A 138,521-nucleotide genomic window follows, 5' to 3' on the forward strand; every position below is an offset into this window, starting at 1 on the left:
ACCTCACCAATCCGACTCTCATCTCAGAGGCAAGTCTTCCTTACCCCTTTCCATCACTGACTTCCCATCAGAAACAGGCAGCATAATCTTGCAGTCAGCGCATCGCCCTATTCGAGACCCGCAACTGAAACCTTTCGTATGCCCTTAATCTCTCTGTTTTCCGCAATGTGAGTCTTCCCTTCTCCGACTGACAGAGCACAGTACTTCAAATGCATGTTTCCTCCATGAGGTGAGTCTCCCCCTTCTTCAAAGCTGAAGCAAGTTCTAGGAATCAGATCTCTAGTGTCGTCATTACCAATTAACCAGGTAAGCCTTTCCTCATCCCCTCTGAGCAGCTAACCCATCTACCAGAGAACCTTCAAAACCGCCCTCATCCCTGCTTTAACGAGTCCTCATATTCCCGTGAGTCTTCCTTCATCTGCCTTCTTTGAGCAACTGACCCTAGGCGTTCCCTCAATCCTTGAAATCCTTCTCTATGGCAACGAGTCTTCTTAGTCTTCATTAGTAAGTCCCATCCACCTTTGTGCTAACTGCAGGTCCATCGATGATCAAAAGCTTCCTCTTCTTCGTTCCATTTAAGTCTGTAAGTGCATCCCCTGCTCGTAGATTGCTAACTCTGCAAGACCTCTCGACTTGTGCCCCAGACAGATGCGACTGCATTGCCGGACTAGGTATGTTCCCCTGCCTCATATCTGTTGCTAAATATCATCACCAGTGAACGGATAGACTCGATATCCTTCAACGCCATCAACGATCGTGAACCCGTGATCGACATGCAGGTATGTGCTCACCCCAGAACCGACCTGCTGACGCTTAGGTAAAAGCGTCGAGTATTTACAGAGCCACCCGCGACGATCTCATCTATAAACAATCGGCGAACCGACCCCGGCCATGCCCCCACGCTGAGTACCGGTGCGTGATCCTCCCCGACCCAGTAAGCTAACGCAATAGATTATTTACGACACTACCTTTCTGCGTTGTCTAGTCACCGATTTTTCGCGAGAGCCCCGCATGCCGATGCCGCGATGAAGGAGACATAAGCCGAATCGCCCCAACTTCCAACCACGAATCTCGGCCGGCCGATGTTTATACCGAGCGAATAAGGTGATACTGGGAGTCATGAGGTGTTGGGATGACGAGAGTGGGGAAAGGAGAATTGTCTTACTGGTATTTTTGGGGTCATTTACGAGGAAACGCAGCAATCAATGATGGATAAGGTCTGGATCTTGATACAAGGCTTCGTATATTCCCAGTGAATTGAAGTGATATCAGATACATAACGCCCTAATAACAAGCGCCGATTATCAACCCGAGGCCGTCTCTTCCATTAGTCGTCTCATCGTTTAGAAAAACTTGCTCTTGAGCCCTCCCAGCACAACATTCCGCTTCTGCTTGTTGATGTACTTGCCAACGTCGTCTGCCCATCCTGCACTCTGGTTCTGCAGGTTGTCCATGTTATCGCTCATGATGTTGAGCTTCTCAGTCCGCTCATTGAGTTGTCTAGTGAGGTAATCACCCCAGCTCTCCTGCGCACCTCCAGCGCTTGGCCCTGCTGCTGTTTGGCCTGAGCGTGCAGCCCTAGCCTCTGCCGCCGCCGCCTGGATCATGCGTCTACTGGGCGGGCGATCAGGGGCGATGAGAAGATCAAGGTCCGTCGGCGAGATGTACTGCGTGCCCGACAACCACTGCATGTTAGAAATGGTAGGGCGAGGCGGCGTGATGAGCTCGGGGTTGATGAGAACGTCCGCGCTGACGGGAAGATCCTTCGCAGTACCCCACACGCTTAGGACTGCAATTTCAGATGGGCCAGTCCATCCAAAGACATCGCCGGTCTGTGTCACCACGGCGGCGGTGCTGCGACTGCTGTCCAGCATGGGAAGCTGAGCCCTTCCAATTTCCTTCAGTCCCGGGATGGAGAACGCGCGGGTTGTCCTGTCGCCAAAGACGCCAACAATGGCGAAGCCGTGGAGCTCGAACTCGGTGACGTTTGCTGCGTCACAGAGGATGTCATCAAAGGATTTAGAGGCTCCCTTGGCTCCTGCGGGTTTGAAGACGCGAATCTCGGTTTGCGTCACTGTTCTTTGTTAGTAATTGTATCTCAAAGGATCAAATAGACTTACCAGCGATCAAGACACCGTTCACCTGCTGTCCGTTCCTGAGGCCTGCAACGATGGGACCAGTCGCAAATGCAGGCTTGCCAGAGTCCGCAACAATAGGGCAGAGAGCCACAACCTTGCCGTCAAACTGCTGAGCTCCGGCGAGAGTTACCGAGTAGCTGTTGCCGGAGGGCAGAATCTTGAACGTGGCCACCCTTCCTGTGTTGGTGCCAACGAAGCAGCAGATGCTGGAGTAGTTGTCGCCCTCTAGTGTCATGACACTGAACTCAATGGCAACCGGCCACTCATTTCCGCTGGGCTGGCTATGACCCTTCAAGAACGAGGCTCTCTTCTCACGCTTGGCGAATTCCGACATGGACATTTGGTAGATGACTGACGGTCCTCTCAAGTCGATAATGCTGAAGAAGCCGCCTTCAGAGCCAACAGCCACAAAGCCGACATCTGACACGCTGACGGCCGAAATTGGTCCTTGCATCATCTCGTACAACTGCCACGGCTGCAAGCCCTCTTTAAGAGACGGCTCCGCTCTGGAGCTGATATCAGTCAGGCCACCGGGGTTGGGAGCAATGTCCTCGTGGTGATCCTTTCCATAGAACCTGTTGCCAGCCCATCTGTAAATTACCAGCTCGCCGTTGCGCGTGCCCACAGCGAATTCGCCAGTGTTGGGAGCCATGTGCATGGCGGTAATATCAACATCCTCGTAGCGATCGAGCGAGCGAGCAACGTCGACTTGAAGCATGGTAGGGTTCTCAATCTCATCGTCGTGACCGGCATCCCAGAGACGGACCGTGCTGTCGCCGTGGGCGATCTGGAAAATGGTACGTCCTTCGTATCGGCGCTTCGGCTTGGCGGCTGCGGCGCCGCCCTTGAGCAGTGGTTCGCCCTGGTTTCTGGTCTCGACCATGCCGAGCCAGCGGCCCCGGTCAACGGTCTGCACGGCGAATCTGTTGACATACGGGTGGACGAAAGAGACAGAGGGGTGAAGCTGGTTTGTCGGACTGATTGGGTATCCCGAGGGGAAACTCATGGTGAGTAGCTCGCCAGAAGTGAGCAGGGTCAATACCGCAATGGGATCCTGCGCGCCAGCAAAGTACGGCGAAAGACGGGGAATGAGCAGGAAGTTAGCGACCTGAGCCCCTGGTGGTGTCGGCAAGGAAATATTTCTCTTTCCTCGCAAATGGTCTTCGAGAACCTGCCATGTCGAAGTTGCGTAGACGGGCGTTTGTCCAAGCTCGATGAATGTCAGGCTCTTTTGCGGATTCTCTGGGCTGTGGCCACCTGCGATAAGAATTCCGGTGTCGTCCGGGTTGTCCTTGCAGCACCATGCGATCTTTGCATATGGCTCCCTGAAGCCAACATGTCCCGCGTTAGGTGAAGGTTGATCGATCTTGAACTCGTCCAACGTCCTGGCCATCACAATACGGCCATCCTTCGGGTCCCAAAACACCATGCTTCCATCATCGTGGGCCGTCATAATGAAGGTACCAGTGGGGTGCCACAAAGCGTGAGAAAGCCTTGGCCGGCGGACCGTATCAGGTGGCTCTCCACCGCCGCCAGGCGCGCCTGGTTGAAGAACATACTCCAAGAACTGAGTGGGTTTGTTCTGCTTAAACGAGTACACAACCACTCCCGTGGTGTAGGCGATGAGCAGCTTGCCAATGTCCCTAGGGTGAAGTGCAATGCTCACCAACCCAACGACACGGGCTTTCGGGTCCTTTTCCTTCCAGAAGTTCGGCAGTCTGAAGGACTTTGTGATGTTCTCCCTGTCAAGGTCGTATGCCAAGATCTCTCCCGTAGCCAGTCCGAGGAAGGCCCAGTCGAGCAATGGGTCGGTAATGAGGCAGGCGACGTGGCCAGGGCAGACAATACCGGCGACTCGCTTGGCGGTATCGAGATCCCATATTCCCAGCTCGTTCTTGGCATCGAGGGAAACCAGTCGGTTGGCGGTGAAGTGGAGGGAGCGGAAGGATGTGCGCCTTGGCGGCTCGATGGTCTTTTGGACTCGGTTTTGGCCGAAGACGAAGATTTTACCAGGGCCAAACTTGGATTCGTTCGTTCCGATGGCGAGAAGCGATTGGATTGGATCATAAGCTAGGCAGCTGCGTGTCTGTTAGCATTGCAGAGTCCGTTGCGCATCTCGAAATGCCATGGAATGACGCGCGTCAACGTGGGGTAGCTACTGACCTGACCTGCGAGTTGATGCCGTAGGCAGACTGGTAGTCGGGGGCAAAGAGCTCGGGGAGGATGGACGCAGACAGGTCATTCTGCATGCCTGTCTGCTTTCCTCGGAGAAAGGCGGCCATGGTGTGAGAGAGCGGTGCAAGTTGGATCTGGAGATGTTGGAGGGAAGCCCGAGGAGCTTTGGGGTGGTCCCGTACTTTTTAGTTGGGTAAGGCGGCCGAACTTCCGCTTGGCGGGGTGCTCAGTGGTCCAAGTCCCTGCATTGCAGGAGCAACCGGGACTAACGTCATAAGGTTACGATTTAGTCAGTGCAGAGATCCAAGCTCCACTTATGCACGTGATAGTTATGAAAGTTGTGCATGCATCTCACTCTCATCTCACCCCTCAGTTTGAGACGTCTTTAACGGCTCCCACGTCCGGTGCTACCAAACAGCCCAGAAGGCCATGAATTTCGGGACGACAGAAGGCGGCGATGGTTGCAAACATGGATCTGGTCGCAGGTTTTACCTCATGGCCGAGTGATTGTCGACACTGAAAGGCATGGGAGACTCTCAAGATCCCTCTCAGTTTATGAGCTCAATCGCCAGAGCCAAGCATAGTCAACGCAATGGCCTGAAAACTCAAACTCACATTCCCTCATTTCTGGCTCTATGCCTCTATTACTTTCCAGTCCTCAGGGGTTGAAGTTGCTTGCGCTCAAATCGATTCTTCACTGATCTTCTCATCGAATCACACAGGAAGCGCGACATGATGAAATCATAGAGACAGACGACTTTTCTAAGAGGTTTTATACGGCAATTGCCAGTAGACGTTTATTAAGTCTAAGATTTACAGATGAAAGTCTACTCTGGAGTTAAATTAAGGGTATCGGTTGCCGATGCTCGGCGCTTGGAAAGCAACGGCTATGCAATTTTTGTCTCTTTCCAGACAGTCGATTTTAAACAGATCCGGCAACGGTGCCCTCCTCGGCACGCTTCTCCTCGTTGTGTCCGTGGACGGGGATGGCGCTGGTGGCACTGTGAAAGTCAGTAAGGATTCATGAGAAAACAATGAACAGCAGACTTACAGGTCATCCTCTCCGGAAAGCTCCTCAAGAGTCTTGCGAGCAGTCTCGGGAATCAACCAAGAGGTGCAGAAACCGAGAAGCATGAACAGAGCAAAGATCTGCATGATGTGGTTCAACCACGGGGTGCTCCATCTCGGGTCAGTCTTGGCGAGCGTCGAGTTGGCGCCGATGGTGCGGAGGGGACCGAAGACGACCTGCGCAATGATGGCACCGATCTTTCCGGAAGCAGCAGAGATACCGTGGGAGGTAGAGCGGTAACGAGTGGGGAAGCACTCTCCGGGAACGATGAAGGTCGTGGAGTTGGGGCCGGCGTTGAAGAAGAACTGAGCCAGGGTGTACAGGGCCATCAGAGCACCACCGGAAAGGTTCCAGAAGTCAAATCCGATAACGCAGAAGAGGAGCGTCTGTTTCTCCTGTTAGAAAAGCGGGGTGATCCAAGAGTTTCAGACTTGACTTACAAGAGCAAAGAAACCAAACAGCTGGATAGGCTTGCGGCCGATCGTGTCGATCAAGGCAGCGGAAACCCAGTATCCAGGAACAGCTCCGGCCAGAACCAAGATGAGGTTGCCAACAGCGGTACGGTAGAACGAGTGGTACATGTCCGCGCCGCCGGCTGAAGCCATCGTCAGTTCAAAATCACCTAAACCCCAAGACCATTTGAGACTTACACCATCCGATAGCGTTGAGAATGATGGCGTTGTTCAAGCCAAGACCGTAGAATGCGACGTCAAGCATGAACTACAACGAGTTAGTTTCGTGCTGTGGTGATGAGAAGATGATGCTTTGAGATGTGGTGATGGTGGCGGTTGAGTTGGGAACCAACAACCCAACACCAACGCCACTTCTTTCACACCACCAAAACATCTGAAATGAGAGCTGAACATACCCAGGAACCAGCAGTACCGAGAAGGACCTTTCCGTTCTTCCAGTGGCTGTAGTGGCGGAAGAAGTCAGACCACGAGGCCTTGGGGACCTCAAGCTCCTGCTTGGCCTGCGCACGAGCAGCGACGCGGGCAGCCTCATCAACTTCGGCCTCACCCCACTTTCCTTGCTTGTAGTAGTCGACGTCACCCTCGGCCTTCTGAACATCGTTATCGACATCGAAAGTGTAACGGGGGGTCTCGGGGATGGTGAGGCGGAAGTAGAGAGCCAGGCAGCCGGGAACAGCGCCAAAGCCAATCTGAAACATGTTAGCTGCTAATTCTTTACATCTCCATGGTTGATTCAGTTTATTTTGGAGTTTCTAGGCAAAGCACCCGCAACAAAATGAATCAAAAGTTGATCGGATTCAAGACACTTACCATGGTACGCCACATCTTGTCAACGGCGATCAAGCAAGGCTCAGTAGTAGCGCAAGTAGCAGCCTTGGTAGCAGTGGACAGAGAGCCCTTGAAACCAGCGGTGACGATGAGCATCATCAAGCCACCGGCAAGCTGGCCGAAACCCTGGTTGGCGAAGACGGCGTTCATCATGAATCCTCTCCACTTGGTAGTGGCGAACTCAGAAGTAATGATAGCGGAAAGGGGGTAGTCACCACCGATACCGACACCCATGATGATACGCCAGAAAACCATGAGACCGGTGATGGAGACTGAGGGAGAGCCGCTGGAAAGAGCTTGGGCGATGGTCGCAAAGATGATGATGATGAGCTCAACACCGTACATCTTCTTACGGCCGACAATATCAGCGAGAATACCGAATCCCAGTTGTCCGACGACAGTTCCGGCACTGGTTGCAACCTTGATGGCAGTGTCGTTCTCCGCGGGGAGGGTGCCGCCGTAGTACACGATGCCCAACATGCTCGTGACGAGACCAATGGTGAAGATATCGTACTAGGCCTAAGTCAGTATTGGTTTTCTCTCATAAACAATGCAAATACATACCGAATCAGTGAAGAAACCAATACCGGCGACAATGATAGCGCGGACATGGTACCAGCCGAAGGGGGCCTTGTCGATCTCGGCGAGCGCAAGACGGCGACGCTCGTTGGCGTCGGCAACGTGAGCGAAGTCGTTGTTGAAGTTGTGGAAAGCAGCATTGCCTCCGGAGGTCTTGTTGTTCTTGACCTCAGCCGAAGTCAGCTCGCTGGTGGTGACGGCGCCGTCCGCCGCGGCGTTGTTGGGTTGGATAACGCCGGCCATGATGTCGATCTCCTCTGAGCCCCGGATGAAACGATCGGCAAGGTTCGGAGAGAGAGGGTTCGGAGACTCTGGGTTACCTGCTGGGAAGGATGAGGAGCGCGAGGACAGAGAAACTCAAATGCGCAGCGGCCGGGGAGGACTTTGGCTTATATGGCTGGGCCGGGCGCGGACAAGGACTACATGCCATCTGAGCTGAAGGGTCTCGCAGCGTCGCATGCATGGAAAACGAACACCTTCAGCGGAGATGCGACGGACCAGGGAGACGAATAGACATGGTTCGAGATCAGCCTCCACCTCGGAGACTACGTCCTAGCGTGGAAGACTAGGGAGGAATTGTACCGCGTAAGGCGAGTGACAAGGGACGAAGCTGCACACGAGTATCCAACTCGTGTCCTCGACGGGCCATGTCAGACAAGAGAAAGCGAGCCCCCCGTTGGCGTGGGTTGGGACACAAGACGGGGGCCACGCGGGATGCTGCTTGGTAGTAGCTGGCACCAACAGACTGGAGACGCCGGTCGACGACTAACACGGTCCAGAGTCAAACAGGGATCTTTGCTGCCCACGACATGTGTGTGGAGCCGTGCTCGGCGGTCGATTGGGGATAGCGTGTGTTTTTCACTTTTTTCCCAGACTTCGTCCCTCGTCTCTTCTTGGGCTGAATCTCAGACAACGCCTCCCGACTGGCTGCCGCCCTTTTCACTTTCGCCTCTGACACCGGCAACGCTGCGCTCAAACAGCAGAAACGGCCTGTTCGGGAATCATGGGAATAACTATTTCCCAGCGACGGAAGAGAGCGAAATCAACACAACTTACGCTCAGAGTTGGAGCGGCCCGCTCATGTCAAGTTGAGTTGAAGCCAATGGGGACGCTCGCAGAGACAACATGGGCTAAACATGGGATGCCGGGGTGCAGTTCGCGCGCGTCGGCGACCCGCGCAGTACCGCCCTAACAATTTCCGATGTTGTATGCTGAGCCCAGGTTGTCCTGGCACAGCATCATCCTACAGGATCGAGAGCAACACAGCCAGCACTCGGTCAAGCTTTTTGGCAAACTCGCGAATGTTCTTGGCGACGGCAGATCGGTCTTGGCTTCGATTCATCGCCCAACTGGCACCTTGGCGCTCAACCAGTTCATCCTAGATACAGAAACACCACATCGGCTCGACTTGGCTCGTAAGTACGAGACGCGGGCTCGGCGTATTGGCTTGAATGGGTCAATATCTACAATTCAAGGGAGCCTATCAGAAGAATGCAATTGCGCATACACTTTGTCGCAGGCAAATCATTGTCGCAAGTCGGGCAACGACCAGGCTGGGTCCGGCCGTCCTTAACCTCTTTCATCTACCGAGCGACCAGGACAGGCGACCAAAAAGAGAGGTACAGCGGCCTGATTGACAGACATGTCCCTTCGCGCCGCAGGTACAATTCAGATGCTGTCAGGCTGGATTCTGCCGACTCTTCCGTGGGGACAGCCGGGGGAAGCTCAAGACGCTCCCGGACTGGGCGGGCCAATCACGGCGCCGAATTGGAGCACGTTGCGACGGCGCTGCTAGATCAGCAACAACGGCCGGTCTCATAGCCTCGATAACAAACAGCAACTCTTCCTTTGATCAAAATCGACCAAATTCAAGCGCAACTCGAGGCTTCACGACGTTGAAATGTTGTTGAACGTCATTCCAGTGCGGCTCTCAAACCCTGCTGGAACTCCCGCTGGCTCCCGCTACTTGGCACTTGGCATCGCGGGCTTTTTACCACTGAAGACGCAATGATGCGATCGCCAAGAGGGAGGCCAAGCCCTGGGGTGCGCAGCCGGTGACACCCGTCTTGGAAAGTCGATATTGAAGATAACGCAGCTGTCGCGTGCCTTTTGACTCTATGCGGACTGCTCGCTCCGCTCGGTTGCACTGTAACACCCACGTGCCTTGTCGGCGCTCCCTGTTGGCAGGCTGAAATTCTTCTGGTTTAATGAATAGTTCATGTATGACGCGCCCACGCTAGTTACATGCGCGTGGTCTCATTCCGGCGCTCTGGAAAGGTATCCTTGCGTATAAGAGTCTTTGCGAGCTAAGGTGCCATTGACGATGATTTTTTCGATCATCCGATCGGGATCAACCTGATCACCTTTCAAAGAGACTTTGGCCGTCATATCGGCGTCATTCACGTCACGGAAACTCACATGAAGAGACTTTCCGCCGTCGGCAACGGCGACATTTTGCAGCCATCGCCACACACATCTCATGATGTCTGAGGGCTCCCACCAACTCATGTCAGATTGTTAAAGCGTTACCAACACTGAATCCACCAAAAGACCCCTCTCGACATCCCGTAGTCGTCACCCAACGAAAGCCCCCGGCCGCAGTAGTTCCAAAATAAGTCTGCGTCCAGAACCTCGGGCTAAACAGGGGTCCAGTTCCAAAGGACCTCCATCTGGGGTGGGATCCAGAACGGGGCTCCATTTGCCCCAGCTGGGCCAATCGAACCCCAGATTCCGCACACGTGGGTGGAACCATTGGTTCCTCAACTCTTGAACGTGTATATCAACCTCCCGTTGCGCTCTTGGCATTCGATTCTTTCGGCGCTATTCTTACGACGACAAGAGTCAGACTCCGTCTCCTAGGAAAGGAAAGTCGCGGCGGCGTGCACCGGACAACACGGCCGCGTTGTTGACTTGCCGATTCGGGGGGGTGCTCCGGCCGATAAGACGGTACTTTGGTTTGGCCGTCAGCTTGCTTGTTGTAGAGGTCTCTGACTATCACTCACACAGCTGTCGAGCCCACGTGTTGGCAACTCTTACACAGCCATTTCTTACACAGACATTGAGTATCAACCTTGAATTCCATTATCACAGATCCATACTTTCCTTCAAACATCTCGAACATCATCAGTCCAATAGCTTCTTCAACTAGCACTCGAACTGTGAGACTTCCAGACAGACGAAAATGAAAACCCCGCCAAGAATATGCCGTGCGACGTGTGTGATCACTAGGCAGCAGTGTGCATCAGTCGGCCAATCAAGACAACAACATCACAACACCTCAGAACCCCGCTTCAAGGCTCAGCATACGTCCTTCTTCATCGTGGTGAATACTGTTGAAACCGGCGAATCTTCCAAGCACTCTCGATGTGGCTCCTTGACACCCAAACACTCAAATTGCAGGAAATCGTCGATCCATCAACCGCCAACTATGCGATTCTCTCGCACACGTGGGAGCACGATGAAGTGTCATTCCAGGACATTTCCGATCTCGACTCGGCTCGCAAGAAGGCCGGCTTCTCCAAAATCTCAAACACCTGCGAATTAGCCCGTCAAAGGAGCATACCATATGCTTGGGTTGATACTTGCTGCATCGACAAGTCAAGTAGTGCTGAACTGAGCGAAGCCATCAACTCCATGTTCCAATGGTACAAGCTTTCTGTCGTATGCTTTGTTTACTTGTCGGATTTCACATTTGACATTCCGTTTTCCTCCTTCACTGCGTACACTGCGGAAGAGAAGGCGCTCAGCAGCTCCAGATGGTTCACTCGTGGTTGGACTTTGCAGGGGTTGATCGCCCCCAGTTCTATTATATTTTACAACGCACAGTGGAAAGCGCTAGCAACTAAGACCGAGCTTGCTGAAAAGCTGGAGCGTATCACAAGCATCCCCCAAGCTGTATTAGAGTCCAGACAGTTACTGCGTACGGTTCCAGTCGCAGCCAAAATGTCATGGGCAGCTCATCGGAAGACGAAGAGAATCGAAGATCGATCCTACTCTTTACTCGGAATCTTCGACATAAATATGCCCATGTTGTATGGGGAGGGCGCCAGAGCATTTCGTCGGCTTCAGGAGGAAATTGCAAGGGAGACCGACGATCTCTCTTTATTTGCGTGGCAAGCAAAAGAGAGAAGCCCTGATGGCTCACTTATGCCTTCTTTGAAGCAAGAGTTTCGAGGGATTCTGTCCCGTTCACCGGAAGAGTTCGTTGGTGGACCGAAACTGCGTCGCAATGCGAATGATGAGGAGGACGTATGCGACTTTTCGCTTGCGAATAAGGGTGTTCGAATCGACACGACGTTTCGGAAAGGAAAGAACGGCATCTATGTCATGAACTTGGGACTCTCAGACTCAGAAACCGGTGCAGACGTTTGTATTTCACTCGTACGCACGGCTGATGGGTTTGTTCGTTCCCATCCATGGTCCCTATTCTGCAATATCGATGATGCATTCCCCAAGAAACAGGCTTTTACGGCTTACGTCAGGAAAGACGTAGACGTTGATGAAGAATCATGGATCAAGAGGCGATTGCACAGATCCTTCCACATCAACATCACTCTTCCACCATCTTTGGAGGTTGATTTCATCAATCCACACCCGAGGCAATATTGGGATGACTTCTTCAGCACCTTTTTAAGACCAAACCCATCCGAAAGCTTCGGGGCTTCCATTGATATCGGTATAAAAAGGGTCGATGGCGGCCCAGATGTTGGGTATCCCATGCGCATCACCTTGGCATGGTCGAAATCCTCCAACAGAGTTCACGCGGTCATCCACAGTACGGAGCATCCCATAGAAGATGAATCGCAGGGGAAGAAAATCAAAATCCCCGGTCGTCGTATGGTTTTAGGTAGGCTCCGTGACGAAATTCCTTCGTTTAAGGAAGACGACAGCTTCGGCAAGCCCACCACCAGCAAAGAGAACCGAGTAAAGGCGATGTCTGAGAATACTAGATCTCAGTCCAAGAAGTTGTACTTTGTCGAAGAAAGCAACAAGCAGCTCCAGGGCTCTGAGGCCAAATTCGCCAGAGTAACAACATTGGAACTCAGCCTCGAGACATTCAGTGACTTTCTCTTCACTGAGTACTACATTTTAGTAACTGGACAAGTTCGTGTGGTGGATCTCGCAACAGTTTTCAGAACTGACCAGGTTCGAAACCTCTTGGCTCTTGGTGTTAAGGATTGGGACCTCTACCTCTTGGATCTTCACTACCACTGTGACTTCTTTGGGGAATCGGGGTTTGAAGTGTCGGCGGTACGCTCTCCGTCATCGCCGGCGGCTGAGGGGCTTTCCGCTGAATGCCCGCTCACGACTCCATAGACCTAGTAGCCAATGGAGTCAACTCTTCTCATATCTGTCTATATTCCAAGAATCTGTGATTAATGAAATCTCAATGTGGGAGATATCGAGAAAAGGGGCGTGGACTTAACTTTGCTCTAGAATAGCTCTGCTCTTGAACCGAAGACTCGTCACCCACATTGTCCCGCAGCATATAATAGCCCAAGACTACCTACGTATGATAGACCCCCGTGCAGATCTTTCCTGGCTCATTCCACGAAGGTTGACTTACCTTCTCCTTTTCAAAGACCGCCCTAACTAACATCGCAAATAAATGCGTCCTGGCCATCTTGTAAGTCTCCCAGGCAGGCTCGAGATATAACAGTGCTCATGCCTGTAACTCAATGAAATGGTTCAGAGAATATCCAAGTTCCAAGTCTGGAATTCATTCCTCCCTATCAAGTTGTGCTGACTACCTCCATTGGTCAAGTTGTGCTCTCTGTCGTTGAAGCAACTCTAGACGGAGAACGATGTCCTAGTTAACGCGCATCCACGTTGTCTAGTGGGTGAGCTGCAGCAAATAAAAGAAAGGCGATGAGCGTATCATTGACACACAGGCTGAGATGTTCTGCTCATCCAGTAACAACACGGCAATATTAACATCACCTCGACACACTGCGGGCGTGTCAGGATATTACCAGGCTTTGCTTGGTATCAATAGCAGAGCATATTGCGATACCGCCATAACCAGCAATTTCAAAGATTGAACAACTTGACATGAAATTTCGTTCAAGGTCGCCACAATTACGGGCCTAATGTGCGTTATCCCCAAAATCATCAGTACGCTGGACGCCTTTGATTGAAGACTGCGTATTGCTGTTATCTGGATGGATGGTTCTGGTTAAGCTAGCGAAGACTTCAAGTACTTATTCTTCCTGCCATCGTGCGTGTTGTCCTTGTCATCACCTATAAATCTTGATCAAGGTCATCGTTAATATTTGCCAGGATAGCAAAGCTCCGTCTAAATCAAGGATCGAGGAGGTTCAAATCAACTTCCAGGCTCTTGGACTGTACCAGAACGCTGGAAGCACGTTTATAGACAAATATCAACAGACCGCCACGCCCAGGGAGTCAAATCCCCCAACAGAGACCTCACATCACTTGCGTCGGTCCATGGTCACCAAACTAGATATGAGAAAACTCCGTGACGCGATTGACAGTCAGAAGCAACTTCCAAGTCGCACATCGGGTCTGTACAACATTCCAGAGGGAACCTGGTGCATACAAATCAACGGGCGACAGTTTCTAGGACGGCCCAGGGCTCGGAATGCTGCGAGACAATAGCAAGGTAAATAGTAGAGGAAACCTCTGATCGCTTCCGCTCTCATCTTCAACTTGCGTCTCATCTCTCACCTCCAACTTCGCCTACGAGAATCATCATGTCTCGACCTGAATCCAAACCCCGAAAACATGCCGTTTCGAAAGCCGATGCTTTCCGCATCTGTCTCTCCTTCACACTCAAATTCAACTACACAAGAAGAAGAAACAACAGCACGCAGTTTCATCCGCAATCAAGCCTCCAGTGGGGAACCAGCCACAGTCTCTGATGTCCGAGACGCAAAAGATTACTGGCAAGCCTTCCACTTAACTCACCTCGACATCGAACTGTCACTGTTCCAAAAGACAAGAGTCTGTCTCGGCCTGTCCGGCTTGTAGAACAGCCTCATCTCCTCCGTACGTCCACGAAACCGAAGCCTTCACTGGGCTGGATTACTACGGGGCCGATGTCGACGAAGGTCAGATCATGCTCAACGGCGCCTTCATCCCTGCGTCGAAGCCGCGGAAGACATTCTACAAAAAGAAAAAAAGGAAAAGCAAAGAACTGTCAAAATAAAATAAGAAAAAAATAACACTAAATCAACGCCTCGGCGGCCGCCGCCGCACAAGCAGCAGAAACCTGTCATCCCACCAGCAAACCCCATGTCGCCGATCGCAGTCCGGGGGTACGTCTGCATCTGCCACATAAAACAAGCACCCATCGACCATCGTCATTTCGCAAAACGCTTCGCTATCTGCGACGGTCTCTGCTCTCTCCCCCTCTCTTCCCCACCAACGTCCATTTTGAGTCTCGGAGGCTAAAGGGGGCCTTGCCGTGCAGAATACGACCCCCCGGCGGGCCGCAACGACACGAAAATGGCGACGTGCCGATGAGGCGCCCGGCGGTGAAGAAGGGGAAGAGGGATCTACAGTCTACAGCGCCCGCTCCCCGCCTCCCATTTTACGAGCAATCCCACTTAGGGGATTACGGAGAAAAAAAAGGCATTTAGGCGGGGGCCTTTCTTGGGGGCCATATCGCGGATGGAGAGGTAGGCTTCTGGAGGTGAATCTAGACGAAGTGACAAATCGCCAATGCGAGACATGTTGTTCTCTGTCCCCTCTCACGAACCGTACTCATTGGCGAGCCGGTGTATTGGGAACCAAATGCGGAGATTAAAACACCTCCTGCAGGGTCTCTCTCCAGGGGAACACGGGAAGTGACAGCTGTCGACGAAGTTTTTGACGTCGGATGACTGCAGACGTGTGCGACTTGTGGCTGCTGTTTCTGTGCAGCGAAAGGGGCGGATATGCCGTGTCAGCCGGCCAGGCAATGTCTGAAACATAGCGATGGCCCTGTCCAACGCGGGAAACAGAACAGTTCGTTTCGTCGTCTGTGGTTGGGGAAGGATTGGGCCAACACAAGCGATGCGCCTCTGGGCTGTTGGTGCAGCCGACGGGACGAGGATGAGGCGCCTCACACATCATAGACTTGCAGGTAGGCACTGCGATGCTAGGATGCCATTCTCAGATACAAACGAGGCAGTTCGGGCGCGACTTTACCGAGTGTTGCGAGACAAACGAGGACGGGTCGCGAACACCATACGAGCGACAACATCGCAGCCTTACTAGTGATGTCCAGCGCCAGAGTGACATGGTGTTGAACGAACCCCGGCGATGTCCGGAGCAACCGCCGCGGTCTGGCGGACACACGGGCCCTCACCTGAGCAGTCCTGATGGCGAATTGCTGCGTTTCATTCCGACGATTCCGTGGGTCATTCGCCCGATGGGGGAGAATCGAAATCTTCAGGCGGCGTCCATTTCGTCCAGCATCACGCGGATGAAATCTCGATCTTGCGTTTGATTGTGCCCTGCAGTGCTTTGATGCTGTCATCGCCGCTCTCAGCCATCGCACAGACAGCATCGCGGGTGCAAGATCTGGACGAGCACGGCCAGGGCTGTTAAATTGGCCATTTGACGTCGAGGAAACGCGTTTCTCAAGGCGTCTAATGGCAACAGACGCGTCGGGGATTTGGTTCCTCCTCGGGCCCGTACGAGAAACAGGAAGCTGGTGCGGCTGTATTTAGCTACAACCAGACCGTTGACGATGGCGGTGTTGAGATCAAAAGTTAACAAACTCGGGCTACTGCCAATAGTCGGAATCTTGTCGCCCGCTTACCGTGTGCGAGGACCCAAACCCCTGAAATAGCTTCCTGCAGGTACGCAGATGGTTCCGGCATAGGCCCACCGGGCTATCTCACATACAGAATCGTCGCATGCATTTCCTGCACGCCGCGCACTTTACTTGTTGCACTCTACACCACACGCGGAGAGTGACTGAGGTGGACAGAAGAATGGCGTTGAAAGAACGGTGGAGCGCTGTTTCGATCCGTCGCCCGGCGTGTCTTACCCTCGACGCTGCTGGGACGAGCCAAGGGCTTTTTTGGACAAGGTCAGGAACAAGCCGAGCTGAGGCTAGGGACTGCTGCACCTGCTAGGGGGGGGCGATCCTCATGAAATCGTATCCTGCCTTCCCACGTGTCGTAGGCATGGGGAAATGAAAGAGCATGGACCAGGTTGAGGCGGTGCAGGCCTCAGTCCGCCACGCGCATCGCCGGCTTCGTCTAGCTTGCTCTGTCGAAGCAGTGTTTGGGACAATGTTTGGTCTTGACAAGCTTCAAATAAAGCCACATTGTAATGGCGCTGGTGTCCGTCCCCAGAGTCATTGTCAGAAAGACAGTTGAGTGGTGGCCGAGACCCCTTTTTCTGCTGACGGCGGGCCCGCGACTCACCCCGCCGCCAGTCCGGATAATGGGGCTTGCTTTTCCAGCAGGTCAACTTGTCACCAAGACGCCACCATGATCTGGGTGACACGATGCGTATGGAGTTATCGGGCAGGGTAGTCGTCGATGCTGACGTGCAAGCAATGCACTAAGTACGGCTGCCAGACCAGATCACACACCGTATCGGTCACTCGCATTTCCGGTGGGCGTTGACGGGTTTGCGATGCCAAAGCGTAGAAGCCTCGGCAGTGGGCGAGCCAGGTGATGACGGGTTCCAGAAGTCTGGCTGCTAGCACCGGCTTCCAGATTGTCCTGCAGGCATGATGCTTCAATGGCGGAAGTCCCTTGAAGCGTACGGGCCGCAAGGAGGGACGGTAGGAGGCTCAGCTAAGGGGAGATACGAGAAGCCGATTTGTTTGCAACACCGGACGTTGTCAAAGAGAAAGCAACCGCGGACATGATATCGACCGCCTTGGGTCGTGTTCGCAGTCAAAACGCGGGCTCATCAAGTGTGATCGGATGTGATGGACGGCATGAGAGCTCGCGATGATGACGAGTTGTCGTGTGGCTTGGAGGATCTTGCCCTGGTCTCACAGGGTCCGTCCCACCTCCATTGTCTGCACTCAATGCCGAGAACAGGCGATGATCTCGAAGCAGGCACAGGGATGCAAACTTGAAGATACGGTGGTTCTTGGATGTAAGGGGTTCGCGACTGAGAAGGAACTGTTTTTTTCTTCTTTTGGAGCCGTTGGCGTCTCCTTTTCCACTTCCCGCACCCTGACCAAGTGGAGTTGCCCGATCTAGATAAGCGCCGATACTTCACCTCGGTCCCTGTCTCTGGGGTGCGAGCGTTGAAATGTCACGAAGACGGTGAAGAGCGCACACCGAGGAAAGGGGTGTGTGAAATGTCCTTACGCAAGTCATTTGTTGCTGACCAAGGGACCAAATTTCCTCAGCACGGGCCGCTGATGGGCGATGCTCGGTTGGAGAGCCGGATGTCGTGATGAAGGTCCTGCTTGGATAGGCACGCGACATCGCCTCGCCGCGTAACATGGACGCCGTTCAAGATGTAACCCAGTACTAGGTAGCGAACAGCTGGCAAAATATCACTTGCTGCCAACTTGGTAATCGTGGCTTTCCTCTTCTCCCGCGACCACGAAAAGACGCCGGACGTGGGCGAGGAGCGGAAGAGAAACGGTTTCAAGCAGGTCTGCGCCTCCTAGACGCATGAACGATGGGCGTCATGCCGGTTTCTCCTACTGTGTGGGCGGCACATTTGGAGCAGCAGGAGAGCGGCGACAACGGCAGAGGGATAGTTTAGATTGACGTCCTGGAACTGGACCATACCGGCCCCGGCCTTGCTGTTCTGGCGGTTCATCATCCGTTCTTTGAAAAGAAAAGGAACCCAGGTGTCCGGTGTTCTGTGCGGTGGCATGGCCGGATCCTGTTAGGTCTGTGGGCAGTGGTTCCATGAGGCTTCCAGAGTTCCTTGCGAGACACTATTTTAAAAACCGGTTCCCTCATGCTTCTCAAATTCAGTTTGTGGCAGGTCTCGTCGTGAAGGAAGATGCCTGGAAGGGCGAGAAGCGAGAGGCCGAAAACGAAGGGGACTGCTGCTGGTCCAGGCATTTTGGGGGACCGGCCAGGAAGAAGCATCGGCGATACGTGTTGCAGTTGCCGCCACCGACAATGCGATGGTTCGGCCGTGACACTATCAAGAGCGGCGAGTTTACTTGCCGATGATTTGTTAGTGCGACGCAAGGTGACGCTGGTTGATGGATTTGCCTTCTGCCAGGTCTTGGGTTGGGGTTCTTCAACGTGCCCGGCGGTTAAGTAATTCGGCTGTGACGGATTCGATGCAGTCGCAAGTGTTTGGCAGGCTGTGCTGGGATGTTGTCTGGTTGTGCACCCGTACCTCATGTAGATACGTTACGATTCCTGCTCGCGTCCATATCCCTGGCCGAGTTGCTGCGCATCTGCAGTGTCCGTCTGGCCAGTGGTCGCATTGTAGGCAGTTTGCACCGTATGCGCGACGCGTGATGGGCACGTAATGAGCGCCGGTCGAGTCGGGGTGGGAGCGGGCTGGCAATGAGGCGCTTTCGGAGTGCCCGCCCGTTGGAAATAACGAGGCCGCGGTAGCCAATTTAGCTGACGAATGGCGGCTGTCTTTGATTGACTGGCGAGCACAAGTCGCAGCTAGAGGAGAGGGTAGGGCAAGCCGAGACGGATAGGCCGAATCCAAACGGATGGATTGACTTGGTCGACGGTGGAATTTGGCTGGTCCCTGGGCTTTGGGATAGCTGTTGGCGCGGATGCTGGGCCGGGGACTTGGGAAGGCGGTAAAGAGGCGAAAAAGAATGCTGGCGCCCAAAGGAGACAAGCGGGTCGATGATGCGGCCCCATTTTCCTCTTTTATTCGTTCGTCATTTAGTGTTTAGCGGCATGAGGGGGGAGATGTGTTTGTCGTAGATTTGAAGCGCGACAGGTGAAGAAATGCAGTATTCCTGCAATATCGCCGTGATGGCTTCAGCCGCCGCTCCTTCTCTCCTCAGCAACAGCAACGGCACCTTCGGTTTGTTGGCTCGTTCCTACCCAGCAGGTACGGCAGGTACGAAGAGCAGGAGCCGATACCTAGCAACGTGAACAGGAAACAGCAACGCGGAGGTCCCTTCTTTCCGTGGTTCTACCCCCCCTGCCGCAGTGGTCAACAGCCAACCCAAGACGGAAGGGTGTGGGGCAGACGACCCTCTCAGACGTGGTGACGACCCTCCCTCGCCGTGCAGCTTGCGCATTAGCAGCAGGAGCGATGGAACCCCTGCAGAATTCTCAAACAGATTTCTGGCGTTGCAGCAAAGCGGGACCACTCATCGTCGTCCCATCCTTCCTCTCTTTGTGTGAAGGTGAATTTTGATTCTATGGTCCGTCCAGCGTTACGAGCCCGCTGCCTGACGAAGGGAGGGCAGGGCAGGGCAGATGCGAGGTGTGGTGTTGCAGACGCCAGAGAACGGACGGCCGACCGGGACAGCGAACTGTTGTTGTCGATTGATGATTGCGACAAAAGTATTTCTAATGCTGATGTTGTGTTGTGCATACGCAGTACGGATACCGCAGTAGAGATGGATGGCATGATGGACAGATGGCGGGCTCTGAGGTGCGGTTACACAGGCTGCATGCCTCTGTCAGTCAGTGTCCGCTAAGACTGACAACTCGAACCACTTCGCATGCCTTTCTCAAGATTGCTTGTAAACTTACAGAATCCCACCAGCCTAGCAGTAAGCCACTGCTGCTGCCCAACAGCTGTGTACTGTGCAGCACGAGCCCGGAGTCTCTCGTCCTGTCGACGTTGACAACCTAAGGCAGTCGGCGTAATTACTGCATAGGAGTCAACACTGCCTCGGCGCCGGCCTTGGTCCCCTCCTGACATCATAGTATCGATATCAATACAACCTGGGTCACATCAGTTGCCTGCTTCCCGCCATCACAACCCGTCAACCGTTGGGCACCGCCTGGGGCAGACTGGGCTGGCTGGGTACCTTGCCAAAGCAAGAAGATGTACTGCGTAGTAGAGTAAGGTAAGGCACGGCGACAGGGCAGGCACTATCATCAGTTGCAACGGTTGACGCGCCCGCAAAGCCAACCTGGACGACAAGACTCGGCGATGCTCCATCAGGCTGCTCATCCGCGTCTTTGACTGGCTCGCCCTGATATCTTTCCCTTCGCGGCTGGTCGGGCGGTACGTACCGCTCGCTCGTCTATTTATCTGCACTTGTCTGGCACCAAGGCAGGTAGTTCCCTGAAGAGTGGGTCTCCATCGCCTGAAGCCAGGAACCGCTCGCCGCTCCGCATCGCGCGCACGAGGCAAGGGGCCCGTTCCCCACCCTCTTCGTCTCCTCTCGGTCTCCTCCCCTCCTCTTTCTGGCTGCGTGCTTCCTCCCATCGCCATTGCCTTTTTTCGCACCCAGAGGCAGACACAGCAGAGAGAGAGAGAGAGAGGGACACACACACACACACACCACAGAAAAGTGCGTCTTCTTCAAGCATCGGTACGTATCTGATTTGCTCGTTCTCTTCCCTCGAGCGTGACCTTCTTACAGGGACTCCCAGTCCTCACAAACGCACCATCTGGGGGCACTGCCAGGGTCGAGCAGCAGTTCAGGCCCCCATCCACCCATAATACAGCGGACCAGGCTTCACCCTCCAATAATGCCAATCCCACCATTTTGTGCAACCTTTTCCTGTCCAAGGCACAGGCACAGGCACAGGGCAGGCACCTTCTTTTGCTTTGAGGAGGTTCCTGGCGCGGTGCCTTGTGCCTGTTGTATCCGTACCGTACTGTGCCTGTCCATCATCGTCCATCCGGTCCTGACCTGACTATCCTTCCATGTGCCGAGCATGCTTGCGGCCCTCTCCTTACCTACCTTACGCAGTATCGGTCCCTCATCCCCTTTCTCCCACGTTCTCCCGTGCCTCGTACCTACCAACGTACTAAGTGCCTACCGCAGGAATCACTCACAGAGGTGTACATACATACCTACGGATTCTCTGCCTGTACGGCTACCGCCAGAAGCGATCCCATCCATCCCGTCCAGTCTATCCATGCCTTAATATCCAGTCTGCACTGCTGCACCACTCATCGTCCCAGTGCCGCCTGTACGGACTGCGTGCTGCTGCTGCTGCTGCTGCTGCTGCTCGTCACTCTCGTCTTCCCACACGCTGTCTTGTCATTTACACACACCTCCCACACCCCCCAGTCGCACACATCCGACCTCTCTTCCTGTCCCTCCTTTTGCACGTTCTGAACCGCCGCCCTACGCAGTCCTACTGTGACCTCGCTGTGGCACTACGAGTACAGGGTGACCTCCCCTCCTTTCCTTTTGAGCGACGGTCCATCTGTACTTACCCCAGAGACCCCCCCTCTTCATTCCACTCACACACACGCACACACACAACCACCACCACCACTACCACCACCACCACCCACCACGCTCCCTCTCTCTCGCTCTTCTCGCTCTCAAACAACTACGGCTCTCCTCCGCTCTGCTTTTTAATCCCATTCCCTCCCTTGCTTTGCGAGTCTCGCGCAAACACGCCAGACAGTCCTGCCAGCCAGCCAACCGTCGGCATCGCGCCTCCAACACTCCCATACCGAGAACTCCCCAAACAGCACCAACACACAACGAGCACCCAGCAGCAGCAGCCCGATTGCCTGTCTGGATCTGGACCTTCGCCCCTCCTAGCCTCGTTTTTAATTTGATCACCGCCGCCCACACATTTGCGGCCGCGCCTGCGAAAGCTAAAACCGCGCTCCTATTTGTCGCGCCGCCCTATCAGCACTGCCAAAAGCAATATCCATTCGGCGTCCCCCCCGAAACGAAGCTTCCGTTCGAAACACCACCGAAAAACCAACCTCACATTCGAGAAGTCTGCCATCTTGGGCTCGCTGCCACTCAACCTTTTCTGTCTATCGTGGCGTTCGCTGGACGACATCCCAATTTTGAAGCAACAAACTCGCCTTCAATCGAGCGACCGAACTTTTCGACACCCAATCCCGTCGCGCGACCCGACTCGACTCACCTTTCGCTGTCGCCCACACCCCCCTCCATCATCTGCGCCGTGCCGTCTCCCGCTTCGCAGCCACATCGTGCGAACCACTCTCCTTCCTCCCACTCGCCGACTGCGTCACGACAGTCGCGCCTCAGGCCTTCAGCCTCGCTCATTCATCACTTCACGCTGGATTTCCAAAGTCTCCTGGCAACCCGTCACGACGACCCCTGCACGACACGCAAACCGACTCACCAGTGTCGGCAAGCATAACTTCATCGCAGGCTCCGAGGCTCATCGCTTCTAGGGGCTCGCTTGGGCGACCAGCCTGCTTCGCAAACCCGTCACCCTTGAGCACGAGCAAATATGTCCGTCATGCTTCAAACACCTTCCCGAGCTTCGACCGCCTCCTCCTCTTCCTTCCAACCCCTCTCCCGCCAAAACACAATGTCTTCCTACGATGGATCGCGGTCCGCCCGCCAATCTAAGCGGTACTCCATGTCCGCGCTGTACATGTCCATGTCAGCAAATGAGACTGATCTCGAGATTGAGGATGACCTGGCCAAGGGTAGGAACACACAAGCGCATCGTTCTTTGAGTATCCCTCGCTAATCTCTCCTCCGCAGCCCAGAAGATCCTACGCGAACTCAAGTCCAAGATCTCGTCCCAGTCAAAGAAGAACTTCGTCCTCGAAAAAGATGTGCGATACCTCGACTCGCGAATCGCTCTTCTTATCCAGAACCGAATGGCGTTGGAAGAACAGAACGAAGTTGCGAGCCATTTGGAAGACGCCACTGAGATGCAGGAGGGCGACTTCCCCAACGACGATAAGACGCAAAAGTATGGCAACTTGATGTTCCTGCTGCAATCCGAGCCGAGACACATCGCCCACCTTTGTCGTTTGGTGTCCATGTCCGAGATCGATTCTCTGCTACAGACCGTCATGTTCACCATTTACGGTAACCAGTACGAGAGTCGTGAGGAGCACTTGCTCTTGACCATGTTCCAGGTTTGTCACGCGTTTCGATCGCAGTTCCGTTTGCTAACCGGACCAGTCCGTCCTTACCTACCAATTCGACAACACCCCCGAATACTCGTCGCTTCTCCGCGCCAACACCCCAGTATCGCGAATGATGACCACCTACACAAGGAGAGGACCTGGACAGAGTTTCCTCAAATCAGTGCTGGCCGATAGGATCAACAGCTTGATTGAGCTGAAGGACCTCGACTTGGAGATTAACCCGCTCAAGGTCTACGAGCGCATGTGTGAACAGATTGAGGAGGACACTGGCAGCCTTCCCGCTTCGCTGCCCAAGGGCATCACAGCTGAACAAGCTGCAGAGAACCCTCAAGTCCAGGCCATCATCGAACCGCGCCTGACGATGCTCACCGAGATTGCTAATGGCTTCTTGTCGACCATCATTGACGGGCTCGAGGAGGCACCGTACGGTATTCGGTGGATTTGCAAGCAGATCCGCAGTCTGACGAAGCGCAAGTACCCTGACGCCAACGATCAGGTCATTTGCACGCTCATCGGTGGCTTTTTCTTCCTCCGCTTCATCAACCCCGCCATTGTGACGCCCAAGTCGTACATGCTCATTGATGGCCAGCCTGCGGAGCGCCCGAGAAGAACACTAACCCTGATTGCAAAGATGCTGCAGAACCTGGCCAACAAGCCTTCGTACGCTAAGGAACCTTACATGGCCAAGTTGCAGCCCTTCATTCAAGGAAACAAGGACCGCGTCAACAAGTTCATGCTTGACCTATGCGAGGTGCAAGACTTTTACGAGAGCTTGGAGATGGACAGATACGTGGCCCTGTCGAAGAAGGACCTGGAGCTGTCCATTACATTGAACGAAATCTACGGCATGCACGCCCTCATCGAGAAGCACCACGGCGAACTCTGCAAGGATGACAACTCGCATCTTGGTATCATCATGTCAGAGCTGGCGGCAGCACCTCCTCAGGTTCCGCGTAAGGAGAATCGCGTCATCAACCTTCCCCTCTTCAGCAGGTGGGAGACGGCGATCGACGACTTGACCGCGGCGCTCGACATCACGCAAGAGGAGGTGTACTTTATGGAAGCCAAATCCGTCTTTGTGCAGATCATGCGATCGATCCCTGCCAACAGCAGCGTTGCCCGACGACCTTTGCGACTTGAGAGAATTGCGGATGCGGCGGCTACGAGCCGCAATGACGCAGTCATGGTTCGCAAAGGCATCAGGGCAATGGAATTGCTTTCTCAACTGCAGGAACTGAGAGTTATCGACAAGAGCGACCAATTCAGTTTGTTGCGTGATGAGGTTGAGCAGGAACTCCAGCACCTTGGCTCTCTCAAGGATGGTGTTATCCAGGAGACTGTCAAGCTTGAGGAGGTTTACAAGACGATTCGCGACCACAACACTTATCTCGTCGGCCAGCTGGAGACGTACAAGAGCTACCTGCACAACGTTCGCTCTCAAAGTGAGGGCACAAGGAGAAAGCAGCAGAAGCAACAGGTCCTTGGCCCTTATAAATTCACCCACCAGCAGTTGGAGAAGGAGGGCGTCATCCAGAAGAGCAATGTTCCGGACAACCGCAGAGCAAACATTTACTTCAACTTCACCAGCCCCCTGCCGGGAACTTTTGTCATTTCTCTGCATTACAAGGGTATGTTACAATTTGCATCTTCCCAGTACTGTTGACTAACTTTACCAGGACGCAACCGTGGTCTCCTCGAGTTGGATCTTAAGTTGGATGACTTGCTCGAGATGCAAAAGGATGGACAGGATGACTTGGATCTCGAATACGTGCAATTCAACGTCACCAAGGTTCTCGCTCTGCTGAACAAGCGATTTGCGAGAAAGAAGGGGTGGTAAACGCCAGCACACGGGTCTCCCAACTCACAACTGTACAACTTTTTCTCGGAGATACCCACGACTGGCTTTTGATGGAATTAGGCGTTTCGGCATCTCTTTGGAACCTGATACCACGACGTTCTCGTCTTCGTCCCACCGCCCTCAACTTCCCAGCATTCGTATCCATCAATGCCTCTTTTACCCGCTTTCCTCATTCTACGAACGTCTCCTTGCCACGGCCGCCTTTAATTCGCTTCTCGACCATCTCGTTCAGTATCCAAACGCATCCAGGCGTACTTTCAACTCTTCACCAGAACCTATCTCACGCAGTATAAAGGTGGCATTCTCTGGACTCGGTCTGCCGTACAAGATTACCGCTTGTGCATATGGGAACATGATTTCGTCTTTCTCGGCCTCTTTCGTCTCACATCACATTGGCGAATTGGTGGCCCGGTCAGGTGGTTTTTTTCTGCGCGATATACCTGCTACGTTATTTTAATTGCCCCTGCGGCCGGAGCCAGGACATTTACATTGTGCGTATCGTGTGCTTTGGTCTCCATTTCTAAGTCCCTTTTTCTTTTTGGTCCATGTCTTTATGCGCGATGACGGCGCGGGGTTGTTTCGGCTGGTCCGGCGGCTTTAGTGTATGTCCCGTCTACTTAGTTCATGTCATGAAATGATTGGGGTGTAGAAAGAGAAGGGGGAGGGATAAGCTTGAACGAGAAGGAACGAAATGACATGGATGATTTCTGATGTCGAAACCGAACTGTTCGCTCTCGTGATGTCTGATGCGTGCCACCGAGTTGCTCGAGCCCTGGTTTGGGTTTGATCCTGTTCGAGCGGTTTTTTTTTTCACCTTGCTGCCAAAGGGACTGGCACCGCAGAGCCAAAGACGAACGGATGCGCTGGTATGCCATGGTGCTTCGTATCTCATTCCCACGGTGAGAGTTTGCGTAATGGCGTGGTTTGCGCATGTAGCCCGGAACTCTCTGCCTAGGGCACACTTTCGTCTGATGTCTTGTTCGGACAGCAGCAGTCGGAGTTGGGGGCGGATGACGTGAGAGTTTTCTTGTTCTGGCCCCCGCTGCTGCCACGTTGTTCGGGTGTGATGTGTGATGTTTCAGCTGCCCTTGTGGGCTGGATCTGCGTGTGATTGGGTGGGGATGGAAGGGCCTGGCCATGTGGGATGGATGGTGATGAGGTATGGAGCACGAGGTATGTATGGTGGTGGTAGGGTTGAAGGGGCGGGGAGGGATGGATGAGTGCGGAGGTTTGTGAAAGTTGCCGGCCGGTTGAATCGGAGGTTGGTGTATTCCTGGCTGGGAGGATGACGAGGAGGAGGGGGTTTGCGATGATTATGTGGAAGGTTTGGTTGGCGTGTCACAGGTTTTAGAGGGTTGATTCTTTTTGGTGTTATCGGATTCTGAGAAGTGTGTGTTGCGTGTGATTGGGGATGCCATGTGGGTGTGAAGGTGTTTGTTTTGGGGAATGGAGGACGCGGTACAAGGTTGAGGGTGACGTCTTGTTTGTGGATGTTTTGATCCTGTTCGGATTATAGGGATCTGTCTGGTGTTGGTTGCTAGAGTTGAAGATGGTTTCTGGAACTTCACATGTCAACGGTCCAGCAGGGGTTCCTGGTGTGGCATCTTTGCCAGAAACCCAAAGCTGCTACTTCGTAGATAGCCTTCATTATTGTTGCCTTATGCCGATGCCCTCCTACAAGAGCTGAAGACTATGGGAGTCTAAGGGCTTAGATCATCACGTCTATTGCGATGTCTTGTTTCCGCTAGGGATGGATATGTAACGAAAGCAGGGACCGGCGGCCGGCCTCCAGCAGGGGTCAATATCACTTGTTTTGACGACAACGACAACGATAGCGAGGACGAAGACGACCAGGACGATGAGAACAGCAACAAGCCGACTCAAACCGACAGCATGATCACCACATTACCGATGAGCTTCAATATTCTATTGTCTCGAAAGCAACGCTCAAGTTGGTATCATAAAATGATGGTAAAGACAGGGGTATCTTCAAACACAATCAATCAAACACTCCCAAACACCTTCTCATCAGTCAATTTGCTCGTAGTCATTAACCCAAAGTTCATACGGCGAGAAAACTTGCCGATCCACGAGGCCTGTGTTTCTGTGCCATCAGGGGGAGGTGCTGGTGGCCGGCGACTGGTCAGCCGCCTCTTTCTGCGAGGTCTCGTCTCTGTAGGCGGCATCGTCACGCTGGGAGGCATCTTGTCATCGGTATCGGTGTTCATGAAATACCGAAACGGCCATATGAAGGCTGCAAAAGTGTGCTTTGCCAGCGAATACCCAGCTCTCGTCTGCAACATTATGAGAGCTATGAGGAACGGGACGCAGACACACACCATCGTCACCGGAAAACGCCAGTCCTGCGGCGAGATGGTGAACTCTGTGATGCCAAACACAGACTAGAAGAATATGTTAGCGATCGTGACCCTTATATCATCACACGGGAGTGAACTTACAGTGACGAATGTCAGGGGCAGAAACACCATGGACCCCAAAGTGAGGACCTTGATGTTATCCCCCTGCTCGATAGCCCGCCGGGACTCCTTGATCGAACTCCCGCTAAAGAGCTGGTCGCGCAGGTTCTCAATCTCCTTCCTCGTCGCCGCGTTCTTCGCATGCACCGCCTCCAGATCGCGACAAGCCCGCTCGAGATCGAGACGCAGCGGGGCCATCTTGTCGCGGTACGCCCTGCCTTCGGGAGACTCCGGCGCCGGGTGAGGCCACAACGTCGGGTGTCGTCCGTCCCAGAAGTCATCAGGGAAGTTGTCCCGATAAGCCGACAGCATGGCGCGCAGGCCCTCATTCACGACGCCGAGCGTGTTGTAGGCCCAGAAGTAGCGCCGGATATAGGTGAAGTGCTTGTCCTCGAAGAGCAGCTTGTCCCGCAGCCGGGCGTCGAACATGAAGTCCGTCGGGGGCGTGATGAGCTTGGCGATGCGGGCGTGGAGGGCCAGGTTGCGCTTTGTGGCATCGCGGTATTCCGTGACGAGGGCGTCCATGAAGGCGTAGGGGCCCGAGACAAAGGTCTTACGGGCCTCGGCGTCGCCGCCGCGGAGGGTGTGCTCGTCGTCTGGGAAGGACTGGATGGATAAGAGGTGCCAGGGGGCGAAGGTGTCGAAGAGGAAGCCTTCCTGGGGACCCTCGCGACGGCGGGTTTGCTTGACGGACTGGCGGGGTTGGCCGGAGAGGGAGAGGGCGAGGACGGAGCTGCATTCTGCAATGTCGATGTGGTCTCTGGAGCGTTTGTCTGCGGGACGCTTGTCGTACTTTTGCCACGGGGCGGGCTCGAGGCCGTCACCGACGACGGTGTAGTACTTGAAGGCGAAGAAGAAGCTGCGCTGCCGAAGGTGAGGCGGGGAAGAGTCGCGGGCGAAGGCGCGGTGGACGTAGGCGGTCGTCTTGCCGTTGTTCTCGTGGTCGGTGATGAGGTGGTTGAGGAGCTCCGACATGTCAAAGTAGGGTGCCATGGTCATGTGGAGGGCACCGAGCATGAGGGCCGATGGTTCCTGGAGTATGGTGACGAGGCCGACGGCTTTGCCGTCTGAGTGGATGCCTTTGAGGGCGTTCCATACCGTTGGGGCGTCGACGATCTGGCTGGATGAGGGGATCGCCTCATTTCCCCGGCGTCGGTCTGGCTGTTTCCCGACGGGGCGGGGGCTGCCCTCCTTGTCGACGTCGTAGAGCTCAAAGGTTGAGCTGACGTAGCCCTGGCTTTCGTAGGCTGCAAAGTCGTCGAATTTGGTGCTTTCGTCGATTTCAGCCTGTCTTTTGATGACGTCTGTAAGGGCGATGGCAGCGCCGCCGTTGAAGTCGAATCGTTTCAGATGGCCTAGAAGCTGCGCATCCTCCCAGGAGACTCTCTCGATGAGCTTCGGTGCGGGCGAAGTGAAGGAGCCGTCAGAAGCAACGCGTGGGATGGAGACGTCTAGCAGGGGAAGGTACTCGACGTCGAGCTCAGAGTGGATGGATGAAGGAACATGCTTCTCGCGGGTGTGAGATGGTGGCTGTTTCTCAACAGAGTCGGAGAAAGTTGGGCGGCGCGGACGACGAGGTGTTGGCTGGAAGGCTGCCTCTGAAGAGAGCGTTGGACTTTGAACCGGGCTTTGGACTGGACTATGAGATGGGCGAAGGTGTGGTGAGCGTGGTAGCGTCGTGGAGGCTCTCGAGTCTGATCTCTCTCTGACAGCACCAGCGAGATACTCGTGGAGGCTTCGAAGACTTTGGAGGTATCGTTCATGGCTTGCCTCCACAGCCTTGAGAAGCTCCTCGGGGCTCTGCGAGGACATAATGAGCTACTTGCAAACCGTGATGCGATAAGAATGTTCAAGAATTGCTGCTGAATTATTTTCTATTGTCTCAATCACAAGAGATGAAAAGACATGAATGACGCTGGAGACTGCCGTGGCCTTTTCTACTCACCAGCCCTCCAGCCAGCTCGGTGAGGCACACCGGCGAGCTCCAGAGGCCCTATGTGCATTAGTCTAGGCATCTCTGAGACGATCACACCAAGTGCGGCTGAGCCGCGGATCATTTGCGTGGTGGTGCGTGGGGTGCAACATTCATCTTGTGGCCGTCCAAGAAATGACTCTTTCCCCAAGACTCAGGATGCGAGTATCGGCCGATGCCGAGGCAGCAACATGGCATTGGTAAGCTGGAAGCGGTCGCGGCCAACGACACCGAAACCAAGCTTTCGGCCACTGCGCCGGAGGGGAAGCACGGATGTGTTCCCCGTATGCAGGTTTGTGCGCCCCGACTGTGAGGTGACGCAGATGACGAACTGCCGGGGTTCGAGATACGCGAGACGCACCGGGGAGGGGGAAACATCAAAGTCGATTAAGACGGAATCCAACGTGCGAGAGCGTTGCATGGGTCGGAGACGGAGAGCGATCGCAAAAAGCAGGGCTGTCGAAGGAGGGCCGGTCGCGGGGCGGCTTGCGGCGGCATAGCCCGTGATAGTGCAAATATTGCCTTGGCAGGCGTGGATGGCGCTGCGGACAGACGGATCAATGCTCGACTCCTCTCTTGAGGTGGCCTTTTTTTCTTGTACATGTCTGAGAGTCAGGTAGGGAGGATAACAGAGGGGGAGGGGTAGTCGACGGGGCCCGCCGACCGTTTGAAAATGTCTCAATGACATGATGCAAACGAACACGCTAGATCATGTGGGATTGCTTCGCCGCATGGCACTTGGCATGCATCCGGGGTAGCTGTAACATCGAACTGGCGCTCTTTCACCGAGCGACATTTCGGGCAAGATCACAGGCCATGACTCTTCTGGAGGCGTCGTCACGGGGCAGGCGTCAATCAGCAAATCGCCAAGCACCAAAGCACCATGTGTACAGAAAATCTGTTCATTGCCAGTTCGTATCTAATTACTGGGTATCCCCCAAGCAGCCACATATACTGTAATGGCTCTGTCATCATCCAGGTCGTTGTCTTCGTCTAAACCGCCGTATTGTGCATCATCTAATGAATACCCTCCAAGGCCGGCGTAATAATCGGGGTATGAGCAAAAATTCAAGACACCAAGCACACCAAAAGATCATCTAGTGGGTCGCGACGGCGGGCTTGGCAGGAGCAGGCTCGTCGGCCATGTCGACGTCCATGGCGCCATTATCGGCGGCGGCCTGGCCCTCGCCCTCCTCCTCCTCCAGCTCGTCCTCGCTCTCGCCCTCAATGTCGACGCTGCCGTCATCGGACATCTCATCCTCCTCGCCCTCGGCCTGGGCGGGCTCGCCGTTCTCGACACCGGCCATGGCAGCGTCGTCGCCGTCGGCCTTCTCGCCGTTGGCACCCGTCTCGAGGGCGACCTCAGCCTCTTCCTCCTCGCGCTCCTCGGCGCCGTACTCCTCATCATCGGCAGCAAGGTCGGCTTCAGGCTGCTCGGGAGGGAACTCGGCAGGGGCAGAAGCCTCGTTGTCCCTGGACACATGTCAGCTCCATCACACATTGTTTTTCCCCCCACCCATAGAACATACCACTTGATGGCGAAGCGAGTCACACGGGGCTTCTCGGCGAGGATGTTGCGGCGGACGCGCTCGATGATGGGCTTGGAGGGAGGTTCCGCGTTGAGCTCCTCGGAGTCATACTCGTTGTTGACATAGTAGCCAACACGGACGAACTCACGACCGTCGTAGGCACAGGTCAGGAGGACGACGGTGACGCCGATAACGTCGGCGTCGGGGATCTTGGAAGTGTTGGGGGCATCGGCCTCGAAGACGAACTTGTTGGTGCCGACGGGAATGGGGCCAACCAAAAGGCTGTCAAGCTCCTGATCGTACTGGTCGCTGTGGCCTTTGGGTCAGAGAATGGCGGTGTATGTGAAAAATCCACTTTGACTAACCTGGTAGCCGAGCCAACGTAGGTGAGCTTCCACTCGAGGTCTGGTGAAAAATTGTCAGCGGGGGTGTATTGGGAGACGGAAAGATGCATCACATACCCTTCTCAAGCGACTCGAGGCACTCGAAGGTGATCTCGAACTCGTACTTGTCGGTGAACTTGGCGGGATTGTTCAGAATCTGAACGCCCAGAAGCGAGACGATAGACATCGTGGAATATGGGTGACCTGTCGGTATGCGAGGGTAGGATGGAAAAGTAGATGCAAGAAGGTCTGCGCGACCTGAGCGAAGCAGAATGTGAAGGGGAGAAAAGGATAAAGTGCTGAACTGCAACGGGGGAGGCGGTGGAGGAGAGGTGTTTTGGGAAGGATGGATTGTTGACGGCGGGCTGCAGAGATGGAAAGAGAAGGTATCGTTCGTCCCGGTCAATTGCGACGGGACAACGAACGAACGTGGGACGCGCCTGCGTTGACCGCGAATTTCGCGTAGAGTGGTATCCACTCCGGAAGCTAGCCGCTCTCGTCTAGCGCGAGCTGTCAGCCACCCTGAGGCGTCGAGACACGGGGCATCGCGCAGGCAACGAAGCTCCTTTGTGTGGCACGCACCCAGCTGCCTTATCTTATCGCAGCTGCCGTCGCATCCGATGTTTATCCAGGTGACCGCCTAACTGCGCTAGCCTGATTTCGGCGCTTGCTCATCCATCAATCTTTCTCGTCGCCAACTCTCAGCCTTCCAAATTTGCGGTCCTCGTGCTTGTTGTCATTGCCATCTGCTCCGCCGTCGACCGCGGCCATCAGTGACTTTCCGAATCGCGCATCATCAGAGTCTTTACAGCTGCTTATTTCACTTTGATTGTCTTTGACCGACCCACGAATCAATCTTTCTGCTCTGGAAGCTGCAGCGCATCTGCGCCTGCGATCCATCAGCTCACAGCCATCACGTCAACCTCTTCGTCCCAGTGCTTGCCTGCGAGAACTTTTGCGAACCGTCTCCATCGATCGACAGCATCATTCAGATATCTGCCATATACCTTTGCGACGAACGCTGAGCTCCGCCGCCGCAATGGATTCCGAACTCCCAGAGAACGGCCAACACGTTGAGGGTGCGTCTTGGGGAGAAGAGGGATATGGAGGAGAAGAGATTCAGCATAGCGACCAACAAAGTCAAGATCCTGCCTTCTCACTTGATGCTGCGAATGGTGACCAAGAAGATGCTGGCGAATACGACCCCGAGTCGGTCAGCTACGACCCAGCCTCCGTTTCGATAACTCCAGTCCCACAGATCACAGAGTCCCAGAGCCCGACCGTTCCCACTCCGCCTGCGTCCGCGAAACCAAAATCGGGCAAGCCCAAGACCAAGGGAGGATTCCTAGTGGGAGACTCCGATGATGAGGAGGAAGACGCGTCGACCCCGGCTTCGAGCACTGTTGCTGCGCCGGCTGCCGTCGCGCACAATCCTTCCCCCCTTCATGCGTCCATACCAGCTCAGAATGCCCCTGCAGAACAGCTGCACGAGGCTGTCCCTGTGAGAGCCCCCAGTGCTGCGTCTGCTTCTGCTGTGGCTCCCGCCCCTGCCCCCGCTCCCGTCCCTACTCCTGTGCCGGCTGCTCAAGCTGGCCAGTCTGTCCAGACCAGAGACCCTAATGACACGATTGGTATCTTGGAGGACCGTGTGAAGGAGGATCCTCGTGGCGATATGGATGCGTGGCTATCTCTGATCGCAGAGCACCGCCGCAATGACCAGTTGGATGAGCTCCGCAGTGTGTACGATCGGTTTGTGCAGGTGTTCCCTCAAGCAGTAAGTCGAACCTCCATGAAAGAGACTCTGGTACTAAAAGGTTGCAGGCCGAAATTTGGGCACAATGGGCTCAGCTTGAGCTGGACTCAAACCGATTTCAGACCGCAGAAGAGCTCTTCAACCGCTCCCTCGTCAATGCCCCCAATGTTCAACTGTGGACTGTCTACCTGAATTACATTCGCAGGCGGTACGACCTCAACAACGACCCGAATGGCGAAGCGCGCCGAATTCTCAGCATGTCGTACGAGTTCGTCGTCAGCTCTGTTGGTATCGACCGTGACGCCGGTCAGCTTTGGAAGGACTACATCCAGTTTATCAAGAGCGGGCCCGGCCAGGTTGGAGGCAGCGGTTGGCAAGACCAGCAGAAGATGGACCAGTTGCGGAAAGCCTACCACCGTGCCATCACGGTGCCCACTTCAGCTCTCACAGACCTATGGAAGGATTATGACCAGTTTGAAATGAGTCTCAACAAGACCACCGGCCGACAGTTCATTCAGAAGCGCTCCCCTGCGTACATGACTGCCAAGGCGTCTAACTCGCAGCTTGACCGCCTTATTCCTAGGCTTCAACGGAGTACCCTTCCTCGCCTCCCTCCCGCCCCTGGCTTTGACGGCGATCAGGAGTTTATGGAGCAGGTCGACCTCTGGAAGAAATGGATACAATGGGAGAAGGAAGACCCCTTGGTTCTACAGGAAGAGGAGCCCGAAGCTTACACAGCCCGCGTGCTCTACTGCTACAGGCAAGCGTTGATGGCGCTTCGCTTCTGGCCGGAGATGTGGGTCGACGCAGCTGAGTGGTGTTTTGCCAATAACGTTGTCAAAGACGGCAAAGAGCTTGGGTTGTCTTTCCTGACCGACGGTATCACGGCGAACCCTGAGAGTGTCTTGCTGGCACTCAGACACGGTGACCGCGTCGAGATGACATATCCTGCGGGTGACGACGATGCGAGCAAGGCCGCTCGCGCAAAGGCTATTCGGGAGCCCTACAGCCAGGTTCTCGACAATCTCTATGCCATGTCGAAGAAGCTCAAGGAACGGGAAGAGCAGGCCATTCGCAGGATTGAGGAAGCTGCGGCTTTCGATCCCAACATCAAGGACTCTATCGAGCGCAACGATGATGATGTTGATGGTGAGGCCCCATCGGCTGAACTTGCCAAGGAAGAGCGCGTCAAGGCTGTGAAGCAGGGTTTCTCGGTGCAAACCGATATGCTGAAGCGTACCATCTCGTTTGTGTGGATTGCGCTTTGTCGGGCTGCGCGCCGAACGCAGGGCAAGGGAAGCGCCAGCCAAGGTCTCCGTCAAGTGTTCATCGAGGCAAGGAGCCGTGGCCAGTTGACCAGCGACGTCTACATTGCTGTTGCCAAGATGGAGGCACTCATCTACAACGACCCAGCTGGCGGCAAAATCTTCGATCGTGGTGCAAAGCTCTTCCCGGAGGATGCTAGCTTCATGCTTGAATATATCAAGTTCTTGCACTCCAAGGGGGATACGACAAGTAAGAACTCAATCAGGCGTGTATAGATTCGTACTAACCCATGACAGATGCCCGCGTTGTCTTCGAGACCTGTGTCAACCGCCTGACGCAGAAGGAAGAGAAGAGGGACCAGGCGAAGGCGCTCTACTCTTACTTCCACAAGTATGAGTCGCAATTCGGCGAACTGTCCTCAATCGCCGAACTTGAAAAGCGCATGTCCGAACTCTGGCCTGCCGACTCCAAGCTTGCCCACTTTGCCAGCCGCTTCTCCGTTGAGACCTTCGACCCTATCGCCTACCGCCTCATCATCTCACCTGCTGTTCAATTGCGACCTAGGATGCTCATCCCCGTCGTTGAGCAGCCCACATCTGTGCGCCAGACTCCCATGCCTGTGCCAATTCGACAGACTGCCAGCCCCGCTCCACAGTACATGGGAGTCACCAACTCACCCAAGCGCGCCTTCCCTGGCGATGACTATGAAGAGCTCAACAGACCACGGAAGCTTGCTAGAGGAGAGTCGCCTCTTAAAGGTGCTGCCGGTCGTCGTCTCGACCAACAGCGACGAAACCAAGGGGCACCGCTCTCCAGAGACATTACCTTTTTCCTTGGTATCCTCCCTCCTGCCCACGCCTACGCTCACTCGCCCGATGCCTACCGCCTGAATGTTCACAACCTCGTCGGCCTTATTCAGAACACCCCGGTGCCCGACTACAGCACTTGGAAATCTAACCCGGACCCTCGTTCCAGGCAAAACAACGGTATGCAACCCCCCTCTCATGGCCGCCAGGCCTCTGGTGACTATGCCGGATATGGTGTTGGCGGACGAAGCTCTCCTCAACGGACTCTCAGTCCGTTTGAAGGTTCCGGCCGTCGTCTGGCATCTGGTTACAGAAGTTCTCCCCTTCGACCTGGTTCCAGTGGCGGATCTTCCGAGCCCGCTATACCGTTGGCAACTGTGCCTTACGACCCAAACCTGGCCTGGACCCAAACTCCCTCTGGCTATCAAGCACCTCCACAACCATACGGAAGATATCAGTATTGAACCATGGACTGACGATGAACGTAGGCAACGGTTTCCGCAGAGGTTGGGCTTAGTCGCTGGCGTTGGCATTTTGTTGTTGCACGACCCTCTTTCTGATGGCAAGAGCCTTTCGAATGGTCGCTACAGCCGTGATCTCAACGATCAACTGGTCTTCTGCTCGCGGCATAATGACTTGTCGCCGTCACGTACGTGGGCCCACGACGTCAACCATTTTCTTTTTTTCGATATCAGCTATGCGGGCCTTTCTCGCGATTCACGGAGGAACAACACCGCAAGTCGACAGAGTTGTTCTGTATAATACAAAAGTTAGGGGACTGCATCGACGGGGCGTTCGGGGTGGTAGATATTCATTTGATATGCTCCCACGGGGGCACATTCTTAAACAGAAATTCGTCATTCGAGCGACATTACTCAACTCGATGGCTCATGACGACCCAAACTGGGATGACAGGTGGATAGGTAGCAGGAAAGCATCAGCTGGTTTCATGGTGAGCCAGCACCCCAATACAAATCAATCTCCTCATGTTGTCTTCCACCTTAGTTCCTTTGACTCTACTCTCCCTTCCCTTTTCTTTCATGCAGTGTTTCTGGAGCGCAGGCACCTTTGTACAGCTTGAAGAACGTCACGATAATGCAGTCACAGTGGATCTTCTCTTCTGCTGTCTCGCCCCTTTAACGCACACTCCGAAGAGCTCGACCAGCCCCCAGGCGGTGAGGAGCAAAGTCTCTGCAGCAAGGTGAAGTTCAGCAAAGACCACTCGGCTTAATGCCTCTCGACCTCTGGTGATCCCTATGAGTTGTCTTAGGGCATGGATGAAGGATCAGCCCACAAACCCTGTTGAGTTGAGCAATATCTGCTCGGGTGTCCCCTCAAGTCTGCGTCAAGCTCACCTTCGCCCAGGAAGATTTTGATTTCGATTTTGATGCCCAGGCCAAGACCCAGAGCTGAGGAAAAGCTCGGTTGGTAGTTTTATCAAACTGAAGACAATCTCAGTAGCCATCAGTCTGTTATATCGCTGCCCTTGCCGTCCCTGGCGTTGTTTCTGTTGCCGCTGCCTTCGGTGTTTCTGTCGGCGCCGCCGTTCCTGTCATCCACTATCGTCCGCTGTCGTCGATTCTCGTCCACGTCCGTCGACATCTTCCCCCTTCAACCTTCCCATCCCCTTTCGGCTCACAACACCACAACTTCGACTTCGCGACAGCACCTCACAAAAGCAGCAAAGATTGCTCTTGCCGTCTCCTGCTACGGTGATACCTTCCTCATCCAAAGGTTCGTTACTGCCATCTCCGCCATACCTCCTTCCTCACCCTGCCCTCCTTCCCATCCATCATGAACTGCTAGCGCGGTTTTGACCCCTCGAGATGTCTATATAATGGCACCTTTTTTCCCCAGAGCCTCCAACTTTTCTTCTCCTCCACACACACATCAACAGCTCACACTTTCACATCCAGCCCAGCAGACCTTAGTCACAACAGTCAATCACAACAAGGTAAGCCAAGACATACCTCACCCACCTTCAGCGCCATACCATCACTCTACCTCTGTCACATCCATCTCCGTACACACCTGCGGTTTGCTAACTTTATCACCAGCTTCGAAAATCAGCTTCTCTGAACTCTTCTAAGGTAAGCACAAACAGCTTGCTACCCTGCCAACTGCCGTCTCCAGATCGCCACTCCTTCCCTCCTTCATCTTGTGCTTCCTGCCTCTCGTGAGCAGCGGCCGTCCCAAAATCCCCTCCTCAAGCACTACAAAAGAGCGTCTTCTCCTCCACTTCAACTCAAACTTCTTCCTCCACACACAACAACTACAACTCAACAACTCACATTTCACTTTCACATCCAGCTTCAACCCAAGCAACATCCATCCGTTCACATCCAAGGTATGCCAACCACATGGTCTATGACAAACATTGGTCCTGCATCTACATTGCTGCCGTTGCCCCCGCCTTCCCTGCTGGCATCGTCACTGCTCTTGCTGCTTCTACCACTGCTATTACCACTGTTCCTGCCCCTGCCCGTGCTGCTTCTTGCCTCTTCTGAACGGAAGTCGCAAACATCACCTTCAAGCACTACAAAAAGGCCTCTTCTCTCCCACTTCAACACAAACTTCCTCCTCTCTCCACACACAAACAACCGCAACTGCAAACAACATCAACTGACATCTGCTTTCGCAGCCTACAAACAACTTTCTCCAGACCACCGCAACAGCAACCCGCAGTCAACCACCAACCACCAACCACCAACTACCGACAGCCAAGGTAAGCACCTCCAAACTCGCTACTTCCTGACAACGTCATCACACTTGCCTGGTCCTTCCGGATTACTACTTCCTTCCTTCTGTGGTCTCTTCAGACTTCAGCTCCGTCTATTTAAATCCTCCTCTTCTCCCATCCATCCTCCCCTCAACTCAACCCACTTCACAACACAACAAGCCACTCAACGCACAACAAATCACTTCACATACCAGCAACAATTCACGTACTAACTTCACTATCAAGATGTCTTCCGGCAGCCCCGCTCGTTCTCGCTCCGGCTCCCAGGCCGCCCAGCGTCCCAACCCCTTCGGCCCTTCGATGGGCTTCGACCCGGCCAAGCCTGAGGGCGGTCCTGAGAAGGACCACAAGAACACTCGAATCGACTTGCCTGCAGAGGCGTACACCGTCGGCGCGGATAGAAAAAACGCCGGCGAGACGCCTTTCGCCAAGCGCCCTGGATTCAACACGGCCGGCAAGCCTTGCAACCTTGAGGTCAACCAGTTCCGAGTCAAGTCCTGGAACGACAAGGCCACCATTTACCAGTACGACGTCATGATCTCGCCCACCCCGATGAAGTACAACGTCGTCTTCCAGAAGGTCTGGAAGCATGCCACGGTCCAAGCGATGCTCAAGAAGTACAAGTGCCTGTGGCTCTGCGACGGTCGCAAGCTCGCCTGGGCTCCCGTTGCCATCAACCGTGGTGAGGAGCGTCTCACCATCGACCTTGATGAGGGCCTTCCCCCTCCCAAGAGCGGCAAGCCCCGCCGTAAGGATGACAACAAGTTCTTCTTCGTCATTCGTCAGACAAAGCAAATTCATCTGTCTGCCCTGGAGGCCTACCTCAACAACCGAATGGACTGGGACAACTCCGTCCTTGAGGCGATGAACTTCCTGGATCACCTGGTCCGGCAGTACCCCACGGAAAACCTCCTCTCCATCAAGCGCAACTTCTACAACGAGCATCGCAAGAAGGCCTTCGACCTTGGCAACTGCATCGAGCTTGTCAAGGGTGTGTACGCGTCCGTTCGCATGAACCAGTCCTTCAGCGGTAGCATTGGTCGAGGACTTGGACTGAATGTGGACGTCGCCAACACTGCCTTCTGGAAGGGCAACATGCAGTTGCACATGTTCGTCCGTTCCTTCCTCGAGACCTGCGACAAGAGATGGAAGAACCAGAGCCCCGATGACATTGCCAGGCTTCTTGCGCCCGTCCGCCAAAACAGCAAGAACGGCGCCGTCTTCGTCATGTCTGACGCCTTCAAGCACCTGCGCAAGCTGGCCAAGCTGCGTTTCACCCCTCGCCATCGGGGCAAGGAGGACTGGGCGAAGGTCTACGTAATCAAGGCCATCGCATTCGGGCAGGATTACGGCGAGAGAGGCGCCACCGCCAACAACATCAAGTTCACCAACAACGGCGAGGAAATGACGGTCGCAGAGTACTTCCAGAAGACCTACGGCTTCAAGCTTCAGTTCCCCAACTGGCCCCTCATCGAGACTCAGAAGGCCGGCTTCTTCCCCATGGAAGTCTGCATTATTAAGCCAATGCAGCGCTACCCCTACAAGTTGGGTCCTGACGAGACGGCTATGATGATCAAGGGCGCCGTCACGCGTCCCAACGTGCGCAAGGCGGACATCATGGAGGCGAAGGCCCAGTTGGCGTGGAAGGATGACCCCTACCTCAAGCAGTACGGTGTCGTCTTCGACGAGGCTATGGCGAAGACCCAAGGCTGCTTGCTTGAGCCCCCCAAGATCCAGTATGCGAACAACGTCGTCAGCCCCATGTTCGCCGGCCGCTGGGACCTTCGCGGCAAGAAGTTCTGGGTCGGCAACCGTCAGCCCCTGCAGTCCTGGGGTATTCTCATCCTTGAGGACTCGACCAGAAAGCCTGCTGCCGACCAGTTCGTCAAGATGTTCAAGCAGACCTACACTGGTCATGGAGGCAAGATTCTGAAGGACGCTGTTGTCATTGACAGCGAGTCTAGACAGGGTGACATGGCCTTGGCCTTGGCCAACGGCTACAAGGCGATCAAGAAGGCTACGGGCATGACGCCCCAGCTGATCTTCTGCGTCCTGCGCTTCAACAACGCTGGCTCCTACGAGCGCATCAAGAAGTCTGCGGACTGTCGCTTCGGCGTCCTCACCCAGTGCGTTCTTGCCCGCCACGTCGAGAAGAACCAAGGCCAGTACCACTCGAATGTCGCCATGAAGGTCAATGCCAAGCTGGGCGGTATTACCTGCCGCATCCCGAACCAGAAGCTTGGCCCGAACAGCAAGGCCCCTGCCTTCTTCGAAAGGGTGACGATGATGATTGGCGTCGATGTCTCCCACGCGACCCCCGGCATCGATGCCCCTTCCATGGCCACGATGACTATGTCCATGGACCAGGACGCCACCTTCTACGCCGCTGCAGTCGACACCAATGGCTACCGGGTCGAGATGCTCTCTCCCGTCAACACTCGCAACTTCCTGGCCCGCCTGATGCCTACCTGGCACAAGCGCATGGGTCACCCGGCTCCTCCTCCCCACATCATCTACTTCCGCGATGGTGTCTCTGAGGGCCAGTACGCCCAGGTTCTCGAATACGAGATCGGCACGCTGAAGGCCATCTTCAAGGAGAAATACCCCGGCGCGACCCTTCCCAGGTTCACCGTCATCGTGGCTACCAAGCGTCACCACGTCCGCTTCTTCCCCCAGCAGGGTGACAAGAACGGAAACCCTCTGCCCGGCACCCTTCTCGAGAAGGAGGTCTGCCACCCCTTCTGGTGGGACTTCTATCTCTGCTCGCATGTCGCCATTCAGGGCACGGCCCGCCCTGTCCACTACACTGTGCTTGTCGACGAGGCCAACATGAAGCCCAACGATCTGCAGAAGATGATCTACGGCCAATGCTACCAGTACGCTCGTAGCACCACCCCTGTCTCTCTGCACCCGGCCATCTACTACGCCGACCTGGCTGCCGGCCGCGCTCGTGCCCATGAGAACATTGCAACTTCCCAGGGCTTCCGCAGCGGACCCAAGGCGGCCGAGATGGTCGAGGAGTACGGCGCTCGTGGCCAGAGCATGTTCGACGGCGACAGACCTACCGAAGCTCTTCAGCTTCTGCCCCTCGGCGGCGCCAGTGGTGATGCCGACCCCGCCTCGACCGAGATGTTCAGGAACACCATGTGGTACATCTAAAGGCGACACAGGACGATGCGGAAAGATGATGGAAGGGAAGGCAGAGGAAGGAAAGACGATGGCACGAGATGATGGCACGAGATGATGGCACGAGATGATGGCACGAGAGAAGATGACAATGGCACGGTAGACGAGAAGATTCAAGACAGCAGAGATGATATCAGAGAGGAAACCGGACATTGAGGATATTCACAGCAGAAAATGGTTAGCTAGTTCAGGTATTGAGCTGCTTGGGTGAGCAGGCACTAGATAGCGAACTTGTGGTCATTTCTGAAATCAGCTGCATCTACGTGACTACGTGACGTGACAATCGCTTGCATGGAAGCTCACTAACAAAGTCAGACTTCTCGAGTTTGAAGTTATCTTAGGGCGACTTTTGATCAAGTCAGCGAGGGAGGTAGCTGGGTTTGAGAGGAAAATGAGAAAGACAACATAGATGGATGCAAAAGGTTTTATCGGAAGAGTCTGAAAACCGGAGTCAAAGAGGTACCTCGATCAGACGCACAACAGACACTAATGGGAAGCAAATTTCAAGGTTCCTCAGCTCCGTGTCATAACTCGAGAAAGATGCCTGCTCGGATTTAATTGAAAAGCCATTCGTCTCTGTCTCCGCCCTTGGGAGCGTCAAAGTCAGTTGCGTTTACTCTGGGGTATCGACAGACATGTAGACCCATAGCCCCTGGAGAGTATCGAGATATTTAGGGAAAGATATTGAGACTTCATGGGAAAGTCTCGTCGTTGCCTTTACAAAGGTGTCAATTATCATCGGAGAAAGGATGCTTCATAGTACAAAGGCCCCGCCCGCCCCCTTGTGTCTAACTCACGATCTTCCCATCGCAACATCCATAAAACCTTGCATCTACTCTGCATCAATCAACTACACTTAAACAATCATTCAAGATGGCTGGTTCCAAGACATGCGAATCCAAAGTCTCTGGAATTAGTGACGAGAGTCCCGAATTCAAGACATCTGGTACTTTCAGAGACCATGATGAGAGCACGCATGAACATCACCAGTGCTTGGCAAGGCAGGAACGCTTGCTCGCCAAATTTCTCAGCGGTTGTATCATCTTCGCAGTGGTTTTAATCTTTTACATGGTGTTGTTTGTGGTGATTGCACCTGCAAATGAAGTTGGCAACATGTCGAAGAAGACGACTGGACACAGGGCAGCCACGGAGACCGTCACAGCAACCCAAACCTCCACGACAACCATCACGACTGGCATCACGGCAATCCTTCCCACGAAAACGAGAACGAGCACTGTTACTGTCACTGCCACTGCAACGCCCACTCCGTCGGCTCAGCCAGATGACACCCACTACCCTTTGACGTCCCATGGAACGCAGTCCGACATCGACTGGCTCTCAAATACCATTTTCGCCCCGATCCCCGCGGAGATCTTGACGCCGCCCAAGAGAGTCATAGACGGCTACTTCGATCACAACTACTGCGGAAACTCACTGCGTCCTTTCGACTTCACCAAGAGCAAGCCCATGAATCCTACGGAGCTGCAGCACCAGATCGGAGCCAAGATGCTGCCGATCAGGGAGGGACGTTACGTCGGCGACAGACACTTCGATATCAATATCGACCTCAGAGTTGGAGCGGAGAAGGCCAAGGAGCACAAGCAGAAGGTCTGCGGCATGCTTCGCAAGTCTGGGGGTGGATTCATCCTGCGCAAGATTGGAGGAAGGGAAGGCTACTCGTACGAAGCCATTCTTGACGACAACGCAATCGTGGAGATTGCAAAGATGGAGGAGGTTTCTGCGGTCTTTCACCACCAAGTCCCGCGGGATCGTTTCCGTAGCAAGGAGTAGACTTGGTGATTTGAGGGAGATGGGCATTATGGGGATCTAGATATCTCCTCGAAAACTAGATTGGTACATATAATGAGAATGAGAGTTATGTCTATACTATCGTAATCAACGAAGCCTGTGATGAAACCGTGTCGGTATGCAACCTTGTCGGAGAAACGGTGCGAAAGTTTCAAGCAAACCCAGCTGTCGGCGATGAAGAATGCAAAAGTTTCAACTGTCCTAAGACTGACTTCTTATATTTTAGAGTTTGTTGTTTTCATGGCAAAAGCTATCAAAGGTGGGAGGTGTACGGGAGACACGTACACCGAAGCCGACCACAACCATCCAGGCGTTTATATCTTAAAGACCAGGTATCTCAAGGTACTCTAAGTCCCAAACTTTTATAAAGTAGCTCTCTGCACAGTCATTTCTTATCAGTTGAATTTTCCCTCCAACACCACCGCATCATCATCAATCTCCTCCGATCTTGATACCTCCACATACATCAAGAATATCAATACTTACAATGACTCGCCAAGCTGTACAATACCGATTCACAGATCGAAAGATTGGTGAGTTGGCGCTTCTGTTCATTTGCGTCGGAATGTATTTGTATCACCTCAGTTACCTTGCGCTTCAAGCTTTCTCACGCCCAGGGTCAACTACTTATGGAACTCACGTCACTCACAACTGCACCCACCACATCGTTGTCAACACGATTAACGACAATGACTCCTACGCGCCCTTCAATCCAACATCAGAGATAACTGAGCCCCCGATCTCCTATGCCACGGAGACGCTGGCAGACGACATTGGAAGTATGCCGTTTTGGATGTGGTTCGGTGGACCAGAACCACCTGGTTGGTGCGGATCTCAACTGTCGCCATACACGATAGCACATCAGCCATACGATTTCCGTAAACTTGAAGAACGACTCGGCGACAAGCTGGAGACATTTCAGGAACCGGGAGTTGTCATGAGAGGGCTCTTCCGCATTTTGCTCGACCCCGGCGTTTTCCCTTCTCCGCCATCTTCGATGACGGTCAGCGGAAGGCTTTCAGCAGAGGATTATGCAAAGACGGAATCGTCCTACACGAACATGGTGAGGACCTACGCCATGACGAAACGCAACATTATGGCTACACACATCAACGCAGTCTGTCGCATCCTGAAGACAGACAGCGCCCAAGGCGTCGTGAAGAACTTCGAGGCAGACACGCTCAGGACCATGACTTATGTTGGTGCTTTTGATGAAGATACACTGGTGGCAATTTCAAGTTTGCCTGGGGTGGCCAAGATTGCCTATGTGCGTGCGGATGGGAAGCGACGATAGGTAGTGTTCTTAGCTCGGGTCGGTCAGTAAGAGTGTCATATTCAATCATGTTAAACTGAAAAAGATATCGTCGATGCCCTGGGTTCTTCTGGCCGCCACTAGGGATCTAGACTTTGTCGGCCACTATCTACCGACACCAACACCGGAGTTGAAGAAAAACAACCCTAAAAGCTTTCCAATAAAGATACGTTGCAATTCAGTGACTTTTCTTTGTGCTGTCGAATTCCAATAGCACTAAATCTCATCGTTGTGTTGCCGAAGGAGGTGTTTTTCTTTGTTCGGGGAGACCCGGGCTAGGTGCCTGAGATAATGCTCTCCCAGCCACGTTTCCAGCTGGGCTTCCGCTGGTGCCGCTGACTAGCGGCGTCAGAATTCTAAGAAAGGGTTCTTCTGATGGGATAGGAAGATGTCTATCTCCTTTTAAAGGGGCGACGGGCAGACCCTGCCCCCTAACTCCTACTGCCCGTCGACAACATCAAGATGACACGCAAGACACCACAACCGTATCAGGGGACGACCCCAGGAAAGGAGACACACACCTGGAGCCCTCAGATGACTCAAGATACAAGACTCACAGGCCTAAACTATTTCCGAACCCTCATCGTTCTATGCGCGCTGGTATGCTGCTTGATCGGCAGCCAGCTGCTCAGCATTTCAAGATGCGCCGGGAACTGCATCCTGGAACACGCAAGCCCCATTGTACCGTACATGCCGGTCGAGACAGCAGCACCGTTTGAGAAAGCCGACGACCCCTTGAAGTGGTACATTGCCATCGGTTTCGGCCAAAACCGCTGCGTGGGCTCCATATCTCCTTTCGCCTCGCCTCAGACGAATCGGTCAGATCCCGCCGAGCTTCTTGAGCGCATCGGGGACAAATTCAAGCCTCGCGGTGATGGGACAGCCACGTTTGACAAGCACTACACCATCTCGCTCAAGTTGTCGGAGCCGGAGGTGCAGAACCATCTCGATACGGTGTGTACCTTGCTCAAGGTGCCTGGGGCCCGTGGATTCATCAGCTACTGGCCAGGAGAGGGTGGGAGTCTCAAGTACTCGAACTACGTCGGCGCTTTTGACGACGACACGCTGGTGATGATCTCCAAGCTGGCTGGGGTTCTCGAGATTCTTCCGACTTTGGCTTCAGGCGACAGGGAGAGCTGGGTGAAGGAGATTGGGGCTGATGCGGAGGAGGGCAATGATCTCAGTCAGGCCATCAGAGAGAAGGTTGGGCATGCTGCAGCGTGGTTGCGGTCTTGAGAGACTTTGATGCTCATTAAACTTTATCAGTTTTTTGTATTCATTTCGCAGATTCAGTGTGTAAAGCCCCCGTCTGTAGACACGAAGTCTATCTTGCTGGATTATGTTTCCACCCGCCTTGTGCCGCTACCTTGTTTGCTTGCCTATTTTATTTAATGGGCCGCGGAACCTCCTCGTGACACTTTGGACGACCTATCTTCCTGCTAAATATTCGCTCAGCATGAGTAAGCACTCGATACAACGACTTGGCAATGCCAGAGGCTCCTTCGATCGCCTCGCGCAAGCCGTCCAATTCATCGCCCACATCAGCATCATCCTCTGCGCCTTGGGCCTCAGCTCAAAGCTGGATTGGCTGTCGTCCATCGGAACGGCAGCCAACAATCAGGTGGGCGACATCACTTCACATATGTGTCCCGCGACCAAACCGACAGACCGACGCCCTGCTACGATCCCGCTTGCGACGGTAGAACTGGAGTACCCTTTTGTTCAAGACCTAAGCAAAAGCCTCTGCCATGATCCAAAATTCCCTGGAGAGCACCCTACACGACACAGGACGAACGAGACACCACAAGACGCCATGAACCTCCAAGATGTTTATAAAAGGTTGGGAAGTAACATCACTCGGGCCAACGACGGCGACAGAATCGAAAACCATGGCTATAAGATTCATGTTACACACGGGATGGACACTCTGGCTACGCATCTCGCCCAGGTCTGTCGTCTTCTCAGCAAAACCGGAGTTGCGGGGGTGGTGATGTCGTGGCCCCATCACATGTGTTGGAGGAAGGCTTGTCAGATGACTTATTCGGGGTATTTTAGCGAGGATGCAATCGTTGAAATCTCGAAGCTGGATGGGTTCAGACAGGTTGAACATCTGAAAGTAAGACGAAATGAAACTGCACCTTGAGTAATGGCGCAACCCCTCCGGCGGAACATGTATATACATTTCACCCTCCTGCGCGTCACCGCAATGAGCCAAACCAACCTTATCAGTTCGCATTTGTCAAGGTGCACAGGAGCTACTTAAGGGAGTTACTCCCAGAGTTCCACGAGACGAGATTCAGACGGTGAACGTCTAACTCACAGCTTTCTGCCGCGATCCTAGAATGACGAGACTGATCAGATCAAACTTCTCACGATGCGCGGCCTTGTCAGTCTTTCGCATCTCATCCTCACCATCATCCTCTCGACTTGGGTCTGGAAACTGAGATCAGAGGTCGGCGAGCTTTCCTCCAAGCTTTCCTACAACACAGCACCCGTCAACATCACCGTGCCATCAGCAACAGAGTCGACGGCCGTTACGACCGAGGACAACTCCATTTACATCGTACCCCACCCATTTCTCCCTTCCAACGGCGATGGCGAGGGCATATGGAGATGGCCGGCGTCGTCTAAGACATGCATCGATAACGAGTGCAAAGAAACCGGCGGGTTGCCCGCTAGGATGAACCTCGACAATATATACAAAAGGGGATCAGGCGTCGTTGAGAGGGCTCAGGGCGATTGGGAGGTCTACAACCACTATTTCAAAATCTACCTGCGGCAGGAGGAGCTTTGGGACAGGTTAAAGCACTTGGCGGAGCTTTCAAACGTCATTCGGAGTGGTCGTGCTTCGGGAGTCGTGACGGACCAAGTAGGACTGATGCTCTTCGACAAAGACTACTACAAGGGCTTCTTCGACGACGACACCATTGTGGCTATCTCGAAGATGGAGGGCGTGAAGAAGATTGAGCACATGAGAAAGGTTGCGGGAAATGAAAGGAGATATGACGATTACTTGTCTGAACACAGAGCTCGTCTCGGGTAATACTACATGTGCGTAACTCTCTACACTTGCCTCAATACAGTCGCACTGCATTGTCAGTGTTTTCGCGACATGAACTGCGGTCATTGACAGCCGCGACTACGCCGTCACCTGTTGTTATCGTGAACATGACGCCAAAAGTCTACTGCACATACTGAAATACGCTTCACTGGGCTGTAATTGTGGGATGTAAGCCGTACCAAATGACCCTTCTGAAGGAGAAGACAGTTGTTTTCGTGGTGGCGTTGTTGAAGAACGAGCAGTCTCGTCACTCCACCGCTCAACGTTAGCATCTACCTCACCGAGTTTTCCAACTCCTCAACTAACTCAGTTCAAACCAACCATTCATGATTATCCTTTGCGAGAACCTCTTTGATCGCAACGGCAAAGCCACATCCCCTTTTTCAACCACTTCTCCCGGTCTCTGCATCTCTGCCCAACCCGCCAGCAGTCCCACCCCAGCAAGCACACACCGACACAATGCTCAACGTCAGATCCCCCTCTACTCGGCGAAAGGTGAGTCACCGGAGTCGTCGCCGGGCATCTGCTGGCCGACAAACACGCCTCCCACCTCGAAGAATGCATCGACCCGGACGAGTGGGCTGCCGGAGTTGCCGCTGGGCTCAAGCTGGCTGGGCTTGAGGTGGCCTACTAGAAATTAGCCCATCAAGAAGAGGAAGACAGGCAGAAGGATGAGGATCTCGAAGCCGTTATCATTGGAGGTATCTCGGCGAATGTCACTTCCCTCCACAAGTTGAATTCTATGGGAGACACGCGCAAGTCGCCGCTGGCAGACACTACGACTTCGGCGTCCGCGGTGTAGACCGAAACCATACGACTTGTTGAAATACAAAAGTATAAATCAAGCTGATGGCAGTCATTTCGAAACCAGGCTTTCGACAACCAGCTCAAACTCGGGTCGTCCTTGGCAAAGTTGACATTGGCTCGAGCTTCATGCTGTGAGACATACAGCTACGACGCATATCTGACGCCACCAACCGTTGGATGTGAAGAAACCTCGGGCCACAAACGCCTGCAAAGACTAACCAACCAGTAATTTGGCCCACAACGACAATCACCGTTCACTCGACTCGAGCTCTCCAACTGGAATGCTTGGATCCGTAACACATGACTCTTGGTGTAACTTGGTATAGTAGTACATGATCCTCATCAACTCGGGAACAATAGACATGAAGAGAAGAAACAGAATCGCTCCTTTTTTCCAATACAAAAAATAGCAAATCGCGGCAGACAAGACACCACTTGTGATTTTAGTTCCCCACAAAAAGACCCCCATGAATCGACCCCACAAGAGCTCTCCGCCCATGACATCAATGCAACCCACACAAGCAACCCACATCTCGGTGTATTATAACCCGTGGCCAGCACAACCTCTCTTTCCGTCCCTGGCTCCGCTTGCTCTGTCCCTCCTCCTCCTCCTCCCCTGGCGTTACATCCCGTCAGCGACAGTCACCTATTTTGAGCTGACGACCACGTTGGGGATATCGAGGCTCTCGCCCTTGGTGTTAGTGTTGGCGACGGGCATCTCGCGTCCGCTCTCATCCGCAAAGTTGGAACTCGCGCGGCGGCTGAGCGTCAAACCCGCAATGGAGCGCGCGTTGGGGCCGTAGTTGATGTTGCTCGCCTTGTCGAGCGTCTCCTTGCACATGCGCAGGAAGACGGCGCCGAGCTCGGGGCGGTGCAGGGGGATGAGGCTGAAGAAGAGCGAAGCAGTGATGCGGAAGAGAGTCTTGCGGTGGAGGCGGACAGAGTACGTCTCCTCAAGGAAGGTGAAGAAGACCTCCTGCAGCTCGTTGAGGAGGTCCTGGTCGGCCTCATCGAGTAGGGGCGCATCAGTCTCCAGGGCACCACGGAGGTCATGGTTGTTTGCGCTCATGAAGAGGATGTGGTCGTAGCCGCAGAGAGACTGGAGGACCTTGCCGAGGTCGTAGTGAATGTCGCCCTCGGGCGTCAGGGTGTTCTCGAGCTGGCAGCGCACGTCGATGAAGCTGACGAGCTTCTCGTCCTTGGAAAGGATGGCGTTGCTGAAAACGGGGTCGCCGTGGATAACCTGGGCGTGCACTCCCTTCTCCTCAGCCTCGTATGTGTCGAGGAACTCGTTGATGCGAGCAAAGAGGGAGCCGGCCAAGGGACCAAGGGCGTCGTACTTGTCCTGGTCCTTGTAGTAGCGGCTGCGCAGCTTGGAGCCGTAGTTTGCGTAAATGTTAACACGGTGGTTCGCGCGCGCCAGGGAGTGCTCCTCAAACTTCTTCTCCAGCGCCGAGGGGATCTTGAGAGTGGCCTTATCGGTGCTGGCGGTGGTGTGGATCGTGTGGAGGGACTTTAGGAGGGAGATTAGGCGGCCCTTAGTAATGGAGCGGCCGACCAGCAGGTGAGAAAAGGTCAGACCGCGGCGGTTCTCCATTGTGATGTTGTAGATGGAGGTGTCAGCAATGTAGTCGACATTGTAGACGGTGGGGAAAATGTGGGAGATCTCGGAGGGCATGTGTGAGTAGAAGAACAGCTCGCCGAGAATGTTCTCCGATTTGCTTGACTTGATGACCTTGTCGCCGATGATCTGGATCGTGTTGAAGTCACGCGCCGCAATCATGCCGGCCTTCTTCGCCTCCTCGCCTGCGCTGGCCTCCTCGCCGATTAGTGCGGCAGGGTCCTGCTCGTCCAGCAGCCAGCCGATTTCCCGCATGGTATCCAGGTTGGCATTGACCGCCAAGTCGTCGACGTAGACATCGGCGTAGGGCTTGCCGAAGTGGATGTCGTGGTACGGGATCTCGTACTTGGCCAATTGGGCAAAAGTGACAGGGCCGACGTCTGCGAGCACGGAACCAATGTTGCCCTTGTGTGTTCGCATGCGACGAGCGGTTTGCTGCCGTCCGGTTAGCGGTCGCTCATCCCTGCCAAGCGCCAAGATCGACTTACAATGATAATGTAGTGGCCCGCGTTGTACAGCTGCTGCACGAGACGAATGTTCTTCTCGATGGGCGGGCACGTTGAGTAGTCGCCAGGGATGGCGGGCACACCGACAAGAGTCATGTCGAGGTCGAAGCAGAAGCGGCGCTTCTTCAGCTTGATCGGCAGGTTCGAGGTGTCGGACTTGAGAAGCTTCAGGAGGTCCTGAAGCTGCTCGGGAGTGCCAACGACGCTGAAATCCTTCGTCTTGACGGGCATGCCCAGGTAGGGAACACCGTTCTGGATCATGAGGGCAATCATCTGCGAGGTGTAGTACTCGCCCACCTCTGAGCCGTCGGGCCTCTTCATGTCGAGGTTCTCCGAGGCCCATGACTTGAGCTGACCTGCCGTAGGGAAAACGTATGCGCCCGTGTTGGCCTTGTTGGAAATGGCCTTCTTTTCTTGAATGTCTACAATGCGCTCCAAACCGTCCCTGTTGCTGTTAGCACCGCCATTTTCCACATTCACACGCGACTCACTTTGTGGCCTCCGTCTTGATGTATGAGAAAATGGGCTTGTCGCCGACGTCGGGGAAGTAGAAGCAGCCGCCATGGCCCTTGGGCATGTTGCGAATGTCCTGGAGGACGTCGGCCCAGTAGATGGTGTCGCAGTCGAGGGAGACAGTCTTGCGCTCGAGGTGCTTCTTGGTCATGCTCTGGGTGACGATGTACAGCTGGAAGGCGAGAGATTAGCGACGTGGGCCTCGCACTTGGCTCTGCGCACTCTGCCCCTCCATTGGCGAGCGGGCGCAAAAGAGGAAATAGTAGCTTACCGTCTCGCTGGCACCCTTGGTCTGGTGTCGCAGGCGCAGCAGCCTGAAGTCGATCTTGGAGAAGGTCTTGCTGACAAGCTGGCCGATTCTGAACTCGTCGTCAATCTCCTCGTTGACGGCCATCCACAAGGTGTCGCCGGGCTTGAGGCTGAGGTTGTCGATCAGCCATAGCAGCATGGGACGGCCGACGATGTTGATGAGAGGCTTAGGGTAGCGGTAGCCCTGCTTGGCGAAGCGAGAGCCAATGCCGCCGATTGGGATAATTACGTTGATGGGCTCATAGTCGAGGTTGTCGCCGTTGGGCGCGGCTGCCGCCGCTGCTGTCTGAGGAGCCATTGTGTTGGTTTGACGAAGGGATCAACGGCTACGTTGCAGCAGTGTGTCCTCTCGCCGGATGCGAAAAGGAGTGGTGGAATGGTCAAAAAGCCACTTGAGCGCGTGTGCGGGCAGAATGCGTTCTGGACTTTCCCTCTGTCGCGCAACGATGGGAAATGTCTCTGAATTCTGGTGGGACCGTGGCGGCGGTGAGGTGAGACTTTCAGAAACCACAGCCGAGAAACAAGATGTCGTCGCACAGCGTTTCCAGCGAGGGAGGAGATAGATGCAGATCTCGACAAGGTTCCAACCTAGCCCACGGAAGAAAAAGAAACAGGTAAAATGTGAAGCTTGAGGTCGCGATGGGGAGCTTAGGAAGAAGCACGTAAAAGAAAAAGGTCCGGCAATGGGGCTAGGTGTAAGGTGTCCCTCTCGTGTTACTCCGACTACATTTCCCTACTCTGGATGGATGGACAGCATGCCGTACAGACTAATAAGGTACGTATCCCGGCCGGCAAGAAGCACAGTGACAGAAGTGACCACGGTTGATTTGGGGACACGATCGCTGTGAAAGCCGACAGGGGAGCAACTTGCTGCGCGGGGGTCGAAAAAAAAAAGTTCGGCCCTCATTCTGCGAAAATGGGCTAAGCTATTTTAATTTTCTCCAACTCGAACAGATCCAATGCGGGCGGCAGCAGCAGCAGCAGCAGCAGCAACACCAGCGGCAGCCGGCCCCCGAGGGCCAAATCATCATGTAAAGTCCATCCATTTGGGGGTCCCTCCGCCTTGAGCTCCCTGTCGTGCCCCTCTATCGCTGTTGCCCTGGGCTTACTTTTTTCTTACACTGCCCGCAGGCTGCAGGCAGCATCTTGGAGGACAAGGATAGGGGAAGCGCCCCTCAGGGGTCCTTTCGCGCGCTGAGGGCTTGGCCAGGCGGGCTGGACCATCAGAAGACAGCCCACTTAATCTTGAGCTGTGCTGCTGCCTTTCCTCGCGCCGCATATCTACCTCCCTTACCTGTTCAAGGTCCAACATTAGACAGATACTATGCAGTAGACAGGCGCAAGAAAATAGGGGCTCTGCGTTGCCATGCCGCATCCTATTCTTTTCTCCTAAGGCGTGCTGCGTAGCCAACAACTAGACTAGCGATACCGACGGATTGCTGCCATGTTACTGCCATTTGCACGCCGGCCGGGAGCGAGTGTCAATGGATGCGGGAGTGGACCCGGTTCGACCACACCCCCGGCTGGAGACAGTTAGCGTCGAGGACCGCCACACTGTGTCGTGATACCCCTGTTGCCCAAGAGAACCCTCGACGCCCGGACCAGCCCAGCCCGATGGACCCCAGACGAGGGAAGCGACTTCTCTTCCAGGCTTCCAGGTCCAGAAAGGAAGTGCCCGTATTCCCGCCAGCGCATCACCTCGCGACTTTTCTAATCAGTCCTCACTTTGCCCGGTGCGCTGGATGGGGCCTCGGAAACTCTGCCCCCATCTCACGAACCTCGGCCGCCAGGGGCTCTTATTCATGACCGCCCAAGGCTGTGCAACGTTTGAACTCTTGTCTGGTAAGGTAGCCACGAGGGGCAGAAACGGGCACCGCGCGTTGGATCATGGCGATCAGATTTGCGAGGACAGAGATACAACACGCGCAAAGCGAGGGGCCAGGTTGACGTGAGAAGACAAGCCCCTGAACGAGGCGGACGGAAGCAAGCGCCGCTTTGACTTTGCTTTCTGCTGGTTGACCTCATCCATTCGTCAGTTGTCGGTCTCGAGTGCTCCCTTTGTGTAGGCTTGGCCGTCCCAATTTTCAGCATCTGCTGTGCAGTAAACTATTCTTGCTCTTGGCTCTGGTTGGAGGGCAAGCGGGAAACGACGACGCGAGGAGATGGGACGAAAGTAGTAAAGATGACCATGTGCTGTAGCAGCGTCGTGTGTGGTCGGCGTCTGCAGGTCTGCTGCCGAGCGAGAGAAGAACATTGAACGAGCGCCATTTCAGACTGCTGCAGTCAGCCACCCACACAGAATCCCAGCCCGGCCCAGGGTGGTCGCAGAATTGCTTTGCTCATGCTGTCAGCCCTGCGTGGGATTGGCGGAGACGCAGGGGGAAGAAGCCGTCGAACGTGGGTACAAAGAGCCTCGGAGATGGCATTGGTGCGGTGATGGAGGAGGCTTAGGAAAGACAGTCTCAGTCGACGGCCACAAACCTGCATTGGAGGCTTCGGATTGATAGGACTGGTTGGAGAAAGCCAACTCGCGCCTGCGGTTGGCCGTGCAATTCGTCGTCTCTTCTTTTCAGGGGCTTCATTTCACTCGGAGATGCATTGAGTGACGTTTGTCGCAATTGACTCACTGCCGGTCTGGACTTCGGAACTGAGAAAGGGGGCGCACTTTCGGGCTGTACCAGTTACACGCAGGCCGAACGCGATGATGAATTGACGCAGGGCGCGTTGATCCACCGCCCTGAACCAGATAGTGTAAAGAGGGCAAAGTCAGATTAACAGAAGACGAGTGTTGAGTGCAACAACGACACCCACTCACACAAAGTTTGATAGATAGCCGCGTAAGATGGCAACGGTGGTGCTGCAGTACCGCAGTAGAATGAGAGGGTAACACCCCAGTTGGGACGGAGCGGTGGCAGAGGAAAGGCGTCGTCGCGGCCGGCGGTCCATGTTCTGAAACAGGCTCTTGACTCGTCGATAGCTTCCCAAGAAGAAGTGACAGGCGGAGAATAAAAGGGTGCCGTCGGTAGCCTGTAGGGTGGAAATGGCACCATTTTTTGTTCCCGAAGGTACCGAGCGATGGGTAACATGCCGCTGGCCTCAAGGGAAGATGCTGGGAGAATCCGGGGAATACAGCGAGTCCTTGTTCAGATAAAGTTATCTGGTGTGTTTCATTGTCCAGGGAGCTGCCTCACTTTTTTTAATATTGGCACAGCGAAAGAGTGGCCCAGTGGGCGATGCCCTGGGCAGGGATTGTCCTGTTGCCGCCAAGACGCGCATTTGCGTTTGAAAGTCGTTGATGATGGAGGGAATTGCTGCTGTTGCGTTGCTCTGCAAGGTACGGACGGGATGCGAGACGACGGCGAGGCGGGGAGGGAAAAGAGAGGACGAACCAGCAGTCCGAGTCTATCCGTACATTTTTGGGTTTCTCCCGCATTGATGGTCATGATGGTGTCGACCGTGTCGTAATTGCTGCGTCGTCGTGCGTCGTCCTGTCTGTGCCCCCGATGTCGCATGCCTGCGTGTTCGGCGTCCTTCTCGAAGCATATCGACGCAGGAGAGGGAGAAGAGCAGCACCCATCGGCGTAAGGTTTACGGAGTTGTCCGTGGCGGTGGGACGCCGTAAATGCGGTCATGCCACGCATCCCAAGGGCGTTGCTGGTTTGACAGCTGGGGTTGGCGTTCGGTTTTCGTCGGACTCTGTTCCGTGGTTGGTCTTCACATGCAGTGCGGATTTTCTTTCCCTTATTGCGCGGTGTTGGTAGTTCTAAGGGTTGTGTCAGTCAAATGAACGTCGCAATATCAAAAAGAGACGAAATATTTGGCGATGGGTACGTTGGAAAAGCTTCGATGGCGGGACCGGACAAGTACCACTTTCCTTTCCTTTTTTTTTTTTCATTTGTCCCTTCGCACGTTCTTTCCCACTAACACAGGCAGGCCTTGGCTCCTTTGCCGCTGCCCCATTGCCCGGACACGAACAGGCAGCTGCGGCCGACAGCACAAGAGCCAAGACGACACCTCAAGAAAAATTTATTGGTGATTAAACCTTGTGAGCCTGATCTACAGCATCAAAATGAATTGGTAGATAAGAAGTCGGATTTGCGCGCATCTTCCCACCCTTCTTTCGAGAAATTTCTTTTTATCATGAACACAGTTGGTAGTTGTCGGGTTCCCTGCCGGGAGGCGCATCAAGCATTTTCTTCAGTTGATGTGATTTGATGGCTCGATTGCAGCTGGGTCGATGGGATCTGACTTGGCCCACGGGCGAAGACGGCAAAGACGGCAGCGGTTTACCAGCAGTCTGGACACGGACAAGACGAACAAGCATTCTCTTGCAGGTGGTTTTCCCTTTTCCCCAGCCCTATCGACGACATCCGACCACCGTACACCTCGCAGATGGCGATTTCAGGCGCGCTTTGAACCACTGAGACGCGGCCGACGCGCCCAGGGAAGATTCAATTGGCGGCGACGAGCTGCGGGCGGCGGACACGGAGGGGATTGAGCACTCTGTCCTACCTAACTCAAGGTGCCTTACCTAGTACAAAGTATTGACATGGAGGCAATAGTGAGCATTGTGTGCGGTGCAGCGGTGCTGACGGGTGCGGGCACTACGAAATGATGAGCATGTAAGGGTGGAGAGGTCCAATTAACGCTAATTGATTGATGAGCACCGAAGTGAGATCCCTCGAGGCGGGCCGTACTGTGCGGCTACTTTTACAAATCGGACACTGTACGCAAGGTACAAAGACCCTTGGGAGGGAGGGGACTCGATCAATCCATCGATGGAGACGGGAAAAGGCCACCAGAGGGCACGTTTCTCAGTGTCAAGTCTCGAGAGGAACTCTGCCGCCACTCTTTGAAAATCGAGAACGATGGCAACAAGTCAGCAACACATCAGGGGAAGCAGCTTAGTCCAATAGGTTCGTCTAGTGATTTTTGCGGTCGCGGCCAAAAAGAACACAGACACAGAAGCCGTCCGTCGAGGCTGTCAGACCAGGCCAGGAACGGGTTGGCCAGCCACGCTGTCTCGGGGCGACACGCAGCTGCAGCCTTTCAGCCAGGAGAAAGGGAAAAAAAAAAAAAAAAAAAAAAAAAAAAAAAAAAAGGAATCTGACACATTTCCACGGGCGTTGATGGCTGCTGGCGATAAGATTGAGTTTCCCCCTTTTTCTTGGGAGTGTGTCTGTACCTGTCGTGGCGTTCGACCATCAGCTTGGCGGCGTGTGCGTGAGTGCAACGGCACCTCATCAATGGAACGCAACGCAGCTCTGCTGGTTCAGTTCATCAGGTCAACAGCGACGACAGCAGCAGAACATCAGACCCAGACTCGGGTTGGGGGCGCTGCTTGGCCACTGAACATCGCATTTCGATCGAGGTTTCAACCCTCGGCACCGGTTGCAGGTCGGGGGGCCGGTCATCCTGTCTCGCTGTGTTGATGGATGACCGTAGCAGCAGCAGCAGCAGCAGTACACAGCACACAGCACACAGCAACAGAGAATAAGCCATCGCAGTACAGAGTAGAAGAGAGTAACACCCGTGTCCTGGCTTGCCTGACGTGGTGCTAAAGGCCCGTTGTCAGAGATCGGCTACTTTAATCCTGACACAGTGCGGCCCCTCCGACCCTGGGTCGGTGACATCGGTAGGAGTGCAGCCAGACGGCCGACTGCTGCACCGTGTCATCACCCCAGCCAATTACAGTCTGTTCTATTTTCCCCCAACGATCCCACTTTTCCCTCACAGCACTGTCTCGCACTGCTAAAGTTCCCATTGGGATTGCTTGGCTCCCCCGATTGCCCCATTTCCCCCAGCAGCCTCAGCAGGGTACCTTGCCTTAGTATCCAGATAGGTACCTGGGGCATGTACCTCGCAAAGTACCCTCGCACCCCCTTGTCGCAGACACTGTACCTACGGGAAAGTATGTCAGCTTCGAGTGGGCACCTCCAGGATTCGGCTTCCAGCGACCGCGCCCGGTGCAGTGTTCCCTTCCCCCCTCCCCTGTGGTGCCTTCCGTTTCCCGTTCTCGACCTGCCCATGGGCTCCCACGTCCAGTCTTCGCTTTGCCGCTCCGGTGCAACAATCATTCCTGCACCTGCTTTGCTCTTCCGCCTGCTCCTTCTGTAATCCTGCAATTCCGACCACCCATTCCTTTTCCCTCCCTCACAACTGTCCAGCGACCTTTTCCTCTGCGATCCTGGGCCCATCGCAATCGAAAACGAGCGACGACGCCGACGACAACGACATCGACGACCGCACGAGAGCCTCTCGAGACGACACCCAGACGACTTTACGAAGGATAGACGCCAGCGCATGTCGGACACGACGGCACAGCAAGCGTCATCTCCCCACCCCCAGGAAACCTAAAGACGACCCAAGACTTCCCTTTCTGCACTGCGCCAGCAGCACCGCCCGAGTCTAACACCAACCAATCCTCCAACCTGTGCACTGCAGCCGGGCTACACATTCTGTGCCCAGTCCATTTCGCAGCCTGCTGCCACATCTCCCATCACGCTCGTTTTCGCCCGGTCCTCCAACATATACACCCCGCGACGAATTTCGATCCCACGACCCTCACCACACGAACAGAACCGCCCGTTAGCGGCTGGTGAACCGCAACCATGTTACGACACGGAAGCGTATTGGGGCTCTTCTTGAAGCCCCTCAGCTGGATTCCCAGCGGGCCTCAGCATGCTGCCTACGCTGCTGCCCTCGGCCTCGTCGCCATTCAGGTCGGCATTGGAATTATCATGAAGGTCGCTCAGACTGGCGGCTCATATTCCTTTTCGCCATCTGCCTCCGTCACCATTTCCGAGTTCTTCAAAATGCTTCTGTCCACAATGTTCTTTTACAACGAGTGCAAAAGACGAGCTGCCGATGGCATCCGTCCCTCGACTCGTGGTGGCGGCAGCGGCTACTCCTCCCTCGCCACCTCGGAGCTGCCTACGAACGAGAGGAGTAGTTTGGATGAGAAGCGTGAGGAGGAGGGACTGAACGGAAGTGCCAGCTCTTCGAGCAATGGCTCCGTCGTCGACAAGCACATGCCATTGCCAAAACTGGACCTGAGGACATTTTGGAGCTATGTACGGGGCGAGGTCACGAGAGACGTGCGCTACGGTTTCTGCAACTTGGCGCTGTTCTACGTCCTCATCAACAACTCGGTATGTGAGAAAACCCGCTTGCTGTTGCTCTCTGCTAATTGTGTAGATCTTCGTCAGCTACAAAATGGCCGATCCCGGTACAATTCAACTGACCAAGAGCGGTGTCACCTTCATCACCGCCCTCGTCATGATCGCGACCCTCAACACCAAAATTTCCAAGATTCAGTGGATTGCCATTGTCATGCAGGTATGATCCCTTGTCTATTCACGGTATTGACTGGACTAACATGGACCAGATTTGCGGTTTGATGGTTACCCAGTACAACCCCACGACGGGCACCACGTATCCCTTCAGCACGTATTTCATTCTGCTTTTCCAGGTCTTCCTAAGCGCGTCTTCGGGAGTTTACAACCAGGCTTTGCTCAAGACTGATGACTCGAGCTTGCACGCCGACAACATGATTCTGTACGCTGCTGGTGCTGCCTGCAACCTGCTGTGCCATCTGGTTATCAAGACTCTCAAGGCCGATGAGCCGGGTTTCTTCGAGGGCTACAACAGCTTCGGCGCCATCATGGTCATCGTCAGCAATGTGTTCATCGGCCTTGCCATTACCGCTGTGTACAAGTGTAAGTAACCTCTGGGTATCCCTTTTGAACTACCCCGCTGACTTGTCCAGACGCCGATGCCGTCATCAAGTGCTTTGCGACTGCCGTGGCTACCGGTATCCTTCTGTACGTCTCGCCGATCCTCTTCGGTACCAACCTCAGCTTCCTTGTCCTCCCCGGTACCGTCGTGGTCTTCATTGCCTCTTGGCTGTACATGGACAACCCGCCCCCGAAGGATCCCAACGCCGCTCAGTCCAATGAGCCCCAGAAGCTGTCATTCTTCGGCAAGCTCGCGGCTGTTGCGCGCAAGTACAACAAGATATTCCTGATCGTTGCGAGCTTCATCACCATTGTCATTGTGGCATTCCTCACCATGTCTGAGGCTAAAATGCCCGACTTCGCCAAGGACGGCGGATCCAAGGCGGCCCCTGCGACCGGCCCGAAGCCTGTCACTGGCAATGAGGAGAAGATCGTTTCGCCGTTCAAGAACACTATGGCGATGATCAGGTGGAACTCTGCGCGTCCCGAGCGCATTCCCATGCTGCAGAAGTACGAGCCGTTCTTCCACACGGTTCATATCTCCATGCCGAACATGTTCAAGGAGGAGGACCCCGAGTTCCATAACTTGACCCACGACCAATTCCCCGGCACATTTACCGTCTACAAGCAGGTCGCTCGCACCATGAAGTTGATTCTCGACACCCAGCCCGAGATTGACGGCCTAATGTACTACCACTTCGACGCGTGGATTGACCCTCTTGGCTGGACCGGCATGAACCCCTACAACATCCACTTCCCCGCCATCATTGATACCGCACCGCCGTCTCACGGAGGCCCTGAATACATGTGCTTGACGGAGACCAAGAACTACAACTGGTGGGGCTGGGGCCAGGACTTCCACCGCACTGCCATGGCTGCCGCTGCTGTTGTCGACAACTTCGACCTCGAGTACAAGGTCCGCCGCGATGAGTGGTGTGTTGGCTGGAGCGATATCTACTACATCCCCCGCCGCTTCTTCGCCGACTACATTTTCCTGTCCGAGGTTTTCGCCGGCTTCGGCGTCTTCCACGAGGTCGCCATTCCCACAATCATCCACATCATCGACCAGAGCCGCCGACGCAACCCCTTCCGATCTGTCATCGACCACATCAGCGACTGCTGGGGCCACTGCTGCAGCTCCAACCCCAAGGTCCGCGACGTCTTGGGCGCCCGCTGTGGTCATCGTCTCAACTACTTGGAGGACGTTCCTACAAATGCGTTCTACGAAAAGCTCGACGCTCAGGCCAGCATCCTGGGCCAGCCCCTGAATGCGACCAAGTACGCCATGACAAGTGCTGAGAGCGCGCACATGTTTGACAGCGCCGCTCTGGCGAGTATCAATAATGGCGAGGCGAAGAAGGTCGCGCCAGCCAAGGATGACGCCCTCGAGGATGACCAGCGGGCAGACCAGTTGGCCAAGGACAAGGCCGCTCAAGAGAAGGAGAAGCTCAAGAGTGAAAAGGCACCAGTCGACAACACTGGCAAGCCTGGCGACCCCAAGGCCGACCCCAGCAAGGTTAAGCCAGCAGACAAGGAGCCCCCTAAAGAGGAGCACAAGGAAAACAAGGAGCCTCCCAAAGAGGCACTAAAAGAGGCCCCCAAGGAGGCGCCAAAGGAGGCAGAGAAGAAGGACCCCAACGACGTCCTCAGGGAAGCAGACAGGGACCCAGACGTAAAGCGCAGGTTACGACGTGAAGTCATCGCTGCGGTCGCTGGGTTTGGCTACTAAGCCCTTTATTCTTGTTTCTCTGTCTGCGTCCTTTTGTTTTTCGTTTTTTTGCATGCTTTGAGATATCCCACATCGGAGAGGGACCCGGACGGTCGAACACGAGCAACGACACAGAGTGGTGTGTGGTCTAGTAGATATTGGCTCTGTCGCATGGAGAGAGAGAGAGAGAGAAAGAGAAAAGGAAACGTGTGTGAAGTTAACAAACTGAACGTATGTGTGTGGTGAGAGTGTGTGCTTTGTGTGTGTTGTCGCAGGATATGGTACGATATAGACCTTTTTCTTTTTCTCTGTTCACTTTCTTAAGCACAAAGGTAGGCGTGGGCGGTCAACGGCGTCAGAGATGGTATCACAAATAGCCCCCTCCACTTTAGTAGTATGGGCGAAGCAAGCAAGTAAAGCAAGCAGCAGTTTTTGTCAACACAGTTCCTTGAGGCGAGCTGGACTGGCAGAAAAGTTATAAAAGAGTGTAATAAAATTCGATTTCATTTCTTCAAATGTCTTGCTGTCTTGCAGGAGGTGACAGTGCCTTGGGGTAACTCTTTGGCTTCACTGGAAATTGAATGTTGGTTTGATGTTATGCAATGCTCAGTTCCAGATCGCCAGTCCTCTTACACTGGAGCTTTGAACTTGTTGCGCTATCTTGGATGTGTATGCTTGTCTTGCCCTGTCTTGCCCCTCGCCCTCCCACCTTGATGCGTCCTTTCTCGCAGCTACCGTTTTGTTTTTGTTTACTTCGGATGGAAAATGTTACAATCACATGTATGTGTGTGGTGGGGGGGCAGTTGGGGTTGAAACATTCCCTGGGATGATGGAGTTTGGGGATGGTTTGCAGACGTCATTGGTCTCCAACAACAACCACATCTGGTTCCGTTTACTGTGTGTATCTAGTTTTGGTTGTGGTATTGTCACTGTTTGTGTGGTTTGTACACACGGTGGGTGGCTTTTGGTGGATGATGGGTTATGTTTCGAGATGTTGTTGAGCTTGTCTTGATTTGTATGTTGCGTCGATGGCATGGGGTTCATCGGAGTTGTGATGGCTTATACGCCTCTGACGAAAAAGTTATTGGCATAGCACAGAAGACCCAGATTACCAATTTACACGAGACAGAAGTGACGATACGCAAAGTCATGATATTCAAAAGATGCAGCTACCCATAATTACAACTCCTCAGTCACCCACTTGTCCTGCGCGGAAGCCTTCTCCTCGTACGAGCCCCACGAGCTCTTGAGCGCCGTCGCCTTGAAGTCGAACGTGATGCCATTTGAGTTGGAGCCGCCCCGCGTGATGATGATGCTGTCGAGCGGGTTCTCGGTGAAGTAGAGCATGGTGCCGGCCTCGACGCCGCCGTTGACGTAGACCTCAAGGATGGAGCGGTCGATGACGCCGTGCAGGTGGAACTCGACGTTGGAGCTGGACCCCTCCTCGGAGGCGGCCTCCAGCGCCTGGACGTCCGAGATGCCGAAGGAGCCCGACCGATCCCAGGCGTTGCTGGCGCGGGCGATGTTGAGGCTCGCCACGGGGGCGGCGCTGTTGGCGCTGCCGGTGAACTGGAAGCCGAGCGAGACCTTCTCGGAGCCGTTGGACTGGGAGCCCTGGAAGGAGAGCTCCGCGGAGGCGGTAGAGCCCTCTTGGAGGAGGGACTTGGCCATGCGCACGGTCAGCGTCCACTCGACGGCCGGGTTGAACTCGCGGATGACGGAGCTGGTGCCCTCGATGCCGGCGACGTCCTTCTCGTCGATGATGGGGTTCCAGCCGGCGGTGGTGCTGGCGAGCTTGGACAGGTCACCCGCGGGGACGGAGACGAGCTTGTTGGTGGCGGCGTCGAGCCAGTGGCGGCGGACACCGCCCATGCAGTGGCGCCAGCCTTCTCCGTCTGTCGGGGTGCAGCAGCCGTATGAAGTAGCATCTACGGCCCACGTGACGGAGTACGCATCACGGCCTGCGTCGTTGTCGTCCTGGAGGTGGAAGAAGGCGGTGGCGTAGTTGTCCGGGCCGAAGTCGAAGTCGTGGATCGCGAAGCTGTCTTGTCTTGCCTGAACGCCTCTCCGTGAGACGGGCCCGTCGGGCGTATAGGTGGTGCCGTCCCAGGAGCCGGTGAGGTACGACACCTCGGCGCCACCGGTCGGCGAGCCGCCGCCCAAACTCAGAGTCAAAACCCACTTGGAGCCGACAATCTTACCGCTTTTATCCTTGGTGGGAATCTGAAGAATCTGAGGGCACTCGATGAGACCAATGTTGCGCCCGGGGTTCCAGATGGACACCTGCGTCCAGTGGACGAGGTCCGACGAGGTGTAGAAAGCCACCTGGTTCTCCATCGACAGGACCATGACCCAGGTGTTTGACTCATGGTGAAAGGACGGCTTCGGGTCGCGGAAGCCGTGGCGGTTCAGTGAGATGATGGGGTTGCCCTCATACTGAATAAAGGTCTCGCCGCCGTCGTACGACCAGGCAAGATGCTGGGACTCTTGGTCGGGCTCCCACGACGTATAGTAGGCGACAATGTTGTCCTTGCCGCTGGTCTGATTGGAAGGGAACAGGCCGGAGATGTTCTCCTTATCAACGACGACACTGCCCGACCAGATTGAACCATCGCGCGCCGTGGCGGGGATGGCAACGGGGTGGTCGACCCAGTTGTAAAATTCGGTGGCCGTTGTATGACCCCAATTCTTGACGCCGGACCCCGGCACATTGTCGGCATCTGCGAACGGTTAGCAGCTGATTCTTCACGACGTCTGAAAAAAACTAGAGCCTCATCCACCAACGGTGTTGAAGACAAGAAAACGGGGGGCGGGTGCGGAGGAGGAATGCACTGTCTCATTGCGCCCGAAATGCGGGGTGACGCTGCAACGCTCATCATCGCGCATGTGATGTTTCCGTCTTTGGCATGAAGCGCAACCCTCACGGCAAACGGGACACTAGCACGTGTGCAGAATGCAGATCCAATGAGGCGGGCGGAAACACGCCGTCGACATTGGTTGGGCAGACGCAGCTTCGTGTCTGCGACGTTTGTTCCACAACTCAAAACAGACGAAGAAACAGCAGCAGTTAAACGGGTTTATTGAGGTGTGATGTGAAGAGGACCAGGATGAAACCGAGTGAGAGGGGCGGGCGAGGGGGCAGGCTTACATTGGTAGTACATGTGCCAGACGCCGTCTGAATCAACAAAGAGGCCGTTTGGGTCGTTGAGCCAGTTGGCGGGTGGTGAGAAGTGAATCTGGGGTCGCCATTTGGCGGATCGGTCGGCGGCGGCCATTCTCGCGGGGTGGGCGGAGGAGGCTGCGGCGGAGCGTCTGAGTTCCTGGGAGACGGGGGGATGTCTTGACGATGCTGGCGGGGCGTCAGGGAAGAGACCCGGAAGAGCGAGAGCGTGTGTCGTGGGCGGTGATGAGAGCAATGTCGCCAGGAGCGATGAAAAGAAGAGGTTCTGCCGCATGGCTTTGGTAGGCGAGTCCGGCTCCCCGTTCCTTAATAGAGAACCAGTGTCAAACTCTCTGGGCGAAACGGTGCGGGTAGGGGGGTTGGATGTCCCTGATCGACAGACTTCGGATGGATTGAGTAGCGGAACGTGTCAGCGAAAAGGCAGAGTGACTTTAGGACGAAGCTTGTAAGAGTGAGGCGCAGCCGTATGTATTTCAGCTGGGGCGCCGGGCAGTTGTGAGTTGTGAGAAGCTGAAAGGATGCTTTGTATTGTTGTGGACGTCTAACAAGTAGAGGCAGAGAGATAGATGTATGTAGAGGCAGATGGACAGAGTGATGTTGAGAGTGATGGGATGGATCGTGGGCGTCGTCAAGAGAAGACGGGAGCTATTTATCAAAAGCGCCAGACTCAAGGCCGTCCACCTCGGGAGGGACCCTTTTTTTTCTTTTCTTTTTTTTCTTCTTGTCCTTTCTTTCAATCAAAACATGCAGCTGCCAGTGCCTTAGCAAGCAGAAACAGCAACGGCGGCCAAGTGTTGTAGCCGTAGCCGTACCTACCTAGTGGCATTGCCTTAGCTTGGCCGTCCCCGTCCGCCGCTGCCTCAAGTGCAGCAGTAGTCGCACTGGAGAAGCTCTTGCCTGGCACCGCGGCACGCCAAGAGCAGAATGGAGGAAAGGGTGGGCATCACACACCAAAGACAGGTCTCATGACTCTGCGGGCATCTGGCAGGTGGCTGGCTCTCGTGGCCCCTTCCAGTGTCTCTCTGAGGTGCTGCTTACCACCCCGCTAACCTTCTCCAACTCCTCCATGTCTCTACCCCAATTGCCCAAAAGCGATACTTACCAGAAGAAAACCGCCAACAACGGGCAAAGAGAAGAACGCCATCCTTACAGACGGTGAACACACCCCGCAATGGCAAGGCCCGTTCTCGGTGCTGCCCCCCCTCCCCCCTCCCCCCTCACCCGTCCCCCGGATCTTCATTGGTCGCATGGCCAGGATTTCCGTCGCCAGCGCTGCTTAGTGCCTGGGCGCTGCCGGGGGACTCAGCGGCCTCTGCTGCAGCGGGACACCATGATGGAACCATGTTTCTGGGGAAGACATGCGGGGTTGGAGGGCAGCACTCGGACTGGATGGAACATGACAAGAGATAAACAATGGCCATGTGAGCGACCGACTTTGTTGTTGATGAAGCCTTTGATGATATGTTGGCCTCGAGAGGGCTCCGAAGGTCCTAAGGAATGGGAGTGAGACACAGACAATGACGAACAAAGAAGCCGAGGTGTTCGTCTTCTTCACTAACAGGGAGAGAGGAAAAGCGGGGTCAAGTTCTAATCCCCTAGCGGTGCCCCTCACTAATTAGCAGGAAACAAAGACCCTTCAACAATGCTGCGTAACACTTGAGATGCCCTCTTCCCCCGCCTGCTCGACTGGACAGTCGTTCTCGCGGAAGCCAAGACGGACCGGGAGGGAACATACTGGGAGAGAAATGGCGGTGTCGTCTCGGCTTCTACGCTCTCCGAGCAGAGTTGGATTGCGGTGTTTGCTTCCTCTGCAACTCTGCCAATGCCATCGAGCGGTCAGATGGTGATGCCGTCATTGACGTGCTTCGGATACGTATCATCCAACATCCAATGCAAGTGATCCAATGCATGCTTCGATCAAATTTTCTAGATCACCTGGAAGGGTCAAAAATTAAAAACTGTAACGGCGCGCGAGATCTGAGCGAGACACGGATCGGCGCCGAGTCAAGACATGGCGGCCACGCGACTCCCGGGCCCTACCGCCCTCGTCCCTTTGAACATCACCCGAGTCATGATGCCAAGGTCACCCGTCGGCCGGCACTTGCCTGACGTTACTTCATATATGCATCGCGAGTCTTTTCTCGGGGCTCACGAGATGGCGATGATCTTTTGTCCGTCTCCTTTTTCATGTTCGTTGGTGATGATGACGGCGAAGATGCACCGCGAACCCTGGTGAGATGCGGACTTCTGTAAGGGCCACGAGACGATGACACCTTTGAGGTCGGAGGACGATGCAACGTCCACTAGACTAGCACCGGTCGATGGCCTCATATCGGACCAACGTCGGCATCCAACGCTGTTGCTAGAGGCACCGATGAGATTTCCGGGACTAAAAGACGCGGTTTCCCTCGGTCTGGCCTCTGTACTGGCCGTCGCCGTGGACGTCGTGCATGCCAAGGTCTCTCTCTCCACGGGCGTCGTTGCCATGATGCAATCAACATCTTGCCCAACCTGACGTGCCGCTCACGTCGTTGGCTGCTTCTGGAGATTGCAAGTGTCCAACGAGATTTTGGGTCTCTGTGGACGTTCAGACGACTTCCTCCCCCGTCAGACACACCGCTGCCCCAAGAGTTTATGCAGTCAATGATCAGACAACACCAACATGCAGATGCAAGATGCACCCGTCGGCCGTCCGCTGCCAGGGCAACTCAGTCATACCGCGCGTCGTGTTATGCGCGAAGACCGTATTCATGCCTGCATCCCATTCGGACGACGTCCGCGTCTCTGTTCCTGCTTCTTGTAGACAGAGAGACCCGCTCGCGGCCCGGTCTGGTGCGTGTCTTGATGCCTATCCTATCCCGCCCACTTGCGGAGGGATGCCTGGCCGGGCCGGGAATATTTAGCCTCGCGACGGATCGGTTAAGATGCGCGCTATTGATGGGACTGCCGTCGAGGCGCCGCGTTGCGTGACGGAGATCTCGGGGGGTCCACTTCGGGCTGCGGCTGGGATGGACTGGACTGGACTCTTCCATGTCAGATTTTTTGCCTGCCACATTTCCCATTCCCGCGCGCTCGGCGCGATGTTGTTATGTAAGTAAAGTATTTGCTGGCGCGGGATACGATAGTGTCGTCGCGAATGGGTGTGAAGATGAGTCTGCCTCGAATTACCTCACCCGGAAGTTGTCCAGAAGCGTCCTTTATTTCCTGAATGTCCCGACGGAAACGAGGCGGAGCACCGCGCCAAGTGCGTTTACTGGGGAAGGCGATTGCCCCGAGATATCAGATGAGCTTGATTCTGCCAGGGGACGCGGCGAGCAGCCAATGGCGTCCATCATGAACGAGGCGAAGTATCGAGTGAGGATGTCGCTGAGCGGGGAGATGGCTGATGAGTGTCATGTCATCGGAACTCTTGTTTGTGGTAGATTGCGGCACCGACCAGACGGATTGCGACCGAGACTGCATCCCGTATCTCATGTCAAAGTCGATTATGGGTCTGATGTTGGTTTACGCTTCTTTGATTCCTCATTCTCTCGCCCCAGGAAGCCCCTCAGGCCGTGTTCCAGACCTTTGCGGCTCGCTGGGCCGTCCCCGTGTTGCGTTGCGGCCCCATTCCGCCGGCGGTTTGGTGGGTGATCACTGATGACATCCATGGTGATGGAGGGCTTCCGCGGCGGGCGAATGAAGAAGGCTCCCCCTGCCTCACTCGATGCCTCTGGCGGAGCGGAGCCCAACCTACCTACCTTACCTACCACCCTACCTTACCTAGGGTAAGTGACGAGTGAGAGGCGCTGGGCAGTCATGCAGGCTGCCCCAGTTTCCAGTCTTTGGCGATGCTTAATTGGCCCGTCTGCTGAAGTAGTCACCCACACCTGCAGCCATCGAGCCAATGGGCCAACCTTACCTTCTGTTAGTGCGGTAAGGTAGGTGGTGGTTTTGCTAGTCGCTCTGCCCTTTCCACGTTGTTTGGAGTGGTTTTGAGGCCCCCCCTCGTCTTCAAATGTTGCACCGCCCCGCCAGATCCAACGCATCGAATCTGCTGCCGCGCTCTTACTTAAGTACGCCACGGCCCGGCTCCTTGTCCGCCCTCGTTACGAATACAGACTTATTCTCCGCCGCCCACTCCTGCGCAACCCGAGATCGCCAAACCCGGTTCAACCTTACCGTACCCCGCCGCCCGCTTTTGAGCCTCACGTCCCGAGAGCTTGTTTGCTTCAAGACTTACCTCGTACCTGAACTCGGAAGGAAGATATCCTTGGCAATATATCGTCGACAGAGAGATCCTGAACACTATTCACGGATCAACACCACCCCCCGCCGCTCACATCTTGTCGGAATGGCCCGATAGCATCACCACTCCCCAACATCGCCTGCCCGTTGCAAAACACCCATACCTCTTTGGTAGCCTCCCCGGAGTATCATCACCTATTCTGAGAACCGCATGCGGGGAATTTCCCCGCCTATTCTTTGACTCGGTCAAAGCACCCTCACCCCCAGGGCTAGCTGTTGCCTCTGGACCGTCACAACCGCCTCATCTCTGGCCTTCCTAGCGGGAAGTCGCCTTGTGTATCTCGGCTCTGATCTCACCGGATCAGACTTCTTGAACCACCCCAACCAAACAAACCCCCATCTCCCACGGTGGCGTTTTACCTAGACACCAGCATACAACCCAACCTAGTTGACTCTTGTTACTGCGTGTTACTCGGAAACGACATCTGCTACTGCGAGCACTACTACGCCAACCCGACGACGACGTTCCTCAAGCTAGAATCCGTCACGGATCCCCCCATACCCCTACTATCACCCGCATCTCCCACAGCAGCCGCGCTAGGCCTCGACCTACCGCCGCTGCCCTCATCATGGAGATCACCTACGGCACCTGGTGTCATGGAGTGTCCACTCGCCACCCCCTCCTCTTCTTCGGAGTCGAGCACGAACCTGCTGAGCCCCTTGAACCCCGAAATCACCGAAAATGAGTGCGACAGGGCGAGCGACAGCGGCCTGACGACGGCGAGCAGCGGTAGCAGTGACATCAACTTCTGCAGCGCCGTGAGCCCCGTCGCCGCCGCCGCCGCTACCGCTGGCCTTGTCGAGGGCAACATTGATATTTCGCGAATGCGGTTTGAATGCCGCTGGAACAGTTGTGGAAAGGTTTTTCGACGGCCGAGTGATTTGACGTAAGTGGTTTTCTCTTACTTCAGGAACCAGTGACTAACGCGATGGACACAGCAAGCATGAGAGATACCATATCAAGGAGTACCGCTGCGACGAGGCCGGCTGCGACAAGGCCTTTGCCACGCAAAAGGACCTCAAGCGGCACAAGAAGACGCACGAGACGCTCGACGGCGACAGCGCCGGGTACCGGTGCCGCGTCCCCGGGTGCCGAAAGGCCAAGACGGGGCATGTGTACAACCGGCGCGACAACTTTGTCAGACACCTCCGGACGAAGCACGTGGGCATGGAGTTTGACGTCAGAGAGGAGGTTGAGATGATGTACTGAGTCGAGTTGAGTTGAGTGGGGTGAGGGGCTCACTGACATATCGGTCAAACAAAGGGGCCGATGATGCGTTGGAAGTTCTCCTGTGAAGGAAGTTTCTCTATTCTCTCGAATTTAGGCAACAACAGTCTTTTGCTCTTGTCGAGTCGAAATTCTATGATTTTGGTGGGCTAATGAGCTCAATGGGTTTTCTTGGACGGCCAAACGGGTTATGATAGACATGGGTTGGCAATTTTGCTGTTTTTGTTCCTTCTCGAGATACCTGTTTATGTCTTCATGATTCTTGGACGGGCTTATGAGCTAGCCGTGGATGGTTTCACGGCCGAGGTTATGGCAGGGAGAGTAATACCAGTATAGAAAAGGTCTTGGCCCAACTGAGACTTGATCGATGGCTTGAAATCTTTCATCTGATGTGCCATGACGAACGCTTCCTAGGAAGGCAGGCTGGTGATGTTTTGTCAGCTGCCATTGCCTTGGGATTTTCCAAGATTGTCCCGCTGTCAGAGCTAGCCGTGCGTAATAAGCTCAATTGTGAGTGCCCATGCCAGTACGTAGTTAACGTTCACTGAGGCCATCATCCAGAGCGTAGCTCCTTCTGCTACGCTTCGCTGCGCGTTAGGAGCTACGCGAGGTAGTTACCATTGTGAATCGCAGCGAACTGGATCTAACGTCAGGGTATTCCGGGCGGGCAGGAGCTTCGAAGGCAAGAGCTCCGGGTGGCAGGAGGGCAGGCAGGAGGGACAGCTACGCTCCGGGAGTTTTGAACAGTGCTGCAAAAAGGATGGCAACGGCGGGAAGAAGCATCGACGATTTCATCCACATTCTTATCTTATCCGCGACACTCTCCTGACCCAAGTGCATCATCATGCAGGCGTCATATTCCAGTACGTGAGTGGACGGATTGCGAGGGGTATGGGTGCATGCAGCTGCGGGCATGGCCACTGGAGGCCATGTCATTACTGCCTGCAGCCTGATCTGACTCAAACAACAAGTCTTCTCGTTTGAAACCCTGCGTAAGCTTCGAGACGGCTACCCGACGACACTTGGACACGTTTTCTCCAAAGTCATGGAAGCCCTCGCAGCGGTGTCATTGGCGGGAAATGTGGCCCAGTTCCTCGAATTCGGGCTGAAGGCGGTGGCCACGACACACGAGCTGCTTAGAAATCCGGACGGCACGCTGCAAGAGAACATTGACCTGCAAAACATTGCCCAGAGCACCAAAAGTGGATTCGCTGACAAGCTTAGAGAGCTTCAACTTGGCGCGATTGCGGCGGAAGTGGTATGTTCGTTGGACAAGGTCGAGGAGGACAAGAAAGGCAGGGATGAGTTCCTCTCCAGTCTGGAGTTGCCTCTACCCGCTTCCCGCGCTGCAGAGAATGCTGTAATGCAGGATCTCGTTTCGAGATGCTCACACGTGGCTGGACAGATTCTGGGAATCTTAGACGGTCTCAAGGCCTCGACAACACGCAGGGAAGGATTACACCTGAAGATCACCATTGTGTCCAAGACGTTGTGGAAAAGGTCTGAGTTGAAGGAGCTTCACGAACGATTGAACGCTCTTCGGAGCCAGGTTTCCGCTCACCTTGTAGTTCTGCTGTTGTAAGTCATTTCAAGCTTCCATCATTGTGTCAGGCTACCTAGTAGACCGAGCGACTATCAGAGCCCATCATTGACAGAGGCACAGGCAACAGCAACAATTCATGGCTCAGGACCTGCGCGCCACATCGACGCAAAATGCGAGGTTACGCACGGAAATGGGCGGCAAGCTTGAGCAAGTCATCAGCCATATCCGAACAATCTCAAATCAACGGCTTAATATCGAAGATTATGTACCAAGATCCAGGAACGCCAAGAATCCCAAAGACTCCAAGCAGACTTCCGGGGACCCAAATAAACCCAGGGCATCCAGCAATTCCAACGATGGCGACGAGACAGTGGAGGGATATCCGCCGAAATCCACACTTGACGATGTCTTCCATTACCTAAATCAAACACTGACGTCTGAGAAAAGGAAAGCCATCCTGGGCACCCTGTACTTCAACCAACTCGAGGAAAGGGAAGTTACCCTGCCCGAAACACACAGACGGACCTTTGAGTGGATTTTTGAAGGAAGTCCTACCGCCAGCGGTACCGGTAAAGCAAGTGACACCTTCACCAGGTGGCTTCAGCACCATGCCGGTATATTTTGGGTGACGGGCAAGGCGGGTTCGGGCAAGTCCACCCTGATGAAGTTCCTGACGCATCACGACGAGACCAAACGCCTGTTGGGAGTATGGGCTGACAAATCCGACCTGGTCATCGCTCAACATTACTTCTGGAGCCCCGGAACCACCATCCAGAAGTCTCAAGAAGGTCTGCTGAGGGCCCTTTTGCTCCAGATTTTCAAGCAGCGCACGAATCTGATGCGTATCGCCTGCCCTGACCGCTGGAATTTTCGCTATGCCGACTCATTCCACCCGTGGAGCCGGACTCAGCTAATGGCAGCGTTTGAGAAGCTGGGAAAGCATCCCGAGGGGAAGTGGAGAATATGTCTCTTCATCGACGGCCTTGACGAGTACAGCGGTGACCATACGGATCTGGTCACGCTTATTCTGAGGATGGGGGAGCTGCCCAATATCAAGATCTGTGTTTCCAGTCGACCCTGGATCGAGTTTTCCGACGCCTTTGAGAATACGGAGTGGAAACTCCACCTACACGATCTCTCGCAGGCTGATATCCACACTTTCATTAGAGACGAACTGCAAGGGAACGGAAGGTTCAGAAGGCTGCGGTCGCTTAACGAGGGCGATGCCGAGTCACTTGCATTGGAAATCGTCGCTCGAGCACAAGGCGTTTTCCTTTGGGTGTTCCTCGTCGTGCGCTCCCTCCTCGAAGGACTGAGAAACGAAGACGACATTCACGACCTCCGGATGAGGCTGCGTGCGCTGCCTACCGGTCTGAAGGACATGTTCAAAAGAATGCTCGACACCATCGACGAATTCTATCGCAAGCGAACCTCACGCCTGTTCCTCACCATGACGCACGCCGAAACTTCGTTCCCAGTCTTGGCCTTCTATTTTATGGAATTCGAAGACAAGACTCTACCAAAAGAACCTCTACCATTCTTGAGGCACTGGCCAAATGTCGATATGGGCAACGAATGGGCGCGAGCGCTCGATCGGAAAAAGCGGCAGCTCGTAGGACAGTGCAAGGACTTGATCTTCATCTCTCCAATTCCGGACGCACCCGATCTTTTCAACGAGCGGGTCGGATTCTTGCACAGAACAGTTGTGGACTACATCAAGTCAAAAGACGTCAGGGCGCGTTTGCAGCACACCGCAGAGGACTTCAACCCCGACAGGATCCTTCTTGGTGCCCACGTGGGTCAACTGAGATCACTGATACACCAGCATCGCAACAACTACATCCGCCCGCACTTGGCTCAGTGGATGTTGGGGGCTCTATACTACGCCCGAAGAATCGAAATTTTGACCGGAATCCCGGAGGTGGAAGCACTTGACGATCTCGAGGCTATTGTCATGAGTGCATTTGGGAAATGGGGGTTCAGCCACGCTATGGCTACATTGCTCCCGGGCAACGACGACTGGAACGAAGATGCCCCAGAGTCGTCCTTCCCGGAGCTCGTCTGTCGGGATGACGTAGCTTTGTACGTGGTCAGCAAAGTACCAGACTTGAACATCGAGAGACTCGACGACCTGGCGCCAAAGTGGAAGGCCCGTATTAGTATCAACCGGGGCTCGGGCTTTGAGTTACGTCAATTAGCATCGGAAGACGATGAAGACGAATGGAGGCTTCGGAAAGAAGTGCGGGCTTCGTCGCAGACCAAGCCGGCCGAGGTGGACTTGCCAACGGCAACTACTCTAGAGGTGGCACGACTGCCCAAAATCTCGATTGTTGTTGCCAAGGAGCGTTTCGAAGTTGCGGAGAACGGTAAGAGGAAGCGTGGGAGATTCGCTTCAAAGTTGAAGGGCATTTTTAGGAAACGTTGAGATCTATCAACTTGATGAGAACATGATGAGATGATTATGATACGGAGCATTGTTGGCGTCTAACGACGTCGGGTATACTGGCTGTTATTCACCCTTTCTAGGCGTACTTAATCATTGAAGTCAGGACACACGGCATGTAGACACAAGGAGCGCAGCATTTTACAAGCTTTCCGGGCATCGATGAACAATGACAGCAGACCACACATCTTGCGATCGAGCATCTCCAGTCGGCGGTGGCAACGTGCCGCCGAGCGTACGCAACGTCCTGCATTGTCAAACACCGAGGGTAGCAGCAAGCCATCACGGAATCGAGCCGACAGGTTGAGTCGTGAAATCAGTGTGGCATACAACACAGTCCGTCCCCAACACGGGAGAACCGGACCAACACCTCGTATGTGTCTGCCAAACCAATCGGGGTTTGGCAGTTGAGGTTTCATTGAAGATGAACACGCGTTTGCAACCATCAGCAGAAACGTTGTTATGCTCCGACGAACGCCGCCCCAATCGTAAGGGTTTTCGTTTTCTTGGACCCAAAGGCATCGACTCTTGCCTGCACTCCGCGGGGCAGCACACGATTGAAAGCCGGCAACTATTCGCGAGCCGTTGCGACGGTGTTGGTGGACGGTGGGATTTCGTTTCGACAACCCCAAGGTTCGGGAAATTAATCATTGCGTGATCGGCGTTTACCCCAGCCAAATGGGGGCGCCACTGCACCAACCACTGCACCTCAGCGTCACTGACAGTCCGCATCAATGGACATTCAGTGACGGCGACATTCAAGAGATGCTCTGAATCACTCACCGCACACCGAACCTGATTTCCGCCTCGGTGAAGGCGCAAACTCGCCCCCGTTTCAGGTCCAAAAGCAGAAAATCAAAGCACACCCGCAAAAGCCCCTTTCCCTCCCCACGATTTGCACCACTCCATTAAAGAACCCAAGACGGCCCATCCCGTATTCCCCTGGCAGTAGACAGATTTGGCCGCCCCCAACCAGAGGAAAAAAACAAAACAAAACAAACACCCAGCAGTGAAGAAAACGTGTCACCCCTAATCAGTGAATCACCAGGGTTTGACCCCCCAGTTCCCTCTTTTTACCTTTTTATCTCGCCCCTCTTCCGCTGTCAGAGTCGCATATCAAGGAGAGCCCACCTCCAACGCCCCTGTGTCCTGCGTCGTTGGGTAGCATTGACTTAATCTCGCCATGCTCCACCCAAGACCACTCGGCCTCATCAAAATCAGACGCACCACGCCCGAGCGAATGTGACTGTAAACAAAAAAACTTCCGAGGAAGAAGAAGAAGAAGAAAAAGAAAGGGCGGAAATTTTTAAGCATAATACCCTGAATTTCGGCAAGTGAGATGGCGAAGAAGAACACCGACAGCGCGGAGCTGGCGCGGAGGCTTAACGGGCAGGTCATGGTCATACCGGACCTGGGAAGGTTGATGGGCCACTGGCCCTGCGGGAGGAACGCGCACGCCTCGGACATCGAGGGGCAGGTCGGCGAGTTGCTAGATCGGTGAGGGTTCTTGTGGTGTTTTGAGGAACTGGCAGCGTGGGACTAATGAGATGCAGGACGGCCTCGCCTAGGGATAAGGAGAATGTCGAGGAGGCGAACCCGGCTTTGCTTGCGGCGTGGTAAGTTGTGACGTTCCGACTAATACCTTTGGCAGCGCTTGCTGACTGCGAACAGTCTGTGGCCCAATGTGTCGCTGGAGCATCTGAGGACGTTGACGCAGATGGTCCTCTGGCAGGGACGGCTCGATGACTACATCGAGGCGTTGGAGTACGAGAGCTCGGAGCGGGCGAGGGAGTTCAGGGCCAAGACCAAAGAGTACGTCGCGCAGTATCTCCAGCTTTCGGATCTGCCGCGGGAGCCGCCTGCGACGAGTGCCATTTCGGACTTCCAGCAGGTAGCGCAGGTGATTTGCCGGTACTATGACCAGGGTGAGTGATATGTCGTCTATGTGCCCGGGGGACCGGGAGCGGGAGCTGAGGAGGCTGACGATTCAGCAGACCAGCGGAGGGCTCTGAGGGTCAGCCTGTTCGAGTACATTGACTCAACGGTGTCGGAGATGCGGTACATCCAGAGCGGGGAGGTACCGACGGACCGGTACTACGAGGATCTGCGGAAGAGGACGGCAGGTGCTGGGCCACTTTGTGCCTTGGCCGAGTGAGTTGCCAGAGCTGCCAGAGTTGCGTATTGAGACGGGCTTTGCTGATTGGTGCAGGTTTGTTGCGGGAGTGCAGTTGTCTGGGTTGGTCACTGGCTCGATCCCATACAAGCTCATGCTTGAGGCGGTCAGTGTCATTATTGGGCTGTGAGTGATGGCGAACCCAGGTCGAAGGTATTCAGAGGCTGACAGACCCCAAGGACGAACGACTTGCTCTCATTGAGCAAGGAGCTGGTAGGTGATGGCAGCAGTCTAGTGGGCTGCTTGTTTGCTGACTTTGGCGCAGAGAAAGGGTCAAATCTTCAACGTGGTGCCGGTGCTCCTGTGGAACGGCGAACGCGGCGAGCTGGCGGAGGTCGTCGAGCACGTCGTCGGAGAAATCGAAAAGGCCGTCAAGAGCTTCGACGTGTGCGAGTCGAGGCTCATCCGCCAGTACCGGGGTGAAGCGGACCACATCCGGCTGGTGGCGGAGGCTCTGAAGACCGTTTGCACTGGCAACTTGGCCTGGAGGTAAGTACAGCTTCATTCATCTCGTTGGAAATATCGCTAAGCTCCCGGATAGTCTGGAATCGAAGAGGTACAAAGTGGGCGAGCCGGGCGAGGACGGCAGTTTGGAGCAGGTGTTGAGAGCTCCCTGAGGACGACAAACGACAGTTTGGAGCAGGTGTTGAGAGCTCCTTGAGGACGACAAACGACAGGTGAACAGCAGATGGGCAGCAGATGTTGGATGGTAATGAGCCCCCGGTGATCGTAGAGAAAAAAAGAAGGCCGCGAGGGCCAGAGTAGAATACCCTAATGATGAAATGATACCCAAGCCCCGATAGTCGATGCAGGTGTTCGAAAGCGGCAATGAGCTGAGGTCGGTGTCGATGCGGCCACCGGCGCGCGAGAACCTTGACAGATGCTTGGAAGTGGAAAATTGGGAGAAAAAAGAAAGGTGAGGCTTTTCGGGATGCTTGATATAATTTGACGGCCGCACGGGCGGTTGACCGTTTTTACGAAAAGGTTGCGAAATGGGCGTCGTTGGCCGTGTCTCACAAGGATGATTGTGAGCACTTTGGGGTGTACCGGGGGGGGGGGGGGGGGGGGGGGCTGCACGTCGCTTTGATGTCATGCTGCAATTTCCCAGCAGTGTCTCAATTGAGCCCTCGGTGCAGGTGCAGGTGCAGGTGAGGAGGCACTAAACCAAACCTGCCCCCCCTGCTTGAGGTGAGGTGCTTGTCCTTGCTGCTGAGATGCCCTGCCCCTCCCAAGCTTTACCTCAAGCTTTCAGCTCAGAGAGACAGAAGGAAAGCTCTGAGAAACATTAACTCATCCATCATCCCGCTCTTTCTCTCATCTCATCGCATCAATTGCATTTTCAACCATCACACACGTCTACATCTACACACACAAACATACACAATGGCTTTCCGCGCTGCTGCTAGAAGAGTCGCCCTCGCCCGTCCCGCGGCTGCAGCCAGGGCGTTCCACTCGACGCCCCGCGCCTTCGTCAAGGTCGGCGACGCGATCCCCGACTTGCCGGTGCTGGTCGAGAACTCGCCGGGCAACAAGGTCAACCTGGCCGAGGAGTTTTCCAAGGTCAAGAACGGGCTCATCATTGGTGTTCCCGCGGCCTTCTCGCCCGCCTGCTCGGCCACTCACGTCCCGTCGTACATTAACCACCCGAAGCTGAAGGAGGCCGGCTCCGTGTTTGTTGTGTCGGTTAACGACCCCTTTGTGTAGGTTTTTTTTCGGGGTTGGGGTTTCTAATCGAGGACCGCATATTGACAGGTTTATAGGATGAAGGCGTGGGGTGAGCAGCTGGACCCCGCGGGCCAGACGGGCGTATGTTGAGTCTTTTCGGGGATTTTGTTGAGAGATCGATTGTGTGCTGAATGTGTCGCAGATCCGGTTCTTGGGTGACCCGACCGCCGAGTTCACCAAGCAGCTTGAGCTCGACTTTGACAGCGTCGCCATCTTTGGCGACACCCGCGGCAAGAGATACACTCTTGTCGTCGAGGACGGCAAGGTCAAGGAGGCTCACGTCGAGCCCGACAACATTGGAACCAAGGGTAAGTAGACGGCTGCGTTGTTTGATCCAACCATGGTGACTGACAGCTTGGACAGTTTCTCTGGCCGATACGGTCCTTGCTTAAGCTCGAAAATTGTCTCTGGGCAGAGAGGAGGTCAGATGGAGCTCATGTTCACCAAACTGTTGGGAAAAGAAAGATTTAGGATATCGGCGTAGACTGTGAGAAATGTGAGAGCGTTGACCTCTACCACCTGCCAATCAAACCTTGCCGCCACATCGAAATGCCACGCAGTCAGCCATGTTGCCCAATCAATAGCGAGTTGTCGTCAAATTTATGAGGCTCTGCAAGCGGTAGCAGTCTGCCGAGATGTGTATCCCTGGCCTCGTCTTCAGCACGGAGGGCAGACGGAACGGGGTGATGAGACGAAAGCCGGCTGGGAGGACCCGACTTCCATGGCCGGCGCCGGCCAAACCGGAGCCACATAGTGCCGGGCCGTTCCCGCCTGACAAATGCTTATCAGCCACCGCCACGCTTATCAAGCCAGCTTCAGGGGTTTATCGATAAGAGTGACAAGACTTGATAACGGCGGGGCCGAAGACAGTGGTGGTGCGGTGCATGGCGCTCAGGGCAAGTCAGGAGGCGCCATGCAGGCTGCAGGCGGGCAGGGAGGGCACTTGGGGGCAGTTGGCAGTACCCGAGTTGAGGCCTCAAAGTTGCATCAGAGGGGCATTGACGCTGCTTGCTCATTGACAAGGAGTCACCTGCACATTGTCGGATGCAGCCACTGGACAGACTGCTTTGCAGAGACTGGCACGAGGGCTGCTGAGACGAGACTTGACTGGCCTTTTAATAGCAGTTGATTGAATCGACGTCGAGTTGCAGGCCACAGGAGTGTCATTGTATGTAATGCCATCCAGAGCAGAGAGCCAAAGCCAACCGACCCCTCAATGCCCCTCTGTGCCGCAGACGCATCACAATGCCTGGTGCAGTTGCATCATCTTTGACAATGAGCCCCTGGGTGGCGCTTGCCTCTGGTTTCCCCAGATTCATCAAAGCTGGAAAGGGGAGGAAGGTGCCTTGAATTATTAGAACTCTAAGAGTGCCAAATGACGCTCAGTCAGTGCATCTACCATTATTGGGAGTGAAAGTGGAAAGTGGTGACCGGTTGTTGGTCGTGAACCACACTTCCTCCTCGACTCCCAACCCCAGGCAGACACTCAGTCAGCCAGCCCACTTAAAAGCCAGGCCCTGGGAGCACCACAAGTACCCCTCACTTCACACAGGCAGCAAGATACCTTGTCCATCTGTAGGTACCTCACTCCTCCTCACACTAACACACACTGGAGCCCACTCCTCCTCACCTTCCAACCAACACGTCCGTCATCCAACCCGGCTCACTGCCAACCAACAGCCGCCCACTCAGCACACAAAGCACACACAGCAGCAGGTGCACCTCGAATTCAGGCACTGACTGACAGAGAGAGAAAGAGGTTGTGGTGCATTGCACTGTAGGTACATCGAACACCTCAGACCAAGAGACTCAGACAGGGCACTGGGCCTAACACCGCCGTCCCGACTCCCTCCCGCCCACGCCGCCCTTCATCCACCCATCCGCCCACCGCACTGCACTGCACTGCACTGCACTGCACTGCACCTTACCTCACCCAACCCAACCCAACCCGCGTCCCATCCCACCTCACTCACACCTTACTTCTCTCTCTACCTGCCACCATCTTCCTGCCTACATCCTGACCATCTACTCCGACGATCTATTGCCGCCATCTACGTCCAGCGTGCCTGATCACTTCTTTGGCCTTTTGCACCTATCCCCGAACGCGCAGGCACCTACCGAGTCGCTCTTCCTCTTACTAATCCCCAGGTGACTCCTTTGGCCCCCTCTCTCGGCCCTCCTCCTGGTCTCTGTCGTCGGTATCTACCTTGGCCTTGGTATCGCCTTTGGCCTTATTGTCCGTCGACGTCTGCCCACCACCCACGACTAGGTTACTCGAACCCTCGACCGCTCGACGCCGCCTTCGCCTCAGGTTTTACTTAAAATCAAATCCTCTCGCCGTTTCCACCTGCGGAAACCCTCCCCTCGCCAACATCCCTCGTCGGCACCATTCCTCCCACCACGCGGAAGCGAAAGGCCGCTGAGGCGACGATATCCTCCGAGTCCCCAGACGCCCTGCCCAACAAGAGGATAGCCTCAGCTGCCAGTCAGACCCAGCACGCTCCCCCGACACCGGTCACCACAGCAAGCAACGGCATGGATTCCGAGGAGGACTTCATGTCCGCTCTTTCGAGCGAGGACGAGATGATGCAAGACGACAGCGGCGAGGACATGTCGGGCGCCGATGGTGCGTCCTCATTTTTCTTTATCCCCGATGCTAACCCGCAACATTCTGACGCTCCTTCTACCACAGACTTCGACGAGGACGACTTCGATGACGAGCCCGACGCCGACCTCGGCATTATCAAGGACTCCGACAGTAAGAAGAAGGTCGCCTACGACATTTCCTTCAAGGTCTACAAGCCCGAGGACATCCAGAGCCAACAGGATGACATGATCGACGAGGTCAATATGATTCTCAATATTCGCAAGGAGGACGTCGCCATCCTGCTGCGCCACTTCCGCTGGAACAAGGAACGCTTGATCGAGGACTACATGGATACTCCGAATAAGGTACTGGAGGCTGCAGGCCTGGGATCGAACGTCACCGGCCCGCCCAAGCTAGAGGCCATCCCGGGCTTTATGTGCGACATTTGCTGCGAGGACGAGGAGGGTCTCCAGACCTTTTCTCTCAAGTGCGGCCACCGATACTGCGTCGATTGCTACCGTCACTACCTCAACCAGAAGATCCGCGAAGAGGGCGAGGCTGCCCGCATCCAGTGCCCTGCCGAGGGCTGTGGCCGCATCATCGACTCCAAGTCGCTCGATCTTCTTGTCACCCCCGAACTCGGTTCACGGTACCACGAGCTGCTCAACCGCACATATGTCGAGGACAAGGACTCCCTCAAGTGGTGCCCCGCGCCCGACTGCCCGAATGCCGTCGAGTGCCCTATCAAGAAGAAGGATTTGGACAGAATCGTCCCCACGGTCGCCTGCGCATGTGGTCATCGCTTCTGCTTCGGTTGCATCCTCAACGACCATCAACCAGCTCCCTGCGAGCTCGTCAAGAGATGGCTCAAGAAGTGCGCCGACGACTCCGAGACAGCTAACTGGATATCAGCGAACACAAAAGAGTGTCCGAAGTGTAACTCCACTATTGAGAAGAACGGTGGCTGCAACCACATGACCTGTCGCAAGTGCAAGCACGAGTTCTGTTGGATGTGCATGGGCCTGTGGTCGGAGCATGGCACCAGCTGGTACAACTGCAATCGCTTCGAGGAGAAGAGCGGCACCGAAGCCCGCGATGCGCAAGCAAAGTCCCGCATATCGCTGGAGAGATACCTGCACTACTACAACCGCTACGCCAACCACGAACAGTCCGCCAAGCTTGACAAGGACATTTACCATAAGACAGAGAAGAAGATGGTGCAGCTCCAGACCGCGTCAGGCATGTCGTGGATCGAGGTCCAGTATCTCAACCAGGCCTCGCAGACACTGCAAACCTGTCGACAGACCCTCAAGTGGACATACGCCTTTGCCTTCTACCTTGCCCGCAACAATTTGACGTCCATCTTCGAGGACAATCAAAAGGATTTGGAGATGGCGGTTGAGGCACTGTCAGAAATGTTCGAGAAGCCCGTCACAGAGCTGTGTGACAAGAAGCTGAAGGTCGACATCATGGACAAGACGTCGTACTGCAAGAAGCGACGCATCATTCTTCTGGAGGATACCGCCGATAATTTGGCCAACGGTAAGCTTAGCATTAACAAACATCTTTATCATTTCTAACACTCCCTCAGGTCGCTGGACTTTCAACGTTGATCTGACCGGTCCTATGCCATCCGCTGCCACGGGCAGCCGCCGTTGAATCACGCGGTGACTCACACGAATACATGAGAAACGGCTTGAGTGTGTAGAAAGAACGCTTAGCGCTTTATTATTGGTGGAAGGCTCATCAATCTTCTCGGTAACGGCATTGGAGGCTACAAGATCATGACAGGTTTTTTTTTTTCTCTCTTCTTTCTCAAGGGACGGATAACTCGGCGTGAGGAGAAGCGCATCACGGGCATTGTATGGAATGGAATTTTGGTAGCAATCCGTGTGTCCCAGGCACAGCGGCAATCATTACGCAGCACATCACTGTCATCGTCGTCTCTGCTGCTGCCGTCCCCTACATCGTGCTTGACTCTCTGAACTTACGAGAACCCAGGCGATGGGTGTCATTCAAAACCCACCGTTTTCGGCCAAGTCGCGGCTTGAGTTCGTGCGTCCACCATGCCATCTTTCCCATCCGTGACCTTCCTTCTTGTTGCTGCTTCGAATCATTGCCACGCAAATCTATGGATTTCAAAGTTTTCGCCTTCTCGTCGGTCTACTCGTCGTCCATGACTATCATGACTCGCGGTGTGTGTGTGTGGTCTACCTAGCGGCACCACTGAACGCCGCAACTATGACAATTGGCCCGAGGTCGCAGACAGGCCTTGCCTGTCCCGTAGGTACCCAAGTGGCCGGGCGTCCCTCCTGACGCAGCGTCACGCAGGGAATGGAGGAGGGGCGAAATGCAGGAATCGAACTCAGCGGAACCCCGTCCGGCGGGTTCCGTCCGGGCGTCAGCCTCATCAGTCTCGTCAATGTAACAGCAAACCACATTCACGTCACATCACGGCTGCTCACTCCATCATCCACGGTCGCGAACGAGACTTTTCTTGACACCTTGCTAATGGGTTTCCGTCCATGATATATTTCCTACCCGCCGTTAAAGACTCCTACTACGCCTCAAGAAATGCATACAAAAAAAGCCGGTCTCCGTCCAGGCTCATAATCCTTCGCCACCAATGATAAACCTTTTTCCAGGCGTGCGGGGGGAAAATGCTGCTTCTCATTCCATACAGCGTTGAAAGTCCAAATGCTCTCTCCTTGATGCTTCCATTAACCTCTTAAAAATGCATCCCATCCTTGGGGGGATATCATGATGATTGTGCACTGATAGCACAGCCAGACCGGCCACTTGGGAGATGACTGGTCGCGCTCGCAGAAAACCAATAAAACAACGTCGCGATATGGGTATCGCGTCGACACATGACAGAAGACTCAGCCGTACACGAACCGGGAGAGGTTCAAGCCTCTGGGCCGCTCTTCAACTTCGTCAGATCGGAAGACATCATCGTCGTTCTCACCGTCGCTGTCGTGGACGATTTGATCCTCACTCCCGCACGGCGCGTTGAGAGCCTCGACTTCTGCGAGGTCGACCTTGGGCAGCGGCACGAACGAGGGGTTAACAGGCATCGACTTCAGCAGCCGGCTCTTCCGGGGACTGCGCTTGGGGCTGCGCTGGATTGCACTCTTGGTGGGAGACAGGGCCCGGCGCGGCGGGGTGTTCTTTCGCTGGAGGGCCCGGGCGCCGATGCGTTGGAGCGGTGTGAGCATCGGGGTTGCCTTCGCCGCTGCGGTCGAGCCGGCGGAGAAGGTGACTGAGGAGGCTGCGGTGGACGGGGCGGCGGTGGATGGTGTGAAAATGGATGATTGTCTCGAAACAGCGGTTGCAGGGGTATCGGGCAGACTCGAAGCGGCAGGGCTCGGCTGAGAGAACGCGAACCTCTGCAAAGACGACCGCCTGGAGCTCGTCTCCGGCGCGGGCTTCTTTTCGGGCAGCTCCTCCACTTCGGACAGGTCACTGAGCGGGGTTGTCGCTATCTCTTCGTCCTTGCTGAACTGACTGTCCGCGCCGGTCGCCTCGGTGCCTTGACTCTCCTCTGTGCTCTGGCTTTCCTCAAACACTGTGATTGACTTTGGTTTAGGGTTGTGCCACGCGTCAATGTCCGCGAGGTTCAGCAACGCCTCGTCGATGGAGTCGTCAGAGAACAAGAAGCCGTCTTTCTTGCTCTTCTTTGTCGTTTCGTTCTTCGGGAAGAACTTGCTCTTTTGGGATTCCTCAGATTTCGTTTCGGCTTCGTCTGCGTCCGCGCAGAGGCGGACCTTCTTTGGCGGGCGTTGAGAGCTGCTCTTCATCAACGCATCGATTTCGTCCATGGTATTCGTCGAGTCGCCGAGCGTGATGCGACGAGAATCAGAACTGGATGGAGCGTACTGCTCCAGCATGTTCTTGATGGGTTCTGTCCGCCGTCGAAGTAGACGTGGAGAGATTGTTGAACGGGCGGTTCGTGTAGGGCGAGATTCGGTTGGTTGTGAGGATGGGCCTTCGATATATGGTCTGGGCAGCGGAAAGACGCGGGGTACTAGGCCGTTATGGGTGAGGGCGGCAACGCGCTCTGGGTCGACAGAGAAACAGTTGCTATCCATTTCGCCCATGGGAATACGCTGATGGCCCTTGAAGTAGGAATCGATAGGCTTGGCGGCTTGTCGTGTGCGGTTCGAAGAGGCTGCGAGAGCCTCGGCGGACTGAGAGTGTCTCCTCTTAGAGTCGGACTTGGGCGGATTGCCTCCGGGCATGGGAGCAGGGATAATGGTCTCCTTGGTCATTGGGTTGACATCTCCAACAGCGACGGCCGTGGCCATCTCAGGTTCGACATAAGCACCAATGAACGGCATATCCTCAACACCCTTACCCGCTTCGGGCTCGGTCAGGAACACCATCTCCTTCTTTGTCGGACAGTAGACTCTCTGGTGGAGGAACGTCAGCTCGGCCTGGAAGAATCGCGGCAGGTAGTTCTCCGAGATGCGGTGCTTTCCTTCGAACTGGCACATGCGGACCAATCGTTCTGGCGTCTTATACTTGCGCAACATCCGGTAAGCCGTCTTTAGTCCCATATTGTTGATACCCTCGAGGTAATCACAGCCGCTCAGAATGGCCATGCGCCGAAAGTCGGTATCCGACCAGCCCGTCAACGACACCTCCCGACATGCGCAAAAGTCTCTGCGATTGATCTCGATACAGTTGCCGTACTGGTCGAGCTTCGTCAAGAGCCGCTTGCATCCGAAAACCAACAGATCCGAGTCTTCGGATAGAATGCCGTCGATCAGGCCTTGGCGTTCGAGGTAGACGAGCTGAGCATCTGCTTCGTACGGTGCAACGACGTACGAGACATCCAGCTTTTTCAATTCGTCGATGAGATTGCGGGCCATTTCTGGTGTCACGTCGATGGCCTTCTGAAACTCGAGGTGCGCTTGGGAGGGCTTTCCGGCCTTGAGCAGCTCCATAGCCGTCTTCTTGCTCTCATCGCGGCGTTTAGCTCTGGATCCTTCGGTGGCTGCCTTGCTGGGTAGGAAGTCGCCATCAAAGACAAGGTAGGGCTTGACACCAAAGTGCAGAAGCATCCTTACCCTGTGCATGGCGAAGTCGACATATCTGAGGCAGGGTTAGGTCACATCCGATGGCAACCTGGAATGGACGTTTAGACTTACTTGCGTGTGGGGGTGCCTTGGGCCAGGTCCACGGCGCATGCAATGGCTCCGCGGTGAAGCCATCCGTAGGCGTCGACACCGAGCGTTTCGCCCTTGAATTTCTTGAGCTCGACGGGTCTGTGGATGGACTTGAGCAGCGGGAGAAGGCCTAGTAGAGGTGAGTAACGCAATGCACGAGGTCCCGAGGCAAGGGAGAGCAAGTACCTGAGACGCCCATTGTTGATCCAAGGGAACGGCTTGCAGGCCCTCAAAGTGCAGAGCAGAAGTTTCGAGGGCTGGAGATCGCTCTCGATCCGGTTTTCAGGCCAACAGCCGGACTGACAAAGGTGAAAACAATGCTTTAGGCCATCCGTTGAGAGGCAAAGACGCGTAAAGAGGGTGGATTCGCGGAGTTGTGAAGGTCGATACGCCAAGTCAGGTGATCCGGGGGCAAATGTAAACAAAGACACTCGGCGCTATGTTTGCGGATTAGTTGCGGGCGGGAGTTGGAGTCGACTATCTACGGCGGGCGACGTTCGGAAGAGAGCTGGGAAGTTTAGTCGGAGCTGGAGGACTAGAATTCACCGACGAAGGTGAAGTCAGAGGAGAGAAGGTGTGCAGGTGGAGTGAATCGCGGGCATCCTGCACAGGAAAGGGACGTCCGGGGGGACCTGGTCCTGCTATATTGGAACGCGGTGTGTCCACCCGCGTCAAGTCATATCGCGACTCTTTTTTTGCTGTGGCCTGGGCACAGAGGAGTTCCCCGAAAGGGACTAGCGCCAGAAGCTCGGGATTTCCAGAGCAACGTCACTGGTTCCTGATCCGGCTGAAGATTATTGGACCCTTTCCGAATTTAGTGGGGCGACTGCTTTTTTCACAGAGTGCTTGCAGCTCAGAGGATGGGATTTTTCGCCGTGGGGCACAGACAGCAGACCGACACCCAAAGCAGTGCGCAGTCGAGAGACATCTCAATCATTTCGTTCTCAATCTTTCTGTGTCTCACTGTCGAATTTTCTTTAACTCTCCTGGCACGTCATTTGACCAGCCATATCACCGTCAGAATGCCTACCACGTTGTCAAAGACCCGCAAGCAGATTGCCAAGAAGCGCAACGGACATGTCGATGCACTGCACGAGTTTTCCAGAGACTCCAAGCGTCTTCACAAGGCATCGGTGAGAGACGATAAGCTGCAGAAGCTTGCGGCCACCAGAGGAAAGAAGGAGCAGCCCATGCGTAAGACAGCTCATTTCGCAGCAGACAACGAGCTGAAAGCTGACCTGCCACAGTCACCCGTGCTTCTTACTTCCAAAAGGCTATTCAGGAGAAGGGCTCTAAGCCGCTCGACCTCGCCACTATCCAGGAGCTCATTCACGAGTGCGTCCATATTGCCATTTCCGAAGACTTCAAGTCTGACCTTTTCCAGTTTTGTGCATCAGTATGATGAAGAGTACGCCGAGGTCAAGAAGACCCGCCGTCCGGGCCGCCCTGCGAGCGCCAAGGAGGACTTGCTCAAGCTGAAGATCTCCACCCTTGAAGACGAATACAAGGGAAACGGCTTCTGTAAGTTCTGCTATGAATGCATCGGCTATGGGGTGACTAACAAGCCCTAGACCTTCCTGACCTCACAAATGACTCCAACATCCTGATGCTCGATCGCTGGGAGGGCTCTTGGGCCTACCTCGCTTCCGTTGCGTGGGTGAGGATAAATGCCGACGGCAACATCAAGAAGTCCAGCTTCCCGCCCAAGGGCAGCTCCTAGATCATGACAGCATCACAGCGGCGTTTCTGGCGTTTGGAATCGGGAAAAGGCAGTTCAGGGGAGCAAACAGCGCATCATTCGGGAAAAGGGCACAGCCTTTCGGCTGTAGTTTCTGAGTACGGCTCTACGGTGTATTTGCGGGGGTTCTTTCGCGGGCCAGCTGTCTGAGACAAACATGCGCCGTGACAGGAGTCTCGTTTGGTCAACAGACAATTTCTCCGGTTACATACAGCAATGCCGTATGAGAACACGGAGGCGAAAGCTCGGATCACAGCAGGCCATGCGCGGCCAAACCACTGGATCGCCGACCTTCGCCTGCATGTTCTCTCCGCGCCTGTTACACAGGGCATCGGCGGGCGGCCCGGCGGCAAACGTGGGTGGCATGTGGCGTTCTGGGGATAGTGCCGGCTCGACCGCATCCTCTGGGACTGCTGTATCCGTTTGGCAAGCAATTAGACGGTATCATGTAGAGAGCAAACGTGGTGATCTCGTTTGAAACACACTCGGTAGATGCCGCAGGCAAGGCTGGAACACGATCCATCGATCTCCCGGCCCAATATCAACCCACACCTGGCTTTCGTCGAAGAATCATTGGGCTGCCATGTCGCACATCAAGTGACGATTATGTTGCCGTCCGCGGTCCCTGTAGATTGTCTGATGACTGACGTCTATTTCTCCTTGTTCCAAAGGTGGCTACCCGGTCCAGAGCGCGGCTGCGATCTGCCCCGAGCCTCCTGGACCAGACTACTGGAACCACGTTGTTCGCCAAACAGGCCTGTCCCAAGCGGTGCCTCTCGTCTCATAACTCAACCCAGATCTCTCATCCTGTCCCAGGTGCTACATTGCACAGGCGACCTCGCCATCCTCTTGAAGACGGCTAGACGCTTCCAGCTCTCTGACCGCGGTGAGCACTGCCCCTGGAAGCATCTCCACTTGACTCACCCCCCGAACCCTCCGTGGCAAGACTTCGTGGAGGATGCCGTAGCAGACCGCGCGATGTCGAAGGATCTGGATGCCGGTGCTTACTGCCTGGGATCGTTCGAGTCCCGGTACCACGAGGTCGGGCTGGCTTGTTTGGGCTTCCCAAGAACGTGGCTACAAAAGTGCTCAAGTGTAGATATATCTCGGATGATCTTCACTGTCATCCGGCTGTCATCTACCCCTCGCCATTCTCAGCAACCCCTCCGTCGATCTTACTGATCTGCCCTGCCTACACCCGCAACTATCCGATTGAACCTCTTGCTCCTCCAAGTGAGTCCTGATAAGCACCGATGGTCGAATCTCACTGACAGTCGTTGTAGCAACATGTGCAAATACGTCACTCATCTGCGCGTCTGCAACGTCTGCAGCCATGAAGATACTGTCCTCATCTCAGAGAGGTTATGCATGCTTGCCAAGAGGAACGGGGTCTTTGGGAGTTGTGATTCAGGGATCGGCAGTGACAGCAACAGCACCAGACACCACTGTTGGAAGTGCAAGGAGAGGATCCGCCGGGTCCCACGGGCATCATCGGCATTGCATCGTGTCAGTCTACATTGATGAAAGACTCTAAGGGAAGGCAAACAAAACTTGAGCTACAAGGCGTTCAAAAGGATAGACGGACTGGTCACCAACAACTCTTCCCAGTGATGCTGGCATCGCCCTTGGGTTTGAGCCGGAGGAGACAAACAGGCAGATTGGGATCTGGAGATCTCAGGAATCAGGGCGGCCCCTGTCATTACCAGTTTAAGCTTAGGCAAGAACATTAATGATTTTTTTTGAACATGATTCTTCGGTGGAGTCCTTCGAGAAAGAGTGGAGGTTGATGTCGTTCAGCTGCAGTGTGAGTTGTCGTGCTGCAAGCATCGGAACAACATTTCGCCGGTACACTCAGCGGCTGGTCTGATCTCAAAATTTTTGGGAAGGTTCCAAAGCTTCTGCAGAGATCGATTTACCCACTCCACCCCAAAGCCTTTCTTCCATTGTCAAATAACACCACGTTCGACAAGTAGACGCAACGCCAGCCAAAATGCTTTCCATCAGATCCATCGCGCGCTCTGCGCCCAGAACTCTTACCCGCCTCTCGGCCACCTCTCTCAGACAGAGCGCCCGCCCCAGCGCATTCGTCAAGGCCTCATCATTTGGCGCCGTCCAGCGCGCTTCCGCCTTCTCCAGCTCCGCCTTCAGGAAAGCCCCTGCCGGCGAGACCGATGCTGAGCTTCTCGCCAAGCTCGAGAGCGAGCTGTCGTTCGAGGACGAGGTCAAGCAGAACGAGCAGCTGCCCGCCAGCGTTAAGGACTTCCTCGACAACAGCCCGTTTGAGCTCCACGACACCCCCGGCAAGGAGGAGGTCAAGCTTACCCGCAAGTTTGGCGAGGAGAAGTGAGTGTCTCAATGCGCAGCTGTCTATGCGCCTCGATATACTGACAACATGCAGGATCACCGTCACCTTCTCCATCGCCGACCTCGCCAACTACGACCCCGAGATGTACGAGCAGGACCGCGCCCTGGATGACGAGTACGACCCCTCCGAGCCCCAGACCAAGCAGAACGGCGCCCGTTCTGCCAACCCCGAGGAGGACATCGAGGACGAGGAGGGCGAGCTGGACGAGGCCGCTCCCCCTTGCCGCCTGAGCATCGTCGTCGAGAAGCCTGGCAAGGCCGACGGCGCCCTTAACATCGACGCCACCGCCCAGGACGGCGCCATCACCGTCGAGAACATGTACTACTACGAGGACGGCAAGCTGGCCCACGGCTCCTCCGCCGACATCGCCCACGCCCGCGCCGACGTCTACCCCGGACCCCCCTTCGGCAGCCTCGACGAGGACCTGCAGATCCTGATGGAGCGCTACCTCGAGGAGCGCGGCATCACCCAGGCCCTGGCCATCTTTGCCCCCGACTACATTGACGTCAAGGAGCAGAAGGAGTACGTCCGCTGGTTGAAGAACGTCAAGGGCTTCGTCAACGCCTAAACAGGACTTGACTGCCCATGCGGGGAAACGAAACAAAAAAAGGTGAAGAGAAAATGAAATGCAGAGAGATATCTTGACGACGCATGACGGCGGGGGATTGTAAGATGAAACGAAACTTACCTAAAAAGGCTTTTCTTGGCTTGTCTTATAGCTGTTCCACTCACGATGTACCATACCACGGCCTGGCTGGCACGCCAGATGCCCAACATAAGAAACTGTAATACAAACAAAACAAAAATTCTCCTTTACGTCGGGCTTTGGTCCACCGTGACTACAGTATGTGACTTGCATCAGACTGAAAAAAGATAACCCTGTGAGATGCCTCCCGGCCCCGTTCAGATCCGCTGCCTCGAGTCTACCTTTCGTAGTCGCCGTTCAATCCCCACAACGCATGACCCTTGACGATGGAATCGCATTGCGATTGCTGGTTGCCTAAGAGTCGGATGATGAATACTTTCACCCATTTCATCTCTAGCTTGTTATTTCCCCACAACGTCGTCCCCGGCTCAACGGTATCATAAAATCACCTGTGGAGGTCAAAAAGGAACTGAACGCAAGCAACAAGACATATAACACTAGGCATTCGCTAGTTATCACCAACCTAACTACTACTCTAGCCCTCACTAGCTTCATCTAGATAGAGCAGGGGCAGTATCTTTTATAATAGCTTTACTAACCTAAAGTAGCAGGTACAATTCTAGTAAATAAATAGTATCTTTATGATCCTCTCTAGTATTAAGCGTAACCACTTAAACCAGCCCGTTAGTCACTGTCTGAAGATGTTTCGTCCTCTTCCTCCTTTGCCTTTCGCGACCTCCAGCTCTTGGGCTGCTCACGTCCCCTATTCCGGCCTGGCTTCTCGATCTGCTTCTCCTCGTCTTCCTCCTCCTCCTCATCCTCCTCCTGCTCCTTCACTTCGGGCTCCCTCTTCTTTGCCTTGCGACTTGGCGCTGGGGACGACATCGCCTCGTCATCGCCGTGGTTGACGCGCCGACGGCTCCTGAGCGCGCTCTTGGGGGTCCCGTTGGTCTTGGGGGTTCGGGGCACAGCCTCGTGGCGCGCTGTTGGGTCGTGACTGTCCTTCCGCCACAGCTCCATCTCCGCTCGCTCGCCGTCATCTCCTCTGCACTCGACCACTAAAAAGATTCGCTGTAAGCGGGGTGGTCCATCACTAAAAACCGGTATGGTCACCAGGTATGAAGCAAAAGAAAACTCACAATAGTCTTCGAACTCGTTGACGACCTTGGCGACCTTCTCGAAATGTTCGCAGGTAAGCTGGATCTCTGAGTACTTAGGCTTCTTCTTTGCGAGGGCCTGCTCCTCGGTGAGCCCCCTTTTCTCGAGCAGCTCTAGGCGCTCGAAGGTAGCGAGTGCGATGGCTGTCTGGAAGGCGTTGCGGATCTGCCGCCCGTTCCATGTCGCCGTGCTTGTCGGGCTCAAGCCGTCTGCTCTTCGGCTCCTGTTCTCTTCGAAGTGCTCCAGAGCCCATGCTTCCAGCTCATCCTTGTCGAAGGTGACCGGGAGCTTCTTCGTCATATTCTCCTCGCCGATCTTGCGCATAATATTGCGCCATATCTGCACTGTGCCCTTTAGGTCGATTGCCTTGTACCGCAGCGCTATGCGGATCCGGGACTTGAAGGCTTCGTCAATGAGCCCCTCTCGATTGGACGTTAGGAACAGCACGCCCGAGTAGTACTCGAGGTTCCGGAGGAAGACTAGCTTGCATTTAGTCATTGCCCCGATGATTCTCCGTTTGTGATGAGTTTGACTTACCGGAGACGATCCCGTTCCGGCTGAGATCGCGGATGTCTCGCTCGGCGAGGTAGACGTCGGCCTCGTCCAGTAACAGAACGCAGTTCCATCTATGAGCCAATGTGAAGTGGTTATCTAAGTTTTTCTGTATTTCTACTGGTTCCGAACCGAGGTCTCCGCAGGTCTTGAGGAACAGAATTAGTCGACGAAGAGTGTTCCGTAGACTTTAATGCCGAACTTACAATGGGATAGAGTGGTCGGGCTGGGGTAGTGCATGCTGCGATTGTCTCTGCAGTGCTGGTCTGCTGAGTAGTTAGTCCCATACCCTTCGAGTTCACTGCACCGTTGAGGTCGCCTTATTGATGCTTCATGTTTTCTCACCTTTCCAACACCTGGTGGGCCGTACAGAAAGATGATGAGTCCCTTTCCCTTGCCTTTCACAAGGTCGATCTCAACCGCGGCGTCTGCAGTCTCCAACTTCGAGTCCTGGCTCTTTGAGGCATGGGTCTTCACCATGGCTTTGAGCAGGTTCTTCGTCTCCGTAGGCAGTACTAGGTCATTGAAAGCCTGTTGGCGTTGCTTAGCTGAGATGGAGACGAATTCAAATATCCCAGGATCGAGACGAACTGAAACTTTGTCAGCAACTAGTCTTGTTTTTGGAAGTCATCTCGGGATGCCTCGGGCCCTTGACTTACACCATTCCTTTGACCGGAGCCCATAACCCAGCAGCGCAGCCGGGAGCATGGCCAGCTGGTTCTCATCTAGCCCCGACATGTCATTGTTGACGAGCTCAAGGATGTACTCCTTCTTGCCAATGAACTTCGCAGCGCGGTGGAAGTTCAAAGCCTCGTCGCTGATGTTACAAGAGTTGCAGATTTTTGACTCGCAGTCGTCGACGCTGCACCGAGGCTCCCAAGTCGACTTATCGTCGCGGTCCGGTAAGTAAAGTACCTCGTCAGAGTCGTCGATCCAGTCTCGGTTGCGGTTGAACTCGTGTCCCGTTTTGAAGTCGACAAAGACGTCTTCGTTGATGTGTCGCGGGTCCTTCCCCAGAGTCGTCCCGTTGTACGTCCCATGCCCGTATAGACAACGCTGAAACGTGTTCCCGCGAGCAACGAGCTCGGTGACGACCGGGTCATTGGACTTGCAGAGTTTCTTGGGAAAAAAAGGCAGGTCTTGAATGCTCTTTTCCCCATCGAACAGGGTTATGGACTTCGTCGCCTCCAACGGCATTAACCGGGAACCGTCGTAACTCCAGCTATAGCAGTGAAGCTTGAGATCGCTGTACGACGGCCCGTGCTGCTTGTGGTCGCTCGTCTGCGCATGCGACTGACACCTCAGACAGGGACGGCCGCCAGTAACGCAGAAGATTTTGTAGGCGTTGTACTTTTTCGACCCCGTCGGTTCTTGGCCAAAGATAATGTCGCCGGGTTGGTACAGGAACCAGAGATTTGCGAAGGAGATTTTCTCCATGGTCCGTTCTGTAATGCTTGACTGCAGGCTGATGAGAGAACCGAGAAACTTCTCCGACATGTCAATGAAACATCGCAGAAGAACAATGTCTCTCTTTTTGTTTTCCAAGGCCTTCGTATCGCCGTCGGAATCGTCCCGGGATTCGGGAGGCCAGGGTGCCGCACCGAGCATCTCGCTAGTGATGCCGTCCACCGTTATCTTGGACTCGATTGCGAAAGATTTTTCGAGATCTCCTAGCGTCTCTTTCAGCTTATCGTGATGTGATACAAAGACCTGCCTCGTCAGGTTAGTCTTGAAGCCCTGTAGTAGGCGCCTTCACCCTGAATATTCGCCTGACGATGTGCCAACCTCGGTCATATACTTGCCTTGTAAGGGTTAAGTGCGCTTAGATTATGTTAGACACTTACGGAAAGTATAAATTACACGAGTAGACTGTTCACTTACGTGTAGGGAAGGGGGGGAGATGTGAGGCCCGTGGCATCTGCAAGAAGCCTGTCGAGCCGATACGAGTTGATCCTGATCCGGAGAGGCAGAACACCAGATGGTGGCTCGTCTGGTTGACTCATCGATCCTTCAGGGTACTCGTAGTATACTACAATGGCAGACCTGCGCTTGATGGCAGCTTCCTCTCCGGTGCTGTCGTCTGTAACGAGTTCGGCCCGCCAGTTGATCTTCGGCCTGACGTAACGCAGCCTCCAAGCAGGTTCGCAATTGAATTTGTCGTTCTTCTTGTCTTCGCTTTCGTCTTTCTCGTCGTCCTTCTCGTCGTCCTTCTCGTCGTCTTTGTGGCCATCATTGTCTTTGGGCTTCTTCTTCTTTTTGTCGTCATTGGGCTTTTTCTTGTCGTCATCAGACTTTCCGTTATCGTCCTCCTTGTTTTCATGCTCTGTCTTTGTCTGCTTATCGCCGACCCTGTGGCGGGAAGAGGAAGAGGGACCGGTAAGCCGAGATTCATTCTCAGATACGAGAGGCAACTTACAAGGCTTTTATCACTTTCTCCAGCTCAGCCAGTTGCGACTCCAAGTCTGTGACCTTGCGCTGCAACGATGGAGGCGACTCGGTTTCTACATGATCTACTTTGCCAAGCACCTGCTCAGCGGCCTTCAGGGGGACCTGCTTGGCGATTGCCTCAGTAACCTCGGTGGTTGACATCGTACAAATTGTTCCAGCTTACACCGTCAGATAACAAAAGACTTCTGTTTGAAGTCGAAAGGATGCGATTGATTCCAATACAGATGAGAAGAACTTGATGAAGCGGGGGGAGCCGACCCTACCACCAAATATGAAAGGCTTCAGGATTCAGGCTGCTCAGTCTTAATCAGGGTCACCCAAAGCCAAGCCAGCAAAAGCTGCACACAACCTTAAACAGCTTCGTATTCGGAGAATAACGGCGTAATGTGGAAACGGGCCAGACCTTCAAGAGATATACTTGGGTGTTCCCATTGGAGGAATGACTAGTTCCTTCTAATATAACATACTTGGGCGGCTACACAGCCTTTAACGGCGTCCCGAAGGTTCTCCAGGTCTGCTCGAAAGAAGTCATGTGTGCATGTATCAGCGCATAGAATGCCCCCCGAGGATCCCATCTAACCATAGCCTGCCTCGCTAGTGCTTAGATGTTGTCCAAAAACGGACAAAATCCCGATAGCACGGTGAGAAAGGCTCGGGTACCGTTACCGCAGCGGTCGTCTGGTTGATGTAGTACTCGGATGAAAGCACGGGGTCATCTGATCATTCCCGATCATTCCCGCTCGTTCCTGCTACAGTCAACTGAGGCACATAAGTCTGTGACTCTGTCGTGGATTGGGGTGATCTAGGGGGCACCCCTTGATTTTTGGGAAACACCCATGCCTTATCTCCCAATCTCTTCGCCCGCTTACCACGGGATCGCAAGATGTCAACAGTCCGCATGACCGCAGACGCAAGTGTCTCTGAGGATAACGCCGAAGAATTATTCAAGGCTTTGTGCATCAATGGTCTGCCTCTTGATGGCCGAGACCCGAAATGCGATGATTTCGTCAACAGCCTGAACGGCTCGATAGCGGATAGCTTGGATTCTTCGGGAATCGAAGTTGTCAATAGAAGGCTGTTCTTAACCGTCACCGAAGCTCAACCCGATCCTGTATCCAAACTGTACGTGGGACCTTTTCCTCTCACCAAGGGAAGCCTTCCCAAGCTAAATCACTTCTCAGAGACCTAGACGAACTTTACAGCGAATGTTTAGAAGCACACGATGCGTTCCTTGAGATTTACGCTGAGCCTGCCACTGCTCAAGGCGGGGTCAACGTCCGAGGAATCAAGGAAGGATCGAGGTTAAAGGCGTTCAAGTCTTTCCGAGACGTAGAAAACACCATCAACACTGCGTGCCAAAACCTGCAAGACAGAAAGAGGGAAAAAGAGGAGAAGAGGAGCGAGCAGACTCCGACAGGGCGCCTCCGCAGGGCGCTGAAGTCGTTCAGAGACGAAGCGCCCAACATCAAGTCGTTTCTCAACGTCCTGCCAACCGGCGGCGAGTATACGTCAATCCTTTGCGGCGGCTTGACGATCCTCATCGAAGCCATCGATCAGTACGGCAAGGTCGAAACGCTTGTTTGCCAGGCGCTAGAAAAAATCCAAAGAGCACTGAGCAACAAGGAATATGCTGCCGAGACCTACCGAGATGATCCTGGGATGCACAGACGCCTATCCGGAGTCTGCGCCGCCATCTTCAACATTCTTGGGCACGTACTGAGGTGGACGAACCAGAGCCGGTTTAGTAGGTTGCCGCAGCATTACTTTCTTGTCTCGCTTTGCAAGATTCTGTCGTAATTTCCCAGTGATTGCGAGACTAACGACGCTTCGTGGCTCAGAAAAGTATGTAAAGCCCATTCTTAGGCCCGCAACATATGAAGAAAAGCTCGGGGAGCTTTACAGCTGTTTACAGCTCAAGAATCAGGATCTGGTAAGCCATGCCGACCGCCTGTTTCAGCGGAGGACGTTGCAGGCACACGAAAAGCTTTACAGATTGTCGGAACAAGCGGTAAAGACACAGAATGGTCACGCTCTCTTACTCCGCGAAGTCCACAGACTCATGAATTCATATGAAGGTGCGTGACTTGTTAATAGCCTGGAATTCTCGCAGAGCTTTGTAACTTACCGCCACGTGCTAGAGCAAGTAAAATATCTCCGGAAGCACGTGTTCAACATAACCACGGCAAAGCAGCTGAATCAGGGGCCACGGACCCGATCTTTCAACGTGGATAGAGTCCTAGATGAGCTCGGCTATAACAACATGGAATCTATGCTGGGAGCCGACTGCGCAAGCATCCTCCGGCGCTCACGGCTAGACAGGGACGAGCAGAGAAAGGTCAAGGAGCTCACGAATGACGTCCGGCTGCGGGCCTTCGTCGAGGTCACCGACTCAACCGTCCTCCTCATACAGGCAGGGGGGCCGCATAAGCCTCGTTCGGCGGTCTCCCACGTCACTGCGTCAATGGTTGAGACTCTCGGTCAGGTGTGCGGCCCAGATAAAGGCATCCACGTGTTGGCCTACTTCTGCGGTGAACACAGAAACAGGCAGGCGAGATCCTCGACCCCGAAAGAGCTTGTCGTGGCGCTGATCCTCCAGCTGGTCGACCAGTGCCGCGAGCTGGACTCCGAAGTCCTCGCCGCGGCCAAGATTGTCAAGTCCTGCGGGGACCCCGACGCCAGCGTCGAGGACCTGTGTGATCTCCTCGACGGCCTCATGCACGCTCTACCGGATGAGTCCATCGTTTTCGTCATCCTCGACGGCATCAGTTTCTTTGAGTGTAGGTGGAGAAGGGACGAGATGAGTGTTGTCGTGGAGTTTCTGCTGTACCAGGCCCGAGAGAGGCAGCACAAGGCTCGGGGCGCCCAAGTCAAGGTCCTATTCACGACGCCATCCAGATGCCTCGGTCTGCGCGAACTCTTTGAGGCCTACGAGATTTACACCTTGCGTAAAAGCTCCCATGCTACAACGGAGAGCCTGCTGCCGAACGGCTCGTGGGGAAATAGTGGTCTGAGAGACAGCATTGCGGCGCTGAGTGATAACGAGGCTGGGTGATGGGACGAAGACTCAGTGTAGGTTTGCTCATATGCGTGAGGGGACACATGCTTGTTCATGAGGGCTTATTTGTAAGGTAATTACTATCGATGTTCAACAGGTAGGTCAAAGCTGCAAGACAGTTTAATCTAATTAGTGTGTTTATCAACGCGTCAGCCTGGATTACAATTTTTCATTTTCTCCGCCCGCAGATGATCATTTGATCGGACATACTTGTATGAATGATCGGTCTTCTATGTCAATTTTCTACAGGCCGGGAGCTTATGCATTTCGATGGGTCCTCTGTGATTGAACCTCTGGTGTTCAACGGTGATGATGTGGGGCCATAAGCCGGTCTCACCGGCGGGCGGCCCGAAACGGCATCTCCACAAATCCATGTAGTAGTGTAAGGGTAAAGGCCCGCTGTAACGTTGCGAAAGTGCGTCGCGAGAGGAAATTCAGGGATCAGACATTACTGTGTGAATGTTTTCATGCGACTGTATGATAGCCCAAAGCATGTGGTCAAAATCAATATAGTTGTCTGCGATAGGTATGTCGGAATCAAGTTGGCGAGGCGAGTCTAATTGCTGGTGACGGTCTCAAAATATCTCGAAGGCCAAATGTCCGTGAAAGGATTGTCGTAGACCAATTAACGGCGCATTCATCGCTCCTCAATTGGCATAGATTATGGCAATATAGAGCAAAGAACACCAAGGCGATGGTCAGCTTTGCTTTTCGAACCGACACAACATTGTACCATGTTCAGGGACCAATGTCGCCTCCTCAATCTCCATCCCACTTGCTATGAGTATTCAAATTCCCGTCAATATCATAGTCTCTATCATAGTCGTCCTTCTTCTTTCGCCTTATACAGTAAAACTGATACTTATGGTGTGCTGGCGGGTTATAACCAGTTAGTGATAGTAACCTGCTTCTACGGATCTCCCGGCATTTGAGCGATGTTCACACGCTGCTTCTAAACCAGGTAAACAAACAAATCTTCATCATGCTACTGCATAAATAAATCTTGTTGGAAAGAAGTATCTTGATAATAGTCAGCGATCATGGTCAGAATTATTACAACAATCGTTCTATTGTTAAGAAAGATACTTGTTTTCTTTGGATCTAAACATGCCAGCAATTCACTCGCCATGATTGAGAGCAGTCTGGTCATTGTCCATCGGTTGGCAGACACTATCTGGTCCATGATAGACCCTCTCTCCTGCGAGCAGAGCTCCAAACGCTCGATGATGCTGATCAGGGCTGTGGATGGGTTCCGCTCCACGTCGTGTGAGTGGGAGTCGCCGCGAATTTGACGATAATTTCAGACTCGAATCGTCGTAAAGCTCTTCTTTCAGCGGCGCGTGAGTTTCTCTGTCTTGCCAGGAGAAAAGAGCAAGCCTCTCATTATGTACGCTGTTTTGCAACTTTTCCGAGCTCAAAACGCCTACTGAACATGGCCAGCCGGCCATGTTCACATCAGCAATATCAAAGGGTTTGGCCCAGTCTCCAAGAAGATCGGCAGCGTCGGCTGTCGGAAAAAGCAGTTCAGGGGGAAATCCGAACCTGTTGAACCGTCATTGTCTCCGACTCGAAAGCTCCCATCCCCGTCAACCATCAAGAAAGCAGTGACCGCCGATGCCGGGATAGTTGACGGGAGAAGGGTACCGGTGATGGCATCGAAAAGTGGTAGCTATCTTGGAGCCGCTGTCTCTTGGAGGACGCACGACCGACCACGGAACTTTGGTAGTTAAGTCCGGAGGCAAGGCATCGCGAGCAACCCTCTTTGCTGCCAGAACATCGGACCTTTCAGGGACAGACTTGTGAGTCAGCAATGGTCTCATGCCACGCAACCAACCGCCAACCGTGTTGATTGGTTGTACATTTTCAGGCAATTGCAGTCACTTACCTTAGGAGCGTGGCATTGATTACACGCATATCGAAGTCGAAATGGTTTTGGAGCCGCTACTCCTGATTCCTGATCTTCCTCAAAGGTCTTCATAGGTACTGTATGTGGGAGCGTGTGAAAGCTCTAGCTTTAGGCCAGACGACGTTCATAGCACGCAAGTTGTACTGAGATCTGTGTGATGACCTGAAATCCAGTTGAAGTACGGCATAATGAGGATGTAGAAATCGACATCAACGGGAATCCTATGGCGAGAGGGAAAGATGGATAGGGGAGGGACGGGGAAAAAGTCGCCGAAAATTGTCCGGGGTTGGCGACCCAGGGACATTGCCAACGCCTACATTCAGCCCTCATTGACATCAAACGGTCAAGGCACTCTCTTATTGTTTACAAGTGCACGATATTTTGATCAGCTCAAGTTCAGGCAAGATTCATAGTTTATTAAACCAAATAAAGATATTGTAATGCGCAGTTGTGCATGGCATCTAAGGGCCACTAGGTAAGAAGGGCGTGTTGTTAGATGAATCCTTGATCTTTTTGTGATCGGGGTATTTATCCATCATCATCCTAAACAGCCTCAAGTCATTTAGAGCGTCCTTGGCCGACGTCTTGACTTCTTTGCCATGAACTACAGTTTCGTACCACTCTTTCAACTCAGCAGTGTATGCATCCTCGTAGGAGGTTTGAAGAGATCTGTGGGACTTTTCCCCGTGCTCGTTCAGCTCGTCAATCTCCACTGTGATTCCGAGACCCTTAACGAATGGTGTATCGTAACAAATTGTGACTGATTTGTTCTCCCCGTAGACAGCGACTTGAGAGTCAAATCTTGGTACAGAGTCGATGCCCATCTCGTAGACACACGTGAAACGGTCGTCAGGGGCGGTGCCATTCCGGTATTCGAACATTGTCGTGTACCAGCGCGCGTTGTCCGTCGATGCAAGCACTGATTCTGGGAGACCACCCAAAACGTCCCTCATCAAGCTGAGACCATGGCTTCCGAGACTGCCCAGGAGACAGCAGTAGTCCATCTGCGCGGCTGAAAGCGATTCTGGCTCTTGTCCCCATGCCTGACCTAGCAGGACTGCCAGTCGCGACTTTCTGTCCTCTGACGCCTCCATTGGTATGTCATCGTAGTATTTCTGCGAATATGCCCCCGACTGCCCGATGAAATAAGCATTGGGGCCGATGATATCCCTGACACGAGCGTACTTGATCTTGTCAATGGATGCAATCTCGCGTTTGAAGGCTTGGAGACTTGGAGCGTAACGTCGCATGTAACCCACGAAGACGCGGGCATTGTTGGGGGCATTCGTCTCAGCATCGATAATCTCCTCGCCAGCTTGTAGGCTAAGCGTCATGGGCTTCTCGAGCAAGACGTTCTTCCCGACCTTCAACGCAGCAATCGTGTACGGGGCGTGATACTCGTCAGATGTCAGGATGACGACAACATCAATGGCTGGGTCATTGAAGATGTCATCCGGGTTTGTGGTCGCGCGAGGAATCTTGAATTTGTCACGACAATGATGAGCCGTCTTTTGTGAAATGTCGCAAATGGTGACGACCTTGAAGAGGCTGGACAAGAACATGAACGTTGGAAGGTGCACGATTTGTGCAACGTCGCCACCGCCAATGACTCCAACCTGTAGAACCTTGGAAGACATATTGAAGCGAGTTCTAATAGTCGTAGTGATAATGCAGTGGCAGTTTTATGCGTGAGGTTGGACGATACAAGTGTTTCGAGCCTCGAGGAGTATTTGAAGCATCATGACACATATTAACCTTTTTATGAGGCGCTGTGTGAGCTCTAGCACTTGTCATTCCCTAACCCAAACCGGTGCGACATTCACATTCCGTCTCTGATGACGCTGATGCACCCAAGCGACTGTCCCCTCTCCGCTTCTGTGTGCTCATGCTAGGCATTCCCCTCATGCTTTCTCCCCGCATCGGACTAGTTGTATCGGGCATGTTTCCGACCAGTGCCAACGCGGACTGCTCTTTTTAGCAAAACCCGATCGGCGGGTGTCTTTCAAATCTCGAGAGGTACATATTTGCTTGCAGACGAGTAGACTGCGGCCTGCGAGAAGGGTTGGATAAAGATTGAGAATGAGAAGGTCATTATTTCTCGCGACGGAAACATCGAGGAAATCACAGTCCCCAACGAACGAACTGGAGTGCCGCCAGAGATACGTGCTTGGGCAGCCAGCCTCGCTGCCGGAAAGCTACGACCAGCACAAGGGCCAGACGCTGCCTCAGCTGACCTGGAATTGGCGAACCAAGGTTCCACTCAAGCACTGTGATCTACTTGATCACCAACTGGCACAAATTGAACTCAGGCTGAAGAGCGGCCAGCAGGGAGGAGTAGCTATGGTATGCAAACATCGAATAGTGTCACTTTAAGATATTCAACACTTGAACCTTTGGAAATTTTCTCACCAGTTTCCATTTACTGACATGATGGTTGGCCAATCCTGAAATCCCACTACGCAAGTTGCCTCGTCAACTTATCCCAGCACCGGTACGATCTTAGGTGAGGGACGGCCTAGTAACCGGAAGATTGAATGCCCCTTCACTTAGTCAACCCCGCCTTCCATTATACATGGGGTCATGTACCTCGTCGAAAAAAGCAAGCGGTGTTGCAATAATCAGGATCTAGTACGGTTAATACGTCGGATTTTCTCATTTAGGAAATCTCAGGAAGCGGGGTCCGAGCCAGCTTCCCCGGATTGTGCAAGTTTCCCCAGACTTACACCCCACAATAACTGCAGACGCCTCAACATGGAATTCCTCATAACTCGAGACTATAGCCCATTCCTGATTGTCCTCCCTGTGTTCTTGAAATGACGCATCTTTCATCTCTTTCTCTTGTGATCTAAGTTAGCCTTTCCGCTTGTACTCCTATCATTACACAATATTCGAAACACCTGTGCTCTTGGACAAAAGTCTAGACTCTATTGGCGTCAACCCTTAAACAATATCGATATGTCATTACGAAATACCTGGGCTCATTACAAGTGGGCAATCTTCTATTGCGCCGTTTCGGCCATTGGAGCTCTCTGCTATGGCTACGACAATACATATTACAACGGAGTATTAGCTATGCAGGAGTTCAAGAATGACTATGGAAATATTCGCGATACCGACGGCAAGCTCGCTCTGTCTTCATCCTTTCAGTCCGTGACAGCCTCCGCCATTTACATCGGCGACTTGCTGGGCGCAATCATTGCCGCTCCGCTCAATGATCGGTACGGCAGAAAGTCTACGTTTTGGCTGGCTTCGCTCTGCATATTTATCGGCGGCATTTGTCAAGTCGCAGACACGCTCAGCTCACAAGGCCTTCTTGTGGTCGGACGTATCCTGATTGGCCTTGGAGTCGGCCAATTTACCGTCACTTCGCTGTTGTACATTGGCGAAGTTGCACCCCCCTCAATTCGTGGACCAGCGCTTATGTGCTTCCAATTTCTCCAATCTTGGTCTCAACTATGCGCGTCTGCGATCAACCAGGGCACCCAAAACATCAAAAGCTCTCTCGGATACCGTATTCCCATGGGAGGTCTCGTCGTACTTCCCCTGATAATGGCCGCCCTTCTTCCGTTCATCCCAGAGAGCCCGCTGTGGTACGTGCTCAAAGGCCGTCGTACGGAGGCCGAGCAAAGTTTTCGCAAAATCAATCAAAGCAAGCCCAGCTACGACCCATCAGAGGACATGGCAACTGCTGAGAATGCGAAGAGCGTAGAAGAGCAGCATGCTGAGTTCTCTTCCTGGGGATCTCTGATAACGGACCCTATCGAAAGACGCAAGCTGACATACTCCGCTGGAGCTATGTTCAGCCAACAAATCTGTGGCATTCTGTTCTTCTACGTTTACGGCGTCGTCTTAGTCCAGGCTATTGGATTGGGCGACCCTTTTCTCGTTCAACTTATCACCAATATAGTCCAAATCTTTGCCGTGGGCGCCTCGGTAATTACGGCCAACAGAGTGCGCCGCCGTGTCAACCTCATGATCACCAACTTTATGATGCTGGTGGCTTTCATCATAATCGGTGGGATCTCGATCAAGCCACTGACATCTTCAACGCAATACGTTATTGTAGTGTTTTCCTTCATTGTCGTGGTTGGCTTCAACTTCGGTCTTGGCCCCCTTGCGTATACCGTCGCTCGAGAAATGGCAGTCGGCCCCAACCAGAACAAGATCATGTCTGCGAGTATCGTCATTTTCTACCTGACGACCTGGGTAGTATCGTTCACCGCGCCGTATCTGTACTATGATGCCGGGCTAGGCCCGATGGTGGGCTTCGTATACGCTGGCACGACGTGTCTCTCCATACTTTGGACATGGTTCTGTGTCGGCGAAACCGCTGGCAGATCAAGTTTGGAGATTTCAATGTTTTTCGCTGAGAAGGTTCCTGTCAGGGCTTGGAGGAGACATATGGTCTCGGACACTCAGTCCTTGAGAGAGATGAACTCAGATGACAAAAGCAAGGACATGCAAAATGTCTCAACAACGGTAGAGCACCAAGAGTTTTCTGTTTAAAATCTTATAGCATTGTGTGTAACAGAAGCTTCGGAATCACTTGCGTAATTGCGCATTGAGATTGATTGATGCCAGGATGTCTGTTTACGAATCGGAGCTGTGATCGGCGATGCCCTTTTCGTGCAGTTTAGGTCAATAGGAACATCCGATGTACATAGGCCATGGACCAAACTAGCACCCGAATGTATCAACGTTGGTTGACACACTCTCAGTATTTAACTGGCTGGTCTCTTTTAACCGCCCTCCCCTCTTCTTGCGAATGAACGGAAAAGGGCTAACGCGGCGCATCCCCCGCAGATTTCCGTTTCGCAGAAGATTGACACTCTCCATGGTTGTCTATTTCCGGGGATTCCAGACTTCGGACATGCATGGTCTCGCGACGGGCTTTCTCTGTAGGGAAGCCCGCCTAACACCAGCTTGATCGGAGTGCCTGATGAGAGCCGCCCGCCAGCCGCCTCCTTCGTCCTGATGGTGCCCGAATGTCACGTTTGATCACCTGGAGACGTCGTCAGGCTGTGACTTGTAAGTAACAAGAAGTATGCAAGACTTGGGGGGTTTCCCCTTCTGCCCCAAATTCGGGATTTGTAGGTAGCCAAGTCAAAGCGATACTTTGCGCATTGGGAGGAGTTTGAACGATGTGTGAGTTTTAGATTCAAGATATAAGGGGTGGGTGATAGCGCACCGACATCGCTTCATGCAGTCCTGCACTTGTAATCAATCTTCAAAATATTGACCTAGTCTGCTAAAAGATTTATCATGTTTCTGCTACTCGGTGAGAAAGAATTTTGGTCTCTTGAATCGAGATATCGTGTTTCTAATATTCTTAGTAGTGTTCCCCGCATTTGTCCTCTGGTTTACGGTCGGCGCACCGATAACAAGCTACCTCGCCGACCGGAATGGTCTCAGAAAGTTCCCTAGCCCAGGATTTGCCGGCATCTCATCCTTGTGGCGTATCTTCTACTGCTTCAGATACCAGCACTTCGCGGCGGTGCACCAAGCACACAAGACGCTGGGCACGCATGTCCGCATTGCTCCCAACTACGTCTCCATCTCAGACCCTCGCGCTGTCTATGACATTTACGGTCACGGGGCCAACTTTCTCAAAGACGCTTGGTACGATGGGGGGGCCGGAGCGTTCCGCCATATGGCCGACGAGAGAATCAAGACTGAGCATCAGAGAAAGCGGAAGTTACTTGCCCACGTCTTCGCCCAAAAGTCCTTGTCGGAACAAGAGCCCGTCATTGCTGAGACGATCCGCATATTAATGACACAACTCATCATCTTTGCATACGGCGAGAGACCAGTCAACATGCGTCGATATTTCAACTACTTCACTATTGATGCTTTTTCAACAATGCTCTATGGAGAATCATTAGATTGCTTAAAGCGCGGTAGCGACCTGGTCAACGCCGAAACACCCGAGGGGGAGATCTACCAAGCCCCCTTTATTCAGTCTTTGCTAGACGCCACTCACATCAACACAGTCCTTGGAATGGAAGCTGGTCTACTGCCCTTGACCAAGAAGCTTTTTTCCTGGCATCCGTACAAGAAGGCTGGCGCGGACTTCGATAATATCATCCGGCACTGCACCAAGGCGCGGTTCACATCCAAAGAGATGAAAGGGGATATCTTCCAAAAGCTGATAGTGAAAAACAACGGCGAACCGGTCAACCTTCCCTTTGGCGAGCTTTTTGCCGAATGCTCTGTCATGATGAACGCTGGTACGGAGACAACCACTGCTTCTCTCACAAACTCCTTGTACCTCATCTACACCCATCCAGATGTGGTTCAACAGCTCCGGAAAGAACTAGATCCTGTCATTGCGAGGAATACCGTACCAGCATACGACTCCGTCGGCCAGCTGCCGTTCCTGAGAGCCTGTGTTGAGGAATCTCTTCGCGTTCGACCTGCGAGTTCTATGGGTTTGCCCAGGGTTGTCCCGAAAGGCGGTCGGATGATCGCAGGGCGGTTTGTGACCGAGGGCGTCACTGTGTCAGTTCCGACCTACACCCTGTTGCGCGATGTTGAGACTTTCGAGGACGCCGAGACGTATCGACCTCAGCGCTGGATTGACGGCGACAAGAACCAAATGCTGAAGGTCCACTTACCATTCAGCACAGGACCTCGGGCATGCATTGGCAGAAATATTGCCTACTTTGAACAGCTAATGCTCATCTCAACCTTGGTACGAAACTTTGATTTTGAGTTGGCTTCGCCGGGCCAAGAGTTCAAGACTCTGGAGCGGTTCAACTCCAACCCAGATGAACTCTTCTTTCGATGTAGACCTCGCGATTTCTAGTCTTGTTCACAAATTGTCTCTGCTTTGATAATGAGCATTCGAGATTTCGTAACACCCACTGGCCTCATGGCTATACATGCAGAGTGCTGCTCTTCTATTGATGTTTGATAGTATAGTCAATACTCTTGATAATGAAGAATAAGAAAACTTGAAATGAGATTGTGAACAAACAGCAGTGAATAAGACTGTTAGTCTCACAGGACCAGCTAGCTAGTAGGGCACTGTGGGCAGCAAATATCGTATTATATTAACTACGTTAGTGGTGATGTGTATAAGGTTAACTGCGTTAGAGGTAGCGGCTATAATTATAGTGTTAATTGCAGAGACTAGCGTCTTATGTAATCGCTAATTATATAAGGTGCGCTTAGCTTAATTAACGCTGTAATAAGCTAGTATTATTAATACTAGTAACTTTCTCTTTTTATTAGTATTAATATAGTTAATAGTAACTATAGTATAATTTAAAAAGAAGTTATTAAATAATATATAACGTAAAGAGTAATAATTACTAATAATTATAATAATTACTTATAACCCTTATTATAGTAGTTACTCTATAACTATTATTTAATTCTACTTTAAGCTAATACTAGTAATTAATACTACTTAAACCTATATAACTTATCCCTCTATCTATATTATTACTAAGTTTATATTAAAGAAGTATATAAAGTATTAGTTAGGCTTTACTTTAGTAAAGGTATTAATAAAGTTATTATTACTATTAATCTATTATATTTTATATAGCTTATAGCGTTTATATAACTACTATAGAGCTATAATATTAATTATTAAATACTTCTCTTTTATAATATTTAGTTTAATAAAGTATTTATATAGTAAATATAAGTTAGTATAAATAATAGTAGGTATTAGAAGTAAGTTAAGCTATTTAGTAATTATTTAGAAAGTTATAGAGATAGTATAAGCTATATTAATACTAATAACTATATTATAGACTTTAGAAGTTAATATATTTTAAGTAACTTACTTACTTTTTATTAAACTAAAATAAATAATATTACTATTAATTATAAACTTATTCTTATTAGAAGGGGTCTTATTAGTAAGAATAATAATAAAACTAAGCTATAATATTAAGTTAGTATTATTAGTAAATAAGCTATTAATAAAGATAAAGAGTTTAGTAGTTAATAAGTTAATAAGTATAAATATTAACCTTTATACTAATAAAGCTATCTACTATTATAATTATACGTTAAAAGCTTTAATATTATTAAGCGAGGGGTCTTAGTATTAAGTAGTAGTTAATAGATTATAATATACTTTAAGCTAGTAGATTAATATAATATATACTCTATACGTATATTATTTAATATATTACTTCTTAATAGTATTAAAAGTAGTATTAGTATTAATAAAAGTAAGCTTCTTATTTTAACCTTTTTAGTAGAGGATAATAGTTCTTAACTTATTAATACTAATAATACTACTATTAAACGTTAATAATTAGTTAATAATAAGTTATTACTTAGCTTTTACTATAAATAAAGCTTTAGTTAGAGCTTTATCCTTATAAGCTAAGAAACTAATATTAATAAAGCTTAAAATATTATTAATTTATATACTAATAACTATAAAGTTAAGGTTAATAGTAGAAGGGATTAGAAGGTAGAGATTATAGCTTAAAGTAACTATCTAGAGAACTTCTCTATAATAATAGCTATATATAGCTTACTAGTAAGTGCTAACCTTAGTAATACTATAAAGTAGCTTAATAACTCTTATAATAATACTTTTTAGGTATTAATTATAAATCTAAATAAGTAAATATATAAAGATTATTCTATTAAGCTTTATTACTAACTAGATATATACCTATATTATATTATAAAGCTAGAGGATCTTATTAGAAAGTAGTAACTATAAAGTAATAGTAAGGATAAAGTATTAGTTTATATATTATATTATTAGAGATTATATTAAAATTACTTCCTTACTATTATTAGTATATTTTTAAATAATAAAGTAGGACTTCTTATAAAGCTTATTAATATTCTTACTTTTAATCTTATTAACTATTTATAATTAGAAAATATAGATATTTATATACTTAATAAGGTTATATATAACTATCTTAAAAATATTTTAATTAATAAGTCTTTTAATTTTAGCTTTATTAGATTACTTAAAAAGGTAGTTAGGTATATTAATCTTACTTACTTTATAGAGCTATATAGCTAAGTTAAGGTTAATATATTCTTTATTAGTTATAAAGACTTTATTAGTAATAAAGAATATAGTAGTAGTATTAATATTATTAACTTTTAATATAAAGTTAATATTAGGAGTAAGGTTAATATTAACTGTTTTTACTATAAGTATCTATCTTTATAAACTTTAGTATAGCTTACTTAGAGGTAGTTTTAAGCGTTTTTCTCCCTTATAAAGCTAGCTATATTAGTATAGTAGTAGTAATACTAGTATTAATAATCCTCTTTAGTTTTCTTTTACTAATATTATTAATACTTTAGAGGTATTTAGTAGAGAGTTAATATTAGTAATATCTTTATTTAAGTTATTATAAAAAAGCTTAATATAAGTTAATTAAAATATTTTTAGCTTATAAAGTAAATTAAGTATATAATCCTCTTTATTAATAGAGAGAAGCTTATATAAGCTAGCTTAGCCTTTATTCTTATACTATATAAGAATATCTAACTATAATAAGAAAGCTAGTATTAATAATATATTTAAGCTATTATAGAAAGTAAAAGTATTAAAGACTTAGCGTTTAATATATATATAATAGAGTTTATTAGTAGCCTTTTATATAGCTTCTTAATATTTAATAATACTTAAAAATAGCACTAAATCCTTAGTTACTTAAGGGTAGGTGCTAAAAATAAATAAAGTTAAAATTAAACTATTAAGCTTAATAATATTATTAATAGTCTTAATAGTTATCTATAAAGCTTATTTATAAGAAATAGAAGGGTTTTTAGTATAAATAATATTATAGGTATAATATAAAGTAGTATAGTAATATTTAACTTTATTAATACTATAGTAAGCTTTAATAGGGACTTCTTTAATAGTAATTACTAAGGTATAAGTAATATACTTAAATTTATAGCTATAGAAGTTAGTATTAATATCTATAATAATAAAGTCTAGAAGGCTTTAATATATATTAATTTAATATATATATAAAGCCTCTTAAGTATATTAAACTAATAGATCTTTAAAGAAATAGGCTATATTAAAGCTAATAGCACTATTAATAATATAAAGTATTAATCTATTATTATTAAGATATATAATATCTATAAAGATCTTATAGTTAAACTTATAGTTATTATAAAAAGTAAATCTAAACTTTTTAAATTAACTAATATAGAATTAATAGTATTAATAAACCTTAATTAGATAGGTAAAAAAGCTTTTATTAACTTTATATTTAGCTTTAGTAAAGATATATTAAAGTTTAATAACTAATAGGTAGCTAAAATAGTAATAAAGTTATTAAAGTTTAATTTTACTAAAGTAATAATAAGTAATTAACTGTTCTTATTAGAGAAATATCTAAGGATACTTTTATTTATAGATAACTAGAACTTTAAAGTCTTTCTACTTTATAATATTATTAAGGTTATTAAATATAACTTTTATTTTATCTATATTATAAAAGTAGTATAAGAAGAGTATATTTATTAATATAATATAGAAAGTAATAGGACTAAGTAATATAGGGATTTTAATAGATCTTAGTAAGTAAATAGAGTTACTAAAGCTAAATCTAATAATAGCTACTCTTATAGTATTAACTTTAAGGTTTAGTATTAATTATTAAAGTATAAGGATTTAAGGTTAGTTTATTATTAAATATTTAGAAGTATTAGTATTAAGTAAAATACTTTAAAAGATTATTAACTTATACTTTCTCTTAAGAGAGAATTATAAAGTATATTCTCTAAGCTTAACTATAATATATTAATCCTACTTAGTAATAATATAGAAAGTAATATTATTACTTAATATATTAGTAACTTTAAAGCTATTAAAAGTAATATTAATAAAGTAAGGAATAAGAAATTATTAATTTTTATTATCTAAGCTTTCTAATTTATATTAGCTATTTTTAGTATTAGAGTTATTAATATTAAGAGTGCTAAAATAGTTTAATATATCCTTATTATAGCTATTAATAAGAAGGTTATTAATATCTTTAATATTTTTATATTATATTAGAAAGTAATTAAAAGTAGGAGTAAAAATATTCTTATTAATATATATCTATTTAAAGTAGTTAAAAGTTTTATAATAATTTTTAGTAAAGTATTTTATTAACTAATAGCTTATTTTACTATAAATATAACACTTCTTCTTAGATTTAAGAAGTATAAGTTAAAAGTGATATTAACTATAAAGTATATATAAATAACAGCTAAATTAAAAGCTATAGCTATAGCTATTATATTAGTAATTAGTTTAATATTAATTATTAACTAAAGCTAGATTTATTATAAAATACTTATAAGCTTAGCTTTATATTATAATATTAATAAATAATTTAAGCTAGTTAGTAATACTCTTATAGTTTTTAGTAAGGCTTATAAGAGTATAATTATACTTAGGTATATCTTAATAAGTATTAAGAACTTAGTTATAGAAAGTATTATTAGAATAGTAAATAGTAGAGAGGGTATATTAAATAGTAATAAGTTTATTAAAAACTATTTTAAAGTATTTTATTTTAGTTTTATTAAGGTTTTTAAGGATTATATAGTTAAAAGTAATATTATACTACTTAGAGAGATATACTTAATATAACTTTTTAGTCTTAAAATAAACTTTAACTTTAATAATTAATCTAATAAGGTTAATAGGTATATTATTATTATAAAGCTTATTATAGTAATAATTAAGTATCTTACTTTTAAATATAATAGAGAAAGTATTTAAAGTTTAAAACTAATTAATATTAGCTTTAATATAAAAGTCCTTAAAGATTAAAAGCTTAAAGTTAAGGATATTATATATATTACCTCTAAATTATATATTATTATTATATAACTTTATAAGATCTATAAGTTAATAAGGGGATAGCTAATTAAGTATAGTGAGGTTAAGTATATTACCCTTATTAAAGTTAATATTAAAGCTTCTTAAATAGGTAAAGGTAGTTAATTAGTAAGTTCTAATAGAGCTTAATCTATACTAAATTAGTTTAAAAAATAGGGCTATATATAAAGAGGTATAGCTAGAAAATACTAATAGCTCTAGCTTAATACCCTTAATATTATTAAAAAAGTTAATATTTTTAATAGCTTTCTTAAGAGAGAGAAACTTAGCTATCTTATTATTAATATCCTTATTAAACTAATAATAGAAGTCTTAATAAAAAGTAGTATAAATATTAAAAATAATAGATTTACTATTTTATATAATATAAACCTTATTAGTAATAAAGAAGTCCTTAAATTCCTTTATAATAGCTTTATTATAGTAGTTAAAAGTAGATTCTAATATATCTTTAAAATTAGTAAAAGTTTAACTTTAAAAAGTAGAATTAATAAAGCTATTAAGTTAGTAATACTCTATATTAAATAAGAAGTATAAAGCTACTTAATCTTAAATAGTAATATTTAATTTTATATTAATATTACTAAACTTATCTTAAACGTTATAGTTAATTATATTATAAACTTTAATAAGGATAAAGATAAAGTAGTTATTAACTAGAGGTATTAAAAGGACTAGAGAAGCTAGAGGGTTACTTAGAGGGTTTTTTAGAAGGATTATAGTAGATAATTTAGATATAGTTAAAGAGGCTTAATAATAGTTATTTAAGAAGTTATATAGGTTATTAAAAATATAGAGGGGTAGATATTAATATTCTTAATAGAGCAAAGTATTAAGTTAAATTATAAATAAGGATTATTATATTATAGTTATAAAAAGTTTATTAAGTACTATAGTAGCTAAGGTTTATTTATTTAATAGATAATTTACTACTTTATTACTCTTATTTAACTTAATATAGCTTAATAGTAGTTAAAAATAGAGGTATAAAGGTTAAAAAGGATCTCTATAATAGACTAAAAGTTAGTTAACTATATAGAAAAGAGTGCTAAAAGTAAGTATTAATAAGAGAGTAAGTAGGTTTAATAAGTAATATTATTAATAAAGTAATAAAGTTTTAAAAATAAAGAGATAGTATAATAGTATTATAAAAGAAGTAAAAGAGCTATATAATAGCGTTATAGAAGGAGTATAAGTTATTAAAAATAAAAAATAGTAAAAAATTCTCTTATAGCTAGTAGTTAGTAGTTAGCGTTTAATAGTTAAATAATAGGAAAATCTTATAATAAAGTATATTATACGCTATATATATAAGTAGTTATTATTAAATAAGCTTAAAGTAGCTATTTATTATTAATATTAACTTAGTGAAGAAGAAAGTAGTTAAAAGCTATTAAAAGTAGAGTAATCTCTTATTTACTTATTTAGTATAAAAACTCTACTTATAAGGGGTAAGAGGCTAAATAAAGTAGTTAAGAGTAAAGTAAGTAGTTAACTCTACTATTAATTATAAATTAATAAGTTAAAGTTAATATTAAGGGTTAAATATATAATAGATACTTTTTAAGTAAAAAAGAGGAGTAATTACTAAGAGTATTCTAAGTAAAATAGATTATCCTTTAAGTTATATTATAACTACTTCTATTAAGTATAAGATTAAAAGCTATAAAGGCTATTATTATAATCTTATTATTATTAATATTATAAGGAGATATTATTTAATTTTATTAGTATTAATAATATTAGTATTAATATACTTTTCTTAGAAACTAAAAGAGGGTAAGTTTAAAGTAGCTTAAGTAATATAAGTTATCTTTTTTTAAAATTATAACTATTTTATTAGTATAAGTTAATTAATTAAGCGTTTCTAAGTAAAATAGATCTAAATAAATATTAATAAGACTACCTCTTTTAGAGCTTTATTAATCTATAGTTAATTAATATATTATATAGTAGTAACTATAAAGTTAACTACTAATTAGTATTAGTCTTATAGGACTAGCTAGCTAATAGGGTACTATAAGTAGTAAATATCGTATTATATTAACTATGTTAGTAGTGATGTGTATAAGGTTAACTATAGGCTGCTGGCCTTGTATTGTGAAATTTAACTGGTATTGACTGTGAAAGCTAGACTGGTCACCTCGCCCTCTGCTAACGACCTTTGGGTCACGTGACTGTAGTTCAGACTTAGATATCTTCTTTGCCTCTACGCTCCTCCATCAGACTTCAACTATTACAATAAGCCTTAACTGTCTTCCTCTAGCCGCCTCTATCTCTAAGGCTCCTCTAAGCTGCAACCGCCCTTCAGACGCTATATTCGATCTGCGCCTGTCTTCCGTCAAAGTCTCCTCTGCCGTTTAGATGTCTGCGCCGCTCTGCTAGGCATAGCAGCCCTGAGGCCTCTATACTGTCGCGCTATTATAACGTCTTCTGCCCTGCTGCGCAGTCTTAATGTAGAGCCCTACTGCTGTTAGCTATACTTTTACTATTAGATTTACCTTTCCCAACTTACTAACGTTTAAGCGCTTAGGCTATTTTAGTTATCTTAAGGAAGCTTATAAGGTATTTATAAGCGTTAGGATTATTATTAGTAGCTTTAACTATATCTATATTAATCTTAAGGCTATATAACTCTAATATATTACACTTATTAGCTATCTTAAATAAGTACTTCTAAGTGAATTTAAGTAGAGTTTTCTTATTAGTATATAAAAGGTTACTATACTTAGAGCCCTTAATTTTATTTACTTTAGTTTTATAGATTAAGTTATCTAAAGTAGCTTTATTTAGCTTACGTATAAGTATAATAAGGGGGAAAGATATTATATAGGGTTATTATATATATAAGAGGATATAAGGAATAAGCTTAAAGCCTTATTTAAAGTAGTAGTTAAGTTCTTATACTATAGCTATAAGAACCCTTTTAGCTACGCAAAGAGTTATATTATTAAGTTTATACCCTTAAGTATAGGTTTAAGCTATCGCTAAGCTTTAGCTATAAATACTATTAGCGTTCTATATTATAGAACGACGCTTTTATAACGTTATAAACGATACGCTTATGAATAATAGCGTTATGAATAACGCTCTTGCTAGTATGTTTTACTACTCTGCCGCTTACCTGCTTGCCCTCTTCTGTATAGCTGGGGATAAGTTAAGCTGAGCGTTAACGACTAGTTATACTGAGATTTGTTTATTTGCTTTATTAAGATCGGGTATAGGTTAAAGTGCTGCTATTGGGTTTCAGTACTGTGAAAAAAAGTATAGAGTGAACTGCGATACCTACTTATATGGGTTGACTAGACTGCCAACATAAGGTTAACTGCGTTAGAGGTAGTAGCTGCGATTGCAGCGTTGATTGCAGAGGCTGGCGCCTTATGTAATCGCTGATTACGTAAGGCACGCCCAGCTCGATTAACGCTGCGATGGGCTGGCGTTGCTGACAAAGACCCTTCAAGCTTAAAAGCCGTGCAACAAGCGGCACTGGACGTCAAACACCAGCAAATGCAAAGTCGTAGAGTAAGTAATCCTAGATACGGTAGCTTACCAAGATAACTGCACTATTGTTTTACACCTTTGGACTCTTATTTTCATCTAGATCCCGGATCTTGTGGATTTTTTAAACTTTGGGGCAGGGATCTTGTTTGCAGAGCACCCAGACTGCCCTGGGAGTACTCCTGAAGACCATCGACCATCGATCGAGCTGACATTTTGGTGTGGTGACAAGACACGATAGCACATGATCCATTTATTGTCAATCTGCTTCTTTTTGTCCCTACGTAGCTTCGCCGAACTCGGATGCATGCTAAATATTGATGCTAGTACGTTTTGCAACCTTACTTGCAGGGCTGGGCAGGTCTTTACGCAATGGGGAAAAGACAAGCCATAAGAATAGCATTCAAGGGCGTCTCGGCGTCTCAGCTTGAAGAGTAACTGCAGAAGGCTATGCTTATCTCGCATGCAAATCACAAACGAGATCCAATCGGCTCCGTGCCCCCTTTTCAAACGGGCACACGGGCGACGCCCCAGTTCCGTATCCAGAAATGCATTATCTCGGGTGAGCAGGCTGTGACAGTTCAGAAAAGCCGCAGCCTGATCAGATTCAGCCCCAAGAGTTTCTTCTCATGTATAAAATCACCGCAGGTCCTCGCCACATGAAAGATTGGTGTGAGCTTATCATTCGACCTACAAACGCCAGTACCCTTCTTGTGCATTGCCAAGACGTGTCTTTAAGCTTATAACACAATGCATACCTCAATATTTTCTTACCCCATTACAAGACCTTACCCATTCTCATGGTTTACTCCAGTGGTAGTAATTGGCGGTTTGATCCTCACCGTTGTCTTCACTCTTCTGAATCTCGGCTCAAGCGTGTATTCTACAAAGGCCATCTACACGTCCGATCCCAATGCGACCATCGAGGAATTAAACGCACGGTACGTAGGGCATTTTAGTATCCCATCGTTGTTTAGGCAGCAACGAAAGTTTGTGCTGATGTTTAAATCCTATGCGTAGTTGGTTCCGCAAAGCCCCGTTCAACTGGCAAGGTAACACGAAAGCCGAATGCCAACCTGCAACGCTATCGGTTGGAAGCTCCATATTCACAGCAAACAACGGATTCAGATACACGATCACGGGTATCAACGGCGCGTCTGACAACGGGCAGTCGCTGTCTTCTTCACCCTCGATGCAATACAGGAACTCCATACTACGGGATTGTCAAGTGGAAGACGTTCTCATCTTCCTCAAGAAAGCTGACTGGTCTGAGAAGCCGTCGAACTGGAATTCCTGGGACGATCTGAAAGTGACTTCGACGCTGTGGTGCATTGTGATGTCTGATGCCGGTGCCATGAAAGTCACAATGGAAGCTTCCCAGACCAACGCCCAGAGGAACTACAACTACATCATCACGGATGACCCTAAAACTCACGCAAGCGTTTGGTGGGGCACAAGATTGTTGAATGCTTATTTGAATGGTGTTTTGACTGCTACCTCTCAAATGAAACTGGATGTACCTGCGGTTCGCGGTGCGATGACGTATACGCCCAACCCTTCGGAAAATGAGTAAGTAGATATCTTCACTCTAGACCGTCTGTTTGGAAGTCATTGACAGAGATAAAGCATCAAAGCCGACCTCTTCTTCCGCGCCAGATGGTCGTGGAATTTCGCAGATAGCTTCAATCTGAACAACGATGGCAGCACAGATAATCCAGGGTACAACACAGAAGTACGCTATCTCCTTTGAAGCAAACCTACATACGAATGTCGAATAGGAAATACTGATACTCACGAAGGAATTCCACTCCCCAGCTTTGACGGAGGGGCTTCACGTTGCTAAGCTTCTACACTCATTGTTCGCCCGAGATTTGGGCAGCTGCGCGTCCCCAAATTTGCTCCTTGACGAGGAGAGCCTTAAATTCGCGATTCTCTCTCCAAACAACATGAACCGGAGACCTGGTCGTCTTCTTAACAGTACTGCTCCCAACAGCCCAAATGGATTCTTTTTCGACCTAATCCCGACGCCCGGTCGTCCACTTGGTGGCCCGGATGAGGGCTTGACCACACTTCATGAAAGTTTCGACAAGTTCAAGCCGCTCATGGGTTCCCTTTCCTGCCAAGAAACCACTCTTGTTGCCGAATATCTCTGCTCGGTTCCCGAAAAGAAGAGTATTGGTGTCTTACTTTGGTCCTTGGTGCTGGCAAACCTTGTATTCCTCCAAACGGCTTGGAAGCTCCTTCAGTGGACGGCAGGAAATTTAGTGACAAAACAAAACCCCTCAGCAATGGCTTGCGAAGGTTGCATGCATTCACGGTCTACCAAGTTCCTATTGAAGAATTCGGAACGAAAGTTGGGCGAAGAAGTGGTGGATGATGGGACCGGCGAACGCAGGAACGGGTACCGAAGGTTGGCAGATGACTAGAAACGAGACATTGAAGAAGTATGGTTTGCACTAGGAGCTTTACACCGGTTTCCCTGCTCGTACTCAGAGTTCTTAACAGACTCTTAATGCTGGGAGAATGCAATGCATTATCGATGCGACTGGGGTTGGTGGTGTGTTGCTGACTAAGAAAATTACATTTACTTCCCTTTCCGAGTCATGGGTGTACTCATTACACTTCTTTATTATTATTGAGGAGAATTAGGATTTAGTACATGGACCAAGAATCATGTGGTCTGGTCAGTAATTGAGTGGATAGGAATTACAACGCTGATGAGATACCGAGACAGGGCGAACACTCTAGTCAACCGTGATACCCAGCACGATCGTTAATGTGTCTTTCAGCTCCCTCGCCGCCCTGTCCTCTTCTTCCTTCAAGTCTTCCTCGAAGCCGCCGCCGTAACCAAAGTACTGCCTGACACTACTGAGGTAGAAAGCCAAGTCCAATATGAACAGCGACCACTTAGACCGCACTGTCCTCCACATGGATTGCTGACCGCTGGCCTCCACCGAGCGCATAGCCGCGATGCCAATGAGCTTGACACGATTGACTGGCGAGCCGAGGAACCGGTTGCTACCCTGCACCAGGCCGAGGTTGCGTTCCAAAAAGACCAGCTCCGGAGGCCACAAGCCATCTGTTCCAAAGTAGCCGGCCGTTTCGGCAATTATGCGCTCGTCACGCTGCTCCGTCGTCTCTTCACTCCGCGCCTTTTCGGGCTTCTTGGAGCTCATCGTGAATGCATCGGCCCACGGTTCCGGATCCTCCATACCCCAGGCGTTGGACACCTTTTTCAAGGCGTCGGTGTCCTGCGTGAGGAGACCCTTCCAGAATTGGGCGTACTGCTGTCGCAGATTCTCGGAGAGGGTTATGTAGAGGCCATGGTCCAGAAGGACAATCTCGGGCTTGCCTGAAGGCAAGCGCCGCACAAATATGTTTCCCGGGTGAGGGTCGCAATGTACGAATCCGTAGCGAAACATTTGGGCCGAGAAGAGCTCAATGACTGTCTCCATGACGTCGCCTAGGTTGAGCCCCAGCCCACGGCCCGATGGTTTACTTGCTGCTGTAATGCCTTCCTTGTCCCGAAGCGTGAGACCGTGGATCCATTCAGTCGTCAAAATTCGCCTCGAACTCAGGTCGGTGTAGACTGTAGGAATATGAACACGGTCGCAGAGTCGTGGGTCCGCTCGCACAAACTTGGCAAGGCGCTCCGAGTTATACCGTTCATGCACGAAATCAGTCTCTTGCATGACGTGGTTCATGAGGAACTCCCCGAGCGACGCCATGGGGATCGCGGTTTCCTTTGCAGCGAATTCGATCAAGCGCTTGAGCGTCGACAGATCGGAGGACACCTGTGCCGCGATCTGCCTCCGTTGGACCTTGATGGCAATCTCGCGGCCGTCCGGCAAGCGGGCATAGTGGACCTGGGCGATGGAAGCGGCCGCGCGAGGTTCGCGCTCGACGGCAGGGCCGAACAGCTGGTCAGCGGTCTGTCCAAAATCCTCCCAGATAACAGCCTCGACGTCGGACCATGGAGCTGGCGTGGCATCGTCGAATAATCCGGAAAGTCTCTGCTGGTAGCACTCTGGCAGGACGCTGCCCTGCATGGCCATAGCCTGACCGGCCTTGAGGTAGAGACCTCCGTTACTCTTCAGCATGTCGCAGACGCGGCGGGCGTTGCGCTCATGCAGAACATCGACGGGTACGCCAGCAATGTAGGGCTTGCTTCCAAGGTGCAGCTTGTAGTCAAGGCCGACGAGAGCCATGGTGCCGTATGCTCTGGCGCTGCGCATGCCCACGCTGCCAAGATAGAAGCGGTCGGCGGCATATCCTGCAAGGCCTAGGCCGCCGAGGAGGTACAAGAGCTTCTGGAAGATACGCCTCGGCTTCCCGGGCGTACCGATGGGAGTAGGTCGGCGCGACACAGGATCCCGAGCCAGAAGAGGGCGAGAATTAATGCATCTTGCATGCTGCCGAGCGGTGGTTGCGATAGATGTCACCGTAGGGCTTGGATACCGACTGAACACTTGTAGATGAGAGATCAATAAAGATCTGCCCAGCAGGTAAGATGCTCGAGGAAGCCGAGAGCTGGCGCGGGGGTAGGCAGTCTGAACAGCCAGCGGCCCCAACCGGTGGAGAATTGGCTGGTACATGGTTGAGGCCCGGTTACCATGGCGCGTCCAGAGTGTTGAAGGGAGGGAAAAGACGAAGAAAGAACGCAAAGCAAGGCGTGAGGACGATGGAATAGAACGCCAGACATTCAATGCATGAGTACCTTAGGTACACACTCAGCGTCGTCGCGACCGTAAGCATAAGTGGAGTCGGGCCTGGAGGTGGCTCAGATCTGTGAGGAACTTCAGTGTTTGGAATGCCTGGCAAGGGAAGAAGGATGCGCCCGGCTAGGGCGCGTAAAGTACCTACCTATCTACGAATAAGGTATTTGGTGAACGGCCCTGCTCCGGAGTCCAAACGCCAACGGGGGCCGGGGCACGGGGGCAGAGGAACCGGCCCCACTATCGTTCCGGTCTCATACGGTACCACGGCACTCGACGAGTGACTACCTAGTAGGTTTGTACGTGTACCTCATGAGTGTGCCGAACACAAGTTCTGCACTTTCCTTAATGCCCATGAGAGCTGAGCTTGCGAGCCCAAAAGGGCGGGCTTGTTTGTGGTTATTGTGAGTTGCGTCATGATTTGTGTGGCTCCAGTGACGACTTTGGACTATCAGCCGCTGAGGAAAATTAGGCGAGAGAAGAGTTATGTGGGCTTTCGTCCTAGACACCAAAACTGAGTGCTCGCAGAGGTCACCTTCTGGATGAGGACTAGTGTGTTTAAGCGCCAGATCAATTGGTCTCGCGAATCAAAGTAACGCGTCTCTCGTTTTCACATCTCGCGACACTCTCGGAAGTCATGCTGCCTAAACGTCCAATGCTCTCAAGCCAACAACAAATTGGCGAGACACTGGCGCACGCGGCCACATAAAATCTTTCCCTGGTCTTAAACATGTCTGACTCTGACGACGAGGTGCCGAGTTACTCACGAGATGAAGTCGTTGCTGAACTGTCATCCTACTATGAGTTTCTGACACGAATTTTCCTTCCTCCGTCGGTGGTTCGATACCCTCCCGAGGGCGGGTGGCAACATATCAATAGAGACTGGATGAATACCTTTGCCCTTGGCAAGAACGATACAGTGCTTGATCTGATGAGGCATGTCCCATACATCCGCCGCGACGAGATAGACGACTTCGAACCGTGGCAGATCTTCGAGAGGACAACCGCGGTTGACTGCGCAGGTGACAGAGCTTTGAAATTTCCTGGCGAAAGCCAGAGAGAATTTTTGTTTGAGGGATGGACGATTCAAGTACCCGCGTACGTCTATGTGCTGGCAAATCATCCTACCGGACGCGACGGCCACCACATTTTCATTGATACGGAGCGCGGGACCGTCATTCTTGCTGATGTTCAAGTCGGCCCAAAGCCAACCAAACTCTCGCAGGTTGACTCCCCTCCAGTCACATCAACCCCAGAACTCTACTGATGCAATATCTAAACAGGGCGATGAAGAGTGGCAGGAGCATGCAACCTACACAGTGACTGGCTTCTTCTCGAAGCTGAAGAAGATGTGGAGAAATTTTGAACTCGTATGTGCTACCATATCTTTTGGATTTTCTTGAGCCGCCTCAGTCTTACGGCGGATCATCTCACACATTTACAACAGCATGCCAATGACAGAAGATCGGTTGAGTTTGGCCCTCCAGGCAAGGGCATCATGAAAATCTACCGTCAAGAGGGGCTCTTTACCAAAAGATATGATCGAGAGCGCTGCATGGATAAAGTAGAGAGATATGTCAACTTGGAGTACTTTCATTTTAGGCCTATCACAGGAAAGCGGAAGTACGAGGATATTTCGGAGTAGAGCTGTCCATATGGCAGTATTGACTGGTCGGAACGGGCCGGTCGGGGGCTGGCTAACGCAATTTTGCTGTGCACGAAAAGATGCGGTTTGCAACGGAGAACTTGGTCGTTATGAGCGTGGTTCTTGAACCGCTGATGGAGTCTTGGGCTCATGCATGAGCGCCTTTCCATAGCATAACTCATAGTCTGGCAAGTAATAATGTCAATCCCATGTCTTTCGCCTCAAGAAAGTGGTCTGGACCTTCGCAGAATTTCTTCTCGATGCCAGGCAAGCATGTGCATGGCGACCAAGAGATACCGTTGGGTTGCCATCCAACAATGAGGTATCTCGAATATGATAGCAAAAGATAAGGCAGCGGAGGCGAATACTTTCTTAAGGGTTCTGACAGTCTTCGTCGGCAATTCTGTCCAGTCATCGGCGAATACTCTGCTGGGGTCCCCAGACCGCGCGGTGCGGGTCCCACCCCGACGACAATCCGAATCCATGCGCCAGGTCACAATCGGGCTCCAGGACTCTTACAAGAAGAAACCAGGTCAGAGCAATTCATCACTTTGCTGCTCGTACTGAAAAACTACTTAAACATGAACGGGCCGTAACTTGTAATAATCATCTAGTCGTTTCCATTCAAAGAGCGGCAGCTAGTAAACCGTCTACATCGATTAGGCCAATATGCGTGTCGTTACTTCAACATCCCAATCTGTTCCTACCATGGCTACCTTTGCGCCTGAAATTGCTGCTGCAATGGATTTCGCCATAAGTGATGCCAAGGTTTTATTAAGAGAAGTAGACTTGGACGTTAGTCGACCCGGTTACTGCTATCCGTATAAATATCCCGACTGACCTTGGCTTCGGCATGTTAGATACACCAGCACCCTGAGCTGAATTACGAGGAGTACCATGCTCACGATGCCCTCACCACGGCAATGGGGAAGCTTGGCTTCAAAGTGACACCCCACGCATACGGCATTCCTACCTCCTTGGAAGCCGAGTACGGAGAGGGCGGCCGTTTGGTGGTCTTCAATGCCGAGTACGATGCGCTACCTGGCATTGGCCACGCCTGTGGCCACAATCTCATCGCAACTGCATCCCTGGCGGGCTTCATTGCCACAGTCGCCGCTCTGAAGACTTCCAACAAGCCTGGACGGGTGAAGCTCCTTGGTACTCCAGCCGAGGAAGGTGGTTGCGGTAAGGGCATGCTCGTTCGCAAGGGGGCCTATGACGGGGTCGCCGCTTGCGTCATGGCTCACCCGGCTCCTATGTTTGCCTATGGCACTGAAGGGCGACACTGCAACGCCTTCGTTAACCATGTTGCTACGACTAGCTTCAAGATTCAGTTCGAAGGCAAGGCTGCCCACGCAGCCGCCTCACCTTGGGAGGGCGTGAATGCTCTTGACGCCGCTGTTCTCGGCTACAATGGCGTCAGCATGATGAGGCAGCAAATGACGAAGGATTCCACCGTCCACGGTATCTTTACTGACGCTGGAATTAAGAGCAATGTCATTCCCGACTTTGCTGCCGTTGAATACGCGGTGCGTGCGCCAACCATTGAGAAAACCCTGGAGCTGCGAGACCGGGTCGTTGCGAATTTTCGGGCTGGCGCTATAGCCACAGGCTGCAGGATGCAGGTAGAATACGATGTCTTCTACGCTCCCATGCGTCCGAATAAGCAACTCTCTCTGGTCTTTGCCGATTGCGCGGCAGACCTGGGCATTCCCATGTGGTGCGACGTGGACACGAAGGAGGTTATCTCTGGCGCTACCGACCAGGGGAACGTCGGTTGTGTTGTCCCCGTCATCCACCCCATCTACGGTATCGATGCCAAGGAAGGACAGAGCAACCACACTGTCGGCTTCACAGAAGCTGCTGGAGCCGAGCCAGCGCACGAGCGCAGTCTCATTGTTGCCAAGGCTCTGGCGAGGTCTGCCTGGGCTGTCCTGACCGACGATGAGGTAGCCTCCAAAGTTCAACGCGAGTTTGAAGAAACAGTGGCGGAGAGAAGACGAAAGATTTCTTGCGAGGAGGAGATGTCTCTCATTGTAAAGGATTCCTCCAGAATTAGCACGATCGTTAAGAAACTGTGCTCTTGTGGAAACGTGGGCTAAGTTAACGGCATTGATAAGTCAAATATCCAATACAATACACATTGATGTATTTTGCCTCAATTTACAACTTTCTTTTCAAAGTAAATGTATCATACTAGAAAATTCGAACTTCATCAACTGTGTCTGTTTGAATTTTCGTTAATTTGCAAAAGCCATAAGTCGGTCAAAGAGCTTCGCAGAAAGCCCAATTGCAACAGCTACAATCAAATCCAAGCTGTTGAAATGACCCCCAAGTCAAACAACGAATCTACTTTGAGACGGAGACAACCATAGATCTTCCTAGACCACCAAGACGATGGTCCGAAAACCCAGCGCAGGAAAGAAGACCGATGATTTCATTGGCACATCCTGACTTGGAGTGATAGTCACTGTTTTTCGAGGCGCTCCGAGTTTTCGGCAGGGCAGCCAGGTTCAAGGGGAGAACGTGTCTATTTCTAACCACTCACCAGAGGCCTATATCCGGGCTCTGTATTTGCTTGTATCTTGTACTTGTGGCTCGGAAAGTCCCAAGAATGGTCTAGGTAGTGGAGAAATCGAAGACGTATGAAGCAACCCGCATGGAAGTCAGTCATTTGTGGGTCTCGCTGCGGATCACGATAAGGCGCTGTCATCTTTGGTCCGGAATTAAGAAATGGTACTCCGAGACACGCTGACAGGTCCTTTTTGGATTGTCTGGGAATAGTGTGACCCTCAATAGCGTGGCATCATTGTCAAGTGCACTATGGACGCCTCGGATTATTCAACATAATATATCATGGAGTTCCGTATAATCTGGGGTGCCAAGACTGGCGTCAAACTTGGTGGCCATCGAACCAAGCCAAAGAATCTCGACTTTTGGTTATACGTTCATTTTATACCACGGAATTCTTCCACGATTTGCTGCACACAAGATCGTTTTCCTCTTCTAATACTAGCAGGAGAAGACAGATAATCATGGGAGAAGGCCAGCAGCCGATGCGGTCGGAATATGAAGTTGAAGCAGATGACAGAGATGCACGATTACCGTGCAACTGGTCGAGCAGCAAGAAGTGGACTAATGTTCTCCTGATCTCCCTGTTAACACTCATTTCGTAAGTTGCTTAGTCGTTTCCACATACCTACGTGGCTAACATGATGCGAAGCCCTTTTGGCTCTTCTATGTTTGCCCCAAGCACCGCTTCCGCTATGAAAGATTTCCATCAATCAGAAAACCCTGACCTCGAAGCTTTCAGTGTATCCGTCTTCGTTCTTGGGTATGCCTTTGGGCCCCTCGTGCACGCGCCGCTGAGCGAGATGTATGGGAGGCTAATTATTTACCACGTCAACTCAGTGTTGTTCATCATAAGCAACGTAGCATGCGCGCTGTCGGTAAACTTGCCGATGCTGATTATCTTCCGCTTCGTCACTGGCCTCGTGGGATCAAGCCCTTTGGCACTTGGTCCTGCGAGCGTAGCTGACATCTTCAAAATAGAGGAGCGCGGGAAGGCTCTCGCTTTCTGGAACCTTCCCGTCCTACTGGGCCCGGCCATCGGACCTCTCGTTGGGAGCTACCTGGCGGCTGCAACGAGCTGGAGATGGAACTTTTGGTTTCTCGCAATAGCGGTGAGTCCAGGTTCCTCGACGTTGACTTCCATGCTAGTAGGTAAAATTGCTGACAATCGTGTGTAGATGTTAGCGATTCTTGTTGCGGCTGCGGCGTTCCTGAGGGAGTCTCATCTACCAACACTCTTGAAGCGCAAGGCTCGAACCCAGGATAAAGCGCGAGAAGCCCTTGCACCTGGCAACTCGTCCGAATTCTCCTCACAACCTCGCCTGAAGACATTCACGAGCGCTGTTGTTCGACCCTCCAAGCTACTCTTTTTGTCGCCAATTGTGTTCTTTCTTTCAGTGCTTGCTGCGATTAACTACGGCTATATCTACATCATGTTCACAACTATGAGCTCAACCTTTGTCGAACGTTACGACACGTTTGACGAGAGAAACGTAGGACTTACGTACTTGGCTTTCGGGATTGGCAATGTTTCTGGAAACATCGTCTTGAGCGTAATTTCAGATCGAATCGTTAAGCGAGGCGCCGCGAGATCCGGAACCATGAAGCCGGAATACAGACTTCCCCCGCTACTTCCCGGTAGCCTTCTTGTTCCGGCCGGACTGCTACTGTACGGGTGGACACTGGAACGCAACGTGCACTGGATTGCACCACTGTTCGGCATGCTCCTAATTGGCTTTGGTACAATCCTTATCTTCGTTCCTATTAATGCGTATCTGGTAGATGCTTTCACCGAGTACGCAGCGAGTGCCACGGCGGCCAGCACTGTGCTACGAAGCCTGGGAGGTGGCCTACTTCCGTTGTGTGGTGGCAAGATGTATCAGGCTTTGGGCGATGGTATAGGCAACACCATCTTGGCTGTCATCGGGGTGGTTGTTGCTCCTGTAGCGTTTTTGATTTATTTCAAAGGAGAACAACTGAGAAAGAAAACTCAAACTTCCTGGTAACTGGGACTTTCAGTCTTAACACCGTCGAGATGGACAGGTACAGAGGCTGGCAGCCATGGACGTATGTTAGCGCCAGAACAAAGAGACACATCTTTCCACCTTCAACCATGAATCTTCTTCACTCGGGTCTGTTGAGACAAGAAACGGAGACAACTGAACTGGGGCACTAGTATGAAACAAGAGCAGATGGGACGCATTGTACACAGAAGGTAAGTCTTGAAAGACCAGAGGAAACTGCAATACGATGTAAAGTAACTACCCTTAGCCTACGAATTTTCACGCCATATGTTTTTCGGCAAACTTGTCCTAAAAACTCTAACCTCGCCACCATGCCATTGAACACAATGACACCGCCACTCTAGGAACACTAATTAGACCGGATGTTAGTTCAGCGCACAAGAAAGAAAATAATCATTTCGAGGATCGGAGATTTGTCATACGCATGAAACCACCTGAATATAATGGTTAGTATCAATTTTCCAAAGCGTCATCTGAGGGTTACTTACAGCCCCAGCACCGCAACCATCGTGAGAGGGAGGAGATGAACAGTCCCCGCGCCAAATCGGGCGATCGGCAGACGGTTGGTCACCACACTGGAAGTTTGCATTAGTGAGACAAGTTACTCTAAACTCGTTCCAAGAGAGATCTGGAATCATACGCAGTAGAAATAGTAGCCCTAGGGGAAAGAACTCATTAGCTATTACTCTCAAACATATCGTGTTAGTGAAGATTTCTTACTGGGCCACAGTCTTGGCCCTGAGGGGCTGGGTTGCTGGTGCCGTAGTTGCACCAATCTGCCATTGCCGGCGCAACTAGGCTAACAGCTAGGATAATGATGTGACCGCACTTCATCTTGAGGATTTTACGAATGTTGAAGAGTAGAAGAGACAATTTCTGTAAAGAGACACGTAGTTCGAAGAAAGTGCTGCCATTCGATGCGAGCGCGCGACCTTTAAGGCATGCAAAACGGTTCCAGGGGACAAAATTTGTCTGTACAACTCGTTATTTCGGCTTAGACCGAAAGCATATGGTAACATACGCAGTATTCATCGCTGAAGGAGCCGGCGGGATAGTTTATCTTTACAAGCGGTGTGTAGTACAAGTATCCCACCTGTGCCGGCCAGGCGATCCATCTCTCACTTAGGCTCTCACCAATCGTCACTCTTTCTCCTGATCGGCATCATTTATGAATTACTGCGTTACCTTGATGATCTCCCTCCTAAAGCCAGCATAGCCACCCGCAAACAACTTCCAAACTCAGCAACCGAATATAACACAACACTCCAATCATCCATGAGCACAGCTTCGTTCGTCTTCATCCACGAACAGAAAGTTCAACATTTGTAACAGTTTTCCTACGATAAAATCGCCCGTGAGACTCCTTTTACTCTTCGATGCTACTGCTGACGGGCGCCGCCTAACGTCTGTACGGTAATGGCAGACATGTTCACATTCCTCACCACAACACTTACTCGAAGGCCGAATGCTAAATTATTCTATTCTGCTTTCCCACTTACCCGGGACCATGACTCAAGATGGGGATCGCCTAGGTAGCTGACTCATTAGAGACCGGAAGCTATCCCGGTTGAGAGCAGTTGAGCAAATACCCCTTTTAAGGGCAAACTCGGAAGCTCAGCCGCGAATCATAGTTTTTCTCTTCTAGAACCACCGTCTCCATGTAATGATAACTGAGCCCCGATCGAAAGCACATGTGGGCCGTAGAACAAAATCCACGCGGGAGACCCTCTTGAGCTCCAGGAGTGCAATGACTGGGATTGCCACGTTCAAGGTGACTTGGTCGGTTGCAGAGAATCGAAAAAGTTAGAAACCTGCCTTGTAAAATGAGTGAAAGACGATGGACCAAACGCAGATATTTCTCAATAATTCTAAACCAAACAGAAGTAATATGCTCACAAGAAGCAGGGTGATGAAACATATGGGCTCAATATCTTGACAATTGACGTGCGGGAAGATGACGTGGTTGGTAGGAAAGCGTCTCCTTTGAGCAATATTTCCGAAAAGGTTTTGCTAATCGGGCAGTGTCATTCAGCTATCCGGGCAGTGTCTACACACACGTATGTAATCCGTAGCCTGTTTCTGAAGCGACTATTATATTTCCTATTCTCGCTTTTATTATTATTGTTGTTATTATCGTTATCGTCGTCGTTATTATCCCTTATTACTACTTCTATCGTTCTCTCTATAATCACAGATCAGAGGGGACACTGCCCGGATAGCCAACGGACACTGCCCGACTGGCAAAACTCTTCCAAAAAAGAGAACTAATCATCTCTTGAGGCCGGGGGGTTGAAATTTTGCGCACTGCTATTCTTCAATGCCGCCGCGTAGGTGCTATTCCCAAGCTTTTGCAGCAGCCAATCCCGATGAATTTCGTCGTCGGTTTCTCTCGCCATTACGAACACTGCCCATTGGTTCCTCCACATGACTGGCTGATCCGGATTGTGCGTAACCATCCGAAATGTCACGCGGAGAAGGTTGTCTTTCGCGACGGCAAGATCTCGCTGGAGCGACACGAACGGTGTGACAGAAACAATGGCGGCCAGGACACAGACTAGCACAGCATTGAAATGGGCCACTATGCTGTATGAAGTTGTAATCAACTTTCTCCCGGCTGGATGAGGGGCTTCTGCCAACCGAAAAATGGCAGAATATTCCTATCGCAGCCCCAGAAGAGGGTGCTCGAAGTCAGCTGGTGCAATGTGCCAGGCTGACATGCAACATGCCGGACATGGAACGAGGTTTGAGAAAGACGATCTTCTTACCTCTCGCAATTTACGGAGAGTGGCTTCTATTTCTTGTAGCTCCCCAATGTCAATACCACACTTATGAGCTCGATTTAGTCGATTAAGACAGATGTTAGCGAAAAAGTGTAGCTCCAGGGGCCGTGACCGCTCCACGTCGTCTATCAATTCCTCCCATGGAGATTGGGGCCCGAAGAAGTCGGCATGAATATTCCGAGAACAGGCAAATAGAGCGCGCGAAGTATCATCGCCGGAAAGTATCAAGCTAGCAAATTGTCCTCCTAAACCACAAAATTCAGAGTCTAGGTCCTCGTAAGCTGTGAAGAGTAGAAGACTAGCCAGAAGACTCTTTTTCGCAAATCCCGCCGGATTGAGTGACGACAAATCAGCGGGGAAGTCCCCTTCAGCAGACGTACTACCACCGGGACTCTCAAAGAGAGCGCCGTTGGAACTGAAGAGTTCGAGAATGCGATGTCTGCGAACATAGTCGACTAATGCGATGCTAAGCTTGTGCATAGCCGAACGAGATTTGTCGTCCCAAATCGCGCGATACGTTAGCTGTAGCAGCCAAAAAGCCATGAAAGTTTTGCTGTGGTTGTATGAAAGGTCTTGCATTCCGTCGACAAAATATGTGGTGCCCCTTTTGAAGTGAGACTTTGCAGTCCTCAACACCAGATGATCTGAATGGCCCCGAGCGACGGCACCAAGACAAGAAGCCAACAGTAAGTGCATAATTATGGCGTCGTCGTAGGCATGATGAAGCACTATGGCGAGCTTGGACCAGAGAAACGTCTTGGGACTAAGCTTGGAGAATACATTTTCGAAGAAGTAGAGGGCATCCTGTTCCAAGGGACCGAAGAGAATCGAGCATCGGGAGGGTATGTGTCGAGCGTTCAGTGTCGACAGATGGGGCGCTACTGCGTTCCTACTCGCATTCGTCATGGTCGCTTGTTCTGCAATGTGTGCGGTGCGGTTTAAAACTAGATGAGTCGTAACCATCGATTCGGTTGCTTCCACTGCTGTCTCTGAGAGACTACTCTCGCAATCGCGAGGATTCTCGTCACTTTCGGGTGTAAACTGGGCGGCATGGCTAGCAGTGCTCTGCGACGGGAGGATTGGGGGAGGCACATAGTGAAGGCGAGATTTGAGAGAGCCAAATCCACGCCTTCGTCCTCGAAGGGGAACACGGTGTTCGCGCCATTCGCAGTGCCGCTGTAGGCGGCTGCATTGCTGGCATACGGGCCGGTTCTCTGAGCACTTGACCTTGGACCGCACACACGTCACGCATCCGTTGGTCGATCGACTCCATCGTCGGGCATCTCGGTCGGCCATGTCTTGAAGCATGGCCTATTGTGAAGCAGATGGTTCAGCGGTTGGGATGCCGTCGGACGGTGGATGAGGAGGCAAAGAAACGACGGATGACTTGATACGGAGTTAGTTGGGATCTTGTATTAAACCCCGGCAGCTTGTTGATAAGATAAAGGGACGGGAACAATTGGATACATTATGAGATGAGAAGTGTTATCGCGGACACGTCCATATGCAGGTTCCTTTGATTAACTATCGACGAAAATTTCGCTCAGGTTGGGAGACTGAAGGTGGTTCATCACGACCATGCATTTGTTTCGCTTTTGGCCCTATTGGCCTGCTACCGTAAAGTCGCATGCCTCTAAGAGAAGCACGTTTTGGTGATGTTTGGGCGCGTGTCGAAGTCACGACGATCGGAATCTCTTATCTCGGCTTCACCCCGATCGGCGCGGATCGCGCACAGGTCCCGACTACTGGCACCGGCGAACCGAGACAAGCTAGACTTTTTGGTATCTTCGGGAGCGATCTGGATCTGCAATAAACATCGCGATACACTCGGTTGGCGCGTTCTCTTGCGGACACCCGGAAAACTGTTCGGAAGGGATCTCAGTCTGCGGCGGCATCGCTCCGATGGGGCTGGATTAGGGCGGTCTGCATTACTCTATAATCAGCATTCGAAGCGGATGTAATAAGAAAATAACTGCGAAGAAAAAAGTTAGAAGGGAAGAAAGAGGTAATAAGAGAATGGTCGTTACTCACCTTGCGAAAAACCAGGCTGGTTCTCAGGACGCAGTATTTACCTAACTTTCCGGATTCCTGGAACCAGATGAGAAGGCAGAACCTAACCTGCGCAAATGGCCTTTCTTCGTGAGCGGGAACAACAGGCTGGGTAGCAATCGCTCTGGAGGCAGAGGCAAGGCGTATTCGACGGTATGCCGAGCGTCGCTCGGATCTTGAGAACTTGAGATGTTACCGAGTCCTGCGCTTGCAGTCGTAGAAGGCAAACCCTCGGAGCGAGATTCTTCCAAAAGCCAGGGCATCTGGCTTGGACTTGCGGAGGGCGGCACTTGCCACGAAAGCTTTCTTACAGGCTGCGTCTCCCGACTGAGTTCCTCCTTGGCAGCACAGCATGGTCCGCATGCATCTTTGACAACTTCAACATGCACATGTGTAACGTCATCTGATGTCTTCTCCACAAGTAGCACAGCAAGCAGAAGGGGCCAGGGATCGAGATGGTGTGCATTGCGCACTCATTACAAGAGTTTCTTTTGCCAACAGAAGAAAACAAACGACATCCATAATCTTAACAGACGTCTTATCACGTTTGCTAATCATAAAGTTGCGTCTTGATTGCGCGCCCCCAATCACAAATCCTGCAGGTCGCCGCGGCGTTTGAGAAGCCATCCCGAAGGAATAGCGCGGGCTGTTTGGTGGAAACGGGCACGCTCCCGCGGGAACCAACATCGACTTGACGCCAAGATCGGAGGATTCCAAGTCAACTGACAGAGATTTCCGATCCGAAAGGATTCCGTGGCTGGGGACGAAGAAAAAGGTCCGATTCTGGCGCAAGCTTTTGGAGCAACGACGCCAACAAGTTGATGAAGAGAATTGGGGCCGACACACTTGAGCCGTTTGACGTCCCATTCTATAGCTGGATGGTTATATCAACAACGTTTGGGGAAAGAAAGTCTCAGGATATGGCTAGCTGGGTCTCTTCGTGTTTCCAAGTTACGGCTGTTGGTTAAAGATTGCGATGGGCAGGACGCGAACACTTGTGGGGGTTTCCTGACTCGGGCCGTCGTGGAAGGGGGCGGAGACGACGTGGAATTGCCACTCGTTGCGGGATTCGACTTCAAGTGACGCTGAAGACCGTCGTAAGAGTCGCCACAAAAGTGTCGACTGGTCAAACATCCGTCCTGCTCATCCGTCTTCCCCGTGCATGCCGCAAAAAGGGGTGACCCTTGAGCGCCTTTCTATGGGAACCTCGGTTGGAGGATCCCGCCCCCCGCCGCTGCCTGATCTCAGCCGGGTGTTACGGCTGGCAGCATCGTACCATCCATGACCGCCAGCCTTCAGCTTGACGACAAACGAGATCTCTAGAGCTGGTCTGTGAAGCGGTGAAAGAAGACAGACGACACAAGATGCATGCCCTTTACTGCCGCCGGAACAGTCCGCGAGATTCATCACTCCGAATTAGGCAATTTCGGTGGCCCACCTTGACGAGATCATAAGTCATGCCGTATGAGTTTCAACATCCAAGGTCTGGCTGGTCGGAGCTCTGGAGACTAGCTTCATCGGAGGCCCATCTCGCGTAGCACCAAGGTGAGGCTAACGACAGAAGGCAATTTAGAGTGCTGGACATGTGCGGCCCACGCGTGAAGGTCTCGAAAGTTCGAGGAAAGAGAGAGAGATCAGATGAACCACATACGCACACAGACTGGTCTAGGCGCCCATCTTCTTAGTTGCACACGCATGACACAAGCCCAACCAAGAATCCCGACACCACGGATTCAACGGCGCGGGAATGCGGGGCCGCGCGGCCCGTGCTGGCTCTTTCAGCTGGCGGCACGGGCAGTGCAGGATGCAAGATGAATGTCAGTTGCGTGTGTGTTTGCGTGTTTGCCTCTACAGGAGAAGCTTTGGTTTCGGGAAGTTTGTCCTCTCTACTCGAGCCAAACCGTTTCTTTCTTCTCTGAAGCTGAGATGGCCATGTCTCGGTACGAAACACAGTTTCTCATCATCAGAGCGCCTGGTTGCTGTGCGTTCCCACATTCCTTAGCTGCCTGGGCCCAGGCTCCACGATCCCACGCAAGCCGGTAGTTTAATGTCTGATTCAGGGGTAAAACGAAAAAGAAAACCGACAACGAGAAGAATCATCACAGCAGCTTTCATTGGCCGCAACCCCGCACGCCGCACAAGCCCATGGGCGCTGACGCCTTATCCCACTCTTTGTGGACAGCATAACAAACAAACCTTGACGCCAGCCTTTCGGAGGTTGGCTTCTAGGGCCTCTGTAACAGGATTAATTAGCGGCAAGGGAAGAGGGTGTCAGAGACTGAAATGAATTGCGGGGCGCGTGCCATAGGCGAGCAACACCATCTTCTGTCAACGCTTCATCCAACGAACCCCGGGCGGAACATATTTCATCCCCGATTGTTCTGGACTCTGTTGAAGGCGTCTTGGGCGTCCCCCGGGATGTCCTGTCAGTCTCCCGGGCCTGGACCGCCCTGCACGGCCCCACGTAGGATCCCTTCCATTTACCGGCAGCGAGACTAAACACTTAAACCACGCAAAGTGACATAATGTAGGGCTATTCCCTTGCCCGTCTTCTCTCGCCCCCGTGGTGAGACATGGGACCTGCTTTAGCCCCCGTCAAGTTGAACCATTCATCTGGACACTGGTCGGAATCCTACCACACAGACATGGCAAACCAAGATTTGACCTTCCTCTTCCTTCTCCTCCTCGGGTGCCTGGGACCTCGCCTCGACTGATCCCCCATCCTTGATTCATCCCCCCTCCTCTCGCTTGCACTTGCGAGAAAAAAAGAAGCTGCCGTGTTTGTTATTGTTGTTGGCCCATGTGGAGGCCGCTAGGAACCCTCCCCCCTACATGACCCCTCCATCTCTGATTAGCGCTCCAGGGGTATGTGGAAGGGATTCGTAAGGCTTTCTCGGGGCTCCAGAGGAAGAGAGGGCCAATATGGTGAGACGCCGCGTCCGGCTTAATCATTTCGAGGTGGAGGGCTTGCATACGGGAGATCACCGCTCGTCTCATGTTTAATGGCGCAGCGGCAAAATATCCCGACCTCACGAGATTCGCCCTGCCAAACTCGACGAGGTATATATCATGACCTGATCTCGCCCTCAATTGCATTCGTCTTTTCTCTCTCCTCACCAAGGTACAATTGTCCTTATCGCGTCTGTCATTCCTTTACAGCACCCTTCGGGTTTTATTATCGACGCTCTTTGGCAGGATCCATCCTCCGTTCATTCATTACACAACCAAGCTCTTCAGCTGAATCCCGGTGATTTCACAAACCCCCCCAAAACAACCATCAAGATGCGTTTCTCTGCTGTCGTCGTCGCCGCCATGGCCACCAACGCCGCTGCTTGGCAGCCCCAGCGCCAGGCCTACGGCTGGAGCTGGAACGGCTTCGGAAACTGGGGCAAGGGCCAGACCTCCGTCTCCGGTTCCATCCAGCCCACCCCCGTCCCGGTCGCCACCACCCCGGCTGCCGTGATCCCCACCGCCGTCCCCACCACCTCCGCCCCCGTCGTTGAGGAGGCCGCCCCGGCTACCACCAGCTCGGCTCCCGCTGCCGCCGCCACCACTGCCGCCTCTTCCTCCGGCAGCCTCACCTCCGACCAGCAGGCGGCCCTCGACGCCCACAACAAGGCCCGCGCCGAGGTCGGCACCCCCGACCTCGTCTGGGACGAGACCCTCGCCGCCAACGCCCAGGAGTGGGCCACCCACCTGACCTCCGTCGGCTCCCTCACCCACTCCCAGGTCTCCGACCAGGGCGAGAACCTGTACATGCAGTCCGGCGGCGACTCCCCCAACCTCAACGCCGTCAATGCCTTCGTCTCCGAGAAGTCTGAGTACAACGGCGAGACCATCAGCTCCACCAACTACATGAGCTTCGGACACTACACTCAGGTCGTCTGGAAGTCCACCACCAAGGTCGGCATGGCCACCGCTACCGACTCCTCCGGTGCCACCTACGTCGTTGCCCGCTACTCTCCCCCCGGCAACTAGTGAGTCCATCTCATGATTATTTGAGTTCGTCAACAAATGACTAACACCATCGACAGCATCGGCGAGAAGCCCTACTAAATCAACCACCTTCGACATCACACACGAGAAACGCCACTGGAAGGGCTTTGTTCATGACGGGATCAGACACAACAAGCTTTTGGCAACCGAACTTCTTTCTGGTTAGCTGAAAATGGGCTGGGCCGAACTAGTTTCGACAAACCATGTTACACGATAACTTCTATTCTTGGACATTTTTGTAGATGGGTTGTACGAAATGGGTCGACAACTTTTTCACACGCCATGAGGCAGAGCAATCTAGGCCTGAGAAGAAAAGACAAGCCATGACCTGATGAGACACCAATAACACTGCCTTTTGATGCTTCACATTTTCCTCGGCCGGGTGGTGATGGACCTGTACATCAGTGTGTTTACAGCACACCGCTCATTCGAAAACTAATGCTCGTGATGTTTTCTGCGGGTGACATTTGGCGGGATTTGACCCATATATCATGTCGAGAAGAACCCAGCGCCGAGCAATGGCTGTGACCCGCGAGATGGTGGCTTAGAGAGAGTCAAGTGCACGTCAGTCACGAAAATTGGGTTGCTGTTCACTACATACCTAATCAATAATAGTTCCGGAGGGGCCACGCATGACCCCATTCCTCGCAGTCGTCGGCAGATAGCCTCAACCGGAATGGCAGGCCTTTCGCGAGTGGGTCGAACAAGAGCTCCCCAACGGGCCGGTCTCGAAAGCTACGTATCCCGCCGTAGACGAAGAGTCTAATTCCTCTCGCCCACTTGGACGAATAGCTGCAAATGGATTCCCACTCATGCCGGTCGAAAATGCGCCCAATTATCTCAGCTGGTAAAATCGCGTCATGGTCGTATTCATCGAAAATGGACATCTCATCTAGCCCCGGTGGTTTAATGTAGAGAGTAAGAGACTTGAGGTTCGGCATAGCGATGAAAACTCCCGGACAAAGTGTGCCATGGTAATAAATGTTTTCGACTACTCGAAACATGTCCAAGTCCTGGGAATCAAGCTGGGACAGTGAATACTTGCAGCAGTACACATGGAACATGTCCACCGTGGGACAGACATGCACAAACTGCGCGCAAGCAGCGGAAGGACGACACCGAATCTCAGCTGAAGTGTGGTAATGAAACCTTGGGAACCGTCGATCGACCAGGCTGCGTGACTTCCGGTCTATATGAGCAATGATGCTGAGACGGTGGAAGCGGTAGAGCCTGATGTGTCTGCCGTCAGAGGTGGAGGCGAAAGCAGGGAGAGTCTTTTGGGAACATTTCCTCTTGTTGAGTCCCCATCTAGCAGGCCAGGAAGAGATTTCGGCATGAGCAGATTCGAGGAAAGCATCGACTACGAGCAAATAGATCTCGTACGGAACCCTCAAACCCCCTGTGTTTGCTGAAGTTGAGCTATGGGGACCCAAAGCTGCAGATGTATCAGCCATGGTGAGGGTGGGTGTACTAGCCAGCCGAGAAGGTGTTGAGATGAGTAGCTTTCAAAGATCGAATCGACCAAAGTTGAGGTATTTATGTAGCAGTTAGCATCGACATCAAGTGTCTGACATTCGGTATGTGAGCTCGCACCTTCCACTAAGTCCGGCCAGCGTAGGCGCGGACCATGTTACTAAGTCAAGCCTGAATCTTCTAGGAGGAAAAGAGTTTTCATTCAGGGTTGCCTGTTTCATGTCTCTAAGTATTAAAGAGTTCCTGGTTGATAAGTCGTACAAAATCTTTGCTCCATGTCATCAGAGAGGCTTTGACGCCCAATAGTGACTTCCGGGGATGGACTTTGTGCATGCGTTGGCTGTCACCACCTTTGTGCGCAGCGCCCCGGATGTTTTCGATGGTGTGCGCTCGAGTAGTCTCAAATCCCGGCTTGCAGATTTCTCCTAATTTTTCAAAAGTTATTCACGCCGCTGTCATAAAAAAGAATTTACGAGATCCAATTCATCAAAAACCCATGAGTGAAAAAGGTTTAATTTGGAAGGGCGTTGGCGGGCGATACCATATTGATCTATCTGCCTAGTGTTGATAATGTGATACGTGAGAGTCCCTTCCTTTCATTACTGATCCCAACATATCCCAGTGTGATGTCTTCGCATGGCCTTCAACGGGATTATTATCCTGGCATCCTGCAGATGGCGGTTAAGACATCGTCCAACGTGACTGAAGTAGTAGCATCGTCCACGACAGGAATAAGACCAAGCCTCGATGGCTGTGACCTACGCACCGAACGTTCGCGAAGGCTGTAGCGGGGCAACGCATCCAAGCAGTCTTCGCAGCCATCGACAAATTTTCTGATCCGGAAAGGCAATTCCGTCAGAGCGGGGTCGAAAAGGAGCTCATACGACGGCCAGTAGCCAGGCCACACACAGGCCTCAGAATAAGAATAGAAGAGCCGAACCCCCTTTTCCCATGCAGATGAGCATCGTCGAAGGACTTTCCACCATTCTGTGATCTCGATCTCCTCAGGGTGGGTCTCAGGTACCGCAGGGGGATTCTTGTGTGCGTGAAACTTGAGGCGGGCCTTAAATGGTCCATTGGGTGGCGGTTGCCATGTGAAGTTGACGGTTCGAATGTTCGGCAGAGCGGAAAGATAACTCGAGAGGTCAGAGTCACTGCCACACCATCCGTGGAACTGGATGTGCTCAATAGCCTGCAGCAGTTCCGAGTTATCGGGAGTGGGCTGGGATAGTGAACGCAGCCTAGCCATACGAGTGTACGTAGGTTCATGGTCATTCTCATGCTTGAAGATGTCGACGCTGGGACAGACGTGTGCGAATCCCGGGTAGTCAATGTGATCTTGATCGAACCCAAGGGCTTTGTGCGGGAACTTCGGGAACCGTTGATTGACCTTCTTCTGCGATGCTAGGTCTGTTTGTGAAATTCCGCGGAGAAGGCGATGGCGTGACTTGATTTGGTCGCCGTAGCTGTTTAACACCAATCTCGGCGGGAGATGCATCTGGCGAGGCAACACAAAGCTATCGATGCCATACTGTTGTTCGCTCTTCAGACGCCAGAAGCTCGGTTGAGCAGAGAATTCGATACAGGCAAAGTCAAGGAAGGCGTCCACTATGAGCAAATAGATTTCGTATGGGAGCCTGGGGCCCTCCGTCTTTGCCGACGGTGAGCTGTGATGACTTAGGGTCGAGGGGTCAGATTGATCAAGCATGGTGACAGTGACACTGTTGGCCTCTGAGGAGCGTGTTGGGATGATGGAGTTCCACACATGAACCCGATGAAGGTCGAAGCATATATGTTGCCCTTGGTCCTGCTATCAAGTCTTAGACATTCAGCCAGTCAACTCGCCCCTTCCAGAGACGCAACAAAGGCGACGGAAGTTTCCAGATGTCTTCAACACCCTTTTTCATTCCCCCTGCTTTCTCAAAAGTTCCTCATGGCGGAAGGCTTACGAAGCGCTTGACAATGAAGTGTCGGGAGTCCTTTCGCAGGCGGTACATGAGCCATTCTACATCTCACCATTCAGCAAAAGTAGGGCCAGGCCTCTGTTGGTCTCAAAGAGGTAGCAGTGCCCTTCATTAGACAACTTCATGACTATGAAAGAAGGGAGCCCTGGGCATCTGCGATGCTAGTGTGTTCCATCACCCAACCTCACGAAAAGCGAGGTAAGTCTTTTTGATAAATTCGAAAGTCAAAACTTTCTGATGGCCTATGTCAAAATGAGAAGGCTAGGCTACCTTGATGGAATTTCGCCACCATGAAATCCCCTTTGCGAGCGCCAGCTTGCTCCTTGTGATGAAGACTTGTTTGGAACCATTCAAAGTCGCCAACGTTCCTGGATAATGCTCTCTGGACAGTCTTATCCGCAACTTGGCGGCGACTAATCCACTGTTACATTCTTTTCCGATTTGGAAGCCAGAAAAAGTTGTAAAGAAATGCTACGATATCATTTGCATCGCCGTGACAGATGCGTGGCGTGACGTGGCTAACTAACTTCAAACATCTATTCACATCAGATATCACCAAAAGTCTCTCGTAGCCACCAACCCAGAAGAACTCAAAGGCAGAAATTCTCCTCCCCGAACGAACCTTGATACCACCAACCCAACAATACCCCATCATCCGATTCCGCCGCCGTCTCCCCAGATCTTCCCCCTTATCCGAGAAACTTATCCGACAGAGAGACAGACTTCCAACGCCATCCCATCGCCTTCCAACAAACCTTGACCATGCCGAGCCCCCCTTCATGATGAAAGCGTTATCATTCCGATATTCTATGCAATGCATTCAGCCACCAACTAACTACCTTACCCACCCACCCCTCTCAGCGTTCATCTCTCGAAATTTCGAAGCACGTCATTTGACAAGCTTTTATGCCCAAACTTCCTCATTACAGACACAGAAATGAACCCTCTCTCTATCATCCCGTTTCTCACATTGAAACCCTTGATAGGACCCTGATTGTGGGGAAAAGATAGGATACACTAGATAATCTCAAACTCCTGCCATCTCATTCTATTCCAACGCCCAAAAACACACTCGCTTTATGACCAGTTCCCAAGCTCATCACATCTCGCCCAAAGACACCAAATCAACTCAGTTAAAGGAGTATTATTATCAGAAATCAGTAAACCCATCTAAATTCTTAACGCCGTAAACCAAGAGAACA

The 138,521-nt window shown here is 51.8% G+C and overlaps 27 protein-coding genes across 27 annotated transcripts; 19 read left to right on the forward strand and 8 right to left on the reverse strand.

Moving 5' to 3' along the window:
* Positions 1-1,343: 1,343 nt before the first annotated feature.
* On the reverse strand, positions 1,344-4,420 carry CGCS363_v007009 (Lethal(2) giant larvae protein-like protein SRO77; the record flags this gene model as incomplete). Its single annotated transcript, XM_036638858.1, has 3 exons — positions 1,344-2,074; positions 2,121-4,216; positions 4,302-4,420. The coding sequence occupies 3 exons, from the start codon at positions 4,418-4,420 to the stop codon at positions 1,344-1,346; spliced, it is 2,946 nt and encodes a 981-aa protein (XP_036495919.1).
* Positions 4,421-5,235: 815 nt separating this feature from the next.
* Positions 5,236-7,505, reverse strand: pho-5-0 (Repressible high-affinity phosphate permease; the record flags this gene model as incomplete). The annotated part of the gene is made up of 7 exons (XM_036638859.1): positions 5,236-5,314; positions 5,365-5,768; positions 5,823-5,977; positions 6,033-6,102; positions 6,251-6,544; positions 6,666-7,196; positions 7,248-7,505. 7 exons carry the CDS (start codon positions 7,503-7,505, stop codon positions 5,236-5,238), a joined length of 1,791 nt encoding a protein of 596 aa, XP_036496835.1.
* Positions 7,506-10,625: 3,120 nt separating this feature from the next.
* On the forward strand, positions 10,626-12,578 carry CGCS363_v007011 (Vegetative incompatibility protein HET-E-1; the record flags this gene model as incomplete). Its single annotated transcript, XM_036638860.1, has 1 exon — positions 10,626-12,578. The coding sequence occupies one exon, from the start codon at positions 10,626-10,628 to the stop codon at positions 12,576-12,578; it is 1,953 nt and encodes a 650-aa protein (XP_036496836.1).
* Positions 12,579-22,540: 9,962 nt separating this feature from the next.
* Positions 22,541-25,032, forward strand: gap1 (GTPase-activating protein; the record flags this gene model as incomplete). The annotated part of the gene is made up of 4 exons (XM_036638861.1): positions 22,541-22,742; positions 22,801-23,183; positions 23,230-24,823; positions 24,872-25,032. 4 exons carry the CDS (start codon positions 22,541-22,543, stop codon positions 25,030-25,032), a joined length of 2,340 nt encoding a protein of 779 aa, XP_036496837.1.
* A 2,024-nt stretch (positions 25,033-27,056) lies between these two features.
* Positions 27,057-29,342, reverse strand: CGCS363_v007013 (uncharacterized protein; the record flags this gene model as incomplete). Its single annotated transcript, XM_036638862.1, has 2 exons — positions 27,057-27,455; positions 27,513-29,342. 2 exons carry the CDS (start codon positions 29,340-29,342, stop codon positions 27,057-27,059), a joined length of 2,229 nt encoding a protein of 742 aa, XP_036496838.1.
* A 1,257-nt stretch (positions 29,343-30,599) lies between these two features.
* On the reverse strand, positions 30,600-31,601 carry ASF1 (Histone chaperone ASF1; the record flags this gene model as incomplete). The annotated part of the gene is made up of 4 exons (XM_036638863.1): positions 30,600-30,975; positions 31,032-31,340; positions 31,397-31,436; positions 31,493-31,601. The coding sequence occupies 4 exons, from the start codon at positions 31,599-31,601 to the stop codon at positions 30,600-30,602; spliced, it is 834 nt and encodes a 277-aa protein (XP_036496839.1).
* A 10,437-nt stretch (positions 31,602-42,038) lies between these two features.
* CGCS363_v007015 (uncharacterized protein) lies at positions 42,039-42,956 on the forward strand (the record flags this gene model as incomplete). Its single annotated transcript, XM_036638864.1, has 1 exon — positions 42,039-42,956. One exon carries the CDS (start codon positions 42,039-42,041, stop codon positions 42,954-42,956), a length of 918 nt encoding a protein of 305 aa, XP_036496840.1.
* Positions 42,957-43,461: 505 nt separating this feature from the next.
* CGCS363_v007016 (uncharacterized protein) lies at positions 43,462-44,268 on the forward strand (the record flags this gene model as incomplete). The annotated part of the gene is made up of 1 exon (XM_036638865.1): positions 43,462-44,268. The coding sequence occupies one exon, from the start codon at positions 43,462-43,464 to the stop codon at positions 44,266-44,268; it is 807 nt and encodes a 268-aa protein (XP_036496841.1).
* Positions 44,269-44,748: 480 nt separating this feature from the next.
* On the forward strand, positions 44,749-45,522 carry CGCS363_v007017 (uncharacterized protein; the record flags this gene model as incomplete). Its single annotated transcript, XM_036638866.1, has 1 exon — positions 44,749-45,522. The coding sequence occupies one exon, from the start codon at positions 44,749-44,751 to the stop codon at positions 45,520-45,522; it is 774 nt and encodes a 257-aa protein (XP_036496842.1).
* A 1,138-nt stretch (positions 45,523-46,660) lies between these two features.
* Positions 46,661-47,329, forward strand: CGCS363_v007018 (uncharacterized protein; the record flags this gene model as incomplete). Its single annotated transcript, XM_036638867.1, has 1 exon — positions 46,661-47,329. The coding sequence occupies one exon, from the start codon at positions 46,661-46,663 to the stop codon at positions 47,327-47,329; it is 669 nt and encodes a 222-aa protein (XP_036496833.1).
* A 1,471-nt stretch (positions 47,330-48,800) lies between these two features.
* On the reverse strand, positions 48,801-51,401 carry CGCS363_v007019 (uncharacterized protein; the record flags this gene model as incomplete). Its single annotated transcript, XM_036638868.1, has 4 exons — positions 48,801-50,210; positions 50,264-50,726; positions 50,773-50,966; positions 51,066-51,401. The coding sequence occupies 4 exons, from the start codon at positions 51,399-51,401 to the stop codon at positions 48,801-48,803; spliced, it is 2,403 nt and encodes an 800-aa protein (XP_036496834.1).
* Positions 51,402-57,714: 6,313 nt separating this feature from the next.
* Positions 57,715-60,568, forward strand: CSTLP2 (CMP-sialic acid transporter 2; the record flags this gene model as incomplete). Its single annotated transcript, XM_036638869.1, has 4 exons — positions 57,715-58,254; positions 58,301-58,441; positions 58,491-58,821; positions 58,872-60,568. 4 exons carry the CDS (start codon positions 57,715-57,717, stop codon positions 60,566-60,568), a joined length of 2,709 nt encoding a protein of 902 aa, XP_036495993.1.
* A 1,158-nt stretch (positions 60,569-61,726) lies between these two features.
* On the reverse strand, positions 61,727-64,002 carry INV (Invertase; the record flags this gene model as incomplete). Its single annotated transcript, XM_036638870.1, has 2 exons — positions 61,727-63,267; positions 63,696-64,002. 2 exons carry the CDS (start codon positions 64,000-64,002, stop codon positions 61,727-61,729), a joined length of 1,848 nt encoding a protein of 615 aa, XP_036495992.1.
* A 4,610-nt stretch (positions 64,003-68,612) lies between these two features.
* SWI5 (Transcriptional factor SWI5) lies at positions 68,613-69,225 on the forward strand (the record flags this gene model as incomplete). The annotated part of the gene is made up of 2 exons (XM_036638871.1): positions 68,613-68,902; positions 68,955-69,225. The coding sequence occupies 2 exons, from the start codon at positions 68,613-68,615 to the stop codon at positions 69,223-69,225; spliced, it is 561 nt and encodes a 186-aa protein (XP_036495995.1).
* An 862-nt stretch (positions 69,226-70,087) lies between these two features.
* Positions 70,088-73,211, forward strand: CGCS363_v007023 (uncharacterized protein; the record flags this gene model as incomplete). Its single annotated transcript, XM_036638872.1, has 3 exons — positions 70,088-70,106; positions 70,215-70,821; positions 70,907-73,211. The coding sequence occupies 3 exons, from the start codon at positions 70,088-70,090 to the stop codon at positions 73,209-73,211; spliced, it is 2,931 nt and encodes a 976-aa protein (XP_036495994.1).
* Positions 73,212-74,568: 1,357 nt separating this feature from the next.
* On the forward strand, positions 74,569-76,019 carry CGCS363_v007024 (uncharacterized protein; the record flags this gene model as incomplete). The annotated part of the gene is made up of 8 exons (XM_036638873.1): positions 74,569-74,726; positions 74,783-74,845; positions 74,901-75,154; positions 75,224-75,380; positions 75,439-75,528; positions 75,582-75,615; positions 75,668-75,891; positions 75,944-76,019. 8 exons carry the CDS (start codon positions 74,569-74,571, stop codon positions 76,017-76,019), a joined length of 1,056 nt encoding a protein of 351 aa, XP_036495989.1.
* A 766-nt stretch (positions 76,020-76,785) lies between these two features.
* On the forward strand, positions 76,786-77,519 carry CGCS363_v007025 (Peroxiredoxin-5; the record flags this gene model as incomplete). Its single annotated transcript, XM_036638874.1, has 4 exons — positions 76,786-77,102; positions 77,163-77,208; positions 77,270-77,435; positions 77,491-77,519. 4 exons carry the CDS (start codon positions 76,786-76,788, stop codon positions 77,517-77,519), a joined length of 558 nt encoding a protein of 185 aa, XP_036495988.1.
* Positions 77,520-79,662: 2,143 nt separating this feature from the next.
* Positions 79,663-81,373, forward strand: dbl4 (E3 ubiquitin-protein ligase dbl4; the record flags this gene model as incomplete). The annotated part of the gene is made up of 3 exons (XM_036638875.1): positions 79,663-79,753; positions 79,820-81,256; positions 81,306-81,373. The coding sequence occupies 3 exons, from the start codon at positions 79,663-79,665 to the stop codon at positions 81,371-81,373; spliced, it is 1,596 nt and encodes a 531-aa protein (XP_036495991.1).
* Positions 81,374-82,596: 1,223 nt separating this feature from the next.
* On the reverse strand, positions 82,597-85,084 carry exo1 (Exodeoxyribonuclease 1; the record flags this gene model as incomplete). Its single annotated transcript, XM_036638876.1, has 3 exons — positions 82,597-84,811; positions 84,868-85,015; positions 85,072-85,084. The coding sequence occupies 3 exons, from the start codon at positions 85,082-85,084 to the stop codon at positions 82,597-82,599; spliced, it is 2,376 nt and encodes a 791-aa protein (XP_036495990.1).
* An 823-nt stretch (positions 85,085-85,907) lies between these two features.
* Positions 85,908-86,605, forward strand: TMA16 (Translation machinery-associated protein 16; the record flags this gene model as incomplete). Its single annotated transcript, XM_036638877.1, has 4 exons — positions 85,908-86,079; positions 86,133-86,220; positions 86,270-86,406; positions 86,457-86,605. The coding sequence occupies 4 exons, from the start codon at positions 85,908-85,910 to the stop codon at positions 86,603-86,605; spliced, it is 546 nt and encodes a 181-aa protein (XP_036495997.1).
* A 234-nt stretch (positions 86,606-86,839) lies between these two features.
* CGCS363_v007029 (uncharacterized protein) lies at positions 86,840-88,157 on the forward strand (the record flags this gene model as incomplete). Its single annotated transcript, XM_036638878.1, has 4 exons — positions 86,840-86,978; positions 87,456-87,664; positions 87,718-87,856; positions 87,907-88,157. The coding sequence occupies 4 exons, from the start codon at positions 86,840-86,842 to the stop codon at positions 88,155-88,157; spliced, it is 738 nt and encodes a 245-aa protein (XP_036495996.1).
* Positions 88,158-88,613: 456 nt separating this feature from the next.
* MAM33 (Mitochondrial acidic protein MAM33) lies at positions 88,614-89,556 on the forward strand (the record flags this gene model as incomplete). The annotated part of the gene is made up of 2 exons (XM_036638879.1): positions 88,614-88,966; positions 89,022-89,556. The coding sequence occupies 2 exons, from the start codon at positions 88,614-88,616 to the stop codon at positions 89,554-89,556; spliced, it is 888 nt and encodes a 295-aa protein (XP_036496926.1).
* Positions 89,557-99,214: 9,658 nt separating this feature from the next.
* Positions 99,215-100,390, reverse strand: iolG-1 (Inositol 2-dehydrogenase; the record flags this gene model as incomplete). Its single annotated transcript, XM_036638880.1, has 1 exon — positions 99,215-100,390. One exon carries the CDS (start codon positions 100,388-100,390, stop codon positions 99,215-99,217), a length of 1,176 nt encoding a protein of 391 aa, XP_036496927.1.
* Positions 100,391-101,708: 1,318 nt separating this feature from the next.
* HXT1 (Low-affinity glucose transporter HXT1) lies at positions 101,709-103,259 on the forward strand (the record flags this gene model as incomplete). The annotated part of the gene is made up of 1 exon (XM_036638881.1): positions 101,709-103,259. The coding sequence occupies one exon, from the start codon at positions 101,709-101,711 to the stop codon at positions 103,257-103,259; it is 1,551 nt and encodes a 516-aa protein (XP_036496924.1).
* A 17,911-nt stretch (positions 103,260-121,170) lies between these two features.
* Positions 121,171-122,564, forward strand: Pm20d2-2 (Peptidase M20 domain-containing protein 2; the record flags this gene model as incomplete). The annotated part of the gene is made up of 2 exons (XM_036638882.1): positions 121,171-121,257; positions 121,323-122,564. 2 exons carry the CDS (start codon positions 121,171-121,173, stop codon positions 122,562-122,564), a joined length of 1,329 nt encoding a protein of 442 aa, XP_036496487.1.
* A 933-nt stretch (positions 122,565-123,497) lies between these two features.
* Positions 123,498-125,039, forward strand: CGCS363_v007034 (Efflux pump rdc3; the record flags this gene model as incomplete). Its single annotated transcript, XM_036638883.1, has 3 exons — positions 123,498-123,634; positions 123,686-124,145; positions 124,212-125,039. The coding sequence occupies 3 exons, from the start codon at positions 123,498-123,500 to the stop codon at positions 125,037-125,039; spliced, it is 1,425 nt and encodes a 474-aa protein (XP_036496930.1).
* Positions 125,040-133,168: 8,129 nt separating this feature from the next.
* Positions 133,169-133,942, forward strand: PRB1 (Pathogenesis-related protein 1; the record flags this gene model as incomplete). Its single annotated transcript, XM_036638884.1, has 2 exons — positions 133,169-133,863; positions 133,921-133,942. The coding sequence occupies 2 exons, from the start codon at positions 133,169-133,171 to the stop codon at positions 133,940-133,942; spliced, it is 717 nt and encodes a 238-aa protein (XP_036496931.1).
* Positions 133,943-138,521: the final 4,579 nt, after the last annotated feature.

Source organism: Colletotrichum siamense, assembly GCF_013390195.1.
Source record: "Colletotrichum siamense strain Cg363 chromosome Unknown KSG_Cg363_contig04, whole genome shotgun sequence".
NCBI lineage: Eukaryota > Fungi > Ascomycota > Sordariomycetes > Glomerellales > Glomerellaceae > Colletotrichum > Colletotrichum siamense.